The sequence below is a fragment of the Delphinapterus leucas genome, chromosome 20 (genome assembly GCF_059928025.1).
Source record: "Delphinapterus leucas isolate spDelLeu-1000000601 "Yukka" chromosome 20, BTC_Dleu_Yukka2, whole genome shotgun sequence".
Classification (NCBI taxonomy): Eukaryota; Metazoa; Chordata; class Mammalia; order Artiodactyla; family Monodontidae; genus Delphinapterus; species Delphinapterus leucas.
The window spans coordinates 12,392,786-12,530,121 of NC_143148.1; the positions used below are offsets into that span (position 1 = coordinate 12,392,786).

The 137,336-nt window shown below is 52.7% G+C and overlaps 8 protein-coding genes and 1 long non-coding RNA gene across 21 annotated transcripts in view; 3 read left to right on the top strand and 6 right to left on the bottom strand.

Annotated features, from left to right (window-relative positions):
• Positions 1-1,045: 1,045 nt before the first annotated feature.
• On the bottom strand, positions 1,046-10,174 carry RAB4B (RAB4B, member RAS oncogene family). Its single transcript, XM_022585605.2, has 8 exons — positions 10,032-10,174; positions 8,821-8,901; positions 8,422-8,536; positions 6,576-6,638; positions 6,339-6,493; positions 4,638-4,733; positions 4,419-4,549; positions 1,046-1,432 (listed from the first exon to the last, which is right to left on the bottom strand). Exons 1-7 carry the CDS (start codon positions 10,045-10,047, stop codon positions 4,434-4,436), a joined length of 642 nt encoding a protein of 213 aa, XP_022441313.1. The 5' UTR covers positions 10,048-10,174; the 3' UTR covers positions 1,046-1,432; positions 4,419-4,433.
• A 716-nt stretch (positions 10,175-10,890) lies between these two features.
• On the bottom strand, positions 10,891-14,889 carry MIA (MIA SH3 domain containing). The gene is made up of 4 exons (XM_022585606.3): positions 12,130-14,889; positions 11,910-12,043; positions 11,333-11,443; positions 10,891-11,017 (listed from the first exon to the last, which is right to left on the bottom strand). Exons 1-4 carry the CDS (start codon positions 12,251-12,253, stop codon positions 10,994-10,996), a joined length of 393 nt encoding a protein of 130 aa, XP_022441314.1. The 5' UTR covers positions 12,254-14,889; the 3' UTR covers positions 10,891-10,993.
• Positions 14,890-15,011: 122 nt separating this feature from the next.
• Positions 15,012-25,863, bottom strand: SNRPA (small nuclear ribonucleoprotein polypeptide A). 2 transcript variants are annotated; one of them, XM_022585604.3, is made up of 7 exons: positions 25,757-25,863; positions 25,204-25,298; positions 22,224-22,396; positions 19,878-20,057; positions 17,510-17,683; positions 16,966-17,054; positions 15,012-15,376 (listed from the first exon to the last, which is right to left on the bottom strand). In XM_022585604.3, exons 2-7 carry the CDS (start codon positions 25,274-25,276, stop codon positions 15,217-15,219), a joined length of 849 nt encoding a protein of 282 aa, XP_022441312.1. In that variant the 5' UTR covers positions 25,277-25,298; positions 25,757-25,863; the 3' UTR covers positions 15,012-15,216. The 2 variants fall into 2 exon arrangements, with proteins under 2 accessions (XP_022441312.1, XP_089758949.1); XM_089902823.1 differs by lacking the exon at positions 25,757-25,863 and having other exon boundaries at positions 25,204-25,689.
• A 269-nt stretch (positions 25,864-26,132) lies between these two features.
• ACTMAP (actin maturation protease) lies at positions 26,133-33,115 on the top strand. The gene is made up of 6 exons (XM_022585608.3): positions 26,133-27,204; positions 29,785-29,853; positions 30,375-30,499; positions 30,866-30,995; positions 31,090-31,160; positions 31,969-33,115. Exons 1-6 carry the CDS (start codon positions 26,885-26,887, stop codon positions 32,304-32,306), a joined length of 1,053 nt encoding a protein of 350 aa, XP_022441316.1. The 5' UTR covers positions 26,133-26,884; the 3' UTR covers positions 32,307-33,115.
• A 612-nt stretch (positions 33,116-33,727) lies between these two features.
• Positions 33,728-50,015, bottom strand: ITPKC (inositol-trisphosphate 3-kinase C). The gene is made up of 7 exons (XM_022585607.3): positions 48,700-50,015; positions 44,394-44,493; positions 41,845-42,058; positions 40,371-40,575; positions 38,139-38,240; positions 37,087-37,158; positions 33,728-35,180 (listed from the first exon to the last, which is right to left on the bottom strand). Exons 1-7 carry the CDS (start codon positions 49,858-49,860, stop codon positions 34,977-34,979), a joined length of 2,058 nt encoding a protein of 685 aa, XP_022441315.1. The 5' UTR covers positions 49,861-50,015; the 3' UTR covers positions 33,728-34,976.
• COQ8B (coenzyme Q8B) lies at positions 49,858-71,108 on the top strand. 6 transcript variants are annotated; one of them, XM_089902817.1, is made up of 17 exons: positions 49,858-50,368; positions 50,804-50,901; positions 51,773-51,848; positions 53,869-53,973; positions 54,110-54,229; positions 54,371-54,437; positions 56,490-56,567; positions 58,556-58,678; positions 58,820-58,905; positions 60,175-60,315; positions 60,404-60,485; positions 61,470-61,563; positions 63,496-63,637; positions 63,788-63,895; positions 66,835-66,900; positions 69,848-69,934; positions 70,418-71,107. In XM_089902817.1, exons 3-17 carry the CDS (start codon positions 51,846-51,848, stop codon positions 70,697-70,699), a joined length of 1,584 nt encoding a protein of 527 aa, XP_089758943.1. In that variant the 5' UTR covers positions 49,858-50,368; positions 50,804-50,901; positions 51,773-51,845; the 3' UTR covers positions 70,700-71,107. The 6 variants fall into 6 exon arrangements, with proteins under 6 accessions (XP_089758943.1, XP_022441319.1, XP_022441320.1 ...); XM_022585611.3 differs by lacking the exon at positions 50,804-50,901; XM_022585612.3 differs by lacking the exon at positions 50,804-50,901 and having other exon boundaries at positions 51,776-51,848.
• Positions 71,109-71,634: 526 nt separating this feature from the next.
• NUMBL (NUMB like endocytic adaptor protein) lies at positions 71,635-106,382 on the top strand. Of its 2 annotated transcripts, XM_022585614.3 has the most exons (11): positions 71,635-72,186; positions 75,768-75,852; positions 77,867-78,006; positions 79,387-79,461; positions 79,551-79,625; positions 80,577-80,717; positions 86,091-86,280; positions 90,437-90,742; positions 94,265-94,387; positions 95,279-99,225; positions 103,977-106,382. In XM_022585614.3, the coding sequence occupies exons 1-10, from the start codon at positions 72,163-72,165 to the stop codon at positions 95,887-95,889; spliced, it is 1,770 nt and encodes a 589-aa protein (XP_022441322.1). In that variant the 5' UTR covers positions 71,635-72,162; the 3' UTR covers positions 95,890-99,225; positions 103,977-106,382. The 2 variants fall into 2 exon arrangements, with proteins under 2 accessions (XP_022441322.1, XP_022441321.1); XM_022585613.3 differs by lacking the exon at positions 103,977-106,382 and having other exon boundaries at positions 77,864-78,006; positions 95,279-100,825.
• Positions 87,184-98,398, bottom strand: LOC111180842 (uncharacterized). The gene is made up of 3 exons (XR_002646289.2): positions 96,971-98,398; positions 90,659-90,790; positions 87,184-88,284 (listed from the first exon to the last, which is right to left on the bottom strand). It is a non-coding gene; the product is annotated as an uncharacterized LOC111180842 (long non-coding RNA).
• A 9,293-nt stretch (positions 106,383-115,675) lies between the features above and the next one.
• Positions 115,676-137,336, bottom strand: part of LTBP4 (latent transforming growth factor beta binding protein 4) — a 22,423-nt gene continuing 762 nt past the window's right edge. Inside the window, exons 2-30 of one of the 6 annotated variants that reach the window (XM_089902810.1) lie at positions 134,269-134,460; positions 133,867-134,114; positions 133,688-133,790; positions 133,249-133,323; positions 133,037-133,159; positions 132,328-132,492; positions 131,345-131,494; positions 131,115-131,222; positions 130,345-130,476; positions 130,135-130,260; positions 129,248-129,373; positions 128,515-128,757; positions 127,922-128,047; positions 127,714-127,833; positions 126,846-126,974; positions 126,498-126,623; positions 126,084-126,206; positions 125,726-125,857; positions 124,533-124,664; positions 124,328-124,453; positions 122,804-122,950; positions 121,270-121,533; positions 120,909-120,980; positions 120,522-120,650; positions 120,168-120,314; positions 119,053-119,205; positions 117,702-118,082; positions 117,154-117,306; positions 115,676-116,078 (exon numbers count right to left, since the gene is read on the bottom strand). In XM_089902810.1, coding sequence (XP_089758936.1) covers positions 115,924-116,078; positions 117,154-117,306; positions 117,702-118,082; positions 119,053-119,205; positions 120,168-120,314; positions 120,522-120,650; positions 120,909-120,980; positions 121,270-121,533; positions 122,804-122,950; positions 124,328-124,453; positions 124,533-124,664; positions 125,726-125,857; positions 126,084-126,206; positions 126,498-126,623; positions 126,846-126,974; positions 127,714-127,833; positions 127,922-128,047; positions 128,515-128,757; positions 129,248-129,373; positions 130,135-130,260; positions 130,345-130,476; positions 131,115-131,222; positions 131,345-131,494; positions 132,328-132,492; positions 133,037-133,159; positions 133,249-133,323; positions 133,688-133,790; positions 133,867-134,114; positions 134,269-134,460 — 4,406 coding nt within the window. In that variant the 3' untranslated portion in view covers positions 115,676-115,923. The other 5 variants (XM_022585619.3, XM_089902812.1, XM_089902813.1 and 2 more) reach the window with 5 other exon arrangements.

A 137,336-nucleotide genomic window follows, 5' to 3' on the forward strand; every position in this document is an offset into this window, starting at 1 on the left:
GGACAGCTCCTCCTTCTCACAGCCCAAGAATAGGAATATTGAGAAACGTCTGAGCAATTAGTTGGGAAATGTATGTAAATTTGCACGACAGTAAGTAATTTACATAAGGACTTTTTATAACGGAGGAAAAGAAGAGCGGAACGTCCTTGAGAGAAGGGAAGAACAAGAAGGGACGTGCAAACATTCTGACTCGCTCCACCCTGCCCCATCGGGACAACTGTGTGGCACCCGAATAAAACAACCTAGGAAAGCTACTCAGAGAAGACATTTGCATGACAGCCTCGAGTCTCTGGACGACCTGACCTGGGAGGACTATGCAGATGAGGTCATTTAAATGCCCCACCCCCTCCGCCAGCACCCAGGCTGAGCAGGGACTCAGGCCTCCCGTGAGGGTGGTTTAAGGCCAAACTGGGGTTGGGAGAGCAGTTGGGAGCGTCCTCAGTGGGCTGCACCTGTCCCTGGCAGAGCATGTGCGGGTGTCAGAGGTTCACCTGGACACAGGAGGCAACACACTGATCTCAAATATGCACAGGAGTCCCGGTGACACAAAAGCCCACAAAGTTCATGGTCACACACAAGTGTATCAAAGGAGTCAAATTCACAGCAAAACACACACAGACCTCAGGGGCACACAAACACAGTTACACACCAAATAGACACTGCCTCAGACTTTCAGGCATCAGACATGCATAGCTATCACCCACCGGGCCCAGACCCAGGGCTCAACTACAGGCCTGAATTCTCATTCCCTAGCTTTGGTGTCCCAAACAACGCCAGTCTTACAGACACAATCACCAAGGACACAGAGTAGTCATAAGCAACAGTGTCACACACACAAGCAGCACACATTCCTACAGATCCCATCACACCCATCGCAAACACAGGGACATTAGTGTTACGTTACGTATGTGGGCAAACTCCCTCTACAACGTACATCTGAGTCATGGTGGACCCCCGTACCATGTCCAACCCAAAAACATGGCCCCCAAACACCGTCAGTGACCTCTTTTCCCCCCCCACCACCCCAAAATGACAGAGGCTATGACACAGGTGTAAACAATGCTTTATGGGGGTGGGGTGGGGATGGGACAGGCCTCCAGGTAAGGTAATAAATAACACGTACTCGCAGTGGCAGGGCCAGGGGAGCTGAGGCCAAATGGCCCTGGTCTCGGGCTTTGGAAACTCTTTGAGTATAGTTAGGGGTTCAGGGGGAAGAGGGGTTAGCCAAGACAGAGGAAGCAGCAGCAGGTACGGATTCCCCCTTCCCCCGTGGCTCAGTCTTGCCCCTCAGCCAGGCCCCACCAGGCCAGGGAAGGGGGACAGGTGGCAGGGCAGCTTCTCTGGGGCCAGGTCAGGTAAGGGGCTCAGTCTCCCAGGGCCTGGGTCTGGGCCCCAGCCAGAAGGACAGGGCTGGTCCTGGAGAACGGGTGAGCTGAAAGAAAAGTGTGCCGTGAACTGGAGGGATCTTGGGTCTGTCGGCTGGTGTCTCTGTCTCATTTCTGGGTATCTTCCTGCCTGCCTAACTGTGCCTGTCTGTCCATACTTTTCTCTTTCTCCCAAAGTTTCTACATTGTCTGACTTTCTGTTTCTTGTCTGCAGGTACTTTGGGGCTCTAGAGCTGAGGGCACGTGCATCTCCCTGTTTACTTGCCTCAGAGAGCTGTCTCCTTGAGTCTGTAGAGGGGCATCTCAGTGTCTACATTCTGTGTCCCCACCTTTGCACCTCTGTGTTCCTCTATGTTCCTGGATCATCCAGGCTCTAGGTCTCATTCCCGTGTTTTCCAAACCGAGGAGACACATCACTTCCTGTTTTGTAGTTATCTGCAGATAGCATTACCTGGGAGCTTCTAGAAATCCCCAGATCACTTCAGAATCTCTGGGGTAAGGCCTGGGCATCAGTATCTTTTAAAGCTCTCCAGGTGATTCCAATGTGTACAACTGCATTAGTGGGTTGGGAAATCAGTTTGGTGGGCCTTGAGCAATTGTTGTAACAGAATAAAATAGAAAATACCATAAAAATTAAAATGTTAACGTATTAAAAAAAAAAAAGAAAAGAAAGAAAATTTCAGAGTGCTTCATATGTTGGTCCATAGAGACAGAAAGCAGATGGGTGGGGGCCAGACGCTGGGGAGGATGGAGAATGAATGCTTAAAGGGTATGGGGTTTCCTTTTAAGGGTGATGAAAATGCTTTGAAACTCGACAGAGGTGGTGGTTGCATAACCTTGCGAATGTACTAAATGCCACTGAATTGTACGCTTTAAAATGGCTAAATTTGTTGTGTGAATTTCACCTCAATTTTAAGAGAAAGAATATTAATACAAGAAGGTGTTTTAGTTTTATACGTGTGTGACTGTATTAGATCAACAAATAAAGTATATTTCCTCCTGTAGAGTGCAATCAACAGAGTTTGAAAATGCAGTCTTACTACATTTGATTCACTGAGGGAACACCCTGAAACAGACTCAAAACTAAGCTCTGAGGCGAAGAGTACACACCCATCTGATTCTACATAGCCCAGAGTCTTTAAAATGGATACGAAGAAGAAAAATAATAAACAGGCCTCGTTTATCAAGTCTTAGTTTACTGACTGCCAGGCCCTGTTCTAAGCACTTTACATGAATTAACTTAATCTTCTCCACACTCACATTGAGGTGGGTACTATCATTAGCCCCATTTACAGATGAGGAAACCAAGGCCCAGAGAGGTTAAGTAATTTGCCCAGAGCTATGAAGTGACAGAGCTGGAGTATAAATGCAGGCAGCCCAGCTCTGGAGACTGTGATCTATCACCTTCTCAGATGGGTTAGACAAACAGCATACAGATAACAATGATCAACTCTGTCAGTTGAACGCTTTGAAAAGGAGGGGCAGTTGTGAGACTGCCCATCTAGAGGGAGTGACCCCATTTGGGAAGCCTATGAAGGTTCCCTGCAGGAAGAGGCATTTTAGCAGAGACCTGATGATGAATGGGAGTTGGTGCCAGAAGGGAGCACAGGCACAGCAGATGCAAAGGCCTGGAAGGAAAAGAGCCCTGCCCAAAGAGCTCATCCTTGACTCCTCTCTCACATTCCATATCCATTCATCAGGAAATTATGTTGGCTCTGCTCTCTAAGTACATATATCCAAAGTCTAAACACTTTGCTCCACAGCCATCCTGGAGCTGCCAGTGGCTGTGGGGTGGAGGGTTGGGTGGGCATGAAGCACAGAGACAAGAATTGTCAAGACATACACACCCGCAGAGAGGTGGGGATAGGACCAAATCCTGTAGGAACTTTCAAGCCTGTCAAGGACTTTGGACCAAGCACAGGGGAACAAGCATGGCTTCCTGGAGGAGGGGGAGAGGTTACCCGAAAAGAGAGGGAAGGAATCAGATTTGTGCTTTAGGAAGACCCAGTGACTACATGAGGAGGGGACAAGCCTGGAGACAGATCAGGGAGGGTACAAACCTATTCACTTCGCAACCCCTCCTCCGCCCCCACTCTGATCCTGTCCACCATCGTCTCTCACCTTGACTTTGGAGTGGCCTACTCACTGGTCTCCAGGCAACCACCCCTGCCCCCTTCAGTCTCTCCTCTATATGCGGCCAGAGGGGCCCTGTGAACACCTGAATCAGATCTTGTCCCTTCTCTGCTCGGAGCCCTCCTATAGCTCTCATCCCACCCAGCGTATAGCCAGAGTCCTTCCTGTGGCTCACAAGGCCCTAATTCATTGCTTCCTCCCACCCCAACCTCATCTCCAGCTCGCCTACTCCCCGGCACGCACGTGCGCGCACGCACGCACACACACTCCACTCCAGCCACACTGGCCTCCTTGGACTTCCTCACGCAGGGGAGGAGGCAGGGCCCTGCCTCAGGGCTTTATACTGGCTGCTCTCTCTGCTTAGAACACTCTTCCCCCAGGTCCCCACATGACCCCTCCCTCAGCTCCTTCAGGTCTTTGCTCAAATGTCACCTTCTCAGTGAGGCCTCCGCTCATCATCCTATTTGACGCTCCACTCCTCCGCCGCCCCTCCCTCCTTGATTCTTCTCCATAGCTCTTATCGCCCTACCTACTATACAATTTGCTTGTGTATCTTGTTTATTGTCCATCTCCTCCACGAAGGCAGGGATTTTTGTTTGTTTTCCCCACTGTTATAGCCCCAGTGCTGGGAACAGGGCCTGGCGCTGAAGAGGCACTCAACAAACATTTGATGAATTATGAATGGGAGGGTCAGAGATGCAGGGCAGAGAGCTGGCGGTGGGATGGGAAGGACGGGTGGTTTCCCAGGGCCGGGAAGATGGCCCCTTTAACTCAAGTGTTCTTGTGTCTTTCTTCCTCACTGTTTCTCTTGTCACCTCTCCTTTTCTGCGTCTCTGTCTCTGCTCCGTACTCCCCTTTGTCAGAAGACCAGCCCTGCAGCCCGAGTCCCCAGTATCCCACCTGGCTCTGCAGGTCTCAGCAGCCGCAGGGCTGAGGGGCCACGGCCTGGGCACTTCGAGGCTGCCGCAGCTGGCGAAGGGAGGCGTCACCGTATTGAATGCCGGAGCCCATCCTCTCGGGGTCAAGCTCACCTGGGGGGAGCAGAGAGGTGAGGACCGGTCCCTTGGAGTCCTCTGGACCCTGCCTTCCACTCCCACTCCGGGCAGTTGGGGGCCTCACCTGAGTCGATCTTGTTCAGAATGGTGCGGGCACACTTCAGGAAAGCCTCCTCCACGTTCTCACCCGTGAGAGCACTAGTTTCCAGGAACATTAGCTCTGGGGGGGGGCAGACACTCGGAAGGTCAGGGTCTCAGTCATTCCCCATCCTCCACTCCGACTCTGACCTGCTGCCTCTCGTTCTGTTCCTCAAACGTTCCACCTTTGCCTTCAATCTGGGCCTCCGTACATGCTGTTCCTCTGCCACGAATGCCCCCTTCCCCAGGTACCCACCGAGCTCTTCCTTTAGAGCTCAGCTCACATCTCCTCCTCCAGGAAGTCCTCCTGACCTCCCAGGATGAGTCAGGTGCCTCCTCTGGGCTCCCACAGACCCCTGTGCCTCCCCACTCCCAGCCCTGACCTCTTTGGGCTGTCACTATCTGGAAATGGTCCTCCCCCTGCCCCCCGGACTGTGAGGCCATGACAGCTGGGTCCAGGGCTGTCTTCATCACTGTGTCCCCAGCACCATCTAGCACAGGCCCATCACAGACCACCCACCAGTCATGTGACAGCCATCTCACAGTAAGTAAGAGCCAGGATTCAAATCCACATCTTTCTGATGGCAAATCCTCTAAACCTGCAGGTTACAAACTGAAGGAACATGGACAGACCCTAGGCCGGCGGATTTTGGCCAACATGATGTTTTCAAATGAGTTTAGACCTGCTTACCTTTTGTTGTTGTTATATTCACTAGTTTGTTTTATTTTTTAGATTCCACATATAAGTGATACCGAACAGTATTTGTCTTTCTCTGTCTGACTTATTTCACCTAGCATAATGCCCTCCAAGTCCATCTATGTTGCTGCAAATGGCATTATTTCATTCTTTTTTACAGCTGACTAGTATTCCATTGTATATATATATATATATATATATACCACATCTTGTTTATCCATTCCTCTGTTGATGGACACTTAGGTTGCTTCCATATCTTGGCAATTGTAAATAATGCTGCTATGCACATTGGGGTATGTGTACCTTTTCAAATTAGTGTTTTTGTTTTTTTCAGATCTATACTCAGGAGTGGGATTGCTGGGTCACACGGTAGTTCAATTTTAGTTTTTTGAGAAACCTCCATATTGTTCTCCATAGTGGCTGCACCAATTTACATTCCCACCAACAGTGTAGGAGGGTTCCCTTTTCTCCACATCCTTGCCAACATTTGTTATTTGTAGTCTTTTTGATGATAGTATCCTTGCATACCTTTCGATGTGGCTGTCAGTCTCGTCTACTCCCCTAATGCCAGTGCCTGCTAACCGGGGGTCTACCCTGTGCCCTCTCCTTTGCTCACAAAATGTACCTGTCCCCTAGGGCCATCAGAGTTTGCAGTCTGCACCTTATACCAATACCCTGCGCTGCCTCCCCACAGTGGTCAAAACCTTCTTAGCAGCCACCGTGAGTCAAGCACCCATCCATCCAGGCAGTGCTGAGAAGTCCCCATGGACCACATCCCTTACCCGTCATGCACTATGTGAAGCAGAAATGCCATGATCCCAGATTTCCAGATGAGGAAACTGAGGACCAGAGTGGTCACACAGCTCGCAATGTGGCAACACCCAGATTTGAACCCAGACCTCTAAATCTCCACATTCCCCTGCTGGGCAGAGCTACAGAGAGCCAGCAGGCCCAGGGCCCCGCTGTATAGCCCCCCCGCCCAGCCCTCACCGTTCTCCTGGGCAAAGCGGGAGGCCTCCAGGAAAGTGACCTCACGCTCCAGGTCCAGGTCCTTCTTGTTGCCACAGAGAATGACCACGATATTGGGGCTGGCCAGCGTGCGGGCATCCGTCAGCCAGGCGGCCAGCGAGTTGTAGGTCTCCCGGCTGTGGAGAAGGGAGCCAGGAGGGAGGCGGACGCGGGTGGGGGGCAGCCCAGGCCCCACCCCGCCCCACTCCGTGCACCCACCTGGTGATGTCATACACCAGCAGGGCTCCAGCCGCCCCTCGGTAGTAACTCCGTGTCACCGACCTGTGGGGCCAGGGGGACCCAGTCACCCCCGAGGCTGGGGTGTGCCCCAGGACTGCCCCCCTCTGCGGAGAGAGACTGGTGGTTCGGAGGCCCCCCTTCACTGCTGGCCCATCCCTCTAAACCTGGCCGTGGTCTACAGTTTCTCCCAGTTGCGGTCTCTCTGTTTCCCTCAATCTCTATCGCACTTAGCTGCCTGCCTCCGCCTCAGTCTCCCTACCTTTTTTTCATTTCTTAAAACTTTTTCTGCTTCCCTGGTGGCACAGTGGTTGAGAGTCCGCCTGCCGATGCAGGGGACACAGGTTCGTGCCCCGGTCTGGGAAGATCCCACATGCTGCAGAGCGGCTGGGCCCGTGAGCCGTGGCCGCTGAGCCTGTGCGTCCGGAGCCTGTGCTCCGCAACGGGAGAGGCCACAACAGTGAGAGGCCCGCGTACCACAAAAAAAAAACACACAACTTTTTGGCCGTGCCATTTGGCCTGTGGGATCTTAGTTCCCTGACCAGGGATTGAACCTGGGGCCCCGGCAGTGAAAGCACTGAGTCCTAACTACTGGACGGCCAGGGAATTCCCTCTTCCTACCTTTGACTCTCTCTGTGTCCCTGTCTTTCTGCATCTCTTCATTGGTCTGTGCCTTTCTGTCTCTTGTGTGCATGTGTATCTTTAATTCTCTATTTCTCTCCATCTCTGTTGCTCTGGCTCTGTCATCCTCATCCTTTCCCATTCATTCAACATTTTCTGTCATCCCCCTTTCACCCAGTCCTAGCCAAGCACTACACAACTACAACCGCTTGGCCCTCTCCTGCTCTGGTTGGGGGAGGTCCCCTTTCCAGAGTGGCCGACTGTCTGCTTCTCCCTGGAACAGGCTGGGTCCCTCTGGAACTCATGCAATCATGCTGCAAGCATTTATGGAGCACTTACTGCCAGCCCGGTGCACGTCGTACACCTATCTCCCCTCCACCCTCTCAGTCTCTACCTCTGTGCACCTCAAGCAGAGAACTCACACACAATTATTAACTCAGCAGCTACTCAGTGCTGCCCAGGAACCACGCTTCCCCATGGACTGGATTCCCTTGCTTCTCTCTCCCTGCTGTCTGTTTCTCAGACTCAGGGTTTCCATGTGTCTGTCACCTTTTCTGCAGAGATGTCCTGAAGACATACTGTGTGCTGAGTCCTACACATTTCCCTCTCCCCACAAAACATCCATTTCTCCATCTCTCTGGCCACCCCTGTCCCACTCTCCCTGTCTCTCACCTCTGTTTCTCTTTGAGTCTCCTTATCTCCCTTCTCTTTCTCTTCTCTCTCAGTCTGTCTCTCTTTCTCTCTCCCTTCCTGAGTGTTTGTATCTCTCTTTCAAGTTTCCTTTTCTGTTTTAGTCATTCTCTGTCATTCTCTACCCCTCGCCCCACCCCAAACATCTTCTTGTCTCCAGGCCTCGTTTCTCCCTGGGGAAAAGTCTCCGTCCCTCCAGCCACATGGGTCTATCCCACAGAGTCTCGTCTCGCTAGGGTCTGCCGTCCCTCCCTGGCCCTCTCACTCTTCATTATGCTTCCTTCTCAATCTCTTTTTCTCATTGTCTCTGTCGTCCTCTCTCCAAGACGCCTTCTTTCTTTGACTACATGGACCTGCTCATCACAGTCTCTTTCTCTCTCTCTCCCTCTACCTTGCCTGCCCTCTCAGCGTCTCCTTGCTCCTGTCATTATATTTCCAGGTAACTCTGCACACCTCTATCCCTCCTCTCTCCTCCCCTCTCCCCTACCTTCTCTCCATGGGGGCCCAGCCCACCTACCGAAACCGCTCCTGGCCGGCTGTGTCCCAAATCTGTAGCTTCACGGTCTTCCCACCCACGTTGACCACCCGAGATCCAAACTCCACGCCGATTGTGTGGTTGGAGTCCTGTTTGACTGGGAGTGGGAGGGGGAGAAGAGGCAGTGCGGGGGCTCAGAGGATTCCCTGTCCTCCAAGGCCTCCTCAGCCGGTACAAACCCATTCTCATTGCTGGGGTGACTGAGGCTCAAGGAGGCAAAGGTATAGCAAAGAGCATATACCAAGGTAAGAACCAGGCAGCCAGCACTGGAGTTGTACCTCTGGCCAGCCCTGCCCCTGCCCACCCCGGCAGCTGCCTACTTGCCCACACCATGGCCATGCCCACAGTTTAGTGCTCCCAGGACCACTGTCAGAAACTCACACTTATTCTCAATGAACTGATGAAGGAGACATGATTTGCCCGTTCCTGCACTGCCAATCACCAGGAATTTGAAGAGGAAGTCTGAGCAGATGGAGCCAAATTCAAGGAAACCCATGCAGAGAGAAAGATAGACATGAAAAGATGGAATCCAAAGAACATCACAATTATGGGGAGAGAACAGACACAGACAGATACAGAACAGTGGGTAACAACTGTAACGGATAATTCTTATATAGTGCTTACCACATATCAGGCACAGTTCTAAAGGTCTTTACTTACATCAACAACTCAACCCTCAGGAAAACTCTGTGAGGGAGATATACTAATAATTATCCCCATTTTCCAGATGAGGAAACTGAGGCCAGAAATGTTAACTGACTTGTCCAAGATCCCACTGCCAGGTAGAGCTGGGATTCACCATTTTACCAAGGACTACAATCTTGCCCTTGGCCCCCACAACTCAGCTCCTACCACTTTCTGATTCATTCACTCCACTCCAGCCTCTGGCCTTTAGTCTACTCCCTGAAGATGACAAGCTGGTTCCTACCTCAGAGTCTTTGCATAGTTCCCTCTGCTTTTCTCTGTTTGTTGAATGAATGCAGCTCCCTCTGACTCCTAAACCAGTGCTCCTTTTACCGCATCCTGTTCTCCTACTTCCTATCTATCCATCCATCCAGATTTTCCAATTCTCAGTCCCTCCATCCCTCCCTCAGCCCAAGGCCCTACCCCTATTCTCAAGCTTAAACCCCACCCCTTGCCATTAGCCCCACCGCCTAAAGGACTACTCACCCCCAACCGCATTCCAGACCTCTCCCAGAGTAATCCCAGGGCCCAGAGCATCCCTTCAGCGTCCCCCCAGCCCATCAAGGTTGATCCCTGCCATTCACACAATCAGCCCCGCCCCATCCACTCAGGCTCCGCCCAGACACGTTAAGGCTCACCCTTTCCCTCAAGATCTAACCATGATCCATCAGGACTGTTTCCCTCAAATCCCGCCCCAGATCTATTTCGCCCAGACACCAGACCCTCAGGCTCCGCCCAAACTGATTAAGCTCAGCCTCAGACCCACTAAGCCCCTCCCAGCATCAACTAGGCCCTGCCCCATAATAGCTGACCCCGCCCCCTGATATATAAAGCCCCGCCCCATACCCACAGGCCGCATCCTTTCTGGGCCCAGACCCCAGACCCCAGCTTCCGCCCACCACCCTCACCGTAGGTCTCAGCCATGACTCGGTCGCGGCCGCTTAGGGCCGCAATATGGCGACACGGCCGCGCCTGCTCCTCGGCTGGCAGCCGCTCCACTCGGGCTGCAGCCCCGGCTTCTTCCTACTCCCCGGGCCGGCGCCGCCACTTCCGCCTCCACCCCCCTCCGGCGCGACCCGCTAATACTGCGGGACACCAGGCCACGCTTTCCAAGACAAGGATTGGCGGACTCTGCAGGCAGGGGGCGGGACAAAAGCGCAGACTGGTGGGGAGAGAGGGGCAGGGCCTAAAGGGGCGGGACCAACACGAGCGATTGGCGGTGCCAGAGACGCTTCGCCGAGCAGAGAAACGGATTTGGTCAGGAGTCCGTGGGCAGAGTCGAGATTCCAGATTGGGTAGAAGCGGACTTGGGGGCGGGGACACGAATGCAAAGAAGGGAGCGGGGGTAGGAGCCGATCCAGAGCTGAGGCGTACTGATCTCTAAGGCAAGGAGGATGAAAACTGGGATGGTACGCATGATACGCACAGATTAACCTCCTACCTCCCTTTGCGGATAATCTTCCAAGAAATCCTAGAAAACCTCTGCTCTGTGTTTTATGTCTTCCTCATGGTTCAACTGGCTCATTCCCAATAGTTCAATAGTTCTCTTATTAGTCTAGAGAAGACACTATAATCCCCCAGTTTGGCTGTTTAGTTGTTCCATCTTCTCATCTGTTTGTAATATGTAAGCTTACGAGCCCACCTCTGGTACCCAGCTTGGAGCAAAGAGCGTTTAGTCCATGAAATTCTGCCTAGCAACCACTGACGTCACCACAGTCAGTGGGTTGATTGGCTAGATTCAGAAGCCTGGGGAAACACTTCCTTTCTAGAGACCCACCACAAAGACCACCGACACCCATAGTTTGCACTTGGCTGATGTATTTGCATAAAGTCAGCGAGAAACAACAGCAGAGACAGCGGTAGACTGAGCTCACTGGCAGTAGAAATCCCATTTCTGAAAAAGAGAAAGGGGAAACAGTGGGGAGAAAACTAGCGGTCACACCACAAAGGATCGAGTGGTTTTAGCAAATGCTGCAGCCACAGCCGCCAGGTTTGGCTGCACAAGTGCTATGCAAATTAGCCTAGAGCCCTCTACCCTTTGCACCTCTCAATCGGACTAGGGCTTAGAAATCACTCCTCATTTTTCAGATAAGAAAAGGCAGGGGATTTGCTCCAGCGCATACAGCTAGGATGCCAGGGAGCCAAGGGTAGGAGCATCTTTGCCCAAGGGCCCTCCCTCCAAGTCCCTGCCAGCCCCCAAGACACTCACATCTGTCTTCACATCAGTTTTGCCAGGCTTCAGGGTCTGGTCTTCGCGTACAATACTGCTGGGGAAATAGCCCAGGCGAGCAGCTACGTCTCCATAGTAATCTCCCTGAACCTGGGGAAGAGGAGTTAAAAGCCGCGGTCTGGGAAGATGGCAAGCTCACTCCTGCTGAAGATCTTTGCACTCTCTTCTCCCTGATCTCGACTTGGCTTGCTCCATCCTTGTCATTCCAATCCCAGCTTAAAGTCACATGCTCGAAGGTCCTCCCTGACCACCCCATGTGAATTAGTCACCCGGTCACTTTATATTCTCAAAGCAGCACATACTTGCTGATATTTTTGCTGGGGTGGCACCTACCTCCTTGTCTCCCTCCATTAGAATAAAAGGGGTCGTTCTTTATTGTACCCACCATAGTAGGTGCCCTAATAATTGCTAAACAAAGTAAAGTAGACCACAATAGCCTCTCCTCCAAAACTATATTTCAGCTCACTCCCTCAGATTTTCCCTTCAGGTGAAAAATCAGGGTGCACGCCCACCCCAGCCACCCTACCCTTGCCTCCTCTGTTCTCCCAAGACTCACGCTGCCTCCCCAGAAGAGCCGCCCTCGGCCCTTCAGCTTGGAGAAGACATACACGACTTGGCCCTGGCGTATGGTCAGGAAACGGCAGTCGGGGGCCACGTAGTCCTGAAGGGCCACGGCCATGGAGATGGGGTCTGGGGAAGGAACAGAAGGGAGTAACAGCACCCTCCCCACAGGCTAGCAATCCAAGCCCCCAACGCCCCCAACCCCCAACTCTTACGGCTGCATTCCTCGTCAGCACACAGCTTCCAGTCAGCCAGCTTGGGCATCGAGTGGCCCCCGACACTAGGACCTGGGAAGGCAGACAGCAAGACAACACCAAGGAACACCGAGGACCAAGCCATCGTGGACTGTAAGCAAGAGAGTGCCTAAGGGAGGAACGGGGTCTCCAGTTCCCTCCTGCCCTCCCTCTCCAGCGGCACAAGGAAGCCTGTGTTCTGGGTCTTGTCCCCGCCTTAAACCAGTCCCAAATTTCACCCACACCACCTATAGTCTGCTACCCAGCCAGAACCATTTCAAGGACAGGGTGAGGGCTGCCAGCACAAGGAAACACCCAGATAGGCTCAAGGCAGCCCAGGCCACTCCAAGTAACAGCCACCCCCTCAACAGAGACGGGGTTAAGACAGGCAAGTTGATATTCAATTCCATCTTTTATGAGCTGGCTTGGGGACCTGGGCCCCTCTGCTCTCCCCCGCAGGGACAGAACCAGAGAAGCCAGTATGGAAAAACCACCTTGGAATTTCCTGTGCTGAGGGGCAGCAGAACAAGGCAGCCCTTTGATTGCCAGGAATAGCCCCAGCTCCCAAGTATGGAGTGAATATTATATGTTGGACCTTAAGCTAGGCGATGCCCTACCACGATCACTATTTATCCTCATAAGCCACTTCCTGAGTGGGTGACCTGGGCTAAGCTATTCCTCCTCCCAGAGCCTCACCTTTCTCATCTGAAACAGAAATAATAAAAACTAGTAGTTACTTATAGAGCATTCACAATGCATATTTTTATTAACTCAAATGTATACTCTGCACCACCTTTAAGAGGAGTGATCATAACCCCATTTTACGTAGAAATGGAAGCACAGAGCCTTAAAGAACTTGTCCAAGGTTACAGAGTTGGGAAGTGGAGGGGCTAGATCTGGCTCCAGGCCCACACCCATCACTACTGATCTTGGAGCTCAGTCAGTTGCCCAGGGTCAGAATGAGAAAGTGGCAGAGGATTTGAACTCAAGTCTCATTTCTAAAACTGTGCTTCAAACAGAGATCTACATGCCTGAAGACCCAGCTCTTTCCTCAGGTATTCTCACCCCTGGTCAGCAAGCAAGTCCGAACTTTAGTTTTAGGGGAAGCAGATGGACATACACAGGCTTGGGGTGGGGAAGAATTCATCAGGGGCAAAGACTGGGCCTAAGCCATCTCCACATACCCAACACCCAGCACCAAGTACCATGAGAGCATCAAACAGCTCTACTCAAATATCACCTACTCAGAGGGGCTCCCCTTGATCACCTGTTACTGCTCCCCAGCTCCACCGACACATCACCCCATTATGTCAGTTGTTTCTATCAGAACCCAGCATTTGAAATTAGCTTGTCTATTTCATTTGCCACCGCACAACCTGTGCCAAGAACAGTACTTAGTGTGTAACAGGTACTCAGCAAGTGATTTGCTGAATTTATTCAGTGCTTGCTACGTGCCCGGTGGGGTAGCAGTGGTGGGGGGAGAGGGGGGCGGGCGGTGTACCACAGAAAGAGTCCTCTTTGCACAGGAAGAAAATGAAGCTCAGAGTGCAGACATCAACTGCACATGGAAGAAACAGCCAGGGAGCGCCCCCAGCAGGCGGACAGTAGAAACCAGGATCCACAGACCACAGACCCCGGGTTCCCACGAGCCATCTGCACTGTGCCATTTAGTGAAGATGGCAATCACCTTCCCCTTTTCATCTTTCAGATCCTACAAGGTGAAAGTGTGCCTCTGGTGCCACAAACCCTGATGTTCAAATGCTTCAAACACTGATGTTCCTCTTTAATGGAAGGAGTGCAGCAGGAGGAGGCTGGGGCTCAGAGCCTGGACAGGACAAAAACATCCAGGGAGAATTTAGCGCTATGTCCTATTGTATTTATTTTTGTGGTTAATTTTCTACTCTGGCAAGTGATCACACCTTCCCATCTACATGGTGTGAGAAAAGGTTTTAAGCTATATATATACATATATACATATAATATACTTCAGTCGATTTAAAAATTACCAGGTCAGGTGTATGACAGACTGCGAAGAAAGGTCCCCCATTCAATCTCCCCTTCTTATCCATAGCTTCAGCTGGGTACGTGACTGTCCAGCCAGGAACCACATTTCCTAGCCTCCCCTGCAGATGGGGCACTGGAGGGAAGATTCGTTCGGCCATCTGCCCGAAGCTCCTGGCTGGCACCTGGCCAGCGGGGGGAGCAGCTGTGTGTGAACTGGCCACGCTCCTGGTACCAGCATCTGATCAGGAGCTTCCCAAGTGTGAAGTTTAGGGACTCCCAACAGCAGCATTGACATCTTCCTGAACTCTAGAGACTGCAGCTCAATCGAGGGCTGCAAACTTAAATTCAAATGTCTCCAACCCAGACTGCCACCACTAACATCCTCCCGACGATTTCATGAATACCCAATTCCCTTCCCTTTCTTCCTGAAGTACCTAGAATCGTTTCTGTGGGACTCTTGCTATGACAGAAGGCATTTTTGTCTAGAAAAAGATGAAGAAAAACCTCTTTCTTAACAATCTATCACGTTAGAAAATTACTGGAATCAACATACAAGTCTACGAAGTGAATGGTGTGCCATTAAAAGTGGCATCCTTGCACAGTACAGAACTTGCCCAACTGTACCTGGCAGCATGGGTTTTAATTTCCTGCCCTGAATGCTGACTGAGACAAAATAAAAATCTACCAAAGTGGTAAAAGTGACTTTAGTTTGGACAATGTTGCTACACTATTCCGGGTTTTCCCAAGGCTGCAATCCCCAACGTGTTGAGAGGCCCAAACGCTCAGAATAATCTGATGTGCAGGGAAGGGAAACACACAGGACAAGAAAATAAAAACAACAAACGGTTGTGAAAAAAACAAACCTCTAAAAAAACACTTTAATTCCAGCCTAACAGCGCCAGGTGCAATGTCTGGGGACAGACTCTGGGTACAATGCTGTGTGGCGACCATTCACTCACACACGGCTCCAAGAAGGCCCCCGAGGGGGACTTACCTTCAGGGGGCTGAGCCAAGAGGGGGAGGGGGTGGCCCCAGAACAGGGGACAGAGACATGGGGAAAGGGTGCTACTTCTTGGCAAAGGAGATCTTCATGGCGTTGTTCTGGGTGATCTTGAAACCCTGCAGGGCGTCGCGTGCGGCCCCTGCCTGCACCTCATTGTCAAACTCCACGAAGGCGATGTCGTGCCGCCCTGGGACCAGCCGGACCTCCTTGAAGCCAGGGAACCTGAGAGATGGTCAGAGACCTCAGGAATCCAGACTCAGCACCTCCCCCCAACTTTCTGGCATCCTGGGGGTAGGGGCCAGGAATGTTGCTAAACATCCCACAATGCAGAGGACAGCCCCAATAACAAAGAATTATCCAGCCCCAAACGTGTATGACGCTAAGTTGATAAACCCTAATATAAAAAAGTGTGCACAAAGGAAACATACCATTTAAATAAAACTGTTAACATGAACACCTGTGCAACCATAACCTCCGTCAAAACAAAGAACACTGCCTCCTCCCCACCCTCCACGTCCTCTCCCAATCTAAGGAATCAACCACTCCGGAAATTACCACCATCCCGACTTTCATGGTCTGCTGTTTCTTTCATTTCCCTCTTCTCATTCCTTACTTCCTTCCCCATTAGGCAACCATCCTCATTGTTTACTGGTTATCCCTTTCTCCATGAGTATCCTTAGAAAATATGCATTGTTCTGTGGACATGGTATATGAATGCATGGCATTCTTTTCCCGTTTTATTCAGCTTCTCAAAATTGCCCCTCGGCATTAGCATAAGGAACCACGCACGCTGCTCTTCCTGTTCCCTCTAGCTGCCACGTGGCGTGCAGTCGCGAGCACCTGCACTTGACCTCTCCCTTCTCCCAGGCTGCCTCTGGCTCCCTGCCACACTGTGAGGAATGCCCTACCCACAGCCCCTGGGGCCTCGTGTTAGAATTTCTGTAGGATATACAGTTAGAAACAGGTACAGATGAAAACGGTATAGGTGAACCTATCTGCAGGGCAGGAAGAGAAATGCAGACGTAGAGAACAGACACGTGAACACAGGGGTGCCAGGGGAGGGTGGGATGAATTGGAGATTAGGTTTGACATGAACACACTACCATGTGTAAAATGGATAGCTAGTGGGAACCTGCTGTATAGCACAGGGAGCTCAGCTCAGTGCTCTGTGATGACCTAGATGGGTGGGATGGCGGGGCGGAGGGAGGTCCAAGAGGGATGGGATATATATACACATATAGCTGATTCACTTCACTGTACAGCAGAAACTAACACAACATTGTAAAGCAATTATACTCCAATTAAAAAAAAAATGTGGGGGGAAAGAAAAAAAGCAGCAAAGCCACCAGGTGAGCATGACTAAACGGTGGCCAGTTACCCTACACAACGCCCGCAGTGCTCTGCATCCCATCTGCAGGGCACGCGGGGTCAAGCATCCCCACCTCCCATACTTGCAGTCTAAACAGGCTGACTCCTACCAGTCTAGCCAGTGTTCAGTGACATCTCACTCTTGTTTGACTTGCCTATGTCCAATTTAGAGACTGCAAAGATGAGACACAGAGCCTGGAGCCCCACTGCAGCCCCATGAAGGCAGAGGACGGCCCACCCGCCCTGGCCACTGCTGCCCACTACACCCCGCCGCTGCACACCTGACTTCACCCTCCTCCTTTTAACCTCTAGTCGTTGTCCCGCCTGTACAGCCTAAGCAGGCTTGGGACTCCACCAGCAGAATTGTGAAGCTCGTCCATCCCCATGGTGCCACCTCCTGGCCATCACCCTCTGGCCCCCGGTCAGCCACAGGCCCCACTTACTGGTTGAAAAGCATGGAAAGCATGAGCTCGTTGGTCTCTTCAGGCAGGTTTGTGAGGAACAAGATGTGATTTGGTGGATTTTCTGAAAGCTGCAGGAGAGCGACGGGAGCCCATTGAGTCTGGTCAGGGATCTACAGCCCTCCTGGTCTCCAGCCCCTGCCCCACCCCACCCCACCCCCGCCCCTTCCTGAATTCTTTCTAGTCCTGCACCTGACATACCCTGTGTTGTTGCCTGTCTTGCCCCCCCTAGACTGTAAGCCACAAGAGAGCACTGCTGTACCCATAAGCAGGTGCTCAGAAGTTCACTGAATGAAACTAGATGCCTACCCCCACTCCAGCCTCACCGTGACCTTCCAAAGCTGCTCCAACGAACACACCAATTTCTCTGTCCCAGGACCTGACACCATTGCTACATCCTCATCCTCCAGTATCACCTTCTCAAGGAGGCCTGCCCAGACCACCCAACCTAAAACAGTGCTCCCACCAGCCCCTTGCCACTCCTGTCTTCTGACTATAGCAGACCCCAGGAGGACCAGACACTTACAGGCTGTGCAGGTGGCATCTGTCCCGGCATAAGCTGCTGTGGAGGCATGGCCCCTGGTGGGATCTGGCCGGGTGCGAGGCCCGGAGGTGGGATCATGCCGGGGGGCGGCATGTAGGGAGGCTGGCCCGGCATGTGGTGCATGATGCGGGGCGCCTGAGTCATCGGCGGCATGCCCTGCAGGGAGAGAAGGGCAGGACTGAGAGGGGCGCCAGCAGGTGGGAGGAGGTGTGCTTTCAGTGCCGACAGGAAACAGAGAGAAGAAAAGGTTGTTACAGGAAACCCAGGGTGTGAGAGACACAGGGAGAAAGATCCAGTCTTGGAAAAGGCAAAAAAGGCACCCAAAGAGGGATGGATGGAGCAAAACAGACCCAAGGTCACAGCAGACATTAAATCAAAGAGTTTCAAAAAAAACTTTTTTTAACATAGAAAGATTGGTCAGGGGGGGCTTCCCTGGTGGCACAGTGGTTGAGAGTCCGCCTGCCGATGCAGGGGACCGGGGTTCGTGCCCCGGTCCAGGAAGATCCCACATGCTGCGGAGCGGCTGGGCCTGTGAGCCATGGCCGCTGAGCCTGCGCGTCTGGAGCCTGTGCTCCGCAACGGGAGAGGCCACAACAGTGAGAGGCCCGCGTACCGCAAAAAAAAAAAAATTGGTCAGGGGGACTTCCCTGGTGGTCCAGTGGTTAGGACTGTGAGCTTCCACTGCATGGGGCATGGATTCAATCCCTGGTCAGGGAGCTAAGATCCCACATGCCATGTGGCGTGGCCAAAGGAAAAAAAAAAAAAATCGCCAGAAGGGCCTAACTTTGTTTAGAGACATATGAGTAGAAAAATAGCCTAGGAAAAAAACCAAAAACATTGTCAACTAAAAGGGGTGGAAATAAACACTGTAAGCAGCATGCTGTACTCCTGCTTCTAAAACTAAACTTCATGGAAAAAGAAACAGACCCAAAGAACAGACAGTGGAAGGCAGAGGTAGCTAGGAATGGTCAAGGCAGGTGCGTGAAGAAGTGGGAGCGCTGGTGGCAAGGGGAAGGGAGACAGCCTGAAGGCCAAGAGCGTGTGCACCCAGGGGAGACAGGAGCTGGAATCCCATCTAAGAGTCAAAGGTGGACAGAAAGCTGGGCACAGAAGAGTGGAGACGGTAAGAGTGGCGAAGCTCGATGGTAAGCCAGACACCATCACCGACACAAGACACAATAGAGCACAACCCATCAGAAAAGCCGACGTGGAGGTTCGGAGACCTGAGTGGGTCCAATCCGTCCATCTTTTCTTTAATACTTGGTGCTTTCTGTATCCTGTTTAGAAAACAGGATGTTTCCACTCTTCACGCCCTCACCAAGGTCGTAGACATTTTCCTGTTTTCTTCTAGAACGTTTATTGTTGTAGCTGTCACATTCAGGTCTATGATTCACCTCAAAGTAACTTATACATTGTTAAGGCAGGGCTAACTTTTCCCCTTACAGATATCCAATTGGCCCAGTATCATTTACTAGGGGAAAAACCCCTTTTACCACTGGACTGCATGTGGTACCTTGACATACATGGAGTGACTACATACACATGTGGATGTTTCAGGACTCTATTCTGCCCCACTAGTCCATCTTTCTACCCTTATGCCAATACCATACCATCTTGATTACTATATAGCAGGCCCCCAGCTTTGTTCTCCTCGTCTGCCTTGCTTTGCCTTTCCAGACATTTACAGACGGCCTGTCTGTCCCCACAAGTCCCTGCTGGGATTTTGACTGGAATTGTGTTGAATTTTAAATTAATTTGCAGAGAACTGAAGTCTTAATAGCAGTGAGTCTTCCTATCCATTTGATGAGGTCATCTCCAATTTCGCTCAGCCATGTTCTATAGTTTCAGTGGGTGGCCTTGCACACTTTTTGTTGATTTACTCCTCGGAGCTATCTTTCAATTTGAAGTCTACTTGTTTGTGGCCTAAGTGTAGAAATAAAACTGACTTTTTCCATACTGACCTTATATCTGGTAACCTTGTTAAATTAAATTCTTTTTAATCGTAACAGTTGATTAGTAGTTTTCTCTGGATTTTCTACACAGACATTGACTTAGAAGACACAGACAGCAAAATCAAGGTCAAGGAGAAAGAGAAAACAAAACAGTGAGACACAGAGAAAGAAAGATCCTGAGAAACAGGCAGGCAGGCACAGACATTTCCAAGTGGAGATACCGTCACTCACATGCTCAACCCCTCCCTAGAGACAGGCACACAATCTCGCTAAGAAAAATGGGAGAGGGGAGTCTGAATCCACAAGGGGAGACCCCTCCCCACCCCACCCCCAAGCCAGCCCACGTGGATGAGGAAGACCTGGTGGTGAGAAGGCCGTGTCTCTGGGCCCCAGCTTACCGGGACAGGCCCCTGGACGGCGCCCACCACAGGGGCGGCCGCCCCACCCTGCACGGCCTTCTTGGCAGCCGGGGTCTCCTGGCTCTTGGGCTTCCTCTTCTCCCGCTTGCGGTCCCGCTCCACAAAGGTGCCCTTCATCTTGGCAATGATATCCGAGTCAGTCTTGGCGTACTGGATGCGCTGCCGAACCGAGAGCAGAAGGGTTAAGGAGACTGGTCTGGGGCCAGACCACCCGGATGCCAAATCAGACCTTGCCAGGAGCTTGGTGAGTAATGTCACAGAAATCACTTGGCCTCAACGTCCTCATCTGTCAAATAGGGACTGCGGTATTTCCCACTTCAAAGGACAATCGTGAAGACCATGAGTGAAAGTGCTCCAAACGGTGCCTGGCACACAGCAAGTGCCCAGTCAGTGGTTGCTGAGATTCTGAAGGGAAGATGGGACAGCCCCAAGCATCAGGCCCAAGGCAGAAGGAAGGAAACAAGGTCAGGACAGGAGCACTGTGCAGGGGGGCTTCCATCACACAGGAAGAGAACTGAGCCTCCAGGCTAAATCTCATTCATTCAGCGGTTTATGGAGCACCTATATCTGCTCTGGCGGTACAGCAATGAGCAAATCACACAAAAGCCCCCGCTCTCATGGAGTCTGTTCGCTGGGAAAGATATGACAGAGATTAAAAAGTGAACTGGAGAAGGGGATGTGAGGAGTTAAGAACTGAAATTTTCAGAGTGTGGGCAGGAAAGACCTCAGTGAGAAAACACTGGTGTACAGACAGAGGGAGGGAGGGAGCCACGCAGACATCTAGGGAAAAGAGCATCCTAGCAAAGGAACAGCCATCAAAGAGCTAAGGAATGCAGGGCGTGTTCAAGGAAAAGCAAGGAGGCCAACAAAGATGAGGAGGGAGAAAGCCAGGAGTGTTATAAGCAGGGGAGTGACGAGTTCTCACTTGTGACTCCCAAGGAGCGCTGTGGCCACGGGATGGAGAGTGGCCTGTGAGGACCAGGTGTCAAACCAGGGAGAAGGGTGGCAGCTGAAACTAGGTGGGTGGCAGGGGGGGAGCGAGAATGGGTGGAGGGTTTTGTTTGTTTTGGAGACGTTTTGGTTTTTTTCTTTTATTTTTTTGGTAGAGGTTTTGAAGGTAGAGTTGACAGGACTCACTGATAGAACTCACAGTGGCTCAGTGCTTCATATGGTCCAAGCAATGATTTCAGAGAAAAGCAGGGGAGGAGGGTCTACACAAAACGATTTACTGGTTTTAGTCCTCAAAAGTGAATTCCTGGCCGCTCCAGAGAAGCAACATCGCGGCGCACTCCAGAAGGAGGTGAGGGCTCCAGGTGGCCCCGCTAAACCCGGGGCCAGTGTCTTCCACATGAAGTGGCCTGCCTGGGACCTGCAGGCACTGACACTTCTCTCACCTCCCCAAGGGAACTGGTTCAGGGAAGCATATTACAATCAGGTGAAACTGGAAAACTGACTGAGGAACAAAGGAAAAAGCCCGAAGAACCAAAAACATCTCCCACTGATAACAGCAGGAATTCTAGTTCAGGGCAGGGACTTTAAGCCACTCCTCACCTCCTGGACGGCAGTCCCCACGGCTGTCCACTTGGCCTCCTGAACATCCGTAACCCACTTCTTCCCATCCCACGGCCCTTGCCCTGGTCCCGGCCCAACCCGGGAGCCAACCCAGCCTCACCTTCACAATGGAACCCCATCTCCCTCCTAACCCCCCTACCCAACAGCCACAGGCAGTCCCCAAAAAGCTTCCCTTGCTTCCCCAGCACCCTCGGAATCAAGTCCACTTTCAGGACCAACTCCAGCTCCTAGCCTGACTTCTGACTGGCTCTCCAGGCCAGTCCCTCCCACCACATCCCACCCTTCACTCCAGCTAAGGGAACTTGACTCACTTCCTCAACTACGTGTGCTCTTGGTTATCTCCAGGCCTTAGTCCACTGTCTTTCTCCCTCTCCTCCCCCAGCGACTCTTCTCCAAGTCTTACTCATCCGGAAAGGCTTCCCGGCAAACTCCCAGAATGGGTGAGAGGCCGCGCCTAAGCTCCCCCAGCTCTGTGCACTTGCCCGGTCCCAGCCCCGACCCCTCCGGGTCATGGCCATCTGGAGGCAGGCGTGTCTCTCCAACTGCACTGTGGGCCCGAGAGGGCGGAGCTGGGCCTTCCCTTGATCACGGTGTTTCCACAGCCCCAGTGCAGTGAACAGTGGATGCTGAGGACTAGCAAGAGAAACTCCCGTCCTCAATGGTCTGGAATACAGGCAACATAAGTCCAGACCCATCCAGCCTGCAACAGCCTTGCACGGGCATACACCCACACCCTCCACACCCAGTGCTCACCATGGGCTTGTCGTAGAAGGGGAAACCCTGCATGGAGCGCAGGGCATTGGTGGCGCTGCTGACCTCCTTGAAGATGACAAAGGCCTGGCCCCTCATCTTCAGGCTTCGTGATACCAGGATATCCAGGATCTGGCCAAACTGGGAGAAGATAGCGTACAGGGACTTCTTCAGTTCTGCGGTGGGGGGAGGAAAGACCAATAGGTGACTGGAGGCCTTGGTATCATGTCCTGCGTCTCGAGCTCCCCTTTGCAGAGAAGACGCAGCCCAGGAGGGAAACCATCAGTCCACTGACAACGAGTACAGAGCAATACCAGCAGCAGCCTAGAACCACTCAAGTGGTCGCGTGCACTCCTCTGGAAGAGATCGACAGTAACAGTACCTACCCCACAACGTCGCTGTACGAGGAACGTGAGTCACACATACAAAGGACACACGGTAAACGCTCGATAAATGCGAGCACTTCTTCTCATTGTCTCCAGCACCTTGACACACGCCCCTCTGATGTGGCCCTGGCTGACTTCTACCACCTCATCTCTCCCCACACTCCACCTTCACTCCTATAGCTCCAGCCACACTGGCTTTCCTGCCCTTTCTCAGGCCCATCACAGCAACTCTGCCTCAGGACCTTTGCATTGGCTGCTCCCTCTACTAGGAGCATCCTTCTGATGTGTACATGGCCTCCTTCCATTCAACCAGGGCTCAGCAGATATGCTGCCACCTGAGGCACTCCCTGACCACCCTGTGTGAGTAAGTGCCCTCTCACGTCACTCTCCCCCACTCCTGGGACCCTACCTGCTCTTCCTTCATGGCATTTCCCACCTCTTGACATCATGTTTGTTTACTTATTGTTTAGCTCTCCTTCTGAAGAGCTACAAGCCTTCTTATTTATCACCTTATCCCCATGAGCAGTACGGTCACCAGCACACAAACCTCCAAAAGCTTTTGCATGAATAAAGGTACCATTAAATGATTTATGGAAATAAGTTCACTACATTCTTACAACCACTCCATGAAGCAGCAGTTATAACTGTCTCAATTTTACTACCATGGATAGAAGCTCTCAGAGGGTCTGTCACTGGCCCAGGAGGAGTGTCCCAAGGGTGCTGGGAAGACCCTGAAGAGCCAGCACCAGGACAGGGACAAGGAGCCAAGCCCATCCAAACCCAGCACCACCATACCTCACTAGCAAACTGCCACACCTGACAGCAAGAAAAGGGTACCAGTCTTATGCAAAGAAGGTATCTGAGCTTAAGATGTTTGGTCAAAGAAATACAGGAGAGGAAAGAAAAGGCGGGGCAGGGTAAAGAGGGAAGCAAATAGCCAAAAATTCTGATGACATTTCTGGGCTTTGTCTCCACTCCCCATCCCCATGAACCCAGTTTGGGCTTTAGTCATTCCGCTGGACTCTGGGCCTCTCCCCAGTCTCCTTTCTTGCCCACTCAAGTTCACCCTCCACAGCTGGAAAGATCTTTCACAATTAGTTGCATCCCTTGCCTGGCTCCCCAAAGCCCTCAGGACAAAGTCCAACACCTCACCCAGCCCACAAGGCCCCATGAGCCAGAGTGCACCGTTCTCCATGAGTCATAGGCCTCTAAGTCTCAGACACACAAAACTACAGTACGTGTAGTTCCCAGAATGCCCTGGGCTCTCTTTTGCCCATGGATATTTGCATGTGCTGGTCCAAGTTAAGAACTCTCTTCCCCCACATCATAACATAAATAATAACATAAATACTGCTTCTTCTACCTGTTAGGCTTTTCCAAAATGTCTCCTTTTCTATGAAACTGAATGAATACCTCTTTCTAGGTGCCCCATCTCAACCCTGACAACTCTGCCTGTGCTTCCCCAATCACGGCCCTAGCTACTCTGGGATATCACTGTCTGGTAGCAGGTCTGTATTGGACTGTGGCTCCATGAAGCTAGGGCCAGGACTGCCTCAGTCACCAGTGTGTCCCCAGCTCCACAAAGCACTGGCTGGGCACAACGTTCTAAAAGTATATGAGGGATTTACGTGGCTCGTTTTATTACCTTCAACAGCAACTTTATTGGTAACGTCAAACTTAATCCCAGCGAGCTCCTTTGGTTCTCCTAATAATTTTCTTGAGGCAATAAGAGCTAACACTTATCCAACACTTACTGACCGCTGAGCACCATAACAAGAAGCTGAATGGCTGAATGGAAGTTTATCTAATATAATCCCCATAACACCCACACAGAGAAGATATGACTTTGCCCAGTCTTCCTATATAGAGAATGAGTGTCAACAAAAAGTGGTAACTTGCTCAAGAAAATGGAAAAGTATGTCTGATGTCAAGAATTGAGTTTTTAAGCAGAATTCCATACTGGTGGCGTCAACCACTTTTCAGTGCTGTGTGACCCTGGGCAAATCATATCACCCCTGAGTCTCAGTTTCCTAATCCGAGAAATGGGAAGAATAGGTCCTTCCTGCAGGGTTGCTGTGCAAGTTAAAAGTAACCAAGATTTGTATTTACGACAGCACCTGGTACCGAGTGTTAGCCATCATTATTGTTCATTTCATTTTCATTTTGAAATGAAACAGTTCATTGTGGGCTAATCACTGACCAAGACAGTTGCAGTTCTTACCCTCCTGGAACTCACAGGCCAGGAAAGAGACAGCCCCATGACAGCCCAGAACAATCAGGGCTTGAAGGGGGATGTCCAGGGTTATGGGAAGTCAGAGGCAGGCACGTGGGTGGAAAAGGGAGGGGGAAGGCATCCTGGAGGAGGGGTCCTGTGAGGTGAAACCTTGAAGCATGAGTAAGTGACCAGGTTAATGGGCAAAGCGTAAGATGAACTGAGGAAATGTTAAAGGCAGAGGAAGCAGCATGTGCAAAGGTCGAGGGGTTAACTCTAACAGTTTGAGTGGACAAGGCTGAGGAAGAGACACGGATGCTGGGGACAGAAGAGGGGGCCGGCTCTTGCGGGATAGCCTGGAGTCCGGACTATCCCGAGAACTCACCATCCTTCTTGATCTTCTCGTTGAGATTGTTGATATAAATAGTGTGGTTGGGGCGGGTCTCGGGAACTGCCATGGAGTGAGTTGCTGAGGTAGGGCTGAAAGAATGAAAAAGTCCCACTCAGCCCTGGGTTTCTGCAAATCCTTGGTCCCAACGCGGGCTGTTTAGGGATCTTCCTTTCAAGAGGAAGTCAGGTAAAGCAGAGAGAAGGGAAGAGGGAAGAACAGCTCGGAAAACAAAGCAAACGCAGGACACCGCTTCTCCTCCCCGCGTGGTGAGGGAAATCTCGTGAGGTTTACTACGAGTCCCAGGATGCTCTACGCGACTCAGTAGGCGAGTGTCCTAGATGGCGATTCCCACTGGCCCACGACCTCAAAGGCGGTCCAGGAGAAAAAGCCCGGATGTAGAGGCAGTTAAGGAGGGAGGGACGACTTTGCAGAGCCCTGGCCTCGAGCAGCAGGAAAAGAATTCCCCAACACGAGGCGCGGGAATACCCGGGCGCCAAGCCCTCCACCCGCCAGGCGCCCATGGCCGCCTGCGCCCAAGGACACTCACCGAAAGTGTCTCAGCTCCCGCAAGTGGCTTCTGCTACCTTGCTGAGCGCCGACCACAAAACTTCCTCTCCTGGTCCCGCCTTTGTTTTTCTACAAGCCAATCCCTGCGCGGAAACCTGGTAGCTTGGCCAATCAGAATCCTGGATCCAGATTTTGCCAATCAAAACGACACTTGGGTTCCCGCCTCGGCAGGAAAACTCCGCCCACCGCCTGCAAGCCCGCCTCCTTTTGCGGCACTCGGGGCTACGTACCAATCAGTGAAGGCCGCGCCCCCTCTCGCTCTTCTTGCCAATCGGAACGCGGTTCTTGCGGCCGTCTCTTCGGAGGCCTTTCTTTGGAAGCCCCACCTCTCCCCAGCCCCTACGCGTTCTCTGTCACGTGATTGTTAAAGGGGCGGACACGAGTTGCGAGTTTTACCTCCGGGTTTGGGAGCGTTTGTGCGCTGCGGCCGCCATTTTGCTGGAAGGGGAGGCGCGCCTTACTTCCCGACTCCGTACCCTATCCCAACGGTATCGCGGCTCCCCACGACCTCCGATCTATGAGCCTTCCCCTACCCACAAGACTCTTCCTGTTGCGCTCTGATTTCAGGACTTTCTCCACAACTAAGCTGTTTTCCCTGCCAGGTGTCCTTTTGACCTCTTGACCTCTGACTCAAAGGTCAGCTCTAAGGTTTCAAACTTGGGTCTCGGATGCGAAGGGGCGATCTATTCTAAATTCCCCAAGTCTTTAGCACTGGGGCTGTAAATCCCACGCTTTAGGTGCCTCGTCCCAGGTCTGCGCTTTCATGTCCTGAAATTGAACACCAGGTTTCCAAATCTAGCCAGGGATAAGAAGTTAACTCCTCCTAAGTGTCACTCCTTGAGCCCTGCATCCCAACTTATACCACAAATCTGGTTCCACATTAAAGGACCCCGTTAACGCTCAGATCCCTTGTGGTTTAAGTCAGCCTCAATCCCAGCTCCCAAGGTTCCAGATTTTAGCCCTGGTGTTTTCAGTCCCACTGCTCAGGCCCCAAAATCTGGAACTCAGTTCTAAAACCTTCAAAATCTCCATCCCTGCGACCAGCACATTTTGGAGGATCCTTCCCTCTCTCATTCTCCATCTTCCAACCCAAGTCACAGACCCCAAAATGATTTCTCCATGCTCTCCTTCTTTAGAGCCACAAATTCCTCCTCCCCAAACCCCTGCATCCCAGGCCCCCATAATTCCACCTCCTCCCCTACCCCCAAATCTCCCGGAATTAGCTTTTCCACCCTCTCCCTCAAGTCTCCAGACCCGTATTCCCCCACCACCCCCACTGCCGCCTCCACCCCCTACCACCAGGTTTTCTCCCCCTCACGTCTTCGGCTTGGAGAAGAGCCAGCTCCTGAAGGAGGCCTTGGAGAGGGCCGGCCCAGTCCCCAGGAGCAGAGAGGATGTGAAGAGGCTCCTGAAGCTGCACAAGAACCGGTAGGGTCCCCATGCCCCTTTCTTCCCACCCACCCAGGGTCTCACCCAACCACTTGTCCCCAGATCACTGCTGCCATCTCCTCTTGGGGTTTCCCATTTCCTCAAGGTCAAACAGTCTGACTGCCTCAGCCCCCTTCCTTAGACCCCTTCAGTGGCGGTGTGTCTTCAGCAATGAGGAAAGCTGCCCTCACAAGAGCACCTCGTCCAGTGGGAGAGACAGATCCCTCCCTCCACCAGTGACAGCCCAGAGTGGTCAGAGCCGTGAGGAGGGAGCCCAGAGGGAGTGCCCGACCGAGGCTGGGGGGTCAGTGGGGCCTGCCTGAAGGAGGGGATCCCTGAGTGCTGTGGAGCAAGTTATGCCAGGGTACGTGATGAGGAGAGTAAACAGCTTGTGCCCAGGCCCAGAGTGACATGAAAAGATGTTCTTTTCAAGGACCTGCAAATATTTCTTTATTGGGACAGAGGAGGTGGCACATGTGGGGTTTCCCAGGTGGGCAGGAGCAGACCACACAGGGCATGGGGGGGGCAGGCGTCCTGAGGGCGCTGGGGAGCTGTGGAATGGATCTGTGCCCTTCCAGGGAGGGAGAGAGACTGCCTTCGAGGAGTAGAGCGGTGAGATTGGAGTCTAGGGGCCCAGGAGGAAGCTGGAGCACCAGGAGATCAGGCAGGAGGGGAGGGGGCTAGACTTGGGCCGGGGCTGAAGGGAAGAGAGACGAGTGACCTGCCCAGACTCACCAAAGAAACTTCCAGCTCTCTAGACAAGTTTATAATCTGCACTAAACGCCCCAACCATAGTGAGGCAAATTTTTTGTTTGTTTTTTGTTTTGGCTGTGCTGCACAGCTTGCGGGATCTTAATTACCTGACCAGAGATCGAACCCTGCCCCTTGCAATGGAAGTGCAGAGTCCTAACCACTGGACCGCTGGGGAATTCCCCCATAATGAGGCAAATTTAATGCAAGTAACAACTACCTGTTGTATGCCAGGTGCTGTTCTAAGTGTTTTTACTTATTAATTTAACCTCAGCAATTCCATGAGACAGGAGCTGTTTTCTTTTAATTGAAGTATAATTGATTTACAATGTCGTGTTAGTTTCAGGTGTACAGCACAGTGATTCAGAGATATATATATGTAAAAACATACATATATACGTCTGTATATATTCTTTTTCAGATTCTTTTCACTCATAGGTTATTACAAAATATTGACTATATAGTTCCCTGTGCTATACAGTAGGTCCTTGTTGTCCAGTAGGTCTTATTTTATAGACAGTAGTGTGCACCTGTTAATTCCAGACTCCTAATTTATCCCTCCCCCTGCAAGATAGGAACTATTATTATCCCATTTTCCACATGAGGAAACTGAGGCTCATAGAGGTGAAGTCACTTAGCCACGGTGCTTAGGAGAGGAAGGGCATGGCACTGGGGCTCCCTGCTTTGAACCACTGTGCGGATAATCATCTCCTTTCATCAGGAAGGTGCCCCCCTCAACCTTACTCTTTCACTGGCTTTGGGATAGAAATATAAGCACATTGCCCGGCACCTCCTGAGCCCTGGTGGGGGAGAGAGGGGAGGGGTTGGGATCACCAAAATATTCTGAGTGGCCTCCCCAAGAATGGGGCTGGTGAAGCCTGTGAGGAGTCTATCAAGGTGATCTCTTAGGCCTGGAGCAGTTGTTACCTGGTTTTGCTCAAGGCTGAGTGGAAGGGATTCCCACCTTATCTAACTGCCTGAAAAACAGGTTTGAGAGGGGAAAAACATTCAGAGTTTGGGTATTGATAAAATAAAATTCATATTTTATGGCAAGACAAGAGAATTTTAAACATGAAATTTTTCTTTGCCCACTGGGGCCTCCTCCCTCCCATTTAGCGTGTATTATGCGTTTGCATTAACCAGACCTCCTTAGGGGATAACATTTCTTCTTGATCTCATCAAGGGTCACAACTCCTTAGGAGACGGCTTTCCTTCTTAACTTTGTTAAGGGATCGCAATGACCCATGACCCATAACTTGCTTTGTACTTGTAGATCTGGATTGAGTAAACTGTCAATAATATGTCGTTTGACATATAACCAACGCTTTGTCTCAAAAGAACATATATAACTGTGTTTTGATCTCTCACAGGCGGAACAGTCCTCAGAGTGTTCTGAGAGACTCTCCCAGGTTATAATCCTCAGGTTGGCTTGAATAAAATTTTCTCTTTCTTTCTTAGATTGACTATTGATTACTTTTTTCATCCATGGTGTAGAGACACCCCTTCTAATAATTTAATCCCTCTGGCTCCTAGTTGCAAAGCTTTTGCACATCTGCTCTTTGCCCCTTCAGTAACTGAGAGAAAGAGCAGGGAGCAGCAGGCAGAAGGATGATTCCCACTGAGCAGATGAGGAAACTGAGGCTGGGGAGGGGAGGAGTCTCAACAGGGATGAAGGAAGTCGGACCCAGCCAAGAGCGGCCCTCAGGTCTCAGGACAGCTGAGCCCATGCTCCTCCCCTTCACCATCCGTGACACCCCACTCCCAGCCAGCCCTCGATGGGGGGACCCTAGGAGCTGGTTGCCGCGTGACCTGAATGCGACTGTGATTCAGTTTCAGAAGTGACCTGCAGTGGATCCTCTTCTGTGCTGACCTGCCCTCCCTCATCCAAGAAGGCCCTCAGTACGTGCCCTAATCCGGGACCCCAACCCCTTGGCCGGCCATACGTTCTGAGCCTCTGCCCTCGCCAGGCTTTGTGAGGATTGACCCAGGAGTGTGGGAAGAGTGGGTTCACGCCAGGCAGCCTGGGGAGAAGGAGGAGGCCGAGGAGGGGAGGGAGGGGGGAACCTACCAGGTGAGGGTCCTGGGTACATGCGCAGTAAACAGTTGGAACGAATAAGCAAGTGAACAAATGAACCTGGTCCATTATCTCTGACTCCACCTTGGCACCTGCTCCTCCTAGAAGCCCAGGTGACATCTCTCCCTACCCTCCCACCCACACCCCCAGTCTTCCAGCCCTGGTTCAGGCCATGGCCAGCCTCTGTCCCAGGAGGGGGAGTCAGGTCTCCCCACTTGGCCTGAGAGAGGAGAAGGGAATTCCCCCAGGGCAGCAAACCTGTTCCCCACACTCCAGTTTCCAGGTGAGAGGGGGCCCAGGAAAGACACGAGTTAGGGGTTGGGGGGCTGGGCCTGTGTCTCCCCAGGTGCGGGCTGGTGGCCTTGTGGATGGCAGGCACTCTCCTGGCACCCCGCAGCGGCATCCCCCTGGAGAGACTGGTGCAGGTGGCCATGGAGAGAGGTTACACGGCCCAGGGGGAGATGTTCTCAGGTAGGTTGGGTGTGGAAGGGATTCAAGCCAGGTGTTCTGCAGGAGGGGACTGGAGAGCTTGGCTAGGACACACCGGGCACATAAGGGGGCTTTGTTCCATTCTTTGGGCCCTTGTCCCCCCACAGTAGAGCAGAGTGTCACAGGGTGGACTCTGGAGCCAGGCCACCTGGGGTTTCCATCCCAGCTCTGCCATTTTCTACTGTGTGGCCATGGACAAGCAGCTGACCCTCTCTGTCCCTCATTTTCTGCATTTGTTCAAAGAGGTGATGGTCAAGGTGAAAGTTATAGGCGTTGATTCCCGAAAGCCTTTGGCATGGTGCCAGGCACACAGCGATCGCTCTTTCTGTGTCTGCTCTGTCCCTGCAGTGACTGACATGGGCAGGCTGGCCCAAGAGGCACTGGGCTGCCAGGCAGAGGTGCTCTACGGCGGCCTGGGTGGTCCCAACAGAGACCACGTCCTACAGCACCTTGTCGCCGGACATCCCCTGCTTATCCCGTATCCCAGGGCCAGGGAGGGAGCAGCAGGGAAGGAGTGGAGACGGGTGGGTCCCACAGCCACACCACAGCTTTGGCCTTAACCCCAGTGCCAGCTATGACGAGGACTTCAACCACGAGCCGTGTCAGAGGAAGGGCCACAAGGCCCACTGGGCAGTGAGTGCAGGTGGGTCCCCCCTCCCATGCCCTGTGCCCTCACCCTGGATCTCCCCAGCCCCGCCTCCCCTCCTCACATTCTTACCCTCGCACTGGCACCTCCCCATTACCCAAGGCAGGAACCAGGATTGGGCCATCCCTGTCCCTACAGGGTACTTAGCAGGGACCTGGCCAGCAACAGGTACTTCAGTGTCCGCCAATCAGGGTTTTCCACAAACAGAAACTCAGAGCGCAGACAAGGATCAGACAGTCTGGGCTGCAGGCTTGGTCCAGCCACTTCCAGGCTCTGTGACTCTGGGCCTCCATTGCCCTATATCTGGAGATGAAGGCAAAAGTAGCACCCACATCTTAGGCAGAGGACGTAAAACTCTTTGAATGGTGCCTGGTATGTTACATGTCTTGGTAAGTGTTAGCTACAGTCAGCATCCTCGTCTTTGCACCTGCCTGAGAGAAGGCCAGAGTTGCACGTCAGGTGGCCTGGATGGAGGATCCCTTGTGTGCGTGCCTCTCTGAGCAGTGCTCTTCCGGACAGCTGGTGACAACTAGCTGACGATGTTTGCACTGTTCAGTGCTGCCTCGGCACCTCCCTGTGCTGACAGGCTGTTGGAGGCCGGACTTAAAATGCCTGCAGCTCTAGAGCCCAACACCATGGGTCTAAATCCCAGCCCAGCTGTCTGCCTGCTGGCCCGTGCTGACCTCTCTGTGACAGTGTGGGGATGGAGGCAGCACCTACCCTGGAGGGCTGTGGTGGGACTCAGGGAGCCCCAGCCCCTCGTCAGGGCTCAGCTCCCACTCACAGCCTCCCTCTCTCCTCCCAGGAGTCCTGCTGGGTGTGCAGGGTATGCCCAGCCTCAGCTATGAGGAGGACCCTGAGCTGCCAGGCCTGTTCCACCCAGCGCCCGGCACGCCCCGCCAGCCACCATCCCTGCCAGAGGAAGGCTCCCCAGGAGCCGTCTACCTTCTCGCCAAGCAGGGCAAGAGTTGGCGCTACCAGCTGTGGGACTACGACCAAGTCCGGGACAGCAACCTGCAGCTGACGGACTTCTCGCCCTCTCGGGCCGCCGATGGCCGGGAGTACGTGGTCCCCGTCGGTGGGGTGCGGGCCGGCCTCTGCGGCCAGGCCCTGCTCCTCCGACCACAGGACTCCGGCCACTAGCCTGCTGCAGCCCCGAGCCGGGGCGCCGCCACAGCTCAGCTGTGTCACCATTCACAGAGTGCCCCATCTTCTCCTCTGTACGACAGCCTGGGGGCTTGGGCTGGATCTCTGAGGACCTCCAACCAGAGAGCTTTCATGCAGGGTCCCCCCCGAATCCATCCAGTCCCAATCCTGGGCCTCAGCTCCCCCAAGCCCGTACCCCAGTATTGATAACCTACTCTGGGCTGGGGTTATAGCCAGGAGCCCCACAGACAAGCTCCCTCTCTCCAAGAGAGTCTGACAACCGCTCAGACCCCAGGGCTTGTCCACCCCACCTCAGTGTTGCAGCCACCCGTTTCTGGCTGCTGTCCGCCCTCTCTCTGGACCGCTTGCTGCTTCCCAGTGTCTGTCCATGTGGAGCCAGGGAAGCCTTTTAAAACGCAAACCAGGGACTTCCCTGGCGGTCCAGTGTTTAGGACTCCACGCTTCCACTGCAGGGGGTACAGTTCGATCCCTGGTCGGGGGGAACTTGAGACCCTGCATGCCACGCAGCGCAGCGCAGCATACTTCTTGCAGGGCAGGGACTAAACTCACCCCGCCCCAGGTCACCTCCCTTACCCCAGGCTGTTCTTCGTCACGCTTTCTGCCACCAGCCAGGCATAGTGGCCTCTCAGGTGCCTAGGTGTCCTGTCTCCGCCACCCCCCAGCCCTGTGTTACAGACAATTCTGGAACTGCTCTACCCTGGCTCCTTGTCACTTCCTCTGGGAAGACTCCCTCTGGCTGAGCACCTCCTCCACCTATGTGTTCTGATTTAAAAACAAAAGCAAAAGCCTCTAAGACTAGTTATTTGTGCCAACCCCTTTACCCCCGTTAACTCATCAAATCCTCCAACCCTGTAAGGAAGGTACTAGATCCTCCCTGTTTGACAGATGGAGAGACTGAGGCCTGAAGAAGTGCAGTCACTGGCCTAAGGTCACATGGCTGGCAAGCGGCAGGGCAGGGATTCAAACCAGGCAGATGGGGGAGGGGGGACAGGGAAAGAGAGAGAGCATTTATCGAATACCTATTGCATCCGTTCCGAAAGGGGAGGAACAGATCTGTCTTGGTCACTGCTGTGTCCCCCATGCCCAACAAAGGGTTTTATTAGAAACTACAGTGTAGTGTTTCTTACCCACCCCAGCCCTGACACCCTGGGTGGCACTATATCTGGTGCACTGTCCTGGGAGCCCTGGAGGACAGGGCTTGGAGTTGTCTTGGTCACCCCTGTGTCCCCTGCACAGAGCCAGGCACAAGAGTAGCAACTCGGTGAAGCGGATGAATGAACCCACCCACTCTGAGCCTGCCTCTACCCCAGACCAATCACTATCCCATCACCCAACCCGGCGCTACTGCTCCAATTACGAGCTTTGAGGCCACAAACCCCAGATGCAAAAGACAAAGGTGACTATATGTGCTGTTTATTGGGGTGTCGTCATGGGAAGGCAGCGAAACAGTTTTGCCTCCTGTTCCCCAGCCCTGCCCCGTCTTAACAACTGCCTCTCATATAAATAAGTATAAAGATGGTCAGTAGAAAAGGAGCACACGTCAGCTGGAAGACCACGTTAGAGCTTTGGCTAAGGGAGAGGGGGAGCACCTGTCCTCCCCAAGCCCAGCCTTGTGGGCCAGGAACCCAAAGTTAGGAGCAGGAGGACAGAGGGGCACCACCCACACCACAGAGTGCTGGGGTCTTTGGTTTGGACCAGGCTGCAGGCCCACCTACCCCGCACCGCAGGCCCAAGCGGGGCCTCTTCACAGCAGAGGCCAGGGATGGGGGCCCTCCCGAGGAAGGCAGCTGGTTCCCAAGCCTGCTTTTCCCTTTTCCTTCCGAATGCCCTTCCTGCCGCCACAGTCCGCTAGGAGGGAGGAGACAGAAAAGGGTAAAGGGCAGAAGGAGGACGTCCCGAGGCTGAGGCCTGAGGAACAAGGTTGTGCTGGTCACAGTGCTGGCATGGGACATGGCTGTGGTTTCAGTCTGCAGGGGGGTCAGCAGAGTTCTCCCAGGAGCAGGGCAGGAGCCCATGGGGCCAAGGGCGGGTAGGACAGGGTGAACTGGGCCCTGCCCAGCGGTGGCAGCTCTCAAGCCAGTCCCAGGGTGCCACATCCTCAAAGCCTCTGTCAGCACTTGGAGGGACGCCAGATGAAGAGACTGGGCTATAACTCTCCCGGGCGGGCCAACCAAGGGCTGCTACATTTACTCACAAATGAGGTCTGGTTCTCGGGCCTGCGAGGGGCCAGCTCGTAGAGGGAGGGGCTGACGAGGAGGCCGAGGTTACAGTCATCCACGTGGTGACAGGCCTGAGGTCACGCCCGTGCCCTGCAGTACATGCATTGTGTTCTCTCAGGGCGTGTGGTTTAGTTGTGGCCTCTGCAGCCCCTCAGAAGCCTTCCTGGCTGGTCAGGGGACCCAGTCTGGTTCTGACTCACCGCAGGACCCAGCCAGGGCACGCACCTCTCGGGCTCTTAACAATCTCCCCGCCCCCGAGGGTGCGGTGCCACCTGATCGCCAAGGCCCTCTGCATCTTCTGCACTGGTCCTGCGTGGTGTGCAGTGCAACCCTTCCCATCCCTGGGCTTCAGGCCCCCATGCATCTCGGGGCCCCTCCGGCCACACGGGCACCATCCAATAAATAAACATGATGGTGGGCGAGCAGTTCAGCTATGGGCCAGGCCCTGGAGGAGGTGAATCACGTTGTCCAGGCCCCAGAGGTAGCCGTCCTCGCGGTTGCCCTCAGCCCAGGGCAGCCGGTGGCTGAGTGTCTGGTGGTCAGGCAGGGCCACTGTCTTGCCAAAGTCGATCATCCAGACCTTGGCCAGGCCGGTGTGGTCATGCACAAAGAGGAGGGAGCTGCCTACCACCTGCAGAGGGAGAGGCAGGAGGTTAGAGGGAGGGGCAGGCACTGGCCAAGGTCCCGGCCCCACAGACTGCTGGGCAGGGTGGCTGACAGCATGAACTTTGGAGCCAGGTTGCCTGGGTTCAAACCCTAGCTCTGCCACTTACGGCTGTGTGGCCTTGGGCAGGGGACTTAACTTCTTATCTCTGTGTCCTCACGTACAAAGTAGGAATAACGGAATAAGAGTACCATTTACCTCAAAGGTTGCTGTGCATATTATATGTGTGAATTAATCCACAGAAAGCTCTTAGAAGAGTTGCCCGTATAAACAAATGCAAAACTGTTATCCTTTTTCAAGCTGGGGTACAAACTCAAATGCCCGCAGGATCCTGAAGCCATCAGAGGGGCCTGGCGGGGACTGAGGGAGTGGATAATGCCTCCCCGCGGGAAAGGGCAGCAACCACTCAGCCCCAGCGGATTGCTGCTGGTGACGCCAGGCAAGTGGCTTCCTTTGTCTGGCTCGGTTTCCTCATGTGCAGAATGGGGGTGATGGTAACCGCCCCACCTCCCGGGGTCACTGCAGCATTCCGCGTTCCACAGCTCACAAGCTGCCTCGTGGAGCTGGCCACACAGCCCTCCGGAGATACTGGGTTGTTTTTTCTTTTTTAGTCAGAAATACATTCCTTCCCTTCATCTAATGCCAGGTTTGCAAGCCTCTCCCTTTTTCTAGTCGGGTTTCAGACACCAGTGCTCCCAGAGAACCCGGATGACTGGGCAGGCGAGCAGGCGGCTGTCAGAAGAGGCAGACGCTGCCCAGCTCTGGATGGCTGTTGGCATGTGGCGAGCGGCCCAGGGTTACCATGTCTCTCGTGGTGCCAAGACAAACTGGAAATCCCGATTTTAGTGTGAACTCTACATCTTTATCATGTTTTCAATGTTGGCAACTAATTTTTTTAAATGTTTAGTCACCGGGCAGGTGAAACCAAACCTGAGGACATAAGAGGTGGGGTCCCCAGGCCTCCTCTTTGTGACTTGCGTGTAAAGCTCAAAGGCAGTAACAAGGGTGACGAGGGTGATGTTTGGTGATAACAAACGTGACCATAAAAGCTGGCACATACTGCAGGGCTCCTATGGGCTGGGCTTTAACTATATTAATCCACTTAACCTTCGTTACACCCATGCGGCAGGTGCTACAGTTACCCTGTCCTACAGGTCAGGAGACAGGCCTGCGGAGCTGCTGCCCAGGCTCAGGTGGCTGGGATTCGAACACAGGCTGGCCTGACGCCCAGATCGGTGCTCTTTCAGAAGTCAGTGATATCAGGAAAAAGAGGAGAGAGGGGCTTGAGGGGGGAGGCGGAAGAACTTGGAGATAGACACAGTGACGTCAGCACGGACTTTCTGAGACAGCCCCAGAGAGATGAATGTTTCCAAAGAGACACAGGCTGCGGAACGGAGAGAGAGGAAAGGGGAGTGGGGACAGCCACCAGATGAGGAAGGCAGGTAACAAGAATTGTAAATAATCATGGGTATAAAATAACCACAAGAGCTAGGAGTGGAGAGCCCCTCTGTGCTCCTCACGGCGCTCTGCATTTGCTCATCTCCCACCTCAGCAGCTCTATAAGGAAGGTACTATTGTTCCTCCCCACGGCAGGAGGAAACTGAGGACTGAGAGGGTAGGTCATATGCCCAGGGTCACACGGCAGAGCCAGCCTCATCCCAAGGCCACCTGGCTGGGGTCCATGCTCCTAACTGTCCCACCTCCCTGCAATCCCTCGTGCTGCCTACCCTAAAGAAGCAAACCCCAAAACTCGGGGCTTCCTTTTATAGCTTTGGCCTGTGACCCTGTTGGTGGTTTCTGCTGAGTACCACCTGGACCCCGACACTCCCCCTCACACAGGGCCCTCTGTTCCCATGGTGGCCACGGCTTGCACCTCGTGGGTCTTGAAGAAGGGGGAGTTCTCCAGAGCTTCACGAAGTTCCTCTAGGCGTGCCACGTACTTTTTCTGTGCATGAGAGGGAGGATTTCTTGGTTAGCTTATGGACTTTGTGGGTCCTTACCCACCTTGAGATCTGACCTCATCCCATACCCCCAAAGGAGTAGGCAGAATGGGGAAAAGGGGGCCATGGGGAAATGGGGGGGGCAGGGGTTGGATGCATCAGGGTGGCACAGACAAGACTGTGGTTGGGGACTTCCCTGGTGGCGCAGTGGTTAAGAATCCGCCTGCCAATGCAGGGGACACGGGTTCGAGCCCTGGTCTGGGAAGATCCCACATGCCACGGAGCAACTAAGCCCGTGCACCACAACTACTGAGCCTGTGCTCTAGAGCCCGTGAGCCACAACTACTGAGCCCGTGTGCCACAACTACTGAAGCCCGCGTTCCTAGAGCCTGTGCTCCACCACAAGAGAAGCCACCACAATGAGAAGCCCGCACACCGCAACAAAGAGTAGCCCCTGCTCGCTGCAACTAGAGAAAGCCCATGTGCAGCAACGAAGAGCCAATGCGTCCAAAAATAAATAAATGAACCCAATAAATAAAAATTTAAAAAAAAAAAGAGTGTGGTTGGTAGATCACATGAATACCCACAATTCCTAGCAGCTCCTCCCACCAAGAGGTGGAGTCTTTCCCTTGTAATCTAGTCTTGGTCTTATGACTTGCTTTGGCCAATAGAACATGGCGAGAATGATGGTGGCCATTCTGAGCCTAGCCATCGAGAGGCTTTGCTTTTTCACTTGTTTTCTTGGCCCGCTGCTTCCACCGTGAGAACAAGCCCAGGCTGGTCTGCTGGATTGAGCCAGGAGCCGAGACAGTGAGGCAGCCACCAGACATGAGAGCAGGGCCCTCCCACCAGCTGGCCTGACGGTGAGCAATGCCAGCCAGTGTCAGCCAACCTCGGCCCAAGGCAAGAGACTGTTGACGTGGGAGGAACAATGATGGTGGTGGTCCTAAGCTGCTAAATTTGGGGGCATAGGTGTCCCGCTCACCAGGATTGCGCGGTTCCCATCCACAAAGTCCTCCAACATCTTTGTCACCTCCTCCAGCTTCCGCGTCTTCTTGAAGTTAGTGCTGCAGGTCCCATCGGCTTTCTACAGGATGAGGGGTGTCATACCTTTTCCTTCCCACGCCCAACACCAAGCAGCCTCAGGCACTTCCAGGGGCCACCTACCCACCTCCAGGCTCACCTGCTGTTCAGGGGAGGCTAGCCCACCTGCCTAGCCCCAAGTCATACTCCTGAGCAACCAGTCCTTCAGGTCTAACCTTGAACCCCCTGGTTGAGCCAATCTAGCCAGGTGGGCTTTGGAGCCGGGTGGATCTGGCTTTGAATCATGGCTCTGCTAATTCCTAGCTAGGTGGCGTTAAGCAAGTCACTTCACCTGCCTCAGCCTTGAGTTCCTCATCTGGAAAATGGGAATTGTGTTAGTATCTACCTCCTGAAGCTGGTGTAAGGAGGAGGAGAGATTGGGTGTGTAGGATACACTGCACAGTGCCTGGCACATGGTAAGTAAGTACTCAGTAGAAGAGACTAATGTTATTTTTTGTCTGCGAGGGGCACAGAGAGCCCCTGAGTCATTCTGCCATGCTGTGCCAGGTGCCCTGTGGGCAATGGTAACATGGAGGTAACAGCACAGGTAACAGCACAGATGAGGGATACAAATACTGAATAAGATCATCACAAAGGGAGATAAGAATAATGGAGCATAGGGAGTTATAAGGAGGTAAAGACCCTGAACTAGTTGGATGGAACTCAAGGAGGGCTTCCCAGAGGAAGTGAAATTTGGAAGGAGTCAGGAAAATGACTGGGAGTCAGTCAACCAGGGGAACAAGGGAAAAGTACTCCTGGCACAGGAAACAGCACGTGCAGAGGGCCTGTGGCAGGAGAGAACAGGACCCTTTCAAAGAAATGAAAGTGCTTCACTGTGCCATCTATAGGGGACTGTGGCACATCCACAAAGAGCTATTATAGAAGGAATAGGAAGGAAGGGAGGGAGGGAGGGAGGAAGAGGATCTATCTCTCTACGAAATGATATGGGAAACTCTCCAGGACTATGCCACCTTTTGTAAAAACGAAAAAGGGAGGAGGGACTTCCCCCGTGGTCCAGTGGCTGACTCCACGCTCCCAATGCAGGGGGCCCGGATTCAATCCCTGGTCAGGGAACTAGATCCCACATGCCGCAACTAAGAGTTCACATGCCACAACTAAAAAGATCCTGCATACTGCAACTAAGACCCAGCGCAGCCAAATAGATAAATTAAAAAATGGGAGGAAAAGGTAGTATATACAACTGCATTTGTTTGTAAATATAGGAAGAAATATAAGAAACTGATAAAGTGGTTCCCCACGAGGAGGGGGTGGTAGAGGGACAGAATGGGAAGGACGGCAACAGGGTTGGGAGAGAGATTTCTCCTATATACCCTTTTATAATATTATTTTGACTTTCGAGCTGTGTGAATAGCTATTCAAATGATTAGATTTAATTTACAAAAAAAAGAAAGAAAGGGGCTACCCTAGGGGCGCAGTGGTTAAGAATTCGCCTGCCAATGCAGGGTACATGGGTTCGAGCCCTGGTCCGGGAAGATCCCACATGCCGCAGAGCAACTAAGCCCGTGCGCCACAACTACTGAGCCTGCATTCTAGAGCCCGTGCTCCGCAACAAGAGAAGCCACCGTAATGAGAATCCCGCATACCGCAACAAAGAGTAGCCCCCGCTCTCCGCAACTAGAGAAAGCCCGCCCACAGCAACGAAGACACAATACAGCCAAAAATAAATAAATAAAATAAACAACTTTTGAAAAAAGAAATAAAGAAGAAGAGAGAACATTTTTCTCCATAAGGAGGAAAAAGCCCCTCCAGCTGCCGTGTTGGATGATGCATCAGAGGAGGTGAGACCAGCATCTGGGAGGCCAGGGAGGCTGAGTCAGGAGAAGATGCGGCTGGACTAGGACAGGGTCTTGGTCTTGGGGAGGGGAGGGGAAAGAAGATGGAATCAAGAGACCTTCAGGCAGATGGGTAAACAAAACTTGGTCTGTGATAGACACAGGGGTAAGAGAGAAGCAGGAACCCTCCTAGTGCATCTTTCCATCCTCTGCAGTCTCCTGCTCTCTCTCCAGATCCTGCTTCTTTCCTGCTTTCTCTGACACCCTGGTTCCTTGGGAAGCCCTGCCTCAGATCTAGCTCTTAGCCCTCTACAAACAGGCTAGCAGCTCCTGGCCCTCACCTTGATGCCCTCGATCCGGAAACCCAGGGTGGAGGTCGAGCTCACGGTCTCCCTCCACTGCATGTAGCGGGGCTTGGTGACTGCACCCTGGGCATGTTCCTCGGGGGTGGGGGCCCCAGGGTCCACAGCCACCATCTTCTCATACATGTCCTTCCGGGGCCGGGGCCGTTCTCGCGCCTTCACCAGCTCCTCCTCCAGGTAGGTCCTGGGACACAGAGGATATAACAAGGGAAATTACGAAGAACACAGCTGGAGGACTTACACTCCCTGACATCAAGGCATGTTCCAAAACTACAGTGTGGCACAAGAATAGACAAACAGATCAATGGACCAGAACAGAGTCCACAAACAGACACACACGTACGTTCACCCAATTTATGACAAAGAAGGCACCACAATTCAGTGGGGAAAGGGCAGTCTTTTCAATAAATGGTGCTAGGTCAATAGGATATCCATATGGCGGTGGGGAGAGGGGAATGAACCTCGATCCCTGCCTCAGACCATATACAAAAATTAAATCTAGGTGGATTGCAGATCTAAATGTGATAATTAAAACAAAGCTTGTAGAAGAAAACATAGGAGAAGATCTTTGTGACCTTAGAGTAGGCAGATTTCTTAAACACAAAGCTACTAGCCGTAATGAAAAAAACTGACAACCTGTACTAAATTAAAAGCCCTTCTCGGGACTTCCTTGGTGGCACAGTGGTTAAGAATCTGCCTGCCGGTGCAGGGGACACAGGTTCAATCCCTGGTCCAGGAGGATCCCACATGCCGTGGAGCAACTAATCCCGTGCACCACAACGACTGAGCCTGCGCTCTAGAGCCTGCGAGCCACAACTACTGAAGCCCACATACCTAGAGCCCATGCTCCGCAGCAAAAGAAGCCACTGCAATGAGAGGCCCGTGCACTGCAACCGCAACAAAGAGTAGCCCCAGCTCGCTGCAACTAGAGAAAGCCCACGCGCAGCAACAAAGACCCAACGCAGCCAAAACTAAACAAATAAATAATTTTTAAAAAAACTTCTGTTTATCAAAAGATGTTAAGAGAGTGAAATGGGAGAGTTGGAGTGTGTGTGTGTGTGTGTGTGTGTGTGTGTGTGTGTGTGTGTGTATCTCCAGCAAAGGACTTGTATCCAGAATATATAAAGAATTATACATCTTTATAATAAAAAGAAAAAGAGAGACCAGTAGAAAAATGGGCACTTTTCAAAAGAGGATATCCAAATGGCCAATCAATGCTCAAGTTGTTTGGTCATCAGAGAAATCGAAATTAAAACCGTAACTATTCACCAGAATAGTTAAAAGTAATAAAACAGGTAATACAAAGTGTTGATGAGAAGATAGAACAGAACTCTCATACACTGATGGCGGGAAAGGATGCTGGTACAACCGCTTTGAAGATTGGCTTGGCGCTATCTTCAAAAATGTCCCCCCCGACCCTTCACCTCTGCCCCATGGCTGCCCCTGAACCTACCTGCTGCCCATCTTGCAGTCCATGATGGAGGGGTTCTCAAAGTCTGCCAGGAGATCTTCCATCTGGTTGAAGGCCTGGCCATCCTGCTGCACCATGCCATAGTAGGCTGGCACGAAAGGTCGCAGGGGGTCGTACATCAGCTGTTCCAGGCTGCGCTGCTCATACTGACAGAAACGCTTTAGAATCCAACCATCCTCTCCTGCCTGGAAGTTCCCTATGAGCAGCAGTCAACGAGAGGGTCAAAAACTGAATGAGCAAGGGCTTCCCTGGTGGCGCAGTGGTTGAGAGTCCGCCTGCCAATGCATGGGACACGGGTTCGTGCCCCGGTCCAGGAGGATCCCACATGCCGCGGAGCGGTTGTGCCCGTGAGCCATGGCCGCTGAGCCTGCGCGTCCGGAGCCTGTGCTCCACAATGGGAGAGGCCACAACAGTGAGAGGCCCGCGTACCGCAAAGAAAAAAACAAAAAAAAAACTGAATGAGCAAGAGAATCCCCCCACCTCCTGTAGGTATCAGGTCCTGGCCACCATCATCTTGCCTGACCCTTCCGCAATACCTTCTCTCCCTACCAGCAATTCTCAAAATCTTGGCCAGAGGTGGTGAAGGAAGGACCTAGTTCTGCATTTTGTTTAAACAGAGGCCTATTCACAGCACACTGTGTCCTCATTTGTTTTGTAATTTTGGATTATGAGCTCTCGATCAGCAATGGGAATTTTTGTGAGAGCTGAGTCAAGAGCATGACTCTCCCAAGCAGATCTGCATTTGCTTCTGCCTGGAGTCCCAGAGCGCTAACAATCAGGGCCTTGTTAGTTTACAAATCTGGCATTTTGTGGGCCATGCAGATAGAGTAGATCAGAATTACAAATTCTTATTGAGGCAGGTAGTATTTTCAGATTATATTTTCCAAAGATGGCTGCAACAGTAGCTCATGTCCCACATGCTCTTCTAGAACTTTGCCACTCCCATCAAGAAGTGGAATCTAGTTCTTTTCCTCTTGAATCTGAGAGGGCTTATGGCAGAAGCAACACTGTGACTTCAGATCTAAGTCATAAAAGGAGATGCAGCTTCCACTTTGTTGGCAGAGACACTTGCCTTTCAAGTCCTGAGCCACCATGTAAGAAATCTGATTATTCTGAGGCTACCATACTGTGAGGAAGCCCAAGCAGCTACACACAGAAGTCACATATAGGCTTTCCAGCCGGCAGCCCCAACTGAGAACCAGCCAACAACCAGCATCAACTGCCAGGTGTGTGAATGCATGAACCTCCTAAGGTCTCCAGCTTGCAGCCTTCGAGTTGTTCTAGCTGAATTCCCAGGTATCACGGCGCAGCAACAAGCCAGCCCTGCCATGCTCTGTCTGAATTCCTGACCCAAAACTTATGAGTGTAATCAAATGGTTGTTTTATTCCACTAAGTTGTTTGTTTGTTTTTTTTAAACCACCACTAAGTTTTGAGTTTTTCATTTTTGGTATTTTTTAAACTCAGCAATAGTAACGAGGACACATACAGACGGCAGGCCTGTGCTTACAGTTTTCGGGGGGCCTGGCCCTTCTCTGACTCAGTTCTAAGGATGAACAGGTGGATAAGCTCCCTTCCTGCCTCCCTTTGCTGGTGGGTACAGTGGGTCTAGTCCAGCCCACAGCCTGTTTTTGTAAAAAAAAAAAAAAAAGCTTATTGGAACACAGACACACTCACAAATTTATATATTAACTATGGCGGCTTTTGTGCTGCAACAACAGAGTTGAATAGTTTATATCTATTATCTAGCCCTTTACCAAAAATGCTAGATTCTAGGCCTTGTGCTATTATGTGCTAAAGAGATTGTGCTAGGTCCTGGGGAAAAAACATTATAGCTGTTGTTTATTGGGGGCCTACTCTGCTCTGGCCGCAGGGTGAGGACAGGGACTGGTAATTGCCATTTATGAGGGGTCTGTCTCTCAATCTCAATATACATTGCGGTACGCAGGCCTCTCACTGTTGTGGCCTCTCCCGTTGCGGAGCACAGGCTCCGGACGCGCAGGCTCAGCGGCCATGGCTCACGGGCCCAGCCGCTCCACGGCATGTGGGATCTTCCCGGACCGGGACACGAACCCGTGTCCCCTGCATCGGCAGGCGGACTCTCAACCACTGCGCCACCAGGGAAGGCCTCAATATACATTTTGATTTTAACCCTTTAGTTTACCCTGCAAGGGAGGGACGATTATCTCACACTACAGATGAGGACACTGAGCCCCAGTGAGGGAGAGTAACTTGCCCAGGGTCATCCACAAATAGAGAGCGGAACTCGGATTTGAGCCCAGGCCCATCTGTCCCCATGGTCGAAGATATGCCCCCTGCCACCGGGATAACAGGAAACAGCCCTCCATCCTGATGTATGAATGGCCCAGCCCAGGCCTAAGCACTTTCCATAAAAGCCCCATGAGCTGGAGACTGTCACCAAGCCCATTTTACAGATGGGGGAACTAAAGTACAAACAGCAGTTCCTTCCCCGCCCAGGCGTCTCTGCCCAGCCCTGCCTGTCCCCCACCCGCCCTTCTCCCCCCGCGCTCACCGGAGTGTCCAGACAGCTGGACCCAAGGGTAGTGTTTTCGGAAGGAGACCATGAAGGGCGAATACTTCAGCACTGTCTTCAGCTTCTTCCACGGTTTGTTCTGTGTGGGGCAGAAAGGGTGGGGTCAGGGCTAAGGCCAGGGATGCAGGGGGATGGCGCTGCTGCCATGAGAGGGAACCAAGGGGGGCTTCCTGGGATCCCTGGGCCCAAGCTGGTTGCGGTGAGCAAAGCTCACTGACTTGTGCAATCACAAACTCCCCAGAGGCCTCAGCAAAGGCAGAGAAGAGTCTCTGTCCATTTGTCTCGGCGTCATCACTTTGTATCTGTGTCTCTCTGTCCTTCTCGAGGGAGCAGAGATAGGCTAGGTTGTGTTGCAGTCATCAGCTACTCCCAAATCGTCCCCCGACACATATACATCAGAAAGGTGGTTCCAGGGAAAATGATAAAGGCAGGAGTTGATGAATGGAGGCTGAACCACAGAGAGAGACAGAAACAGAGACAGATGACCAAGCGATGACAAAGACAGACAGGGACAAAGATGGAGACTGCAGCAGTCATGACAGCTGCTTACCAAATAGCTCCAGCCTGTCCCCCTACCAGGGATATCCCCGCCCTCTTGAACTTAGCTTTGGCCAATGAAATGTGAGCAGAAGTGTCACATTTAGGTGGAAGCCTTAAAGCCAAACAGTGACTCTCCATGTTCTTTTCCCCAGTATAGAAAGGGGTGGGGGACTGTAGGAAGAGAAACAGAGGCTGAGTGAAAACAGCACGGAGCAGGGCCGCCTCAGCCACCACTGACCCACTGTCAATGTGCAGTAGGAATGAAAATAATCCTTTGTTGGGAATTCCCTGGTGGTCCAGTGGTTAGGACTCCGTGCTTTCACTGCCAAGTGCCTCGGTTCAATCCCTGGTTGGGGAACTAAGATCCTGCAAGCCTCGGGGCCAAAAAAAAAAAGAAATCCTTTGTTGTTCCAAGTCACTGAGTTTGGGGGCTGTTTGTCACTATAGCAAACCCTGACCTCTTCCAACTGACACAGAGATAGGCACAGAGTTACTAGAAGAGAAAGAAATATAGAAAGACAGAATGGGAGACACAAAGTAATGACAGAGAAAGAAAAAGAAACATAGATGCAGAGGAAGACAGAGAGAGAGCAACAAAAAACCAGAGAAGCAAACAGAAAACAAGGATTTAGTTGTATCGTGTGGACTCAAGCAAGAGCTTCTTGAGACCTGGTTACTGCCTGATTCACTGCATTTGCATATGCACGCACACGCACGTGTGCACACGCGCACACACACGAGTATCTTCTCTGCTCCAAGCACACAGCAGGCCCTTAGCAAGGATTGGGAGAATGAGTCCTCTCTAGAGAAAAAAGCTATGTGGCTCATCTCCCCCCACCCCGGGGTCAAGGCCATGTTCTCTCCTACCCCCCAGAGCCCAGCTACCTAGCAGACATCTAATGGATGGTGGGAAGGTCAAACACAGGCAGGGGTTGGACTGAAGGATTCAGGAAGGGCTATTCCCTCCCCTCTCCAGCTGCCAGCCATGAAGAGGAGGTGATGAATAAAGGTTCCTGTTTACTAAGCACCTGGAACATTCCAGGCACAATGACAAAGGCTCAGTGTGCCATAACCTACTTAATCCTAAAAACACAACCCCAGGAGGACTGCTGACTGTGTTACAGAGGCGGAAACAGAGACTCAGACGGGTGAAGTCACCTGCCTAAATCACACAGCATAGTGCTGGGGTTCTACCTCTGGTCTGACTCCACTGCCCTGGGCTTATCCATTACAGCCCTGCTAGATTACAAGTCTTGAGGGCAGGGACTGGGGTTGTCATGGTTACAACTGTGTCCCCAGCCATGGCTTGACACACAACAGGTGCTCCAAAAATGTAGCTTGGGTTGAAGGAGATTGATTAAATGTCTTTTTTTAAAATTTTTTATCATAAGCAGGTTCAGTATCTTCTCTCTCTTTTTTCTTAGATCTGATGGTTAATCTGGGCTTTCTCAGATGGCTTCATCATGGCCTCAGCTCACATCTCCTCCTCCTCCAGGAAGCCCTCTCTGATACCCCAGGTCTGGCCAGTCACCTTCTCTAGATTCCCACAACCCTCTGGGCTTCCCCCATCCCAGCCCTGAGCACTCTGAGCTGTCACTGCCTGGTGATGGGTCTGTCTCCTCCACCGGCCTGGGAGCTCCATGTGGGCAGTGTCTGGGTCACTACTGTGTTCCCAGCAAAGCCAACGTGGGGCCAAACACAAATTAGGGACCCTGGGACTGTCTGTTGTCTGATTAGGAGGACAGGATGGATGTGAGAAGGAAGGAAGGTGGGGGAGGGGGGAGAAAGTAGCTGGGCCTTTAAGGTCAGATGGGATTTCAAAATGAAGCAAGAAGGAAGCGAGGGGTATTCTGAGTGGTGGGAACAGCTTGAGCAATGAGCGGAGGCAGGATGGCTGCAACATGTTCAGGGAACAGTGTGTACTTCGGCTCCCTTGCAGCAGCAGAAGGGGTCAGGATGGGAGAAGGGAAGCTGAACGTAGAAAGGAGCCTGGAGACAGGAAGCTGTGAACACAGGACTGAACTCCTGATCGCTATCAGGCAGGCCCTGGGGAGCCATGGAAGACTCTGGAGCCGGGAACGTTGAAAAGTTAGTCAGAGCTGGGTTTTGGAGGCAGATTCTAGGGGATGAGGAAACACTGGAGACAGGGAGGCCTGGGAGGAAGGCAAGTTAGGGACGGATCCACAAAGTGCAGGGGTGAAAATGACTGGGTTTTCAACTAAGCCAGCATTGAGTTAGAATCCAAGCTCCGACCAGACGTGGCCAACTCTAAGCAAGTGACCTCACTTCTCTAGGCCTTAGTTTCCCCTCTGTAAAATGCAGATAATAATAATACCAATCTTATAGTGCTTTTATGAGGATTCAAAGAGTTAACACACATATAGCACTTGGAAAAGTGCCTGGTATTCAGTAAGGGTTTGAATCTCAGCTCTGTGTCTTCCAAGGTCTGTGACCTTGGATGAGTCTCTGTGCCTCAGTTTCTTCGTCTATAAAATGGGGATCATAGTATCTACCTCATAGGGCTGCTGTGAAGATTAAGATGAGTTAATATAAGCAAAGAGCTTAGCACAGGGAATTCCCCGGAGGTCCAGTGGTTAGGACTCTGTGCTCCCAATGCAGGGGGCGTGGGTTCGATCCCTGGTCGGGGAGCTAAGATCCTGCATGCCTCGGAGTGTGGCCGAAAAAAATAAAATAAAAAAGAAAGCTTAGCACAGGGCTGGGCACGAGCGAGTGATAGCTGTTATTTTTGTTTCTTCATTCACTCCAGCTCAGCTGCTCTGAGATGTCAAGGAGATGAGGGGGTAGGCAGAGGGAACAGCAATGGCAGAGAGCTCCAGAGGGTCAGCGCCTTGGCTCTGGCACAGGCAGGCTGGGGCAGGTCTATCTCTTACATCTGTGGCCACATGTGTGAGCACGTTCCTAAAGGGAAGCATGTGGGGTGAAGGGGACTCTGGGCAGATTCCAGCCAGGGGCCCCAGGACAATGGAAGGACCCAGCAGGCAGACCCACCAGAGGCTCTCACACCTGCCTATGCGCTGACCCTCCCTCCCTGAACCTGCCCTGGCGGCCTTCCTGATTCCCCAGAGAACCGCACCCAAGCTGTGGATGAGGGTGGAGGATGTAAACAAGAGTGTGCTGGAGCACCCTGGGGAGCTCGGGGGCAACGCAATGGGGAAATGGGAGAGTCCCTGGCCAGGCTGGGGGTCCCTTAGCATTTTGGCTTCACACAGCTCTTTGAGAATCTGATAAAAGCTGGGAGCTCACTCCCTACAAAAGTGAATGAGCTAAGGGGTGGTGAAGGCTGATGACCCTTTAAGGCAGCTACAGGCCCCAGACTTAGAAAAGTCGGTAGAAAGTGCACCCTTCCTGTCTGCCTGAACTAGTGTTCTTTAGAGTTTGGGGTCACAGACTGTGATCCAACAGAAGTCACAGACCCTTGCTGCAAAAACATGTGTATACACACACAGTTTCACACAATTTCAGGGATTCCTGAGTACCATGAAGTTGGCCAGCAGCCATCCATTTTAGACCCCAGGACTGGAGGCAGTGGGTGAGGGGAAATGAAGAGAATTAGCAAGAGGCTGCCTGGAGGGGGTTAGTAACCCTGCTGTCGGATGGAAGAGGTGCTTGGAGATGAAATTGCTGGTGGAGTTCTAAAGAACTTCTCAAAGGAAAGGCGGGGGTGGAGGCGGGGGATACGGGATCTGTGGGGATGTGGCTCAAGGGCAGGATGGGTCCCACTCACCCCAGACCTGTCCTCAGGGTCGCTGGAACCTCCACCCCCGGCCACCACGTCATCCTCAGACTCGTCGAAAGAGGAGGCAGAGGAGAAGCCTCCACTGCCCCCTTCAATCTGGGAGGGGGGTCCCACTGGCTGAGCCTCAGGCTCGGGGGTTTCAGGAGTGATGATGAGACGGGGCACAGGGGTCAGGGGGCAACACTCCTGGTGAGAGTACAGGTGAGTCACCAACTCCCCGCGTTCTGGTTCCTCTAATGAGCCATCTTGGTTGGGCTCCCCCAAAAGGCAGTCTGTCCCAGGCTCTGTCTGGGGTCCATGAGTATCTTGTGTCTGGGGTCCATCAGTGCCAGGCTGTGGCCAGAAGCCATCAGTATCTTGTTGTGTTGGGAAACCATCGATGTCAAGCTGTTTCCAGGTTGTTTCCGTATCCTGTTGTATCTGGGAGCCATCAATGTGCTGCTCTATCCAGGGGTCTTTGGTATCCTGTTGTGTCCTGGAGCCATCAGTGTACAATTCTTTCCAAGAGCCATCAGCATTTGGCTCTGTTGAGAGAGAGGCCCCTTCTGGCTGAGTCCGGACGCTGGACCTGTTCTGGTGGGTCCAGAGGTTATCAGCCCTGGGCTTGGCCCTCTCTGGCTGGGTCTGTGACCCATGTATTTCTAGCTCTGCCCAGGGCCCATCAACCCCTGGCTGTGCCCAGAGGTTAGCCCTCTCTGGCTGACACTGGAGGTCAGACCTGTGTGGATCGGTCCAAAAGCCATCTGTCCTAGTCTCCGTCCAGTCACCGGCTGTCTCCAGTTCTGACCAGTGGCTGCTCCTTTCTGGATGTGTCCGGAGGATGGACCTGCCTGGCTCCGTCTTTTGGCTGGGCCGCTCCGTCCCCGCCCCGGAGCCAGCTGCTTCAGGCTCAGCCTGTCCGTCGGTCCCCGACTCAGGCCCGAGGCCGGCCCTCTCGGGCTCGGTGTGGAGGTTGGACTCCTCGGTCCGGGCCCGGGGCCCGCCCCTCTCCGGCCGCCCCGCCGGGCCCCCTGCGCCGGGCCCAGGTCGTTGCTGCCCCGGCTGCCGCCGCCGCCCCCCTCGCGTCGCCGCCAGTCCCATGCGGGCTGTCCCCGGCAGCGCCCCAGCCTCCGCCTCGCTCAGGTTTCCCCGGCACGGGCAGCGCCTCATGCCCGCTCCCTAGGTTCGGGATTTGACCGGGCCCAGCCCCTCCTGCCCCTTTAAATCCCGCGAGGGGTGTGGCTGGGGAGCCCCGACTCGCGGGTTCCGGCCCGCGGAGCTCCAGCCAGCCCAGCCAAGCAGGGGTTAACCGATACTTTCCCCCACCCCCACCCCCACCCCCACCCCTACCCCTGCCCACAACTCCCGGGGAAGGCCCCGAAGCCCCGCCTCGCCGGACGTGACGTAAAGGGGTATGGGCCTTGTCTGGCTCCTCCCGTCTCCATTCGCGCGGAGGACCGCGAGCGCCTGGAGCTAGTCCAGGTTAGGTATGGGGCGCCGGGATCCTGGTCCCGGATCAGTGGGGCCCCTCGCAGCACCCTCGCAATTAACCCTACGTCTCCACACCCTCGAGTGACTAGTTTAGTCTCCCTATAACCCCCGGCGACGAGTCCGGCAGCGTGCCCATTCTTCACGCAGCGCCGGGAAGGACTTTCGAAGAGTTGGGAATTCTACTTGCGTGAGTTCGAGACCCGCCTCTGCTAGTTCCTAGCTGTGTTACCTTGAACGAGTGACTTCCTCTCCCAACCCCCTGCCCCAGCCCCAGACTCAGTTTTGTCACCTGTAAAATGAGGATACATTATATTACTTTACTGTTTTGAAAAATGTGTGTTCAATGCCACAAGAGCCAGTCACTTTTACCAACTGGGAAACTGAGGCCCAGAGCAGTGAAAGAATTTGCCTAGGGTTAAATGACGGGCAAAACCAGGGTCTTAATCTCTGAAGCTAGAACGCCTGGTTTCAAAGCTTGGCTCCAGCACTTACTTCCTGGATGACCTCTCCCAACAGACTTGTCTCTTCAGAGCCTCCATTTCCCCATCTGTAAAAAGGGTTGTTATGGGGATTTTTATTTATTTACAACAGCATTTACATTTGTATACTTGCTTTGTGCCAGGCGCTGTACTTACCACTTTATACCCAAAATCTTGTAAGGTAGGGTTGATCATCATCCCCATTGCACCGCCAAGGAAACAGGCACAGAAAGGCAAAGCGGTGAGTCAAGATCACACATCTAGGGAATTCTGACAGTCCAATGGTTAGGACTCTGTGCTTCCACTGCAGGGGGGCTGGGTTCGATCCCTTGACGGGGAACTAAGATCCCGCAAGCCGCCTGGAGAGGCCAAAAAAAGGGGAAAAAAAGATCACACATCTCAATTGTGTAGATTTGAACTTTGGCCCATCTAATCCAAAATTTGGGTCTTTGGTCACTATTTTTTTTTAATATTTATTATTTTATTTATTTTGGCCGAGCCAGGTCTTAGTTGCAGCATGCATGTGGGATCTGTTTCCCTGACCAGGGATCAAACCCCGGCCCCCTGCATTGGGAGTGCCTTACCCACTGGACCACCAGGGAAGTCCCTTTGGTCACTATCGAGTGATACAACTTGATTTTGAGGCTGGGGGTGTTGGAAGAAGAGCCGGAAGTAAGAATATTTTCTGTAAATCAGTCCTGCCTCTGCTCAGAATCCTCAGTGGTTGCCATTCTACTCAGGAAAAAAGCCACAGTCTTCACCATACCTAAGCTGGCTCTGCTTACCTTCCAGACCTCATCTAATCCTTTTCCTCTTACTCACTCTGCCCATTGGCATCTTTGCTATTTCTCTGAGATATCTTCAGCACAGGGACTTTACACTGGTTGTTCCCTCTGCCTGGAACATTCGTTCCTCAGCTATTTCAATCGCTCCTTCCCTCACCTCCTTCAGGTCTTTACTCAAACGATGTCTCCTCAGTGAGGCCTTTCCTTTCCACCCTATTTAAACGCACACTCTTCCCTCCTCTCCCTGCCCTTCCCTGGTTTGTTTTTCTCTTTAACAAGTGTCACCTTATTACATATACTTATGTATTTTATTGTGCCTCTCACCAGAAGCCAGCACCAAGAGGGCAAAGATTTTTGCCTGTATTGTTCCTTGCTGTGTCCCCAGTGCCTAGAAAAGCAAATGGTAAGCGCTCAATAGAAATTTTGAAAAGAATATTTTTTCTATAAGAAATTTCTCTCATGTATAGAGCTCTTGTTCTGTACCAGCTCCATGCCAGCCTCTCTACAGACACTGTTTCACTGCATCCCTTTCTCACTAACACTGAGCAGGAGGGGATGCCATGGCCCCACTTTATAAATGGGGACACTGAGGCTCAGAGCTCTGCCAGCCTGTAGTCTTTGCTTGTAGCCACCAGGCTATTTGATATGATCTCATGTATCTGATACCAGGCTTGGTACCATGAGTCACAGCCCTGTAGGATAAGTTATTGTCATAGGTACTTTTTATATATTTTGCCCCCAAGAGTGAGCTGCCACCTAGCTCCTGAGTCAGACCCTTGTGTCTGGAAGAGTACAGGGGGTGGTTTCTGTTTTGAAACAGTCACCTGGAAAGGGGCATTGGGCACAGACCCAGGAATCTAAAATGAATCATCTCTTTACAGACCAATGGGAAGTCATAGCAGGGTCCCCCTAATGCATCATACAGGCTGGGAAGCTGAGATCCAGAAAGTGTTGAGGCTCTTCTGAGGTCACGTAGCACAGGGACAGAGACAGGGAGGTCTGATTCCTGACAAAGGGGGTTAGACAGGGTTTGGGGGAGGCAGTTCTGTGTGGGGAGTGTCATATCCTCTCTCCCAGTGGTGGGAGAGATGTCCCAGCCAGCTGCTTCTATTCCAGACTGTGAGAAGAGGGGTGAGTCAGTTTACCGGGGAGGGGGGGGGGGAAGCAGGCTTTAAGCCTGTCCTCCCTCCCCCATCAACAACACACACACCCAGATGAGCTGGGAGCTGGTTTTCTGGGATGCCAAGGCTCCTGAGTCAGCACTGGGAATCTTGGCTGAGTGTGTTCTGGAAAATGTCAGGCCTACGGGAAACAAAGGGCTCCCACTCACACCATCCTGCAGGTGGGCGGGGAGCTGAGAGAGCAGGGTGTAGGAGGGAACAGGGGCCCAGTGTGCAAAGGGCTAGGTGTGAGGGGGTTTATGCACACTGAGGGAAACAGCTGGTGAGCAAGGCAGGGGGGTTATATGTGCAAGGGAGGAGGTTGGGTACCAGGATATGGGCTCCATGTGAAAGGGAAATGTTTGCTGGGAAGATGTGCGTTCAAAGGAGAGATGTTGAGCCTACTAGGGGTACAAATAAGGAAAACGGAGGCTGACAAAATGTTCGCGCAAAGGAGAGGTGTGGAGTTTGTAAAGGAGAGGAATGTTTGTAAAATAGACGTGTAGGAAACTAAAAGGTCCGCCGTGGACAAGGCACTTTGAAGTGAGTGGAAGGGCACAAAATAGCACGTGAGCGCTTCGGCTGTGGCCCAGCCCACCCTACCCTGCCCTTAGGCCGTGGCCCAGCCCACCCTGAGGCCCCTGATCTGCTCCTCCGTCATTCGCTAGCTGACCGGAGGGGGCAGGCATGAGAAGACTTCCAGAAATGCAGGAGCCGCCTCGCCCCGGGACCCCCCGGCCCCTCCCCCCCACCCCGGCCCCCCTAACCCCCCCACCCCGGCCCCCCTAACCCCCCCGGCCCCTCCCCCCCCCCCCCCCGCGCATAGCTGACCCAGAGCCGGGGAGTGGGTGCTTAGCAACCGGGGGAAGTACCCAGTAACGGGGTTGGTAGGGGGGAACACCGGAAGAGTTGTGGGTGCCTAGCAACCGAGGGGAAGGCGGTGCCTAGCAATGATGGGGGTGCTCAGAGGAGTGGAGAGGTAGCCCTGGAGGATCTGTGGGTGTCTAGCAACAGGGGAGGACCTTAGCAACGGCGCGGAGTGGGACCAGGGGAAAGTGGTTTGAAGAGGTGTTCGGGAAGAGCTATGGGTTCTTAGCAACGAGAGAGGGAACCAGGCGAAACTGGGGGCCTGTTAACAGGGGAGGAAGTCTTTGGTGGTGGGAGTCTTAGGGTGGACACGGAGGAATGTGAGGCAAAGACGGGCAAAGCAGGGAGGTCAGTCCCACAATTCCTACCCGAATAATCCCTCCTCTTCTCCCCCAGACAATGTGGCTGGAGGTGGGGGGCCTACTACGGGGGACCTGTGGACAGTGGGGCCGGACTACTGGTCTGCCTTGTGGGGCCCTGGGGCCTGGGCCCCTCTGCTGGGTAAGAGGCTGGGGAGGGATCTCCAAGGGGAGGAGGCTGAGGGAGGCTTCAGGGAGTCAAATGACAGGGAGGGGTCTAAAGGGGCCAGGCTGATGGTACGTTCTCCACTTGTTACCGGTGTTCCCGTCTCTTGCAGGGGCCATGTGGGGGTCCTTGGACCCAAAAGCTTCACCAGGATGGGCCTGGCAGGGGCCTGGGTGAGGAAGACATTCGCAAGGCACGGGAGGCCCGGATCAGGAAGACAGCCCGGCCCCAGGTATCATTGCCCCACACCCAGCAACACCCCATGAAGGCAGCTGGCCTCCCGAGCTTGGGGAAGGGTGTGGTGGCAGGTTGGTTGGACTTCCTGGGTGCTGTGTCCACCTTTTCCCGCTCAGACCTTCTCTCCGTTTCCCAGCTGAGTGACCGTTCTCGAGAGCGCAAGGTGCCCACCTCCCGCGTCAGCCGCTTGGCCAACTTTGGGGGTAGGTATGACTGTGGGAGATTGTGACCTAGATCAGAGGAGGTGACATTTACACAATGAAGCAAGGGAGAGAGTGGATCAGAGACAGAGAGAGGAGGGAGAGATGGGAAAAGAATGAAGGCAAAGTCCTGTAGAACCAAGAGATATAGAGAGGAATGTTGTGTTTATTGAGAACTTGGAATGTTTAGGGCCCCATACACATGTGGCCTCTGCACTGAATCAATGAGTGTTTGTTTCCGTTCTATAGATGAGGAAGTGGAGGCTAAGGGAGGTGAAGTGACTTGACCCCGGGTCATGCAGCAGAATTATTCAAACTTCAGGTCACAACCTGCATGAACTAATTTTCTTTTAATTAATTATTTATTTATTTATGGCTGTGTTGGGTCTGCTGCGTGCAGGCTTTCTCTAGTTGCGGCAAGTGGGGGCTACTCTTCATTGCAGTGTGCGGGCTTCTCACTGCAGTGGCATCTCTTGTGGAGCACGGCTCTAGGCGCGCGAGCTTCAGTAGTTGTGGCACGTGGGCTCAGTAGTTGTGGTGCACAGGCTTAGTTGCTCCGCGGCATGTGGGATCTTCCTGGACCAGGGCTTGAACCCGTGTCCATTATTTCATGCAGGGCTTCCCTGGTGGTGCAGTGGTTAAGAATCCACCTGCCAGTGCAGCGGACACGGGTTCAAGCCCTGGTCCAGGAAGATCCCACATGCCGTGGAGAAACTAAGCCCGTGCGCCACAACTACTGAGCCTGCTCTCTAGAGCCCGTGAGCCACAACTACTGAACCCACGTGCCACAACTACTGAAGCCTGCACACCTAGAGCTCGTGCTCCCCAACAAGAGAAGACACCGCAATGAGAAGCCCACGCACTGCAATGAAGAGCATCCCCCGCTCGCCACAGCTAGAGAAAGCCCACGCGCAGCAACGAAGACCCAACACAGCTAAAAAAAAGGAAGAAAAGAAGAATGGAAAATATGTGTACATGTAGAGTAAGGGAAAGTCTTGTTTCATGAAACATTATATATATATCGGTCTCTACCGGTTATAATGCGAATGTCTTCTTTACTGTGGATCATGGTTCAGGTTTTAAAGATACCAATTGAAGGAGTCAAATACACTGGTTAGAGCTTTGGCACCAGGCTGCGCGGGGTTCAACAGGTGATTCTGCCGCATCCTCGCTTTGTGACTCTGGATAAGTTACTTAACTTCTCTGAGCCTCGATTTCCTTTTCTGTAAAATGGAAGCTTTTCTGTAAAATTTCTCTCATGAGGGTGTGAGGACAAGATGAGTCAATGCATAAAAGGCACTGGGAATGGTTCCTGGCATGGAGAAAAGTGCTCAGAAAATTCCAACTACAATTATTTACGGAGATGGTGACAGTGAAAGAGGCAGAGTGACTCGAGATGTCTTTAAGGACAAGGAGACAGAGGAGGCAGAGGAAATCAGAGCCGGAGAGCTAACATCCAAAGGAGGAACTGAGGGAAAGAGGCCTAGACAGACATGCCGGGTGGACGGAAGGGCAGAGGTGGAGAAATAACTGACTTAGAAAAGGAGAGGTGAGCATGAAGAAGAGGAGATGTGGACAGAGAAACAGGAGTCATAGGAAGACAGAGAGTCCTGGGGGGATCATTTTGGGGCCTTCTTACCCATGGCTGCACACTAGAATCATCTGGGATGCTTAAAAGAAAAAGAATTCTGAGGCCTCATCTCAGGCCAGTTCAACCAGAACCTCAGTGGTAGGGCCTGGGCATTGTATTTACAAAAGCTCCTCACATGACTCTGTGTGCAGCCAGGGGTGAGAACCACTAACCTGGGAGACAGAGACAAGGAGAGAGGGATGGAGAAAGAGGTAGCCTCACCTCCAAGGGAGCCTCAAGCAGGGAGAGTGAGTAAGAGACTGATGTGGAGACCGAGGGACGCAAAGAGCTGACTACAAAGAGTTGGGAGACAGGTATACATAAAGAGAGACAGAGAGGAGAGAGGGTCAGCGGGGTGGGGAGGGGGTGGGGGAGGAGATCTCCCCAGGGCAAGTGGGCACTCAGGCTCCTCTCTCACTCCCCAGGACTGGCTGTGAGATTGGGGCTGGGAGCACTAGCTGAGATGGCCAAGAAGTCCCTGCCCGGAGGACGTGTACAATCAGGTACGTGAACCACGCTGCCTGGGTCCACACCCTGGCCTTGCTGTGTGACCTGGGGTAAGTGGCTTCACCTCTCTGAGCCCCAGTTTCCTCAACTGGAGAATGGAGCTGATGATAACATAGCCACCTCTTAGGGTCGTGGTGGAGTGCTCAGAACAGGGTGAAGCTGCTGTCAGGATGGTGTTGAGTAGAAGCAGGTCATGAGAGAAAAAAATGTAAGCCATCCAGAGTTGAGTGCTTAACTGTGACCCGGAGAGGAAGCGTGAAAAAAGGAGTGCCGGTGAGGGTCTGTGGACAACAGAGACGGACCGGGCTGTGTAGAGATCAGCATTTGTGGGTATGATTCCGCAACATGTCGATGTCTTGAAACAAAAACGGGTGGATATTCTAGATGAAAAAGAGACTAGAGAGATAATAACTGACAAATGGAACGTGTGAGACATGGTTGGATGTTCGAAAAGAAAATAACTATGAAAGACTTCTGGGTGGGCTTCCCTGGTGGCGCAGTGGTTGAGAGTCTGCCTGCCGATGCAGGGGACACGGGTTCGTGCCCCGGTCCAGGAAGACTAGAGAGAGAACTAGAGAACTAGAGAAAGAACTAGAGAAAGCCCTCGCACAGAAACAAAGACCCAACACAGCCAAAAATAAATTTATTTAAAAAAAAAAAAGGAATGTAGGACTGATCCATGCTATTGTGTGGTTGAATCTTGAAACACTATCCTAAGTGAAAGAAGGCAGAGACAAGAGGCCACATTTTTTTTTTAAGGCCACATATCATATGATTCCGTTTATCTGAAATGTACAGAAGAGGGAAGTCTACAGAGACAGAAAGTAGATTAATGGTTTCCAGGGACTCAAGGGGAGGCGGATGCGGGAAATGGGAGGGGGTAACTGCTAACAGGTTAGCAGTGATGAAAATGTTCTGAAATTGATTGTGGTAATAGTTGCACAACTGAATATACTAGAAGCCATTGAACTGTGCACCTTAAAATGGGTGAATTATATCATATATGAATTATATCTCAATAAAGGTATTAAAAAATAGAATGAGAACCCCAAGAACTTGTTTATGTGGGGTTGTATTTATGGATATTTGCTGTATTAGAGACTAAAACTGAAAAAAATTTTAAACACAAGAATACACACACACAGACACACACACATACACACACTCTCTCTCTCCATCAGCCGTCAGAGAAATGACAGCATCACAGGTCACAGCTTCTGGAAAACTCTACTGAACATTTGTGGGTGAATGAGAGTAAAAAAGGGCAAATAACATATTAATATTATTATGAAAATAGTTCTGATCTCACAGACCCTCCTAAAGGGTCTCAGGGGCCCCCAGAACACACTTAGAGAATTGCTGCCCTCGTTCTCCAGAAGCTCTTCTCGTGCCGTATTCTGGTACCTCCCCCCTCATTAAGGGTCAGCACTGTCTTGGCTTCTGACCCCCTGAGATTAGTTTTGTCTGTTTTTGCTCCTTTATACGCATGTAATCAGACAGTGTATTCTCGTATGTGTCTGGTGTTTTTGCTCAGCATTCTATTTGAGAGATGCATCCATGTTGCTGTGAGCGGTTGTAGGTTGTTTATTCAACACTGTAATAGTCCCCCTGTGACTATTCCACAATTCCTTTGTTCATTCTACTGATGGTCATTTGGGTTGTTTCCAGTTTGGGACTGTTATGAATAATGCTACCTTGAGCCTTCTTGGAGTATCTGTTGGTGGATACATTTATGCCTTTCTCTTGGGGATATACCTAGGAGGCAAATTGCATCAGGTATAGGTGTGTGCTTTACTGGAAACTTCCCAGCTGCTTTCCAAAGGGCTTGGGCCATGGCAGTCTCATCGGCAGTGTCGAGGTGCTCCACATCTTTGCCAACACTTGGTATTGTCTTTTTTGTCTTAGCCGTTCTGGTAGGTGTGCAGTGGTGTCATACTGATTATTTTTGTGGTTGCCATACTAATGATTATTCTCTCCACCCCAGAGGGAGGCTCCCGGCCGGGCTCCAGCTTTTTCCTTTCGGAGGCCAATGCCGAGCGGATTGTGCAGACCTTGTGTACGGTTCGGGGGGCTGCCCTCAAGGTTGGCCAAATGCTCAGCATCCAGGGTACAGCATAACCCTTGACTCCTGACCCCTGACCTCAGTTCCACCCTACCCCACCTACCACCAAGCCCCAACTTCAGACTCCCACAGGGGCCCCTCCTGGCCTCTCCCCTCACTGCTTCCCTCTTCCCGATGTCTCCCAAGACAACAGCTTCATCAGCCCCCAGCTGCAGCGCATCTTCGAGCGGGTTCGCCAGAGCGCCGACTTCATGCCCCGTTGGCAGCTGCAGGTGAGCGCCCAGAGGGGGAAAGGCTGGCGAGGGAGGCATGCCCCACCTGCCTGGCCCTCGCGTCTTCATGGCTGTGCTCCCCGTCTCACTCTGAGCCTGTGTCCCCATCTGTTAAATGGGGACCACTAAAGCACACGTCTCATAGGACTGTTGTGATGAGTAAATGAGGGAATGGTGTAGAGCACTTAGTCGAGTTCCTGGCAGGCTCAGGGCTCCGTCAGGGCTGTTAAAGAGGCGGTGAATGGGCTTCCCTGGTGGTGCAGTGGTTGAGAGTCCGCCTGCCGATGCAGGGGACACGTGTCTGTGCCCCGGTCCGGGAAGATCCCACATGCCGCGGAGCGGCTGGGCCCGTGAGCCATGGCCGCTGAGCCTGGGCATCTGGAGCCTGTGCTCCGCAACGGGAGAGGCCGCAACAATGAGAGGCCTGCGTACTGCAAAAAAAAAAAAAAAAAAAAAAAAAGCGGTGAAGTGCTGTGGTCAGGGACCAGACTTCGGGAGTTCAAACCCTGGCTCTGCCACTTACTACCTGTGCGGTTAGACGTGTGGCCTGCCCTCTTTGTGCTTCAGTTACCTCATCTGTGATTGGTGGTAGTGATAGCAACGGCCACATCATGGGGCTATGGAAATCAGTGTATGTGTAAAGCACTTTGAAGGGTCCCTGGCACCCCGTGAATGACATGCAGGTGTTACCTGTTCTTATTACCCGTCTTTTAATTAAAGGAGGGAGTGTCTGTAAATAGACTGGCACAGCACCAGGCACTGAGTAAATGCCTGGGCAAGGGTGTGGAATCCGGAATCCAGCTGCCTGCCCTCTGAGCTCTGTTTGGCTCCCTTGCCATGTGACCCTGGGCAATTACTGCCCTTCTCTGAGCCACTTTATATAGGGCCCAGCCCACAGGAAGCTCTCTGTAAATTTTAGTTCTTCTTTATCACATTAACTTTTGAGTTAATAATACAATATATGGGTATACTGAAGGATTATTATCAATCTTAACCTTACATAATAGCAATCCACACATCAGCCCGCACGGCCTCGGGAGTATGGGCTCAAGCTGGGCCTCCCAGTCTGCCAGCGCCTGGCTCATCACCTTGGTCAAGAGGTCTCTTTGAGCCTCAGTTTCCTCATCTGTAAAGTGGGGTAGCGGCCAAGAGCTTGGCCCAGGGCCCCACGTGTGGTGAGCGGGGTTATTAACGTGCAAAGCGCTCAGCACAGAATGTGAACCTGGCTGCCTGAAACATGGTGATGATTGTCATGACCACTATCCCCAGAGAGTTCTGGAAGAGGAGCTCGGCAAGGACTGGCAGGCCAAGGTGGCCTCTCTGGAGGAGGTGCCCTTTGCTGCTGCCTCAATCGGGCAGGTGCACCAGGGCGTGCTGAGGGATGGGACAGAGGTGGCCGTGAAGATCCAGGTGAGAGGAGAGGTGGGGTGGGGGTGGGCTGGGCACCCGGCCGCCCCAGAGGGGTGACTCCCATCCTCCTCCCCTCCTCCCCTCCCAGTATCCAGGCGTCGCCCAGAGCATCCAGAGCGACATCCAGAACCTGCTGGCGGTGCTCAAGATAAGCGTGGCCGTGCCGGAGGGTGAGGCGCGCAATCCACCCTGACTGTGGGAGGGTCGCCCTGAAGAGGGAAAGCGGGGCTAGATGGGGGGGGGCGGGGGGAGGTGGAGGGCCAGCTGGGGCAGGGTGTGCCCTTGTGTGTGTGAGCCTGAGTGAATGCCTCAGTCTGCGTGTTTGAGACAGAACAAAGGGACACCACGGCGGGGAAAGCCCAGAGTAGTATGGGCGTGTGAGAAAAAGACAAACTCAGAGATGCCAACAGGAGCCCAGACAGAAATCCAGAAACAGACACACAGGGGGTGTGTGGAGAGGGACTGGAGGCCTGAGAAAGAACCACAGAAACAGGAAGGGAGCGTAAGTGGGACCTCGTGTGTGTGTCACAGCATGTGAGACAGTGCCTGGGGGAGATGGAGCAGAGGTGTGTGTGTGTGCGCGCGCGCACGAGAGAGCGAGCAAGGAAGAGAGAGAGAGGAGAGAGGGAGGGAGTCAGGCCCAGAAGTAAGCTTCAGAGACACTGAGAGCAGTGTGAGAGAGTATGAAAAAAAGGACAGAGAGGGACTTCCCTGGCGGTCCAGTGGTTAGGACTCCACGCTGCCACTGCAGGGAGCCCAGGTTCGATCCCTGGTCAGGGAACTAAGATGGGAACTAAGATCCCACATGCCACGAGGTGCGGCCAAAATATTTTTAAGAAAGAAAAATGGACAGAGAATAGGCGGCAGATGTGACTATGATAGGGGCCTAAGGACCGCTGTGTGTGCCTGAGAAAGAGACCCGAGCAGAGAGGCTTCCGTGGAGCCCGCAGTTGTGTGAAGGACAGGGGGAGTGTGTGGCCAGACAGTGCGGGTAAAAGGCATGGAGTGGACGGGGTGAGGGACGGTGAGACAGGGACAGAGTGAGAGGCACGACTGGCAAGAGAAGACATCCCTGAGTGGGAGCCTGAGGGGTCGGGCAGGGGGCGAGGGGCAGGCTGTGGCCTTCCCTGTCTGACACGGCTGCCGCCCCTCAGGCCTGTTTGCAGAGCAGAGCCTGCAGGCCTTGCAGCAGGAGCTGGCTTTGGAATGTGACTACCGTCGTGAGGCGGCTTGTGCCGAGAACTTCAGGTGAGCTGAGGCCCCTACAGGCCCCTGGAGGCCCTCTTCCTCCCTCCAGCTTCCCTCCGGGGCTGAGAGGGAGGTGGATGCCCTCACAGCCTCCGGCAGCTGGAGCCCTGGGGTAGGGCTGGCAGACTCTTTCTCTTCATTTGTTCATCCATCCATGCCTTCACTCATTACTTCGTTCACACCCTGTGTCCTCTGTGAGCTTAGGCAGGTCACTTCTCTCTAAATGTCTCTACTTTCTCATCTGTCAAATGGGACGCAGAACCACTGCAGTCTGATGGGGGAGACAGACTTGTCAACAGGCAGTCCGTCACACGAGATACCGTTACACTCACCGGACTAATAGAGATGAAGCAGTCTGTCTGTGTCAAGAGTTGGAGAGAACGGGGCTCCAGGGCATCCTTTGTACACTGTGGACAGAGGGAGGAATTGATACAAGCATTTTGGAGAATGGTTGGGCATCATCAAGCCTCAGTGTTCACATCCAACCCAACAGTTGCCCTCCTGGCTAAATACTCCAGTGACCCTTAATGCCAGTACACACCATCAGACTTCGAGAATACTCAGAGCCGCAACAGCCCCAGACTGGAAACAACCCAAATCTATCAGATTCATCCAACAGGGTGGATAGATAAGTCACGGTATGTTCGTCAGCACAATCCGTACAGCATCAGAAGGGAATGAACTACAGCCACATGGAACGGTGGTTGTATCTTAGCGGCGTCATGATAAGCGGCAATTAATTACACCTCAGTGAGACCTTCCACAGCGTGGAGCATGGCCCACACGTTTACTGAGCCCGGCTCTGTAGATACGAAGCCAGAGAAAGGGCAGTAGAAGGCAATGGTTAGGGGCATGGGCTCAGATATGGGATCCAGTCAGGATCCAGGCCTGGGTCAGCCCTTAACAGGCTGGGTGGCCTTAATCTGCCCAGTGGCCTTAGGAGAGCGCCCTCCTCAGGGGGAGTGAGGATAAAAGGGAATTGTGCTGACTGAATGCTCAGCAGAGTCCTGCCCTCTGAGGAGCAGATCAAATGTCAGAGATCTGATAAACAAGGACAAAAATAAAAGTCCCCAAAGCAGGACCTGGAGATGGAGAGTGTCAGGTGGGCTGGGACAGAGCACTCCAGTGTGGGATCTGGGGAGACCACCACCTCACGGGATTTCCCAGTGCTGTTAGGATAAAACCCACATCATTTCTCATTTCCCCGGCTCCTCCCCATCTCCCTGTCCCCCCACCCCCCAACTCCAGCCATCCCCCAGGTCCCCAACCAGAGGGCTCGCTCATATTCTTTGCCTCCCACATCTTCCATTGACACACCTATCTCAATCTATTATTGGCCTGTTTGTTAGAGTGTAGTCTCTGCTGTGTGTGGGGGGGTCACGCCTGGGGCTCATCTACTGCTCTGTCACCCAGCATCATCCAGCACAGGGATGGGCACCGAGAAAGGTCCTTTCCTTTATTAGCCAGCGTTCAGAATAATGACTCCAAGGAGTGGCCAGTGAGCATCACTGTGGACTCGGAGATTTGTATACGAGTGACTGTTTTTTGGATGGATTAATTGATAAGTTGATGAGAAAGTCATGCTCACCAAGCTTAATTAATACACTGAGTTCATCCCGGGGCAACCAACAGAGAAGTGTTTCCGGAAGGGAGGTGGTAATTGGGTCTCCAGCAGCACCCAGCTTAGGGGCAGACACAGAGTGGGTGCCATGGAGATATTTGGTGAATGAGTGAATGAATGAAATGTCTGAATGAATGTCCATCCAACCAGGTATTGGCCATCACTCCAGACAGACAGGAAAGAGAAGGGCAGGAGGAAAGGCAAGACAAAGACTGTTCATGGAAGACTCCTCAGAGGAGGGGGAGGCCTCGAGCAGGGCCACAGGGGCCTGAAGTGTGAAGTCCCATCCCCGCCCCTCCCATCTGCCCCAGGCAGCTGTTGGCAGACGACCCCTTCTTTCGGGTGCCAGCTGTTATTCAGGAGCTGTGCACGACGCGGGTGCTGGGCATGGAGCTGGCTGGAGGGGTCCCGCTGGACCAGTGCCAGGGCTTGAGCCAGGACATCCGGAACCAGGTACATGGGGCTCATGGGACAGTAGGGAGGGTGCTGCTCTGGGGCACAGCTGACAGGGCAACCCAGACCCATGGTCCCTCTCCAGGCCTCAGAAGGCTTTACAGGGGCACATGGCTCTGAGATGTCTGTTACTCCTCCTTCCCACCCCAGATCTGCTTCCAGCTCCTGAGGCTTTGTCTTCGGGAGCTGTTTGAGTTCCGATTCATGCAGACGGACCCCAACTGGGCCAACTTCCTGTATGATGCCTCCAGCCACCAGGTTGGTTCCTTGTGTGTCAGGGTACATTAGCTGCTGTAACAGGTATTTCCCAATATGGCAGTAGCTCAACACAGTAGTAGTCGATTACCCATGTAACAGGCTGGAGTGGCCCTCCTCCATGCAGTGAGTCAGGGACCCAGGCTCCTTCCCTTTTGTGAGTGTGCCATCCCCTAGGACTTGAATGGCTCTCCTTCCAGTGCAAGGGGAAAGCGAGGTTGAGAGGGTAACCCACTGTCTAACTGCTTTGGCTGGAAGTGACCCATCGTTCCCTTCACCATTCCACCGATAAGAACTGGTCATGGGGCTAGTCTAGATGCAGGGGATGCTGGGAAATGGAGTCCCTGGCTAGGCAGTGGCTTCCTAGTGGCAGTGGAGAAGAGGGAGCACCACTTTTGCAAGACAGTCATCATTACCACACCCATCATTCATTTAGAACACACCAAGCACCTACTGTCTCTTGAAAATGATGCCAAGACAACCTGATCCTTGCCTTCCCAGAGTTCCCAGTCCAATGCAGGGACCCATCACCAGAAAGTGTGACCTGTAGTTAATCCCTTGATGAGGAAGCACAGGCGAGGGGCCAGTGATGGGGGAGGCACAGGGGGCGGTGGGAAGCCAGGAAAAGTGGCTGACCCTGCCTGGAGTGGGTGGGGTCAAGGAAGGTGAAAGCAGAAAGACAAGAGAAGGACAGCCATCTAAGGAGCAGGGAGGAGCATACTTGGCAAAGGACACAGGCTGTCCAAAGGCCTGGGGGTGACAGTTGGGACTGAAAAACTCTCAGCGTGCATGGTTGCTAAGTGGCTCTCCAAAGTGGTCTGTGGCGTTCTGTCCCCAGAGGGGTCTTTCTAAGACACAGTCTGGCCAAGCTGTCCCTTCTACAGCTTCCAACGCCCTCAGGATCAAGTGAGCCCTGTGGTGAGTGTGACATGACCCCACTTAGTCCAGCCTCAGTCCCTTGACACCCTCTTCCCCCCAAGTGCACAGACAGCCTGCATCCCTCCAAGGCTCGCGCCCCAGGGGGGGTGTTTTCCTTCCTCCGGTGTGGTGATAAGAGGCCTGACGTCAATTTACTGGGGCTCAACAGCAGTTTTTGTTTTAAAAGGATAGAATGTGTTGCAGATGGGAGGGATGCATATTATTTCAGGACACTTTTGTTTTATGTTTATATGTGCATGTGCACTGGTGCCCAGGACAATCTGCATTTCTTTTTTTTTTTATATAACTTTATTTTATTTATTTATTTATTTTTGGCCACATTGGGTCTTCGTTGCTGCGCGCGGGGTTTCTCTAGTTGTGGCGAGCGGGGGCTACTCTTCGTTGCGGTGGGTGGGCTTCTCACTGCGGTGGCTTCTCTTGTTGCAGAGCATGGACACCAGGCACGTGGGCTTCAGTAGTTGCAGCACGTGGGCTCAGTAGTTGTGGCGCGTGGGCTCTAGAGCGCAGGCTCAGTAGTTGTGGCACACGGGCTTAGTTGCTCCGCAGCATGTGGGATCTTCCTGGCCCAGGGCTTGAACCTGTGTCCCCTGCATTGGTAGGTGGATTCTTAACCACTGCACCCCCAGGGAAGCCCCTAATCGTCACTTCTTGCTGTGGGCTATGATAAACAGTTTGAACTCCACTGTTGTAGAGAAACTTACACACATGTTCATGTGGTGCTGCTTTTTTTTTTTGCCGTTTTTTAAACATTTCAACTTTATTTGGTTCATTTTATCTACATTCTTTATTTTATTTACTTATTTTAAATTTTTAAAATTAATAATTAATTAATTAATTTTTGGCTGCGTTGGGTCTTCGTTGTGGTGCGCGGGCTTCTCCTGTTGCGGAGCACGGGTTCTAGGCGCATGGGCTTCAGCAGTTGTGGTGCATGGGCTCAGTAGTTGTGTCTCATGGGCTCTAGAGCGCAGGCTCAGTAGTTGTGGCACACGGGTTTAGTTGCTCCGCGGCATGTGGGATCTTCCCGGACCAGGGATCGAACCCGTGTCCCCTGCATTAGCAGGCAGATTCTTAACCACTGCGCGACCAGGGAAGTCCCTTTTTTTTGAATTTTATGTTATTTATTTTTTTATACAGCAGGTTCTTATTAGTTATCTGTTGTATACATATTAGTGTATAGATGTCAATCCCAATCTCCCAGTTCATCCCACCACCACCTCCCCACCTCACCCCAACCCACCCCGCCCCTTTCCCCCCTTGGTATCCATACGTTTGTTCTCTACATCTGCGAGTACTGCTTCTAATAGCAAAACCTAGAAATAACCACAGTGCCCATCAAGCAGATAACTATGATATACTCATGCAACAAAATCTTACACGGCGGTGAAGAAATGAATGAGCTAGAGCGATGGGGATGAATTGCAAAATCATGTCGAACACAAAGAACTTGCAGCATAACTATTATAAATACCATTTAAATGACGTTTTAAAATATGCAAAACATTAGTATGTTTTGTTCATGGATCCACATATGTATAGAAAACATAGCAACACATGCATGGGAATTTCAGGAAACAATTTAATAATAAAAATAATTTCAGGAAAGTGGTGACCCTGGAAGAGAGGGTGGGGATGGGGGGAGGTAGGATCAGGCCCCACTTAGATTGGTAGTATTTTATATTTTAAACTGGGTGGTAGGATTTGTGGGTGTTGGTTTTACTTTCCCATATATTTTATTATTCTCCAGATTTTTTTTTCTGAGCCTAAAACATGTTATTATAAAAACAACTAGGACCCCAAAAATAAAAACCAGGTCCCTTCAGCTTCACGTGGGGGTGGATTGATGTGTGGAGACCGGAAGCCAGGAGCCCAGGGGAGGCAGCTGGGCGGGGACTTGGGCAGGAGGGGCAGCGTGTGGGGAGAGAAGGACAGACCCTGGCACCCCCATAGACACTGGGGAGCACTGGTGGACTCCCAGTGTCCCTTTCACCATCCTTCATTTCCAGGTGATCTTGCTGGACTTTGGTGCAAGCCGGGAATTTGGGACTGAATTCACAGACCATTATATCGAGGTGAGTTCCCCCAATCCTGGAGTCTCTGAAGGGTCGAGCCTCAAGCCAGATAGTAAGGCTTGTAGAGAAGGAGAAACACAGTATCTGGAATGAAGAAATAAATAATAGTGATACTAATAGCAGCTAACAAATACCAAGCACTTAATATTATGTCAGGCACCGTTTTAAGTGCTGTACACGTGGTAGCCGATCTGAACCAGAAAGCAACTCTATGAGGTGAGGACCATTTTTAACCCCATTTTACAGAGGAAGTAACTGGGGCTCTGAGACGTTAAGTCACTTGCCCGAGGTCACAGCAGACCTGGGATTGTAACTCAGGGAGTCTGGTTACACAGCCCATGTTCCCAGCCCCTCTCTAGCTGCCTCTTAAGAGAAAGGCCCACGATGGCCAGCCTGTCACCCCACACCCGATGCTGTCCAGGGCCTTGGTGTCCAGCCTTGTGCTCACATACCTCCCCTCCAGCTGCTCCCTAGTGAGCAGTTCCCTCTTTGAGAAGTGTTTCCTCACTTTATGTTGCCCATCCTTCCCACCCACAGAGGTTGATTTGTCTCAGAGCCCACAGAAAACACCATCTCATTAATTTGTTGAGATTGGACATTCGACCTGGGTCTTCCTTTTTTTTTGGTTGCGTTGAGTTCATTGCTGCATGAGGGCTTTCTCTAGTTGTGGCGAGCAGGGGCTACTCTTTGTTGCGGAGCATGGGCTCTAGGTGCATGGGCTTCAGTAGTTGTGGTGCACAGGCTCAGTAGTTGTGGCCCACAGGTTTAGTTGCTCCGTGGCATGTGGGATCTTCCCGGACCAGGGCTTGAACCCGTGTCCCCTGCATTGGCAGGCGGATTCTTAACCACTGCACCACAAGGGAAGCCCCTCAACCCAGGTCTTCTAGTCACTGGGTCATCAATTCAAACGTTCTCTGACCCCCCTCTGTGCCTAGTCCTATTCTAGATGATACTGGGGACAACAGTGACCAATGCAGTCCAGGTCTCTGCCTTCACAAAACTCACAGTCCAGTAGGGGGACAGACAGAAAGGACCAGAGTGGTCAGGGCTGGGATGGGAGAATCACGGGGGACTGAGGGAGACCGGATGAGGATCCTGGCCTGACCTAGGGGGTCAGGGAGGGCTTCCTGGAGGAGAAGACATCAGAGTTGAGACCTGAGGGATGAGGAGACCAATCAGGAAGAAACTAGGAGGGTACTCCAGACAGATAACGTGGGCAAAGGCCAAGGGGTGGAAAAGGATATTCCGACTAGAGCAGCACTTCTCAAACGTTAATGTGCACGAGAACCACCCCCCCCCCAGGATCGTGTTAAAATGCAGGTTCCGGTCTGGAGTTAGGCTTAAGATGCTGCCTTTCTAACCTGCTCCCAGGTGACGCCAAAGCTACTTGTACAGGGACCGCACTCCGAGTAGTAAGGTCCTAGAGGACCAAAGGGAAGTTCACGTTTGGACTGGGCAGGCAGGTGGGGACAGAGCAGGAGCCAGCAGTGAGGCTGCAGCCCAGTCACGCTGGGTCTCTGAAGCCATGCTTTGCACCTTGTACTTTATTCGGGTGCCCTGGGGAGCCGTGGAAGGGACTGGAGCAGGGGAGGGACATAGAATTTGGAAATTCCTGAATAAGGAGTGGTCTTTTAAGACAGGCCGGGAGCCTGGGCGGGTGGGGGTTGGAGGGGGTTCTGACCTGAGGACTGGGGGATGGTGGGGCCACCCTTTAGATGGGGACGAGAAGGAATTGGTAACACCCCCCCCCCCACACACACAGAGGCTCCTTGGGGCCCTCTCTGCAGGCCACTCGAGGCACAAAGCCGAGGCCTCTCTGGGTAGTTGGGACATCCCCTGCCCCTCCCCACCACAGGCCTGTTCAGCACGGCCCTCCTGCCGCCTCCCCAGCCTTTTCCAGTTTAAGAAAGGCCTGTCACATGGACCCCCCAAGGACCACAGGCGTGACAGATGGCCAGACAGGCTGGGGCAGGGGGAGCTGGGACGGAACAGGACCGCCAGATTTAATCCTGTATTCCCCTTCCTCCCGAGAAGGGGCAGCTCAGTGGTGAAGGGTTTGTCCCAGTTCCCCTCCTCTCCTTGCTATTCCTCACTCGGAGCCTGTTTCCTTGTCTGTGAAGTAGGGGCCCTCCTATTCACCTCTTAATAGTAATAGTAGCTCATAATATTTATGGCCTTTCCTACACGCGGGCACCGTGCGAAGCACTCCACAGATAGACCTCCTTCATCCTCCAAGAACCTGGCAAGGAAGATGCTTTCATCATCCCCACTTCACAGATGAGAAAGCAGAGGCCCAAAAAGCAAAGCGACTTGCCCCAGAGTCAGCCAGCAAGTGGCAGAGCTGGGATGGAGCCCAAGCAGGCTGGCTCCCACTTCTGTCTGTCCATGTGCCCTCAACTCCTGCCCATCCTGCGTGGCTGGAGAGCTGCTTAGCTCCAAACACTGATTTGCTAAACAAGGGTTTTTCACCAAAGGCCTCCTTAGTGAGCACCACTTGGGACTAAACCCAGCCGGGATCCCTGCCTTCCTGGGGCTCCAAGTCCAGGGCAGGAACCAGGCATCAATAGACATCAACCAGGTGATCACAGAGATGGCAACCTCAGAGGCAGTTCTGGGTCATGATCACATACTTGCCCAATTAAGTGTTTGGACCCATGGGTACCACTTACATCTGCTTTCCTCTGTGCTGTTTCACTGTGGTAGTTTCCAGGCAGGCTCTGCCTTCCCAGCCAGGTGGGCAGAACACCTGACCACTGCAGCCCCCAGGCTCTGGAACAGTCTTGAGAGAGACACAGACAGGGGTAAGGTGGGGAAGGAGAGACTTCTAGGTGAGAGGGCTTAGGTAGATGAGAACAGAAGTGGGTACTGGCAGGGCCCAGCTTCTAGCTCCCACCTCCAGACCCCTCCTTGAATCCCTCTGACCCTGTGCCCACATCCGTCTCCCCAGGTGGTGATGGCTGCAGCCAACGGAGATAGAGACCGGGTCCTGCAGAAATCACGAGACCTCAAATTTCTCACAGGCTTTGAGACCAAGGTTGGGAGAGTAGGGGCTGGTGTCTCTTGGGGGGAGTGGGGAGCTGCTTCTCTCTACTGGGGAAACTGTGGATGAGTGAGGAACTCTAAGGGGGGCTGCTTATCTGTACTGGGGGTTCTGGGGAGCATGAGGGAATGGGAGCTGCTTGGCTAATCAGGAATCCTGAGAAAATGGGCACCACTTATCTGTTCTAGAGGGAGGAATGGGGGACTGCTGGTGGATACGGAGGGGTCGGGGAACAGAGGCTGCTTCTCTGTTCTAGAGAGAGTGAGGGCTATTTGTCTACTGGAGGCCCTGAGAGGACAGGAAGGGACCTTTCTTTTGGGAGGAGTAGGGGGCTGCTTGTCACTTAGGGGCTCTGGAAGGAGTGGAGGCTGCCTATTACTCTTTGGGGAGTTGGGGGCTTGTGTTTATACTAGAGACTCTGGGGGAATGGAGGGCTGTATGTCCACACTGGTTGCCTCTGGTTTCCCCGACCCCTAGGCATTCTCGGACGCCCACGTGGAGGCCGTGATGATCCTGGGGGAGCCCTTCGCCACCCAGGGCCCCTACGACTTTGGAGCGGGTGATACTGCCCGCCGTGTGCAGGGCCTCATCCCTGTGCTGCTGCAGCACCGGCTTCGCCCACCGCCTGAAGAGACCTATGCCCTGCACAGAAAGCTGGCGGGGGCTTTCCTGGCCTGTGCCCGCCTCCATGCCCACATCGCCTGCCGGGACCTCTTCCAGGACACCTACCACCGCTACTGGGCCAGTCGCCAGGCATAGCCACTGCCCGAAGCCTCCTAACCAGAGGGATGTCTGCTCCAACCCCTCAGAGACTCCATCTCGGGATTCCAGCCCCATAGCAGGCCATCCCCTGCTCTGAGGCCTCCTTCCCTCTCTGCTGCAGGTCTGGGGACCCACCTTGGGCTTGGGACTAGGGAACTCCAGCTTCATAGCCCCGTATCCTGCTCTCCCCACTCCAAAGGGAGCATCCAGGAACTCCACCCAGCTATTAATTTATGTCTGCCAACATGTGAGAGAGCCTTAGGCCCCTCCGCACTGCCATTGTGGAGATCAGACTCACCTAGACGGGGAGCCCCTGACCTCTGCGTCAGGTCTCCCCCAGATGTGGCCGGTGTTTGAATCTTTGGTCCTAATAAAAGTGGCCCTCCCCTTCCCCCAGCTCTTTTCTCTGCGCTGAGGCGGGAGGGAGAGGAGCTCGCAGGCTGCCTCCAGGTGCAGATGGCCAGCCCCCCTCCTACCCTGTTGTCTGAAAGCCCCAGTCCTGCCTGGGCCATCTGTTGCGGGGACCCTCCTTCTCCCCTTTCCCTACCCCCCACCCTGCCCCTTCCGCACGTGCTGACCACCTGCTCCGAAGGCTGTGGCAGCTGAGAAGGCCTCCCACCCCCACCCCCACCCCCACCCCCCGGCTCCGCCACAACACACACACCACCTCCCAGCCTCCTGGCTCCCTCCACTCGGCTCCCAGCAACCTCGCTTTTGCTAATGGGCCTTAATGCCCCTGCCAGCTGCTTTGCCAAACCCACAGGATTGGGCGGGTGCGGGGGCACTTGGGCGGCCAGAACCGCTCCCCGGTCCCAGCCTGGCGCCCCCGCCCCCAAAGCTGAACCGATCGCGCACCAGGACGCCGGGGTCTGTTCATTCCCCCTCTCCTGGCAAAAGTGCCTCGTCACCGCTTCTGCCCGCCCCCGCTGGGCTGGGAGAACCGTGGGGTTAGCTGGAAGATTTGGGGATGAGGGACCGCGAGGCGCCTCCCGAAGCAAATCTTTCGGACGCGGAACTTAAGGGGATCTGAGATCAGGGGTCACGGAGGGGAAGGGAGCCCACGCCTGGATGGACCTAGGGGAACGTGTCAGCGAGATTCACGTGCGTGCTCAGCCCAGGACTGGCCAGTGGGCGTGGCAGGGCGGTGGCCACACCGGAGGAGGCGGAGTCGTGGTTGCGTATAGGCGTGGCCACTGGTCAAGGGGCGGGGTCTCTTTGCATATCCAGCAGGCGGCGGGGCTGGGGCGGGGAGCCGAAGCGGGAGGGGCGCTCCCCCGCCCCTGGAACGGAATCCTCCCGGGAGCGGAGCAGGATAGCGAGCTTGCATCCCGCACCATACCCCTGCCCCCGGCCCCGGCCCGCGTCAGACCGAGCTGCCGCCGCCGCCACAGCAGCAGCAGCAGCACTCGGGGATCCGGGCCCAGCCGGGGCCGCGGGAGGCGGGGGCGCCGGAGCCCTGGATGTCCCGCAGCGCGGCGGCCAGCGTGAGAAGGGCGGGAGAAGGGGGCTCGGGTCGGGGGCGGCGCCGCTGCTGATGTGGCGGAGGGTGGGAGGCGGCCGCGGCGCCCGGATGGAGAGAGGGTGCCAAGGCTGGGGAGGGTGGTCCCGGGTGGGGGTCCAGGAATCGGCTCCCTTCCAAGCCAGATCTTGGGAGACAGGGGTCTCGGGCACAGGCCTTGTCTTGCCAAGGCTCTGGAGATACGGATCCCAGACACAGACCTCCCCCTCAAAAAAATCAAGGACAGGGGGACAGATTCTAGGTACAACCCCCTAAGCAAGATTTTGGGGATGGGGTCTGGGACGCAACCTCCTTATGAAGTCAAGGCCTCTAAGAGGGGATTCCAGACCAGACGCAATCCTTAACCCCTACCGGCCTGAGGGGCTCTCTCACAGCAGCCCTCTAGGCAAGGTCTTGAGAATGGGGTCCCCGGGCCCCCACAGCTTCCCTACCAAGCCAAGGCCCGGGGGGATTCCTGGCACAGTGCGTCCCCAGGCCTCAGAGGCGTCCGGGGCACAGCATCCCCCCATGCTTGGGCGGCGTCCCAGGAACAGACCCTTCTCAAAACAAGGTCTCTGTGCCTGGGACTCTATCCCCCCCAAGCCTGAATAAAATAAGGGGAATTTCAGGCAACCCCACACACAAAAAGACTTGGTCAAGGGTCCCAGGGCACAGGTCTCCTGGGCCACCCTCTTTGTCCCAGGGGCTGCCCAGCTGTCTGGGAGGGGCCCCGCGCACAGACAATGCACCTCCTCCCCATCCGGTTCTGGCCCCCCAGGCTCCAGGATTCAGGCTGGGCCAGGGGGCGGCTCCCCAGGGACCTGGTGCAGCCCTGTCTGTCTGCAGCGTCTGCGGTGATGATGGCTTTGTGTGTGGTACCTGGGTGGAAGCGGGGAAGCAAGCGATGGGGAGGTGGCTAAGAGTGTGACCCTGTGTTTTTGTAACTGTGGCTGCCTGTGTGTGTATGTGTGTGAGCTGCAGCTGGTGACTCTGAGGAATCGTGTGTTTCGTGCTTGTGGTTGTGTCCGATAGCGTCTGTGATTGTGTCTCTGTATGTGACCCCAGCATTTGTGTGGCTGTGTATGTGTATATGACAGCTGCTCGCTCACTGTGCAGAACCCTATACTTTTCAGTCTGTCTGTGTTTGAGTGTGTGCATGGTTGTGACTATGTGGTTGTGTCTTTATGTCTTTTGTGACCCCATGTATGTACCTTGGTAACTCTAACTGGGTATGTGACAGTGTATCTGTTGAGTATGGGGTTGGGCATGTGTGTGGCTGACTGAAGATGTGGGTGGAGTTGTGACTATAAGTGGAGTTGTGTCTATGACTCTATGTCCATGTGCGACTGTCCTAATGACTTCGAATGTTTGTGACTGTGTCTCTGATTTTATATGTGTCACACATGTGCTTGCATGACACACAACTGTACCTGCAACTTTAGGTGTGTGACTGCCATCGTATATGAAGTCACACTGTGCTTATGTGACAGGTTGTGTGCTGGCACTGTGACTTGTATGTTTGCGGTTGTGTGTTCAAAGCCACATCTATGTGTGTGGCCGGAATTGTATAAATGACTACATCTAGGTCTGTGTGTTGATACTGAGTGATTCTGTGCATTTATAGTTGTGTACCTGTGATTTGGGTTATGTATTTGACTTGGAGTCTGAAACCCTGACAGACTATTAATAGTGGGTTATTTCACTGCATGTGACTCAAACTATAGGTGTGTCTGTGTGTGGTGGCACCGGTGATTGTGTGTGTGTGTGGGGGGATGTGTATGTGACTGTGGCTTCTGTATTTGTGTGTGACCTGCATGTCTGTGACGCTGGGTGACTCTATATACTTGTGTCTGTGTCATGGTCTGTAAGAGTGTGTGTCTGTAGCTGTGTGGCTGTTTGGGGTGGGTGGGTGGGTGTCCCCGTATGCGTGCTGGGTGGCTTATGTTTGAATCTGTGTGATTTGGTGACAGAGTGACTGTCTCCTGACTCCACACATGACTCTATCCGGAACTGTGTCTTCTGTGTAAACGCAGCTATAAATGCTCTGTCTGGGTCACTGGATTTCTAAGCACATACCTGACTGTTTGCTTGTGTGTGTGTAATGGAAATTGTGTGCTGATGCCTCTGTGTGTGAGATATTATGTGTCTCTCCACATGGGGCTGTGATCGTATCTGGCCCCATACTTGTCGGTGTGACTTACATGTTTGCAGGAAGAGAGACCGTGTGTTTCTCTGTGATGGTCTGACATGGTACAGCTGGGTGTGGGATGGTGGGTAACTGTGAAATAGGTACCATGACCGTGATATATGGCTGGGTAACGTGGACACTCATGCTGTGGGACTTTGCATACATGACCGTTTCTGAAATGCGTATGGCTGTGACTCTGAGCCACTGACTGTCTGGCTGTGTCTGAGTGTGTCCGTCCTTGGGGAGAACTGTCTCTGGATGGTTGTATGCATGTCCCGAGTTTGTGTGCCCATTTCTCTCTAATGCATGGGCCGTGGCCATCGAGGTCTGTGTGTGTGCTTGGGTATGGAGAACCATCCATATACGTGTGGCTGATACCATGACCAAATGTGTGCCTCTACGACTGGGATGTATGGCTGTGTGACAGTGTGTGACCAAAAAGGTGTGTTGGTGTGACTGATACAGTTGGGGTTGAGTGTCCTTGTGCAGCTGTGTGCTGGTCGATGATTAAACACATGTGGCTGTGGCTGGGTGTGACTCGGTATGACCAAATGTGTGTCAGTATGTCTGCATGCATCCCTGACCAGATGTCAGCAGGCAGCAAGGGAGCTGTATGTGACAAGTGTGTGTGCCTCAGAGCTAATAGGTGACCTCCTGCGGGGTGTGATTCTACATGGGTGGGTCTGTGAGTATCTTGGTTGGGTGCCCGAGGAAACAACTGTCATTGGTTGGCCATGGGCTGCCCCAGTGGGTGTGCCCGGACCCAGCTCTTTGTATGTGGCAGAGAAAAGAGAAGTGACAAAATACCAGTTACTGATATGACCAGACGTTTGTGGCAGTGCCTGGGCAGCCTGGGACTCTACATACCTGTGGACAAATGGTCTGTAGCAGAGACTGTATGTCTGTGAACTTGGATATGTAGCCAGGTATTTACAGTGGCTGTGACTGTTGACGTGTTTCTGCGTGATCCAGTGTGTGTCACTGTGGTTGTCTCTGTGTGTAATTGTGCAGAGCTGTGACCAGGTTCTAGAGACAATTGGGGACCAGAGTTACATGTACACATGTGACTGTATGTGTGTGTGCAGCCCTGGACATGTGTCTAGAGGGCAGGCCACCCCCTTCACACCATCCCCTTGGGTACAGACAGCCTCCTGAGGCCAGGACATCCCCAGCAGATGCTCCCGAAACACACCCACTTGTTCCTGGGCCCTTGCAACCAGGTGGCTGATTGCCTTAGTAACAGTTGCTATGACAACCAGGGCTCTCATCAGAGATCCTGAGATGAAGGGGGGTTGGCTGATGTCCAGAGAGGGGGTGAGGTAGGGGACTGCGCCCTATCCCAAGCCAGCTTCTCAACTTTTCCTCCCTCCCCTGGGCAGGGCGGACCCAGGAGGCCAGAGCAGCATCTGCCCCCTGCCCCCTGTGGGGCCCTGGGGCCCCCTGAAACCTCCAGGACGGAGCCAGGTGAGTGGCCAGCTGGGGACAGGGCGAAGGCTGAGTGACTGGGTGGGTCTGCCTCACATAGCCAAAGGAACTGTCCCTGCGGTCACACAGGCTTAATCACACTCACAAGTGGACACCCCCAAATGACTTCCTGGCACACTCAGTGACCTCGTTCACAGACACACCCACCTAGATTAGGTCTCTCACACACACACACACACACACACACACACACTTGGACACTCAGGCACGCACCAACATCCCCACACCCATAGGTTCACGGTCACACAAACATACAGACACAATCCTAGACAACAGCCAGACTCCCTCACAGGTGAGCACAGACACTCACCAGATACAGGGACTCTCAAGGGATGCAAAAAACAGCTATACTTTTGCACACAGACACAGTCTCACAAATAACACTCAGCACTCTCATAGACAACAGCCACATTCTCACACCATCACACCCTCACAAATAACACAAACACACTCTCAAAGATGACAACCTCACGTCCTCACACACCCTCACAGATGTACGGTTGCATACAGACACACCCCCAGAACAACACTCACGGACCCACATTCTCTGCAACAACACCCACCTTATCTGACCCAGACACACCCTCACAAACAACAGCCACAGACACACAGCCTCACCACCAACAGCTGCACTCTTGGACAGATGTGGTATCTTGGGTAACTCTCACAGACACACAGTGTCATGTGCAGTGGTCATCAAAGACAATAGCCACATCTTCACACAGACACACAGCTTCAAAGACAACAGTCACGGACACACCCTTTCAAAGACAGCAGCTTCATGCTCAAACACAGACCCATCCTCACAGGCAACATTCCCTGACACACACTCACCACCACTCTCACACATAGCTACTCTTCAGCCACAAGCTTCAGGGACCTACACTCACAGACGACGGCCACACTCTTGGACACAGACATCCCCTCACAGACAGCATTCACAGACACATACTCTCATCAACAACCATTCTCAGACCTGTGTCCTTCCGTACAGCCTTCACAGACAATAGGTGCCTGCTCAGAACTAGACACCCTCACACACAACACTCAGGAACACACCAGGGAATTGCCTAGTGGTCCAGTGGTTGGGACTCCGCGCTTTCACTACCGAGGGCACGGGTTCGATCCCTGGTCGGGGAACTAAGATCCTGCAAGCCACACAGTGAGGCCAAAAAAAAAAAAAAACGAACACACCAGCTGCACACTTGCTTGCACACACAGGCGGAGCCTCATCTGTTGGTGCTCTGTCCTAGGTGTCCCCTCACACTCCTCCTGGGACTCAGTATGGCTTCTCAGCCAGCAAAGGCTGTCTTAGTGACTGGCCACCACCTCCATCCCTACCTCTGACATCGCAGGTGCACGCCTCCCCAGGGGCCTCTGCCTTAGAACAGACACATTTGTCAGAGGGGCTGTATCTCAGAGTTGCAGAGACCCACCCCTGTCCCCAGCACCCTCTGGCCTGGGCTCTGAACCGCAATCCCTGGACCTTCTGAGTCCCCCACATCGGACCCATGCAAGTCTCAACTCCTGTGCCCTCTGACCACCTCATCCCCTGACCTTGTACCCCTAAAACCCCTGACCTCGTGACCCCTGACTGCTATGCCCTCTAACCCCAATGTCCTCCACTGCCTTAACTTCCCATTACTTTGGATCATCATGCCTCTTGACTGTCACATCCCGAATCTCCAGACCCCTAAAAGCTGTGACTCACGACGCACACATCCCAGACCTCCCTGCCTCTTAGCCCCATGTCTTCTGAATCCCCACTGCCGACTCTCCCACTCCCCTGCCTTCCAGTTGCCCCCTTTGTCGGTATCCCCTAACTGCTGCTAGTCTATGTTCCCTGGATGTCATGTCCTCTGACCCAGTGACCCCCTAACCCTGTAGCCCTACTGCCATGTTATCTGACCCCTTGCTCCCTGAGCCCTATTTCCCCCCACCTTGAGCCCCATGCCTCTGACCCTTGACTCGCACCCCTGTCTTCTGTCAGCAGACGGGGCGGGCACCATGAACAAGCTACGCCAGAGCCTGCGGCGGCGGAAACCAGCCTACGTGCCTGAGGCATCGCGCCCACACCAGTGGCAGGCAGACGAGGACGCGGTGCGCAAGGGCACGTGCAGCTTCCCGGTCAGGGTGAGTGGGCGGGGCTCGTGTGGGCGGGGCTGCGGCGGTGTGCGAGCTGTTCGCTGTGCGTGTCCAGTGTCTGTTGTCTGTTGCCCGGTGAAGTGGCTGAGACCCAAGAGACTTCACAGCCCCGAATAACTGCGGATCCTGCAGAAGCAGGACCGCACCGCCCGAGTCCTTTAAAGTTGGGATTAGAAACCAAGACCCATTCTCTTGTGCCAGGAAAATATTAGCTGGGGTTGGTGGGGGGGCGTCCCGCCTGGAGTCACGCTATTCTGTGGGAGCTCACAGATTCCAGGGGGGCACTGGGAGGTCACAGAAATTCTGTAGCATTTGCAAAGCCCTCTACTGTTAAGTGCGTTCTGGTTTAGACCACCACGACCCTTTACAACGCACACGAAAATTTATAAGAGAGACAGCAGGATTCAGGTTCAATTCTCCACTCATTCCCTTCCTGGTTGGGTGACAACAGACGATGGTCACAGCGCCCCCCTCCCACCTTGTTTTCCCTTCCCCTAGAAGCGGACCTTGCGAGGGAGGGGCTGTTGGGAGGTGCAGGAAATGCTGGTGAGAGTGAGGAAGGGAAGGCAGCCAGTAAAGGGTGTCTTACTAAACTATAGCTGTGAGCAACTGAGCTTGACGCCACTAGGGAACTGTGGGAAATCGAGCCATCCCACCCACGGGGTGAGGGAGCTGGGGCGTGTGTACCCCAGCTCCTATCAGTCATTGCCTGGGGCCAGTCCTCAGGCGCAGATGCAGACGCTGGCACTCAGAAGGACACCAGGGATGTGTTAAAGGCCAAGGATAGAGGCAGGGTGGGAATCATTACTCCATGCTGTGCTTCAGTTTTCTCACCTGTATATCTGGGATAAGAATGGGGTGCCCAGACTTCCCTGGCAGTCCAGTGGTTAAGACTTTGTGCTTCCACTGCAGGGGGGCATGGGTTCCATCCCTGGTAGGGGAACTAAGATCCCACAAGCCATGTGGCGCGGCCAAGAAAAAAAAAAAGGTCCCCACCTTGCAAAGTTGAGGTAAAGAGTAAATGAGTTGGGCTTCCTTGGTGGCACAGTGGTTGAGAGTCCGCTTGCCGATGAAGGGGACACGGGTTCGTGCCCCGGTCCGGGAAGATCCCACATGCCGCGGAGAGGCTGGGCCCGTGAGCCATGGCCGCTGAGCCTGCGCGTCCGGAGCCTGTGCTCCGCAACGGGAGAGGCCACAACAGTGAGAGGCCCGCGTACCGCAAAAAAAAAAAAAAAAAAAAAAGAGCAAATGAGTTAATTCATATGATGTGCTTAGGACATTGTGTGATGCATCGCAGCGGCGCAGTGAGCACTAGGAATGATTGATTACTCTGCTTGTTTCATGCTCTCCCATCCCCTTCGCACCAAGTACCTGGGCCACGTGGAGGTGGAGGAGTCCCGGGGGATGCACGTGTGTGAAGATGCTGTGAAGAAGTTGAAGGCGGTGAGTGAGAGGCTGGAGCAGGGAGGGGGCAAGGTCAGAGCAGAAGAGCCAGCCCTGACCACACCCTCTGTCCTCCTCCTCCACTCCAGATGGGCCGGAAGTCTGTGAAGTCTGTCCTGTGGGTGTCAGCCGATGGGCTCCGGGTGGTTGATGACAAGACCAAGGTAGGGGGCCCGTGGGCCTGGGAGTGGGCACCAGTGGGCCCCTCTCTTCACCCTGCTCGAATGGGGCTAGGGACTCCTTCTCACCCACCTCTAGGATGTCCCTCCCTCAGGGACCTTCTAGACTCAGCCGTGTGTTCCTGTAACATGTTGGCACCTCTCACAGTCATAATTCAGGATTGAGTCCTGTGGCTATTTGTGAACTAGCATGGATTGTGGGTGAGAGCACAGACCGTAGAGCAGCGACCTCAGCTCGCATCCCAGCTCACCCACTTACCAGCTGGGTGACCCTGGGCATGAGGGGTATGAGATTTAACCCTTCCGTGCCTCGCTTGCCTCATCTGCAAAAATGGGGATAAAAATGGACCCAACCATTAAATGAGAAAGTATATGCAAATAGTTTAAAACTATGCCTGGTACAGCAGAAGTGTTCCGATCAACGAATGTTAGCTGTTATGTGTTTATTGTCCATCTACCTGGCCAGATGGGAGTACCGTGGGCCGGGATCGGGTATCTGTTTGCGCACCATTGAATTCCCTGCCCCTAGCACAGACACTGCCCGAGGACACAGCCAGCGCACGAAGACAGTTAGGTTAATGACTGAACAGGATTGACACCCTCCAGCAAGCTTTGCCTGACTCCCGTCCAACTTGGGTCAGGCACGTCTTCTTGCTCCCGAAAGGCCCTGAGCCTCCCCGATCCCAGCCCTGAGCCCCCTGCCTGTGCCTCCCTCATTACAGCGTGGCTGTGACTCTGGCCAGTCTCCATCTGGTGATGAGTCTGATTCCTGCACTAAACTGGGAGCCCCATGTGAGCAGGGCCCACAGCTGTTTCAACAAGTGCAGGATCCCCACCCCGTTCAGGACAGGATATAGAGCAGACACAAAGGGAATATTAAGTGAATACATGAAAAACAGTACACATGCCTTTCCTGGCCTCCCTGGTGCCTCCCAGGACCTGCTGGTAGACCAGACCATCGAAAAGGTCTCCTTCTGTGCTCCTGACCGCAACCTGGACAAGGCTTTCTCCTATATCTGCCGCGATGGGACCACCCGCCGCTGGATCTGCCACTGTTTCCTGGCGCTCAAGGACTCCGTGAGTATCACCAAAGCCCAAAGCCAGCTGACTGTCTCCCATGCCCTGGTGTCCCACGCCCAACCCCAGCCCGCTGTGTGGTGTCAGGTGAGTCACTCACCTTACCTCTCCTCTCCATGACCTCATCTGGAAAAGGGAGTGTATTCACAGCCCATAACTTAGAGGATTATTGTGAGACTTGAGGGGGTTGATACAGAGTATTTGGAACAATGCCTGGCATATAGGAAGCACTCAGGAAGACATTAGTTCTCATCATCCTCCTTGTTATCGGTAGTTCTTCATGTTTCTCTAACTTTTCTCATTGAGGAGCATACACATACAGTAACATGCGCAGATGGCCCAGGCACAGCTCCGTGAATTTTTGCTTATTTTTAAACCTCACCCAAGTCAAGCTGTAGTTTCCTGCCCCCAAGCAGCCCCCTTGGGCCCTTCTGAAACAACACCCCCCAGGGTACCCACCCTTCCTTCAGAGTCGATTCATTTTGCCTGTGGTTCTTTATATTTTTTGGGGGGAGGGGGACGTCAAGATCCCCTCTGAGAATCTGATGAAAGAGACAAATGGACTGTCTTCTGAGAAGCATTCTCACAGGATTCTGAGGCTTGTGACAGAAAACCCTCAGATACCAGTGATTTCGGTGAAATAGGAATTTGTGTCTCATGTGAAAGACGTCCCCAGGCAGGCAGCACGGCGTTGGTGTGACTCCTCTCCACTCAAGGGCCATGGCTCCTTTTAGCTCGTTGCTATGCTGGAGTATGGCTTCCACTCCATGATCCAAGATGAATGTGCGTGCTCCAGCCTTCACATCTTCATCCCAACTACGTAAAGGAGGGAGGCATGAAGAGGGGCACACCCTCTGCTCTTTGGGGAGGTGTATATTGCCCTTTTGTGACCTATTGGCCTTTAGTGACCAGCTTCTTTCACTTAGCATAATGTTTTCAAGGTTCATCCATGTCGTAGCATCGTATCAGTACTTACTCCCCTTATATGGCTGAATAATATTCGTATGGATATACCACATTTTGCTTACTTATCCATCCATTGATGGACATTGGGTTGTTCCCACCTTTGGGCTATTATGAATAGTGCTTCTCTGGACATTTATATGCAAGTATTTGTTTGAATACCTGTTTTTAATTCTTATGGGTATATACCTGGGAGTGGAATTGCTGGGTCATATAGTATGTTTAAGTTTTTGAGTAATTGCCAAGTTGTTTTCCTTGGTGGCGACACCATTTTACATTCCCACTTGCAATGTATGAGGGTTCCAGTTTCTCCACAACCTTGCCAACACTTTTTTTTTTTTTTTTTTTGTGGTACGCGGGCCTCTCACTGTTGTGGCCTCTCCCGTTGCGGAGCACAGGCTCCAGACGCGCAGGCTCAGCGGCCATGGCTCACGGGCCCAGCCGCTCCGCAGCACGTGGGATCTTCCCGGACCGGGGCACGAACCTGTGTCCTCTGCATCGGCAGGCGGACTCTCAGCCACTGCGCCACCAGGGAAGCCCCAACACTTTTTTTTTTTTTATTTTTTTTATTCTAACCATCCTGTAGGTGTGAGTGGTATCTCATTGTGGTTTTGACTTGTATGTCGTAATGACTAATGATGTGGAGCATCTTTTCCTGTGCTTATTGGCCATTTGTATATCTTTTCCAGAGAAATATCTATTCAAATCCTTTACCCATTTTTAATTGGGTTGTTTGTCTTTTTACCATTAAGTTGTAAGAGCTCTTTATATATTCTGGATACTAGATGCTTATCAGTTACGTGATTTGCAAAACTTTTCCCCCATTCTGTGGGTTGTCTTTTCACTTTCTTTTTTTTTTTTTGGCCCCGTGGCATGTGGGATCCTAGTTCCCCGACCAGGGATTGAACCTGTGCCCCCTGCATTGCAAGCACAGACTCTTAACCACTGCACTGCCAGGGAAGCCCCATCTTTTCACTTTCTTGATAGTGTCCTTTGATGTGCAAATGTACACATTTTGATGAAGTTCAATTTATCAATTTTTTTTGTTATTCCTGCTTTTGGTGTCATATCTAAGAATTCATTGCCAAATCCAAGGTTGTAGAGATTTACCTCATGTCTCATTCTAAGAGTTTTACAGTTTTAGCTCTTATATCTAGGTCTCTGATACATTTTGAGTTAATTTTTGTAAATGGTGTGAGGTAAGAGTCCACCTTCATTTTTTTTTCACGTGCATACTGTATCCAGTTGTTCTAGCACCATTTGATAAAGAGACTATTCTTCCTTCATTGAATGGTCTTGGCACCTTATTGAAAATCAATTGACCGCAGATGTGCGGGTCTATGTCTGAGCTCTCAGTTATGTTTCGTTGGTCTATATGTCTCTCCTTATGCTAGTATCACACTGGTTTTTTTTGTTTTATTTATTTATTTGTTTGTTTTTGGCTGCGTTGGGTCTTCGTTGCTGCGCGCGGGCTTTCTGTGGTTGCGGCGAGTGGGGGCAACTCTTTGTTGCGGTGCTCAGGCTTCTCATTGCGGTGGCTTCTCTTGCTGCGGAGCACGGGCTCTAGGCGCATGGGCTTCAGTAGTTGTGGCACTCTGGCTCAGTAGTTGTGGCGCACAGGCTTAGTTGCTCCACGGCATGTGGGATCTTCCCAGACCAAGGCTTGAACCCGTGTCCTCTGCATTGGCAGGCGGATTCTTAACCACTGAGCCACCAGGGAAGTCCCGTATCACACCGTTTTGATTACTTTAGCTTTGGAGTAAGTTTTTAAATTGGAAAGTGTGAGTTATTCTATTTTATTCTTTTTCAAAATTGTTTTGGCTGTCCTGGGTCCCTTGCAATTCCATATGAATTTCAGGGTCAGCTTTTCCATTTATGCAAGAGACCATTGGGATTTTGAAAGGGATTGAATTCAATCTGCAGAACATTTTGGGAAATATTGCCCTCTTAGCAATATTAGTCTTCCAATCAATGAACACGGAACGTACTTCCATTTATTTAGGTCTTCTTTAATTTCTTTCAAAAGTGTTGTGTAGTTTTCAATATGTATGTCTTTTACTTCCTTGGTTAAATTTATTCCCAACCATTTTATTATTTTAGATGGTATTGTCTTAATTTCATTTTTGGATTGTTTGCTGTTTGTGTATATAGATATAACTGATTTTTTTGTGTGTTCATTTTGTATCCTGCAACTTTGCTGAATTTATTTATTTGCACTGTGGATCCTTTTTGATGTTCAACATACACGATCATGCCATCTGCAAACAGAGGTAATTTTACTTCTGTTTTTCCAACATGGATGCCTTTTATTTCTTTTTGTTGTCCAGTTACTCTGCCTAGAACTTCCAATAGAGTGTTGAATAGAAATGATGAAAATGGCATTCTTGTCTTGTTCCTGATCTTAGGGAAAAGCTTTGTCTTTTACCATTGAGGATAATGTTAACTGTGAGTTTTTCTTTTTTTAATAAATTTATTTATATTTTATTTTTGGCTGCATTGGGTCTTTGTTGCCGTGCCCAGGCTTTCTCTAGTTATGGCAAGCGGGGGCTCCTCTTCGTTGTGGTACACGGGCTTCAGTAGTTGTGGCACGCGGGCTCAGTAGTTGTGGTCCGTGGGCGCTAGAGCGCAGGCTCAGTAGTTGTGGCACACGGGCTCAGTTGCTCCACAGCATGTGGGTTTTTCCCAGACCAAGGCTTGAACCCGTGTCCCCTGCACTGGCAGGCAGATTCTTAACCACTGTGCCACCAGGGAAGTCCTGTGAGTTTTTTCACAAATGTCCTTTATAAGGTTGAGGAAGTTCCCTTCTAGTCCAATTTTGTTGAGTGTTTTATCATGAAAGGGTGCTGGATTTTGTCAAATGCCTTTTCTGTGAGAATCGAGATGATCATGTGGGGATTTTTCTTCATTCTATTAATGTGGTTGATTGATTTTCATACGTTAAACCAACCTTGCATTCCTGGAATAAATCTCACTTGATTCTTTTAATATTCTGCTGGGTTCAGATTGCTAGCATTTTGTTGAGGATTTTTGTCCCCAAGTTCAACTTTAAGAGGTGGCTGAGCATCTTGTTTAGGGAACAGAAGTCAGACATACCTCATTAGAATCCCAACTCTGCCACTCACTTGTTATAATGGGCATGTTGACTGAACCTTAATTTCTTCATCTGTCAAATGGGTTCATAAGATTGTCCACCTCCTGGCACTGTTGTGAGGATTCCATAAAAGGATGCAAATCAGGGCTCAGCCCGGGGCTACACAAGATTTCCGCTGACACATATGTGAGTTTCCCTGTGCCTGGCTTTGTGCTGCATGCCTTGCATATATTTGTTCACCTAATTCCTGCAACAACCCTGTGAAGTGGGTGCTGTTAGAGCCCCCATTTTACAAATGAGGAGACATGGGTACTGGGAAGTGATTTTCTTGAGATGACATAGCTGGGAAGTGGGAAGCCAGCATCAATCCCAGGCTCTCTGGCCTTGGCGTCTCTCAAGTAGGCACTCAAGAAACAGGGGTTGTTGTTTTTACCCCCAATACTTTACTACAAAATATTTTCAAGCATGCAGCAAAGTCGAAAGACTTGTACAGTCACCAGTCACCTGGACACCCCCCACCCAGATCCTGCCATTAACATTTGTCTGGGCTTACTATATCACTTATCTCTCCATCTTATTTTTGGATGCATTTCAAAGTCGCAGACATCAGAATACTTCCCCCAGACACTTCAGCATGCATACTATTAAGTAGAATTCATACTTGTCTCCAGCTCTTTTTCTTTTGAAGCGAAATACATGCTGACCACAACCCTTAAGTGTACATTTGCTGGGTTTTGACAACTGTATACACGTGTATAACCCAACCCCCCCCATCAAGATGTAGAACATTGCCACCACCCCAGACTGTCCCCTCATACTCCTTCTCAGTCAGTCCCTATGCCCACCCCTAAGAAACAACCACCGTTCTGAAGTTTTTCACCAGAGATTAGTTTTGCCCATTCTGTAACTTCATATAAGTGGAGCCATCCAGGGATTTCCCTGGCAGTCCAGTGGTTAAGACTTCACCTTCCAATGCCGGGGAGTGTGGGTTTGATCCCTGGTTGGGGAGTTGGGATCCCGCATGCCTTGCGGCCAAAAAACCAAAACATAAAACAGAGGCAATATTGTAGCAAATTCAATAAAGACTTTAAAAAAAATGGTCCATATCAAAAAAAATCTTTAAAAAAAAAATGGAGCCATACAGTATTACACTCTTGTCTCTGTCTTTTGTCCCTCATTTTGCAGATGTGCACTGAGGCCCAGAGAGGTGAAGGGACTCAGCCGGAGTCACCCAGCATCCAGCTGCTGGACCCCGGGGCTCCCGGCGTCCGGTCTGCACTGCACAACGTCGCTAATCCTGCCCCAACCTCTTCCCACAGGGCGAGAGGCTGAGCCACGCAGTGGGGTGTGCGTTTGCGGCCTGCCTAGAGCGGAAACAGCGGCGGGAGAAGGAGTGCGGAGTCACGGCTGCCTTTGACGCCAGCCGCACCAGCTTCGCCCGGGAGGGCTCCTTCCGCCTGTCTGGGGGTGGGCGGCCGGCTGAGAGAGAGGCTGCTGACAAAAAGAAAGGTGGGCGCTGCCCGGAGGGCGGGGCGGGGCTGGGCACCGAATGGTCCCAGGGTGGGGCCAAGGGATCCAGATTGGGGGGAGAGCTGCAGAGGTAGGTACAGGGGCTCTACAGTTTACAAAGCAAAAAGGAAACACACACACACAAAACCCAAATCAACAAAATTTTTAAAAATTACTTTATTTTATCTTTGGCTGTGTTGGGTCTTCATTGCTGTGCACCGGCTTTCCCCTAATTGTGGAAAGCGGGGGCTACTCTTCGCTGTGGTGCGCGGGCTTCTCATTGCAGTGGCTTCTCTTGTTGCGGAGCACAGGCTCTAGGTGCATGGGCTTCAGTAGTTGTGGCTTGTGGGCTCTAGAGCGCAGGCTCAGTAGTTGTGGTGCATGGGCTCAGTAGTTGTGGCACACGGGCTCAGTAGTTGTGGCTTGTGGGCTCTAGAGCGCAGGCTCAGTAGTTGTGGCGCATGGGCTTAGTTGCTCTGCGGCATGTGGGATCTTCCTGGACCAGGGCTCGAACCCGTGTCCCCTTATTGGCAGGCGGATTCTTAACCACTGCACCACCAGGGAAGCCCCCCCCGCCAAATTTTTTTAAGTAAAAAATACAAAGCAAAGCACCAACCACAAAGTTTGGTTACAGTTCATAAAGTGTACTTCAGTTTAAGGAGTCCTCTGGGCAATATTCTGTTGGCCACAAATCCCAGCAAAGCTCACCGAGAGCTTTATTATCTGCTAACCCAGGGATGTTCCCAGGCTTTTCAAACTGTGTATCCACCCTGTTAATGGGTTGTGAAGTCAGCTTGCTGGGTTGTGGTTAGCATTTTAAGAAATGAAATGGAAAAGAATAAAAAATATCAGAGTAATTGAATGTAGTAAGGGTAAGTATAGTTCAATGATACTTTTATGTCAGTATATCTGTGTGTGTGTGTGTGTGTGTGTGTGTGTGTGTGTGTGTGTATGGAACGGGTTACCATGTTAATGGTATTTCTTATTCTGGGTTGCCATCATGAAAGTTTGAAAAATACCTGTTAAACTCTAACATTCTAGGTCAAAGGCAAATAGTTTATAAGTTCTCAAACTGTGGTTTTTAAATATATGTGTATTGTGTGCTGAGTCAAAATGTAATTTTTAATTTTATTTTACTTTTTTTAACTGTTTCTAGTTTTTACATTTTTGGAAAACACTGCTTAGAATTTACAAAGAATCCTGAATTGGGATTCAGGATAAAGGAGACTGAAGAGATTTGACAAATATTAATAAATGTAACGTGCGATCCTGAATTGAATCCTGGATATTGTATATATAGATATATATTCAACATTCAATTCAATATGTATATATTGAATATATGTATATAAAATATATACATTGAAAAAAATATATATATATGAACATCCGTAAAGGACATGAGTAGACCAGTTGGGGAAATTAGAATATGGACTGTAGACTAGCGAACAGTATCATATCCATGTTAAATTTCCCAAGTAAGAAGTTGTCCTGTGGTTCAGTAGGAGGCTGTCCTTGTTCTTAGGTACATGCTGAAGGTTTTAGGGTTGGGTAAGCCGTCTGCAGCTTACTCTTTTTTTTTTTTTCCTTGTTGTTTATATGTATTTATATTTATATTTTATATATAGTAGTGTGCATCCGTTAGTCACCAGCTCCTAATTTATCCCCTCTCCCTTTTCCCCTTTGGTAACCATAAATTTGTTTTCTATGCCTGTGAGTCTATTTCTGTTTTGTGAATAAGTTCATTTGTATCTTTTTTTTAGATTCCACATATAAGTGATATCACATATTTGTCTTTCTCTTTCTGACTTACTTCACTTAGTACGATGATCTCCACGTCCATCCATGTTGCTGCAAATGGCATTTTATTTCATTCTTTTTTATGGCTGGGTAGTATTCCATTGTATATATATTACCACATCTTCTTTATCCATTCATCTATTGATGGACATTTAGGTTGTTTCCATGCCTTGTTTATTGTATGCAACGTACTCTTAAATCATACTGAAAAAAGATTATGGAAGGAGAGACAGATCAAATACTGTAACAAGTTAACACTTGTTAAGAGTTAACAAGGGTAACAAGTTAACACAAGAGAACATGTGTGCTCCTTGTTCCATTATTACATCTTTTCTGTAAGTTTAAAATATTTCTAGCTAAAAAGTTTAGGAAAACAAGTTTTTATCACTTGCTAGAATATTAGAGTTTACAACATATGTTTTTCTTGGTAAACTGTGTGACCATTTACAAACCTCTTGACAAAGTTAAGGAGTTCACAGCTTACAAAATATTTTGCTGTTTACATCATCTATTAGAATTTATAAAGAATTTTATCATTGGTAAAGCAGATTACAAAGTATAGTTAACGGAGGGCCTAAGTACATATATTTTTTTTAGTGAAAACCTGTCTTATATATATATTTATTTATTTTGTTGCACTGGGCCTTAGTTGTGGCAGGCGCGCTCCTTAATTGTGGCATGTGACTCTTAGTTGCGGCATGCATGTGGGATCTCGTTCCCTGACCAGCGATCGAACCCAGGCCCTCTACAGTAGGAGTGCGGAGTCTTAAGCATTGCATCACCAGGGAAGTCCCTATATGATATTTTATTGTTTGCAAAAGAACACACTGAGTACACTGAGTTTACTGTTTATATGGGATATTCAAATTTACAAAGAATGTCATATGCTTTAGAGTTTGCAAAGGATTTTGCTGTTTCCAAAGGATATTATACGTTCCAGGTACTTTGCATTGTAGAAAGCGCTTGAGAGCCTGCACCGCAAAAATGAGAGTTTACAAAGTGCGGTATATGATTTGCCGAACACATGACAGTGTTTTGCCGATGGTGCATTGATTCACAGTCTCAAGGCACCGCACGTTCACAAAGAGGTCTCTTCAGTTCAGGAGTTACGCAGCAGTGCACTTTCCACAAAGTTGTTTACCAAGATTTTGTGGGATTCCAGAGCATTGAACATTCACTGCCTCAACTGACCCTCTCAGGAGACCTGGGAAGGCAGCAGAGGGATGTTTATCCCAGGTTTAGTTGGGGAAACTGGAGCCCGGAGAGGGGAGGAGACTTCCTGAAGCCCAAGGTGGTGGGGGGCAGAGGTGGTTTCCCAGTTCCAACGTGTCCCGGGCTGTTTCCACTGCCCCCAGCCTGGCCTGGGTAAGAGCTTCACCGCCCCCTCATGGAAGGTGGGAGAAGCACTGGGCACCCTCCCTGCCCTCTGTGGGCCTGAGTTTAACCTCACTAGCATTCAGGTGACGCCTTGATGGGAGGATGGCTGTGTGTTTGTGTATTGGCAGGGGTGGGGAGACCCTGCCATTGAAGAGCCCGCTTCTTATGCTGAGTGGGGAGACCAGGTACCTGCAGAGGACTGAGAACAGCCCCAGAGGGGAGGGAGCCCAGGCTGAGGGGCTGAAACAATCTGGAAAACTCCTCAGAGGAAGAAGTATGCCAAGCTGGGTCTAGAACAATGGGTAACAACTGGAGGAAGGGAGGAGGTACTTGAGGTGGGAAGAATGGTGGGAGGTGACAGAGAGCAGAGCAGATGGAATGATGGAGGAAGACAGCATGATGTGGAGAGACCAGGCCAGAGGGTGAGAAGGGTTAGCGCAGTCATCTGGAACTCAGACTCTGGAGTCAGCCTGCCCCTTCCTTCACACTATGGCTCAGGCAAGTCACTTGCCATTTCTAGGCCTCAGTTTCCACATCTGTAAAATGGGGATAATGACAATATCAACCTCACTGGGTGATTGTGAGGACTGAATGAGTTAATACTTGCAAGGCACTTGGAACAATGCCTGATACATTGGTCATGCACCAAAAAAGTGTTTGTTAAATTAATTAGAAAGGGAGACAGAAGGTCTCAGAGGGAGAAATAGCAGAAGCAGCAGAGGAAGATGGATGGGGGACAGAGAGCTTGAGACACACAGAGGGTCAGGTTGGGTGACGACTCCCCCACGGGCCTCCTGCGGAAGGTGGTCCTGGCTTGGGTGGGGATGAGCGACATTTGGGGACTCTGACCAGCCCGTCTTGAGGGCAGGGCACATTGGGTGAGGAAGGCAGCATTGGAAAACAATCAAGGGGTCTGGGTAGGAGAGGCCTCCGATGCCAAGGTGAGCTGTCTAACCACCTGTCTCACCCATGTCTCCAGCAGAGGCAGCAGCTGCTCCAGCTGCGGCTCCTGGCCCTGCCCAGCCTGGGCACGTGTCCCCAACACCGGCCACCACATCCCCTGGCGAGAAGGGTGAGGCGGGCACCCCAGTGGCTGCAGGCACCACTGCGGCTGCCATCCCCCGGCGCCATGCCCCCTTGGAGCAGCTGGTTCGCCAGGGCTCCTTCCGTGGGTTCCCGGCGCTCAGCCAGAAGAACTCACCTTTCAAACGGCAGCTGAGCCTACGGCTGAATGAGCTGCCATCCACGCTGCAGCGCCGCACTGACTTCCAGGTGAAGGGCACAGGTGAGCCTGGGGCTCAGCAGGAGGGAACATCGGGATCAATGCCACTGTCTGTTGTAAGCGAGAGATAGAGAAGAGGTGGTACACACCATGATTTTGTTTTTTAACATCTTTATTGGAGTATAATTGCTTTACATTGTTGTGTTAGTTTCTGCTGTATAACAAAGTGAATCAGCTATCCGTATACATATATCCCCATATCCCCTCCCTCTTGCATCTCCCTCCCACCCTCCCTATCCCACCCCTCTAGGTGGTCACAAAGCACCGAGCTGATCTCCCTGTGCTGTGCGGCTGCTTCCCACTAGCTATCTGTTTTACATTTGGTAGTGTATATAAGTCCATGCCACTCTCTCACTTCGTCCCAGCTTAACCTTTCCCCTCCCCGTGTCCTCAAGTCCATTCTCTGCGTCTGCGTCTTTATTCCTGTCGTGCCCCTAGGTTCTTCAGAACCTTTTTTTTTTTTTAGATTTCATATATATGTTAGCATATGGTATTTGTTTTTCTCTTTCTGACTTACTTCACTCTGTATGATAGACTTTGGGTCTATCCACCTCACTACAAATAACTCAATTTCGTTTCCTTTTATGGTTGAGTAATATTCCATTGTATATATGTGCCACATCTTCTTTATCCATTCATCTGTCGATGGACACGTAGGTCACACCATGATTAATTAGCACTGCCTGCCACAGGCAAAGGAGAGGAGCAACATGTGATCAATTAGCAATGTCTGCCATCAGCCTGGGAGAGGAGAGAGGTAGTGTAAGCTGCGATCGATTAGCAATGTCTGCTCCAGGCAAGGGATAGCAAAAAAGTGGCGTAACTCACGATCAGTTAGTACTGTCTGCTGTAGCTAGGGACATGAGAGCAGTGGCATATGTCATGATTGATTAGCAAGACTTCCATGGGCAAGGGAGAGGAGAGAAGCTGCCCAGATGCCATGTTTTTTGCTCAAGAGGAGACTGAGGCACCATAGGCTAATGCTCCCTCCAAGCTTTTGGCCAGTAGAGCCATGAGATCTGGCCAGGTCAAGGATCCAGGTTCAGAGGAAAGAAGAATTGTGATTAACAATGTCTGCCTAGGGCAGGGAGAAAAGAGTGATGACAGACATCATGATCTCCTTACAGTGTCTGACTTGAGCAAGAGAAAAGAGCGAGGTGGCACACCACATGGTTGATTAGCAAAGTTTGCCATGGGCAAGCGAGAAGAGAGAGCAGGAGTATTATGTTTTGCCCAAAGATGACTCCCAGAATTTGGCTTATGGAAACATGAGTTGAAGGGCACAAGTGAGCATGGGGATCATGGGGTCAGGGTGCATAGTGATGGATTCGTGATGTCGCTTCTGGGTAAAGGATTGTGCAGAGGCAGCACCCATCATCATCGATTAGCCATGTCTTCGAGGGAAGATGGAATTGCAAGGACCAGTCCTTTCTTTCAGCATTTGGCCAGTAGAGCCACAAGGCTCTACTGGTGAGGGGTAAGGTGAGCAAAGAGTTCAATGGGAGAAAAGCATCATGTTTGATTACTAATGTCTGCCATGGACCAGGAAAAGGAGAGAGATGGCATATGTTGTGATTTTAAAATGTATGCCATGGGAAAAAGGGAGGAGAGAGGTGGCATGGAACTATGGTTTGCCCGAGGGAGACAGGCAGGAGAGCTGTCTTTCCTCCCAGCTGTCAGTGAAGTCATGTGGTCTGGCCCTCTCTCCTGCCTCCATATGCCAAATCCGAGGCACCTACCCCTTATGGCCCGGGGGACTGGTGTGGGAGGTGTTGATCTGCATCCAGGAGGCTGGGCTACTGCTGAGCAGATGCCAATGCTTGTTGAGAATGACGCATGCTCACCCCATGTTGTGCAGCATCCCAGGTACTGCATGCACCCTCAGATTTGCTGTCCTCATTAAGTAACCTGCCATTAAGTACACCCCCAGGGCTGTCACACCTGCTCCCTGAGAGGTGGCAGGCACCCCAGACTTTATTTAGAAGCCTCACGTGCCTGTAGCCAGTTGCCCACTTGCTTGGATGTAACTTGCCGCACAAAAATTTCATGCACTCACACAGATGTCCCACTCCACTGCGGGTGTCACACACACTTAGTCACACACTTAGTCATGGGCAATCAAAAATCACACACACTTGGAAGTTGCAGGACCAGGTGTTACCATTACACACACTTAGAAAGCACGTATCCAATACAAACTACTGTATATAAAATAGGTAAACAACAAGGCCCTACTGTATAGCAGGGAACTATATTCAATATCCTGTAATAAACCGTAAAGGAAAAGAATATGAAAAAGAATATATATATATGTATAACTGAATCACTTTGCTGTACACCTGAATCTAACACAACATTGTAAACCAACTATATTTCAATAAAAAAGAAAGAAAGAAAGCACATATCCAGGTGTCCCATTCAGAAATCACACACACAGATTAACACACGCTCACGAACGACACACCTGGATTCACACAAACTTGTGTGAATCACAAGTCACATATGCTAATTCATGCCGAATTCCATACATCACGCAGGCAGATTGGCTCACGCTGGGGAATCACAGTCGGGTGCCACAATCTGGATTTCAGTCACACTCAGAGGCCACCCCCCAGAAGCTGCACACCCATTTGGACTAACAGGCACAGTCATCATAGAAATGACCTGGAAGCCACCTCCTGTCCCACCTGGGCAGCCCCACGTCACACCTGCTGACTCCTACAGCTAGTTTCTTTCTGATGCTCATAGGAGCATCACACACACTCCCTTGGAGATAGCCACTCGCTGAGCTGTCACAGGCACTTGTCACACGCCACACTTGACGGTCCTCTTGTTTATTTGGATGGTGCCTTTTCTCATCCTAAGCCCTCACGAGGCCACCACACCTTCTCAGCATGTCCTGTCTTGCAGGCACAGGTGCATCTCTGCCCTCATGACATATGTTATGGGCCAGGCCTGGTGGGGCCCCGCTTCCGCACTCAAAGCAAGACAGATGATCCCCAGCCAGTGACCAGCAGCGTGGGCAATATCCATTCTGACTAGTCGGTGCTCTTGCCATACGTGTGGTTGAACATTTTTTATTTATATTTTGGGCCGCGCCACGCGGCCTGTGGAATCTTGGTCCCCTGACCAGAGATTGAACCCGGGCTCTGGTAGTGAAAGCACCAAGTCCTAACCACTGGACCGCCAGGGAATTCCCTGAACATATTTTAAAATTAATATATATTGTTAAGCATTTAAAATATTTCTTCTGGTTTGCGGCTACATACAGCTCTTGAGGTCCTCCTTGGTTTGGGATCCCTGTGACTGTCTGCCATCATATGTCACACACTACTTGGCTGTTGTACCACTCAGATGCCACACACACACACGTGTGCGCAGTTACCACTTTTGTGGCCGTGGCCACTTAGTTACTGCAGAGTGGACCCACCAACCCACACACCTTGTGAGGGCCACCTGCGGGGATGGGGTCAAGGGCAGAGCCTGGGCCTGTTCGCTGACCTCCACCCTTCCCTGACTTCCCAGTGCCTGAGATGGAGCCTCCCAATGCCAGTGACAGCGACAGCATCAGTGCCCTGTGTACACAGATCAGCTCATCTTTTGCCAGTGCTGGAGCACCAGCACCAGGGCCACCGCCAGCCTCAACAGGTAAACTCAGCCCTTCTCTTGGGGCATATGCCCTGCAGTGCCCCTCCTGCATCCCCCTGCTCCTTTCAGGGCTACTGCAGAGACTCTGGGAATCTTGGAATCCCACAGGCTTAGAACCATGGATCATCTTAGAACCACGGGGTTGTCTCAGAGCCGCGGGTTCATCCTAGAACCACGAGATAACATAAGAATTATGGGGTCACCTTAGAACCATGGAATCAGTTTTTAAACCTTGCTGTCTTAGAACCATAAAATCTAGAAACCTACAGCCTTTGAATCACAAGATATTAGAACCTAACAGATTTGGAGCCAGGAAACCTTGGAATCTTACAACCTTAAAAGAGTGCTCTCTGAGAAAATAGTGCCAAGGAATCACCTTAGAGCCACGTGCTTATCCTAAACACGTGGAAGCACCTTGGAATTACAAACAATGTAAATTTAGAACTCTAGAATCTTAGAAAACACAAACTTAAAAACACTGAAACTTACCCACTATGTTAGAAGAGTACACTCTGAGAAAGATCCATGCAATCTTAGAATCTTAGCCTCCTAAGACAATACAGTGTCAAAATATTAGAGCCAAGGGTGATATTAAAAAATATTTAATAACAGGTTTGCTACTGACCAATCAGAAGGGAAGCCGGCCTGGGTGATTGTCAGTCGTGCCTATACTTTTCATCTTAGGACCTTAGAATATCAGAAGTGAATTTTTGTAGCACTGCATGACCTGTGGTCCAGGATGGTCAAGCCATTTGCCCAAAGCCCAGGCAGCTAATGAAGAGCAGAGCTGGGTGCAAGGCGGCAAGGCAGCCCGGTCCAGAGTCTGATCCCCAGCCTGGGGTTCTCTCTGCTGCAGCCCGTGCCCCCTAACTGCCCCTCTCCTCTCTCCAGGGACTTCTGCCTGGGGTGAGCCCTCCGCGCCCCCTGCAGCTGCCTTCCAGCCTGGGCACAAGCGGACCCCTTCGGAGGCCGAGAGGTGGCTGGAGGAGGTGTCCCAGGTGGCAAAGGCGCAGCAGCAGGCAGCTTCGGTGCCTGCCGTGCCCCCCGGCCTGCAGCCCTTCCCCGCCCCCGTGGGGCCCTTCGACGCCGCGCCTGCCCAGGTGGCCGTGTTCCTGCCGCCTCCACACATGCAGCCCCCTTTTGTGCCCGCCTACCCGGGCTTGGGCTACCCGCCCATGCCCCGCGTGCCCGTGGTGGGCATCACACCCTCACAGATGGTGGCCAACGCCTTCTGCTCAGCCGCCCAGCTCCAGCCCCAGCCTGCCACCCTGATTGGGAAAGCTGGGGCCTTCCCACCCCCTGCAGCACCCAGCGCCCCTGGGGGCCAGGCCCGTCCTCGCCCCAATGGGGCGCCCTGGCCCCCAGAGCCAGCGCCTGCCCCGGCCCCTGAGTTGGACCCCTTTGAGGCCCAGTGGGCAGCGTTAGAAGGCAAACCTGCTGTAGAGAAGCCTTCCAACCCCTTCTCGGGCGACCTGCAGAAGACCTTCGAGATTGAACTGTAGCCCGAGTCACCCCATCATCTCCAGGAGCCCCACACCTGGGAGTGGAGGCCCAACCTCTCCCCAGTCCTGCTCCCTGGGGCTGCACCCTCCTGACGACCTCTCTAACCCTTCTCTCGACCACCTCCCACGACCAGTACAGAACCGACATTGTGACGCCCAGGTTGCGATAGGATGGAATTCAGGGACGGACCCAGCCTGGCTAAGGGACCCGTTTCTCTGCCAGACTTAGGCTGGCATGGCCCCCTCTCCCCGGAACCCAGACACAGGGGGATGGCCACAATCCCACCGAGTGCCCTCGGTTCAAGCTGTATTTCCCAGTTTCTGTTGTTGACCTTCTACCTTCCAGTATTGGGTGGGATGGAGGAGGGATGCCCACCTGGGGGCCCTCCTCGGCCCCAAACGAGTGCCCACCCCAAGTTTGGTCATTCCCCCCGCCCCCATACACAGCACAAACAAAGGGCTTCCTTCTGCCCACCTGCTGCGTTCACTGCCAATGCTGTGCTCACCCCTACCACCCCTCCCCTCCCCTTGGGGGCCCACATGTTCTTTGGGCCAGGGTCTCATGGGGGTAGGGGGCCAAGTTGGGGGTCCAGGAGGCAGGTAGGGGGAAGGGGAAGGGGAAGAAGATGCTCAGTTACCTCACGTCGGTGCCCGCTGGGGAGGGGTCCGGGAAGAAGGAAGGGGGTGCCTGGCGGGTACTTTTCTATCTTTTATTTCCAGATTTTTTTGTATCTAAACTTGCAGATTTGTATTATACAAGGACAGCCAATAAAGGAAGAATATAATGGTGCCCCTCTAGAAGGCAGGGTGTGTGTGCAGGGGGGATGGTGTGGAGACAGAGCCTTTCCTCCTGAGTCATCTCCTAAAACCAGAGGGAGTAAAAAGGGTCTCCCTGCATATTCACCTCTGAGTCGTAGCACGGGAGCAGGTAACACTGACCCAGCACTCAAGAAGTGGGTTATTAATGGGTACCCCAAATTAATCACTCCATTTCTGATTCTTATAGATTTTGAAACAAGGAATTAAAAAAAACATATAATCTGCTGCTAATAACTTCAGTATTAAAATGTTAAATAATTACGTTTGGAGTAGCGTATCTTCGAGCTGGCGAATTCACGTTTCAGCAACTGCATTTTCCATAACTTAGGCCAAAGTGTCATCTGACGTGGCAGCACGTTTTTAAGTCTCTCTGTTGTTTCTTGGGTTCCTTGATACCATCTACAAAGTTATATATTTTAAAATATATAATATATAAATTATATGTTTAATTCTTTATGGCTCTCTAAAATGATGAGATTGGTTTCATGAAACCCCCAGTATTATATCCCCATTTGACAGATCAGGAAGTTGAGTCACTCACCCAAGGTCACACATCTGATTAGTGGGGGAGCTGGGATTCAAGCCCAGCTTCTGGTCGACCTCAAGGCCAGTCACTGAACCACCAGGCTGTGAGGGAACAAGCCTAGGGTCTGCCCTCAAGGGTTTACATTACAGCCCATCAACCGGCTGGATCCTGGACTAGGGGACCTGTGACAGATGGCTCGCCAGGGCAGCAAGGGGGTCCCCAGGGCCTCTCACTGTTGTGGCCTCTCCCGCTGCGGAGCACAGGCTCCGGACGCGCAGGCCCAGCGGCCATGGCTCACGGGCCCAGCCGCTCCGCGGCACATGGGATCCTCCCAGACCGGGGCTCGAACCCGTGTCCCCTGCACCTGCAGGCGGACTCTCAACCACTGTGCCACCAGGGAAGCCCGAGCCATGCTTTCTTAATCCAAGCCTTTGCAGATGTCATTTCCTCTGCCTGAAACACCCATTCCTGACACTGCCCCTTTTCCCAGTAGAATGCTACTCATTCCTTTTTTTTTTTGCATTGCAGTTTGCATTATTTTCCCCCAATAATAGAATGTCCTGGATGCCATTTCATACAGATGAGTCACATATAGATCTGTGTCACCTCTCTTTTAACACTTCATAGGATGCTACTCATTCTTCGGGCCTCAGCTCAAATATCTCCCCTTCTTAGAAGTGGCGCCTCTTCCAAGGCCCCGCCCCCATCCAATCCTTTCAAAGCTCTGTGACCCATCAGGCTGAGTCAGGGGCCCTCTGCTCCGCTTGGATCCTACAGGGCCCTGTACTTCCCGCACCCTGGCCCTGCCTCCTCTCTGTTTCCCCCAGCCCAGGCCTGACCATTCTGGGCTGTCACTATCTGGCCCCCCACTGGACTGTGAGTGAGGGGTGGGTCTGGGGCTGTCACTTTGGTGTTCAGGCACAAGGCCAGAGAAGAGGCAAACTCAGCAATTCACCGCCACAAACCGCTGGCGAGTGAGAGGGGCAGAAAAGGCCTAGGACTTGGAGATGATTCGAACTACTGGACTGATGGAGCAACAGGCCACGCAGCACACAGAACGTCAGGGACAGAGTCAAGACCGTCTTCCATGCCAGAGGCTGATCTTTACACAACACCATTCTTCGCTGTGCCCAGAGCAGTCTTTCTCAGACACCCCTCCGTGCCCCCCCACCCCCCCCCACACACGCACACCAATCCCTGGGCCCGCGGAGCTCCACGGATCCCTTATCTCCCGAGGACCTCCCACGGACTCCTCTTAGCCAGTTTCCCCATCTTCCCTCCCACGCCCGATGGAAACTCGCTTCGCTCTTCACGGCGCTTCCCTCTCCACAGAGACCATGGATCTGGGATTAACCTCCCACTCTCACTTCCCCCAAGCTTCGGCTCTCTCAGAATACACCCGAGGACGCGGAGTTAACGTACCAGCCCAACCCAGTGGCCTCGTCCCAACTAACGCCACGTGACGCACTGCCCCCGCCCCCCCCCAAGGGCTTGCTTAGGGCGACTTCCAGCTCCGGCGGCTGCAGCGCCCCCTTCCTGGTTCGCTTTGGAAAGCTCCGCCCCCCAGGCGCCTCCTCGCCAGGAACCACCCCGGGCGGCGAGGACTATTTTGGAACCTTCCACGCCAGACCGCGCCTAGCGCCCCGCCCTTTCCGGAGCTCTTTGGAAAGCTCCGCGCTGCGGCCTCCCGGGGACCAAGAACAGACCCCGCCCTACTGACAATCTGCTGCTCCCCGGGGGTGCTTCCGCCACCCTACGAAGGGCCACTCGCCGCCCGTGTTGCCTCTGTCTCTTCGGAAACATTCTCCCGGCAAACAACCCCCCGCCCTCAAGGCGCCGCTCGGACCTCGGGCTCCTGCAAGACCAAGGGGATCACGGTAGAGTCTCCCCGAGTGCAGTAGAACAGCACCCCCGTGTGGCCCTGTCCTCCAGAACCCGCGGAATGGCCGGATTCGTGGGCTGCAGCAGAGATCCGCCAGACCTATGCTAAGGTAGAAAAAGTGTTTAAAAAAAAAAACTAGCGTCACAGTCATGGACAACATCATCCTTCAGGGTCTGGCTCAGGCGTTCACTCCGCTAGGAAGTGCTCCCTGATTCCTCCCACCTGGATCTCCGACGTCCCCCCTGTGCATCCCCTATCCTGGCCCTGACCCCTGTGCCTGTGTCTCCTCCATCCATTCTGGCCCTGACCCTCCGGGCTGTCACTGGGCCTGTGGAGCCTGGGACAAGAGCTGTCTTAGTCACCACTGTGTTCCCAGCATCGCCCAGAGCAGCACAGAGTAAGGTTCAGACGACCTGCGGGGCACCTCCTAGGGAGCATTCATTTAGTCCCTCACACATATTTTGCTTAGTTTTGTTTAACAGTTTTGTTGAGGTGTATTCTACATATCATAAAATTCACCTGTTTTAAGTGATGTAATGATGCGGAGTGTTTCTGCAGAGTTGTACGGCCATCATCACAATCCAATTTTCTTAAATTTATTTTTTACAATCCAATTTTAGAACATTAACGTCACCCTAAAAAGACCTCTTGTGCCCGCTTGTAGTCAATTCCCATTCCCATTCCCAGCCCCAGGCGATCGCTGATTACTTCCCTTCATTATGTATTCTTCTCTTCATTTTACAAGCGTTTTCGGAATACTTGCTTCTATCGGATACTAAGTGCTGAGAGGATACGCAATGACACACACAGGCCCTGCCCTCAGGGACCTCAAAGTCTGGTTGGGGCGATGGCTAATGGGAAGATATATTTGCTCGCTCGTTCCTTCATTCAAAAATATATATTGAACACCTGTGCCAGCTACTGTTCTAGGCCCTAGGGATATAGCAGTGGGGGGGACAAAGAAAAAAAATCTCTCTTTGTTGGAGTTGATATTCTAATGAGAGGATTAAAAAAAAGAAATAAGCAGGTAGATATGTGATTTAATGTTGGAAGCCATGGCAAGAGTTTGCCTTCTGGTCTAAGAAGGACGGGAAACCACTGGAAATTTTCAGCAGTGGGGTGACGTGATCTGATTTACGCTGTGTAAAGGTTCACTCTGACTGCCACGAGGAGAATGGATTATGTGGTGGCCAGCAAGGGTGAGAGTCAGGGTGGGGAAGTGATGATGACCTAGTCTAGGGCAGGAGCAATGGGAAGGGGAGAGAGCGATTAGGAGATAAAATCAAGATATCAAGCCGAGGACCTTAGTGGGTCAGTTGGGATAATTTGCATATGGACTATAGTATTATATTAATCTTAAAGTTTCCTGGTGTGATAATGGTATTGTGCTCGTGAAGGAGAATATCCTTGCTCTTGAGAGAGGTCTGCTGAAATATTAAGGGTGAAATGTCACACAATGACTGCAAGCTTCTCAAATAGACCTTTTTCTATTTACAACTCTCTACCTATAGATATCTATATACATAGCTATCGATATATAGTCACCAGTTGTTAACAATTAGTCATCTCACCCTCACTTTCTATCAATATCTGTATCTATATCTATTTACCTATCTATCTAGAAAGGGAGCGAGAGCTAATTGTTAAAACTGGTGAATCTGTATCAAGAATATGTGGATATCCCTTATACTTTTCTTGCAATCCTTTTTTTTTTTAAAAAACAAACAACGTTTTATTGTACAGTTGATTTACAATGTTGCATTAGTTTCAGGTATACAGCAAAGTGATTCAGTTTTATAAATATATTCTCTTTTGGATTTTTTTTTATTGTATTGGATATAGTTCCCTGTGCCATACAGCAGGTCCTTGTTTTTTTTATCTATTTTATGTATAGTAGTGTGTATCTGTTAATCCCAAACTCCTAATGTGTCCCTCCCCCTCCTTTCCCCTCTGGTAACCATAAGTTTGTTTTCTGTATCTGTGAGTCTATTTCTGTTTTGTAAATAAGTTCATTTGTATCACTTTTTTAGATTCCACATACAAGGGATATCCTGTGATATTTGTCTTTCTCTGTCTGACTTTCTTTTTTTGCAATTCTTGTGCACATTTTTTTTTTTTTTTAATTTGGCTGTGCTGGGTCTTAGTTGCTGCATGCAGGATCTTAGTTGTGGCATGCGGGATCTAGTTCCCTGACTAGGGATCGAACCTGGGCCCCCTGCATTGGGAGCTTGGAGTCTTAACCACTGGACCACCAGGGAAGTCCCTCTAGTGCACATTTAGAAATTTTCAAAAATAAAAAGTTGGAGGCGGGGGGAGCATCTGTTTTGGAGGTAAGCACAACTCGTTGATGGGTTAGCTCTGTGGAGTGAGGAGGGGAAGGTGCCCTCCATGTTGCCCAAGCTCCTGGCTTGAGTTCCTCAGTGGAAAGTGCAGCTCTGGTCTGAGATGGGGAAGACTCTGGTGGTGGAGGAGGACAAGTATGAAGGGGAATGTTGACAGTTTGGGAAAGACATACTCGGTGTCAGTCAGAGGCTTGTCAAGAAAAGAGAAGGGACTTCCCCAGTGGCCCAGTGGGTAAGACTCCGCACTCCCAATGCAGGGGTCCCGGGTTCAATCCCCGGTCAGGGAACTAGATCCCACATGCATGCCCCAACTAAGAGTTTGCATGCCACAACTAAGGAGCCCACCTGCTGCAACCAAGACCCGGTACAACCAAATAAATAAATAATTAATTAATTTAAAAATACATTTAAAAAAAAAGAGAAAAGAGAAACCACACCAGGTATTTCAACAGAGAGAATTGAATATAAGGATCAGGCTAAACAGTGAGACCTGCCTGACCTCCAAAAATCAGTTTATCCTGAAGGTGTTGGAAAGTGGGGCTGGGGCTCTGAGGAGAGGGCTGGGCCCTGTCCAGACCCCAGAGACACCAGGGATGTGTTCGTTGGAAGACAGGTGGGCACATGGACAGTAGATGAAGACAAGGCCCCTCTCTGGCTACACCTGTTCAGGTTGGCTCCAGCTGTGCGATGGATGGCAGAGGCCTGTGGGAGATGGGCCAGGCTGGGCTTGGGAGCCGGTCAGCCTGGAGCCCACATTTCATTCTCCAGGCAGTTGTGTCAGAAGGCACTAGATTGGGTCGGGGCATTTTTTTCCAGAGATTTCTTTTTCTTTTTTGGTGGGGGTGGGGTGTGCCACGCGGCTTGTGGGATCTTAGTTCCCCAGCCAGGGATCTAACCTGGGCCCTCGGCAGTGAAAGCTCGGAGTCCTAACCACGGGACCGCCGGGGGATTCCCTCCAGAGATTTGTCTTTGTAGGAGAGCTTTATTTTTTATTTACTTTATGCAGCCATAGAGGAGAGACAGATAGAGATAGAGGATGGAATAGAGAGAGGAGATGAGAAAGAATGAAAGAGGGTTTCCCTGGTGGCGCAGTGGTTGGGAGTCCACCTGCCGATGCGGGGGATGCGGGTTCGTGCCCCGGTCCGGGAGGATCCCGCGTGCCGCGGAGCACCTGGGCCCGTGAGCCATGGCCGCTGAGCCTGCGCGTCCAGAGCCTGTGCTCCGCGACGGGAGATGCCACAGCAGTGAGAGGCCCGTGTACCGAAAAAAAAAAAAAAAAAGAAAGAATGAAAGAGGGAGATTCACTTTTGAGGAGCCGCAGGGTTTTGGAACAATCTTTGAAAAAGCCTTCATTCACATTTTGTGGCTGCCCCATAACTAGTGTGATTGATCCGTGGTTGTGGGAGTTTGAGCATGATTTGCTGCTATAAACAGTGCTATGGTGGACGTCCTTACTGCTAAATTCTTCCGTGCACATGTGCACACAATAAAACCATATTTTATTGACCCCTTCCTCCCCTACTTGTTAACACCTCTGAAATCAGAATGCAGCTTACAACGCTCGTGGGTCATAGTTTAACTGGCAGGTTTTTTTTCTCTCCTGGTGATTTGAAGTAACAACGCATCTTACCATCAATGGCCTCTTGGATGTGAATGGTCACTGGAGTAACAGTAGTACTCAGAGAAAACACTCTTGTAACACTTACTATGAGCCAAGGTAACTCATAATAACCCTGGGAGGTGGATACTGTTATTGTCTCCATTTTCCTGATTGAGCCACAGAGTGGTTAAGGAACTTGCCCAGAGTTGCACAGCAAGGAAGTGATGGAGTGGGAATTAGAACCCAGGCAGTAGCTCCAGAGTCTCTTTGTATGTCTGAATTTTGCAGTATTTATTTACTTATTTATTTGGCCACACCCCGTGGCTTGCGGGATCTCAGTTTCCCGACCAGGGATTGAACCCGGGCCCCACGGTGAAAGCCCAGAATTCTAACCGGTAGGCCACCAGGGAACTCCCAGTTTCCAGCATTTAGTACCAAGTTGAACATTGTAGTTGAGATGCCTCCCCCACCACACACCCCCCAACCCTGTTTATACGCAAGAGCCCCCGCTCCAGGTCCTAGATAACTGGATCAAAGAGATACCAATCCATCCAAAGGGGCACTTTGGACATTTGAGGCTGCATTGTCCTGTACACTGCAGCACGTTTTGAATGTCTAGCCATCCCAGGCTTATACATGCCTTTAGAACAGGTCTCAAAGTTTGGTCCAGGGTACCCTGGGAGTCCCCAAGACCTTTTGTGCACAAAGTTAAAATTATTTTCATAATATTACCAGGACGTATTTCGCCGAGTTCACTGTCATTTTCTCATGAGAAGTGGGATTTGCCTGCCCTCTTTTTGGATCTGAGCAGGCTTGTGAGTTGCTTATAACCAGCAGCATGTTGCAGAAGTGATGCTGCATGAGCCCCAAGGCTAGATCAGAAGAGGTGAGGCTGTTTCTGCCTCTTTCGTGAAACAGAGACGCTGAAGACCAGAGCTGCCATGCAAGAACTTTGACTGCCCTGAGGCCACCACGATTAGAGGAAGCCCAAACCAGCCCACAGGGAGAGACCACATGAAGAAGCCTTGTGAGTACAAGGAGCGAGAGAGAGCTACCCACACCCCCCCAGCTGGTACCTCAACTGGGACACCCCACTGTCCCAGCTTCAGCCACCAACTCATTACATCCATATGGGATCCCAAGGCAGAACTTCCCAAAAATCTGACCACAGACATGGTGAGAGATAAAAGGCTTACTGTTGTTGCTTTAAGCCACCGTATTTTGGAGAGATTTGTTGTCTAGCGATGGTAACTAGAAAGAGGGTGGAGTACAGAAAATAAGGAGCTTGCAGAGAATGGCGGCCTGGAGAGCTGAGAATAAGTATCTGTTGACAATAACAGTAGCGAATATAAGTGCTTTCTGTGCGTGAGCACCATTCTAAGTGCTTGGCGTTAATGAGCTCATTTAATCCTCACAGCAGCCCTAGGAAGCGACTGTCATTGCTATCTCCGTTTTACGGGAAGCAAGGCAGGGAGGACATCGGGAATTGGATTGAACCTCGGCTGTGGCTTCAAGCAAAGGGCATTACCGTTGAGGAACATGTGACTTGGCTCAGCCAGTCTGGGCATTTGGGTCCACCCCAGGCCACAGTGATTGTCTCTGGCACTGCCGTGTGACCTCAGCTGGACAGTCAGAGTCAGCCTTATTACTTTGTTGGGGAAATCTGAGACGAAGGTGCTCCCCTTTACCTGGGGGATATGAATGAGGGTCCCTCTGGCCCAGAGGCCGCTGGCAGCTATCTTGGGAACTGCCGCTGGAAAAGGTGGGGCAGAGGGATGAAAAGAAATGGGGTCCCTGGTGACACTGCTGAACAGATGTGTCAGCTTTAGCTGAAGCCAGCCAAGTGTGGAATTTCCAGTTACAAATTTCCTTTACAGTTTAAGCCATCTGAGTCAGCTTTTCTGTTGCTTGTGTCCAAGATTAATCAGAATATTTAACAACCAGTGATTTGGGCACTGAGCGATCAGAAGGCTTCATTGCTGTGCCTGACATTAAGGCTTTTTTCCCCCCTGCATTGGGAGGTCTGGGAAGTGGGGTGAAGGGGAAGTTAGAGTGGTCACTGTGTGGAAAATGTGCAGATCTTGAGGCAGCATGATTTACCAACCGATACAGAAATAATTTAGTATCTCAACAATCAGCGTAGCAAGATAGCTTGTCCAAGCTGTGAAAATGAATAAACAGAAGCCTCATTTAAAATGAAGTTGGGGGCTTCCCTGGTGGTGCAGTGGTTGAGAGTCCGCCTGCTGATGCAGGGGACACGGGTTCGTGCCCCGGTCCGGGAAGATCCCACGTGCTGCGGAGCAGCTGGGCCCGTGAGCTGCGCGTCCGGAGCCTGTGCTTTGCAACGGGAGAGGCCACAATAGTGAGAGGCCCGTAGCGCCAAAAAAAATGAAGTTGGGCGGCCAGAAGGGAGAGCTGTCATGCCCTGCCTCTCCAGGACAATTATAGACTGGACAGGAAGAGATGTACCTTTCTACTTTCAACAGGAAGAAGGTTACTGCTTTACTACCCATCAGGAGGAAGGAAAAATTTCTTCTTGCCCAGCAACGGTCCAGCCACTAAAAGGAGACTGTTACAGCTCAGCCAAAGAAAAGCGATTAAACTTAAAGCTCCCAGTTTCTTCCACCGGACTCGGTTTATAACAGACCCTCCCAAACTCTCCCTTCTCCTCTATAAAAGAATGTGCCTCTCCTTTGTTCTCCCCACTTGCTTGTGCTTTACCATAGAGTCCATGTCCCAAATTGTAATTCTCTGCTATTCCCAAATAAACCCATTTTGCTGGTAAAATTCCTGGCTGTTTTATTGTTTTAGGTTAAAAAAGCTGAATATTAGCTTTACTTGCCAACTGACGCAACCCCCTTTTGACATGTGCTAGAGTGAATGGATTTCTGTTTCCTACAACTGGGGGAAGAAAAAAAACCCTCTTATGAACTCTAGTCATGAATCAAACTTTAGGAAATAACAAATAGCAGTGAAATCTCACTTTAACCGTATGAGGTCATTTCAGCTTCGGGTCAGGCAGAAACACTGGAGATTTTGACTATGAGTTGCCAGGGGATCCGCACCCTTTGGCCCAGCAATCCCACCACTGGGACGCACAAAGATGTGCATCGAGGCATTATTTATAATAGGAGGAAATTGGAAACAGCTTCAATGTCTGGCAACACTGCCCTGTTGAGTAAACACCATGCAAACATTAGAGATTGTGTTTATGCAAAGATGTTTTAACAAGGGAACAGCTTATGTTTTAAGAAGGGAAAAAGCAGGACTGTATAAACAATTTGCTCACACAGTTATGTAAAACACACACACACACACACACACACACACACACACACACACACACACACACCACTTTTCAAGCCTGAATAAAATAGAAAAGGCTGAAAGGAAATACATCAAAATGTTAACTACAGCAGTGATGTGGGATTAGGGAAGAGGTATCTTTGTCTTTCTAGTTTTCTGTATTTTCCAAATTGTGCTTAACCAACAACGAACTCTTATTTTTAATTTTATTTTCGAAAATTTTAACTTAGGTCATGAACATTTCCAGACAGCTACCAAAAGCAGAGAGACAATAAACTCACATGGGCCCATCACTCAGCTTCAAGAACTGTCAACATTTTGCTATTTCATCACCCTTCCCCTCTATTTGGAAATACTTAAAAAAAAATACAAGTGATGGACATCGTGTCCATTCTTAAATACCACAGTGAACATCAAAGTAAAGGGGGGGAGGGGCTGCATCTCCTTATATAACTCCAAAGCCTTATCACATCTAACAAAATTAACAAAATTTTACATGTCATCTCACAGCCAGTCCTTATTCAGGTTTCCCCCAACTGTCTCAAAAACATATCTTTACAGTGGTTGTCTTTGAATTGAGATACAAAGTACATTCACTGTTTTTTTTTTAAGATTCTTATTTACAAACAATAAAAGCCATCCACGGGTGTGTGTGTGTGTGTGTGTGTACACCGTTTTATGAATTTTAATAAATGCAGAGAATTGTATAACCGCCACCACAAGCAGGGTTCATGGCCGTTCTGTCACTCCAAAAATTCCCTCAGGCTTTGTAATCAAGTGTGTTTGTGTTTCTGTATTTTTTCTTTGTTTCTACTGGGAGGAAAAAAGCAGTAATCGGAGGTGGTTGAAGCCCTGAAGTTATCTAAGATTTCAAAGCAAGGGTTATGCTTTGGGGGTCTTCTGCTCCAGCCCTGCTCTCTGGCTTGGGGGTCTTCCTCTCTTGGAGAGGCAGTTTCCTCATCTGTAAGGTAGGTGCTGTGAGGACCCAGTGAGTAAGGAAGGGTGCCCAGGAAGCTCTCAGTGATAGCATTGCTTAGTCTGACCTGCCCTTCCTTCTTTATTCACAGCCCTGCAGGCTGAGCCATCTCCTTGTCCGGGCACCAGGCCTGCACAGAGCAGCCATGCCCTCCTTACATCCTCTCCTCCCTCGCCCTCACAGCCAACATGACTCTACATTCCGTGGTTTCTACTTTCCGTGGGACTGGAATTCACCCGCTCCTCCAGCCCAGAGTCCACAGGGCCTGTCCCATCTGGGTGCTTGCCTGGCCTCCAGCCTTCCTTTGGGTCACCTGGGCCCCCTCAGCACCTTCCCCCCAACCCCCAGCTTCCTAAATGTCACCACACCCTCTGGTGTGTCCCTGGATATCACAGAGACCTGCCAAGTGCCTCCATTCCCTATACAAGTTTATTTCCGGGCTTCCCTGGTGGCACAGTGGTTAAGAATCTGCCTGCCAATGCAAGGGACATGGGTTCGAGCCCTGGCCTGGGGAGATCCCACATGCCACGGAGCAACTAAGCCCGTGTGCTACAACTACTGAGCCTGTGCTCTAGAGCCCGCAAACCACAACTACTGAGCCCTCGTGCCGCAACTACTGAAGCCTGCGCGCCTAGAGCCCGTGCTCCACAATGAGAAGCCACGACAATGAGAAGCCCGCGCACCGCAACGAAGAGTAGCCCCCACTCACCACAACTAAAGAAAGCTTGTGCACAGCAACAAAGACCCGACACAGCCAAAAATAAATAAATTTATTTTTTTAAAAAAGATTATTTCCCATAATAATCAGGAAATGAAATAAACAATATTAATGGCCAGAAAAGAGATGCAAAGGCTGAACTGTTCTCGAACCTCATATATATATAAAATCATGCCAATAAAAAAGAATTTAAAAATAAATATTACAGTACAAAAAAGAAAAAGTAGCACTGCTATTAATTCAAAGTTTATTGAAAGATTCAGAGTTGGAACTTGGATCCTTTGGTTACAGTCTGATGTAATAAAACTTCATGTAAATAATTGTGAGTTTTTTTCTTCTTGAGGAGAGGGAGAGATTGGGAGGGAGGAAGAGACACAGAGAGAAACCAAGAGAGAGCGTGCATGCAGGCAGGTTGCATTTCCAGTGGCTACTTTACAGGGAGTCTCAGCGCTGAGTCCCACCGTCCAGACATTGGGCCCTGAGCACTTGGGGGCCACGCTGCAAAGCAAGCCCCCCGCCCCCGCCCGTCAGTACTAAGGGCAAGGGTATCACAGGAGCATTACTTCCCGCTGCCTGGATGGGATTCAGAAATCCCATCCCTCCTTCTCCCTTTACAAGACCCCCTCCGCATACATCCCCGCCCCGGCCCTGTGCCCTGGCCCCGGCCCGCTCGCTGCCTGAGTTCTGAGTGGGAAGATGCGCTTAGTAAGCTGAAGAAGGGAACTGAGGCGGCGGGGCAGGGCGTGCGGGTATAAAAGCACATTGTGTTGGGAGAGAGGGGCCTGAGGGCCGGAAATGTCTTGTTTCTTAAGTTGGGTGGTGGGAACACGGAGGTTCATTCCATTTTGTTTTCGTTTGTTTTGTTTCTTGAAGCTGTTTATTGAAGTCGACGCGCGTGCAAAACAGTACAGACCGTAAGTGTTCAGCAGGGTGAATTTCCGCCGGTTGAATGCACCTCGGTCACCAGCGCCCAGACCAAGAAACAGTTTGGCTCCTTTCAGCGCATCTGCCCTCCCATCAGGGTCATCCTCATTCTGACTTCTGACGGCACAGACTGTTTTTTCCTGTCCTGAATTTAACGTAAATAGAAGCAGAATATGTATCATCTCGAGTATCTGGTTTTTTCCACTCAGCGGCAGTGTGAGACTCATTCTTGTAATCGCGTGTAGTCATAGGTTGTTCTCATTGCGGATACCGCTGTGTGGCTGTACCCAGTTTATTTATCCGTTCTCCACTGGTGGCGAAGGAGTGAGCCAAGTGGAAAGAGTCCCCCAGGCAGAGGGAACACCCAGTGCAAAGGTCCTGAGGCGAGAACATGCCTGGTGTTTCAGAGAAACAATAAGGAGATCCATGTGCCTGGAGAGGACTAAGCGGGGAGGAGAGGGCGGGGAACGAAACCAGAAGCAGATGGTGCAGAGTCGTATCGGCTGCAGAGGGGGCTCCAGCTTTTACTCTGAGTGAGATGGAGCAGGGGAGGGACTGGATCTGACTTGGGTGTTCAGAGTCCCTCTAGCTGCTTGAGAAAGGGACTGGGGGGTGGGGCAGCGGTGGGAGCAGGAAGCCTGGGGAGGAGGGTGGGACACGGGTCGCCGGAAGTGTTTAGGCTCGGAATACAATTTTTCTCTGTGTGATTAGTGATATATTTTATTCGCTCCAGTCATCATACTGTGTGATTTTATTGTCCCCATTTTTTTCTATGCTTCCCCCCCACCCTCATTAAGGCTTTTTTTTTTTTTTTCTGGTACGCGGGTCTCTCACTGTTGTGTCCTCTCCCGTTGCGGAGCACAGGCTCCGGACGCTCAGGCTCAGCGGCCATGGCTCACGGGCCCAGCCGCTCCGCGGCATGTGGGATCTTCTCGGACCGGGGCACGAACCCGTGTCCCCTGCATCGGCAGGCGGACTCTCAACCACTGCGCCACCAGGGAAGCCCCGGCTTCTTTGAAGTGACTGCGTTTTTTGTTTGTTTGTTTTGTCTTGTGTTTTTTCACTCTTCCTTTTCCCTCCACTAATTTGGAATCTAGGCACCATTTCTATTCTTTCAGGAGTAATCCTTGAAATTTTATCATGCACACTGTAAAAACTCAGATCTGAAGTTTAATTAAAAGTTTAATCTTCAGACCAAACACTACCTGGATCATGGAGCACTTTATCTCCCCAGTTCTACTTATATTGATATTGTTGTCCAGAATTTTAGATCTCAAAAAAATTTTTTAACCTTTTTTCTTTGGAGATAAATTCAAATTTACACCAATTTGCAAGACTAAGAATAGCATAAAGAACATTCATATACTTTTACTCAGGTTCATTTCTTGTTAACATTTTTACCCTCTTTAACATTTGCTCTGGAGACTTCCTGGTGGTCCAGTGTTTAAGACTCCACACTCCCAGTGCAGGGGGCATGGGTTCAATCTCTGGTCAGGAAACTAGATGCCGCAACTAAGACCCAGCGCAGCCAAATAAATAAACAAACAAGTATTTAAAAAAAATTTGCTCTGTTATGTTTGTGGGGGTTGTATAATTTGAAGCTAAGTTACATACACATGGCCTTCTGCTCCTAAATATTTCAGTGTGCATTTTCTAAGAATATAGATATTCTTTTACATAACCACAGTACAATGACTAAGTTCATAAATTGAACATTAACATGCAAAAGTTTCTTACTCTACTATTTGTATTCCCGTTTTGTCATTGACCCAATAATGTTCTAATTTATAGCATAACTTTTCCTCCGATACAGGACAACAGGATATATTGTGCAACACAGGGAATACAGCCTATATTTTATAATAGCTATAAATGGAGTAGAGCCTTTTAAAATTGTGAATCACTATACTGTACCTCTGTAACATATAATATTGTACATAACTATACTTCGCTTAAAAAATACAGGACAGGACATCTTTTATAGGTAGAGTTGACAGAATTTGCTCATAGATTTGATGTAGGATGTAAAGGAAAATGTCAACTTCCTGAAACATTTTGGGGATTCACTGGACCCAGAGGCACAGATGATATGTCAGGAACAGTCTCTCTGTTCATCTCCCAGCCCTGTTTTCCCTTGTGTTGGCTTCACTTTCAGACTAGCTCTTACCTCAGGGGAGCCCCCAGTGCTCCAGGCCTAAGCCATTCCAGCATGGCAAGCCTACGAGGGCCCTCCCCAACAACCCCGCAATGGTTCCAGGACTGACTCTCATTGGTCCGACTTCAGGGACACGCCCAATCCTGAACCAACTGCAAAGGCCAAGGGAAGGGATTCACTCATTGGCCAGGCCTGGAGTCTTCCGGTGGGATCAGCCGTGTGGACTCCGAGGGAAAAAGGCAGTACTCCCAAAGAGAGTGAATGAATGCTGGGCATACAAAGCAACACCCAGTAAGGACCTGCATTCCTCATTCCTGGGGGCAGTGGTTCTCAAATCCTGGCCCTCAGATTAGCAGCAGCTCTTGGGAATTTATTTGAAGTACAAAGTCGAGGTCCCTACTCCAGACTTACTGGGAGTGGAGCCCAGCAATCTGCCTTTGAACAAGCCCTCCAGGTGATTCTGGTGCCCTTGTTTTAGGATAAAAGCTGAATCCAGGTGATTCTGGTGCCCTTGTTTTAGGATAAAAGCTGAATCGCTACCACAAAGACACTTCAAAATATTATGACTTAATTTAAAAAGTTTATTCTCACATAATACCCACAGGTGAAATGATCCAGGCTGGCAACGTGGTGATCCAGGGACCCAGTTTCTTTCCACTAACACACAGCTGTTTGAAGCAATCCCAAACCATCATATTACGTCACTTCATGCTTATTTTTGAACTATTCAGAAAATGAACTCCGGAGACAAATTGCCTAGGCTCAGTCCAGGCTCTGACACTTAGTAGTTGTGTGATCTTGGGTGAGTAGTTTCCTTCCTCTCCGTGCTTCAAATGAGGAAAATGCAAATGTAACAGAACCCATTTCATAGGGCTGATGTGAGGATTAAATGAGGTGATACGTATAAAGCAGCACAGTGCCTGGCACGTAGGATGCACTATTTATGTATTAGCTATGGTGGTGGTGGTGGTGGTGGTGGTGGTGGTGGTGAAGAAGAAGAAGAAAATGACGTTGACGGCGAGGATGATGACTGCAGTCAGCAGACCGAAGACTGGAACCGGAGGTCGGTGCTCGCTGATGACTGTATAAGCATCAGCCACTAGGGGGCGCGTGCGGCTTGGGACGCGCTTACTCCGTGACCGTCAGGGGGCGCTGCGGCGCTTGTCTGGCGAGCATGGTGACAGTATGGACTATTTCCCTCTGGACATTCCAGAGGAGAACGCGCTGGTCCCGGCACGTGCCAAGGACCCCACAGCGCCGGGGCTAGAGGTTAGTGAGGAGGATGTAGGCAGGAAAAACCTAGCTCTTTGGCACACCCTCCAGTCCCGGCGCGGGATGAGAGGGAAGTTTGGGGCTCTCAAAACCCCACCCCACACCCAGGATACTGAAATTCCAACACAAAGTTTTCCAGCACTGTTGGCTATCCCAGTCCCCATTCCTGGGACATTTATACAGCAAGATGGTTGTGGAGGGTAATGGGATAACTACCGGCAGCCCAGGCACAGGCGCTTGAGGGAATGGGAGTATTTGGGAATTGCCTGCAATGTTCGTGTGCTTTTCTTCTGTGAATGTCCAGAGCTTTCAACAGATTCTCAAAGGGATCTTTGAACAGAGACTGTTCAGAACTCTATCTCTTCCTCCAGGAAGCCTTCCCTGATGTTCTCTCAGACTGGCTCAGGTGCCTCCTCTGGAAACCCACAGCCTCTGATCTTCCCTATCCCAGCCCCGACCCCTCTCCTGTGCCTCTCCCATCCCAGCACAAATGGTCATGTCTGGCAATGCATCTTTTTTTTTTTTTTTTTTTTTTTTTTTGCGGTACGCGGGCCTTTCACTGCTGTGGCCTCTCCCGTTGCGGAGCACAGGCTCCGGACGCACAGGCTCAGCGGCCATGGCTCACGGGCCTCGCCGCTCCGCGGCATGTGGGATCTTCCCGGACCGGGGCACGAACCCATGTCCCCTGCATCGGCAGGCGGACTCTCAACCACTGCGCCACCAGGGAAGCCCTGGCAATGCATCTTTGTCCCTCACTGGAGCTCCATGAAGGCAGGGACCAGGGATTTCTTGGGCACTAAAAATGTCAGCAGCATTGTCCAACACAAGGGCTGACATACAAAAGAAAGGGGAGGGGGCATTTAAAGGATATTTGCCTTCCTTACCCGTAGGCCTTTGCTGATGCTGTTCCCTCCGCCTGGAACACCCTCCTCCACGGCTTCGTCTAGCTCATTTCCCCATATTGTTCAGGTCTCAGCTCAGACATCTTCTCCAAGAGCCCTCCCTAGCTCCTACCTCTTACGGCTGGGCTAAAGTTTGTGTTCTTAGCACTTGCTTATTACAAAGCAGATATTATATAGAAGATATTTGTTGAATGAATGAATGACAGGTCAGTGTTTGGGCCAGGGTCCCTGTATTAGCTGAAGGGTCACTTCTTGACTCCCTTTGTAGAGTTTCTTTTTCTTTTTAACCACTTCATTGAGCTACAATTTACCTACCATACAACTCACTCATTTATTACTATTTTTTTAATTGGGGTAAAGTTGTTTTACAATGTTGTGTTAGTTTCTACTGTACAGCAAAGTGGAGTTCCCTGTGCTATACAGCAGGTTCTTATTAGTTATCTATTTTATACATATTAGTGTATACATGTCAATCCCAGTCTCCCAATTCATCCCACCACCACCACCCCCTTTCCTCCCTTGGTGTCCATACATTTGTTCTCTACAACTCACCCATTTAAAGTGTACAATTCAGTGGGTTTTAGTACAAAGTTGTGCAACCATGTTCCCTTGGTGAAGCTTTGAGCCTCTCGCAGTCTGACACCCTTCCGTGCCAAGGTCCCTGTGCTAAGTGTTTCTCACTGTCCCATTGAAGGGGAAAGAGTCTGGCCCCCAGGTGAGGAAGATCAGGTGAAGAACAAGATCTAGCCATCTGCCCTCACCATCTGACCAACCACAGAGCTTGGCATTTCCAGGAAGCCCTCGGGTTATGATAACAATCACTGAGCACTTGTCAGATGCCAGGTGAAGTTCGAAGCACTTGACATACAGAATGATTCATGTAATCGCCACCAGCACTCCTGTAGAGTAGACACTATTGGTATGATCCTCCATGTGGCACCAGTGGGAAACTGACCCTTCCTGAAGCTCATGAGGGGTCAGGTCAAGAAGGAGCCCCTGTTCCCCATTTATACAACTTGAGCTGAACCTGGAAGATTAAAATTGATTTCTCATGGACCAGACCCACATGGTGGTTATAAAAAATATTATTATTTAAAATGGGGATATTTCCCTCTCTGTTCCATCCACTCCTTAAGCAGAATGTCCCTGGTTGCGTACCCTCACCTTTGTACTTTGATTTTCTTATTCTGCACCTGCTTCCCTCTAGCATCACTCACCTGGTCCCTGAAGCATTTGAGTGTGAGAACCTAACACTAACAGGTGGGTGAAGAATGACTCAGGTACAGTCTTTTGTATTGTTTTTTTTTTTTCCAGTGCCAATGTGCTCCCCCACTCCTGACTGTCCCCTGTCCTCTGAGCCTATGCTCATCCAGGCTTTTTGTTCTTTTGGGGAGGAGGAGACCTTTGGACTCCCCGCGTGGTCAGCAAGAAGGCAGCAGCCACTGGGGAGGAGGTCCGTGCTGGGCTGTTTACCATCACACACACAGCTCATCCCCACCTCCACAGCCTTCTGTGGCCACCCACCAGGACTGCCACTCCCTGCTCTGCCACAGCCAAATCCCAGCTGGAGGCCCAGGTTTGGATGCACCCCTCCAGTGACTGCTGCTCCCACCTCCTCCCCATGGCCCACTTGTACCAGAAAAGCTCTAAACTTCTTTGGGGGGAATTCCCCGGTGGCGCAGTGGTTAAGACTCTGCGCTCCCAATGCAGGGGGCCCAGGTTCGATCCCTGGTCAGGGAACTAGATCCCACATGCATGCTGCAGCTAAGAGTTTGCATGCCACAACCAAGGAGCCAGCGAGCTGCAATTAAGGAGCCCGCCTGCCTCAACTAAGACCCGATGCAACCAAATAAATTAATTAATTAACACTAATAAATAAATAAACTTCTTTGGGAAACAGAGGAAATCTGGGGTTCCCTGAGCAAAGAGGGAGCGCCCTGAGCAGGGGCTGAGGCTACCCCAACCCACCCCTTCCTGGGGCCTCATACAGGGGGAAGTGGGGGCTACAGACAGGATCTACTGAGAGGGTCAGGAGTATTAAAAATCCAGAGGTAAGACCTCTCTCGAGATCAGAGAGAGAATGAAACAGGGAGATAGGGAAAGAGAAGGACACAGCAACAGAGATCAAAAGACAAAGACACGGAGAATTAGGCAGAGAAAACAAGCAGAAAGGCAAGAGACAGAAGACAGAGACAAAGAAACAGACATAGGAGAAGAGCAAAGACCAAGGGAGGCAGAGATAGACCAAGTGACAGAGGCACGGGAATGAAGAAGTAGGGACGGCGAGAGGATGTAATTTAGTAGCTCAAAGAACAAACTCTAGAGCCAAAGTTTGAGAAACATTAGGAAGACAGAGACAGAAGATACAAAATAGGTGTTTTTTAATTGAACATTTTTATAAAAAGGAGCGGGAATATGAAGGGGACCATGGGCTAAGCCCGGGCCCGCGGCGTCTGTAGGAAGGGTACTCTTCCTCCCCGTCTGTCCCATCTACCATCCTCTCCTCCGGGTCCAGCATCCCTGTGCGCATGCGCGAAAGCAGGAGGGAAGGTGTGTGCAGCAACGACTCCGCGTGCGCAGGCGCGGAGTGGGCGGTCCAGGGCTGCTGGGACTCAGGCCCGGGGCCTGGCGGGCGTGCAGTGGTGCGGCTCGTGCGAGGGTGCGAATCCTGGGCGGCAGATGCAGCGGAACGAGCCATCCGTGTTGACGCAGCGCGCGTTGACGCAGAGCTGGGCGGCCGCCTCGGCCTCGTCACACTCGTTGATGTCTGAGGAGGGGGGGCATACCAGGAGCGCTGTTCAGAGCTGGGGACCCAGGAGCCCACGTCCCTGGCCCCTGAGGCTCCTGGTGCAGAGGGGTGTGGATGCTGAGCCTCCTGTTGGAGTGGAATCCAGCCACTACCACCTGTTGGCTGTGTGAGCCTGGGCAGGTAACTTAACCTCTCTGTGCCTCGGCTTTGTGTTCTGTGAGATGAGTGTGGTAGCCCCTAGGACACTATGTTTTTGTTAGAAAAACAATACTAATGATGATATCAACAACAATAAGTGCTTACTCTGTGCCAGACATTGTTTTAAGTATATTACATGTATTAACTTTATCCTCCCAATAACCCTGTGAGGTAGGTACTATGCAAACTGAGGCCTAGCGTGGGGAAGCCCCTTACCCCATGTCACACAAAAAGCCCACACTCTTCCCAGGGGGTTCACAGACCAGCTCACAAAGACCCCGAGTGCCCAGCCCCCTGCCAATTTCTTGGCTGTGAGACTTTGAGGAACTCAGTTCTCTTCTCTGAGCTTTACACATAGGCCTCACTGTCATTGTAAATCGATGTTCACGACTCTATGAAATGGGTTCTACGACTATACTCATTTTTCAGGTAAGAAAAACTGAGCAAGGGACAGTGACCTGTCCGGGGTCACACAGCAAGCTGCTGGACTGAGCCCGAGGTCTATCCAACTCCCCCACAGTCCCTGATTGTAACCACTCTGCTTTACTACTGTCTAAACTAGGCAGACATAATTCCTATTCGATGGGAAGACTGAAAGCTCTTCAAAGAGGTGAAGCAAACTGCCCAAGGTAGCCCTGGGAGTTCTTAGAAATCACGCCTGCAGGATCCTATCCTTCCATCCTGTTTCAGGCTCAGCCCCAGTGCTGTGGTCGAGCTCCACTTTCCTCCCAGCCTGACCTGTCCTTCAGGCAAGCCCCATCCCCGAGCAAAAATTACTTTCTGCTCGCCACCGGGGCTGGCCGGTCTCCTTGACGTCCCTGATTACCCACCCCTAGTAAAGGCTTCCACCCTCTCTTGTACCCCACCTCCATGCTGGCCCTGGCCCACCCCTCACCGACGCAGGCCATGCGGGTCATGTCCAGGCGGTAGCCGTCGAAGCAGTCGCAGGTGAAGCCCTCGGGGACACGCACACATCGGCCGTGGGCGCAGCCATCCAGGATCCCGCACTCCTCCGCCTCCAGCCCTTCGTAGGGCCCAGCCTGGGCGCCTGCGGAGAGTGCGGGGACTCCGGGGTTCGGGTGGGGCCGCGCCTCAGGTTCGGTGGGTTCCCTTCTAAAACTGCCCATCCCGCTCCAGGACTCTGGGGGGCGCTGTGAGGCCAGGATGTTTACGTCACTCTGCTCCCTCTAGCTTTCCTTCTGTCCTCATCGCTTTCTAGGTAGGTCTACAGGGATGTCTCTGTGCCTCTTCATCCCTGCTCTCTGTCGCTCTCTCCGACAATATCTCTGTTTTCCCATCTCTCTGAGCCTGTCTCTCCCGCGGCTTCTCTTTGTTTCTGTCTCTGTCTCTCCTCCTCCCCCTCCTTTCCTCCCTTCCCCATCTCCACCTCTCTGCACACCTGGCTTCTCATCTTTGTCCCATCACTCGGGCCGCAGTACTCACCAGCATAGCTTCCACCTTCAGGCGACTCCTCAGGCTCTGGGACGGAGCCACGGGTGTCGCGCGACCGATAGCGCCAGCGGGAGCCCGGGCCGGCAGCTGCAGGAGCCTCGGATTCACCGTAGGGGCCACCATCGTCCTCGAAGTCGGGCATGTCGAAGGGTGGCGTCCCGTAGGGGGCCTCCCGGCGCGCGAAGGGCCCAGGTGGCGGTGGGTAGGGGTCATAGGGTAGGACGGGTGGCAGGTACAACTCAGGCCCGTACGGAAGGCCCTGGTAAGGTGAACCTAGGTCTGGGCCATACTCGTAGGGGAGTCCAAAGCCACCTGGCCGCGGGGGTCCATATGAGGGGGGGCGCAGCACATTGCACAGGGCCTCAAAGTCATCTGCGAACAGGAGCCAAGCCTGACAATCAGCCCTTGCTTCCTCGGCACCCATCATTCACGTCCCCCCTTGGGGAAGAGAAGCCCGAAGGAGAGGGTGGGGAGGGCCGTGGGCTGAGGCATTAGAGGGGCTTCAAAGGAGGAGACTGGGATTGCAGGCTTGGGGTCAGGGGTTCTGGAGCCAGGATTGAAGGTCTGAGGACTGAGACGGGGACTCCAAGGCACTGGGATCAGGAGTACTGAGGACTGCAGCTAGAAATCAGGGTCCACGTGCTGGAATTTGGGGGCCCATGAGACCTGGGGCTAGGGGCCTACAAAAATGGGATGGAGGTGTTTTAGGGACCAGGAGTGGGAAGTACCAGGGGCCTGACGGGTCAGGATGCATGGGAGGGGATCTGAACCATGGGACCTGGAAGTCAGAGGAGCAAGGGCCTAGGATTGGCACTGGTTTCCCAAGGGCTGAGAACTGGGAGACTCGGGGCTTTTTAGAGCCAAGGCATGGAGATCTCTGGAGCTGTGTGTTGGCTTCTTAGGCACCTGGATGTGGGTATCCAAGCCACTGGGACTCGGAGGTTTGCGAGCTATGACCAGAGTCTGCGAGCCAGGATGGCAGGATCTGAGCAACTGGTATTGGAGGTCTAAAGGTCCAGGATTTGGGGGAGGGGTCTCATGGGCTGTCTTGGGCTTCTAGAGACCAGGAGTTGAAGGTCTGAGAGATCAGACCTTAGGACCTTTTGGGCTTTTGGGACTGGAACTATGAGACCTGCTGAGTCAGGCCATGGAGTTTCTGTGGTTGAGGCTTGGAGGTCTTTGGGTTATGACTTGGGTCTAAGATTTAGGAAAGCACTGGGACATAGGGGTCTGAGGGACCAAGTTTTGGGAGACCTTGGGGTCTAAGACTAGGAGTCTGAGGACCTGGATTTGGAGCCTGAGGGGCAGAGTCTTGGAGTGTGGCCCAGGCAGGTGGCAGTACCTGAGTCCTGTGCTGGGCAGAGGGCACAGTCCATGCCCCAGGCCTCGCCATAGAGGCAGCAGCACTCTGTGTAGGTGGCCTGGCGATCCAGCCGAGGGCGACTGCACACGAGGTCAGCCCCCACTTCCTGCCAGCACACTCCCAGATTGTCGTCTGAGGGCAGAGACAGCATGCATCAAGGCGGGAAGACACTCAAGCCCTCCCAAATGCTCAGTGTCCTCCCTACTGGAGCAGCCCAGCCATCCTCTGCCTGTCACCAAATCCGTCTCAGCAGCTGTGATCTGACTCCCAGAAGTCCTCTGAGGTAGCTCCAGATGAGTACGGGGCTTGGTCTGGCACAAGGCTATCATATAGGAGGGTGATAGGGTCTGAGAGGAGGATTCTATCCAAGGCCGCTGCAGGGCTCTGTGACCCCAGGGCAGTTGCTTTCCCTCTCTGAGCATTGTTGAATAAAGTCTCAGGATGTGGGAGGACGTTGTAGGAAAAGGAGTTGGGAGGAGAAGAGACTTTGGGTCAGTGGGCAAAAAGAAAGAGAGGACCCAAAGAAATAAACACAAACACATCGAAAGAGTCAGAGACTCAAAGAAACACGGGAAAGCAAAGATGCAGAGAGAAACAGACCTAAAAGCAAAGACAGAGGCAGAGAGTGTCAGAAATTCAGAGAAAGACCTAAAGACAGAACCCACAGAGGGGTGCAAAGAGACAGAGACCCACAGGGAAATAATAGAAAACACACTTTTAGCACTTAGTAAGACCAGGTCCCATTCTGTTCTTAAAAATAAAATTCCTCAGAACCACCCTATAAAGTAGGGGCTATTGCCAATCCACCCACCCAATGTGCAGAAAGGAAGTTGGGGTCCAAGAGGCGATAAGGAACGTGCACGTGTACACAGGGCCAGTAAGTGGCAGGGAGGCTCCTCTACAACCTTCGCCTTTAACCAGGCCCGCTGGCCTCTTGTTCCGAGAGTCAAACACCGAGACCAGAAGCTAAATGGGGCGTGAAGGGGCGTGGCCCGGGTGCGGGCGGGAGGCTGAGCAGGGGTAATGAGGGGCTGGACTGCTTGGGAGAGACCGGGACGGGGCTAACCGGCGGGGCGGGGCGGGGGAGGGGTTACCGAGGCTCTGGCTCTCGTTGGAGACGCAGCGGCGCCCCGAGCCGTCCAGCACAAGTGGGGGCTCGCACGTGCAGTGATAAGAGCCTATAGTATTGACGCAGCGGCCGCCCTCACAGGCTGGCTCCTCGTCCGCGCACTCGTCGTTATCTAGGGAGGCATGGAGGAAGTGATCAAGAAGCAGCCCTCTCCCTTTTCCCATTTCCCCGGTGCATTGACGGCGGGATAGATGGAGTCTAGACTCCAGGAAGGACTTCCTGCTGGGGGTGGCCACATTCCAGAGAGGAGCTGGAGTGGCCAAGGGTTGGGGAGAGTCCCAGGCGGGGGTGTGAGTGCCGGTGGAGGTGGGGTTCCTACCGATGCACTCCAGGCGCTGGGCATGATAGTAGTAGCCATTGCTGCAGTAACATGAGTAGCCTGGGGCCGTGTTCACGCACACGCCGCTCTTGCACACCTGGTCTCGGAAGAGCTGGCACTCGTCCACGTCTGCGGGAAGGATGGTCAGAGGCACACCCCCCATCAAGAGAGACGCGGGGTGGGGGGAGGCAGGCCAGGTTGTGGGGTGGGCTGGATGGGGGGTTGTAGCTGCGGGGCATGATCAGGGAAGAGAAAGACAGATGGCAAGAGAGACCCAGAGGGAGAGATACAGAAGATAAGGGTGGGAGGGGGAGAGACAGAGATAAAAAAAACAGAGATAGGGTGAGACAGAGCTGGGCCTGGGGGCTGAGGGTGGGCGGGCCTTACCTCTCCGGAGGCTCGGGTCTCCGCTGGGCGCCAGGTAGCCCCGGCCGTGGGGGCACAATGACTGGTACTCAGCTGCACACAGAGACAAGGCTGAGCCCAGACACCCGTGCCCCAGCCCCTGCCTTGGGCCTGCCTGTGCCCACTTGCCTCAGTGCCCACCTTTCACTGCCCAAGTCTACAGCCCCGTGCCTATTTGTATCCACCTCTCAGACTCGCGCCCGCCTGGCTGGCAGCTCACTCTTGCCCGTGCAATACCAGCACCTCAGTCCCTTGTCCAAATGTGTCCCTTTGTCCCAGTCCCACGTCCACCTATTGCTACCCAAACCCTCCGCCCTGTGTCCACCCAGCGGCCCATGCCCACCTGTCTCGGTGCTTGGGCACTGCTGGATGCGGCAGCCGCTGCCCCAGCCCTCACCCACAGTGCAGCAGCACTCCTGCCACGTCACGTTCCGAGCCAGGATGTTGTCACATGCATCCGGAGCTGCCGTGTCAAAGTAGCACTCCCGGCGCCCGCTGCCCACAGGGCCCTGCCTAGGTGGGCTGGGCCGGCGGGACGGGGGTGGTGGGAGCCTGGCTGGCAGACTGGGGCTGGCGGGTACGTGGGGCTGCGGGCCCGGGAACGTGCCTGAGGAGACAGTGTGGGCTGAGCCTCCAGCCCCTATGTTATGGATGGAGAAACTGAGGCCCCCATGTGAAAGAACCGACTCCACACCTCTGAGCATCTGTCATCATCTCTCTCCCATTCTCACCTCCTCTAATTTCTGTACCTCTTGCCTCCCCATCTCACTCTCCCAAGCGTCCAGCCCATCATCCAAGCTGCAGTTCCGGTAGGAGAAGAGGGGATTTCCCTGGCGTCCTGGAGGCCTCCCTGGGGCCTCACATCCAACGTGTCCCAATCTGGTCTCAGAATCTTCATACCCAGATCTAGACCTAGGCCTGGACACCTCTCCCTGACCCAGGCAGCCCCACAGCCCATCCACTTTGGCCTCTTGAGCCCCTCTCCCACCTGCCCTCTCCTCCCCTTCCATGGCCCTTGCCTTGGTCCAGCCCCACTCCAATCCACCTTCACATGGCAGCCAGAGGAAGTTCCAAAATCTGATCATACCCCTCTCCCGCTCAAAACCTTTCCATGGTGCCAGAGTGCCCTCAAGAAAAGTCCAACCTCCTGACCACGGTAATAAGTCAGTGTGGTCTGGCGCCTGACTCCTTCTGCAGCCTCACTTCTCCCCACCCCTTCCCTTGCTCTGTAGGGCATGTCACCCTGAACTTATTTCAGTCCCTCAAACATGTCAGGTCCTCTCTTGCCTTGCCAGGCCTTTGCCCTTGCTGTATCCTCTGCCCAGAATGCCCTCCCTCATCCACGTCGCTTGGCTTATTTCTACTCATCCTACTACTCTCAGTTCAGACACCCCCTCCTACAGGAAGCCCTCCCTAACTCTCCTTCAAGGCTGAGGAGGCACCTCTGGATTCCCACCACGCCCTAGCCTTTCCCATCATAGGCTTGTTTGCTCTGGCCTGTGCCTCGTCCATCCCAGTCCCGATTCCTCTGGGTTGATACCATCAGGTTATATTGCTATCTGCCCCCACTGGATTGGGAGGCCCCTGAAGACAGGGTGGTCTCTCCTGGTCACTACTGTGTCCTCAGGGCCCAGAAAAGGGCCTAAACTCAGTGAACGTCTGTTGAATGAAGGAATCTGGTAAAGTCAGAACCAGGATCTACTTCTCCTGACACTGAGTCCCACACCCAGGTTAACTCATGTGTTCTGAAGGCTTTTGTTGTTTAAGACAACAGCCTCTCACTGACGGCAGCTGTCCACATCAGGAATGGTTAGATCCCATTATTTTTCTGCGGGGCCGGCAGCCATCAGTTAAGTAGACATTGATCTCAGTCTCACCAGCAGACGTCCGAGGGGGAACACAGCGCCCAGTCATGGGGTCAAACTCCTCAGGGCTGTTGGGGCAGACACAGAGGAAGGAGCCTTCCACATTCTCACACAGGGCAGCTCCACACACACCCTGTAGCGTTTCACATTCATTCACATCTGTGAACAGGAGACAACAGGGAAGAGGGAGTCAATGGTTGTGAACTTCTGGAATTCCATAAGTCTAAAAGTCTGGGCTTTGAGTATGAGTATTTTAATGGCCCAGATCCCACCATCTGCTTATCTTTTGGTGACAAACCCTGAATTTCCCTTGGGAGCCCTCTGCTCCTCCAACCTATGTTTTGAGCAGGCCAAGCAGATTGCTGCATTTCTCTGATTCAGAGACAGGCAGTGACCAAGCTGGGCCAATCAAAGCCAGTCCGGGGACTCGTTCTAGAAATATGGAGAAAGAGCCTCCCTCTGTAGCCAGGGATGTCAAGCTAAGGATGTCAGCCAGAGGTGCTAGGGCCACTTTTGTTATTGTGAAAAGAGAATCTGCCTGGAAATAAATGCATTAGAGGATAGCAGAGCTGGGAGAACAGCTAGCCTTGTTACAGTTCCTGGATCCACGTATGCCTGAAGTTCAAATATTTCCCAGGACTTCAGTTTAATGCCCTTTAAACAAATGAAGCCTGTTGTGTTTGCATTTGTCAAAACTAAGTGAATGTATAATTAAGACTCATGCATTGCACTGTATGTAAATTGAACCTCAAATAAAAATATCTGTAAACACAAATTGAACTCTGGTTAATGACATGCATTATGCACAGAAGAATTTAGGGGGAAGTATATCGAAGCTTGCCATTTAATTTTAAAATTCTATCCAAAAAATTCTGTGGATTAATGGAAAGATGTGTGAGGAAACAAGCATAACCAAATGATAATAATAGAATATAGATCATGGGTATGCTGATGTTTCATTCTACAGGACTTTTAACTTTCTGTATGTTTAGAAAATTTCCTTGGAATTTCCCTGGCGGTCGGTGGGATTTCCACAGCGCTTTCACTGCCGTGGCCCGGGTTCAGTCCCTGGTCGGGAACTAAGATCCCACAAGTTGCGGGGCATGGCAAAAAAAAAAAAAAAAAAAAAAGATTCCTCGTAAAATGTTGGGGAAAAAATAAAGGATGTTTATGCACACTTAAGATTAGTGCGGCTTTGGAACTTCCCTGGCGGCCCAGCGGTTAAGACTGCGCTTCCACCGCAGGGGGTGCGGGTTTGATCCCTGGTCGGGAACTAAGATCCCATATGCCACGCAGTGTGGCCAAAAGAAAAAAAAATGAGTGCGCTTTTACTACTTTATGCATGCATTTTTAAAGCACGCCCCAAATAAAATCTGGATAAATAGGAGTTCCTGAGTGACATGAAGATGATCTTATATTCCAAGGTCTAAATTCCATACCCCTAAAGTTTACATGCATTCAGATCTATGGAGAGAAGCAGGGCCTGACAACCTCTTCCCCACCCTCTGGCCCCACCCACCCCCTGGAGCCCCGTACCCACGCAGTGACGCCCGTCCCGCGCCCCCTCGTAGCCCTGGTCACAGAGGCACTGGAAGGAGCCAGGCAGGTTCTGGCACATGGCATGGGCCCCGCAGAAGGACCGGTTCCGGCATTCGTCCACATCTGCAACCACCAGACAGTCAGGCCATTGCTGGACCTTCTATCCCCTCCACATCTCACCCATTGCCCCAGGGACACCCACCCTGGCATCCGCCCCCTGGCGTGGGCTGGTAGCCAGGGTCACAGGCTGGTGTGCAGCGGTAGGAACCAGGGGTATTCTCACAGCGCTGGGCTCCACAAATCCCTGGGCCATATTCCTGGCACTCATCCACGTCTGCAAAAGAGTAGGGAGGGGATGGGGGAAGGAGAGGGGAGTCACAGGCCTGGATTCACAGGTTCCTGGTGCTGCTTCCAGTTCCCATGACTGAGAAGTCTCTGAATCTGGTATTCTAGGAGTCTGAGCTTCTAAAAATCAACAAGCATTGATACCTCTTAAGGCCTCGTTACCATTCTCGTTACTATTCTCCAAATAGCCTAAACATGGTCCCGCCTCACGGCCTTTGCACTTGCTGTTCCCTCTGTCAGGAACACTCTTCCCTCAGCTATCTGCATGGCTCCCTCCCTTGCTCACTCAAGGGTCTAGGTCAAGCCCTCCTAGCACCCCTACCCCTACTGCCCTGTCATCTCTGTCCATTTATCCTGCTTTACTTTCCTTCTTAAACTCCTTATATCCATGTAGTTATTGGTATGCTGACTGTCACCTCCCTAGAATGCAAACTCCACGTCGGCAGGGATTTGTGCCTGTCTTGCTCCTCATTGTATCCCCAGGGTGTAGAACAGTGCCTGATACACAGTAGGTGCCCCCAAATTGTTTGCTGAATGAATCGAGTTCATGTTTACATATTTCTTGTCTGTCTCTCCCCCTAGAACGTCAACTCCATGAGGACAGGGATTCTGTTTCACCCATTGCCTGTTCTACTGCCAGTGTTGCACACAGTAGGTGCTTAATGAATTCTTGTGGAATTAATGAATGAGGTCCCATGAAACTAGGTTTCCACGAATCGGGGGTCTGGCAACCCAAGAGCCCAAGGCAGTCCGCAGTCATTTCATCTGTTCCACAAAATGCTGACCCACACACCATCCCCCCCCCCGCCCCCAAATCTGGGCTGCTTCTGGAAGCGAGGCTTGGCCTGTTTCCTGACAGGAGTGTCTTCCCCTATCCTCCTGCCTCCCCTCTACAAAAAAATATAAAGACACGCTGGTGGCTTGTTTCCACCACGATTAGGAGAGAGTTAAGTACATTGGTTGGGAGTCCTTTCCCTCCCCTCCCCCCAAGTCCGTGAGGCTTGGAGCCGGCTTCTGCCACTCTTCGTGGGGGTGGGGCAGTGGTCTCACCGTCACAGGTGCCCTCAGGGCCTGCGTGGTAGCCAGGGTCGCAGTCGCGGACACAGCGGTAGGAGCCGGGGGAATTCTCACAACGCTGGGACCCGCACAAGGCCGGGCCCCGCTCCCGACATTCGTCCACGTCTGAGGAGGGGAGGCAGGGCAGTCAGATGGGAGAGGCAGGGAGGCAAAGGAAAAAAGGTGGAGGAGTCAAGGAGGGGAGAGTCGGAAGAGGGAGGCGGGAGTCGCAGGAAAGGGGAAGGGAGAAAGCAGCAGAGGAGAGGCAGAGGGGGGAGACAAATGGGGGAGACAAATGGGGGAGACCAGGAGGCAGAGGGGAGAGGGACCAGGCAGAGGCGAGGCCTCTCACCGAGGCAGGAGGCGAGGTCTGGGCCAGCGCGGTGTCCTGGAGGACAGACGCACTCGAAAGAGCCGTCGGTGTTGGTACAGATGCCGCTCTGGCAGAGGTCCTCCTCGCTGCATTCGTCCACGTCTGCGGGACAGTGTCGGAAACCACAGGCGAATCTCCTTCTTTGCGTAACATTCCAAGCCACGCCCCTCCACCGCCCTTTCCCCGCCCCTCCAGCTCCAAGACCTTAACGCCTTCCCCACCTGCCTTAGGCTCCTCCCTTTCCTGCAAGCCCCACCTCTCCGACGGGTTTGGCTCCATCCTTTCCATTCACTGCCCAACTTATCCAGACTCCGCCCTTTCCCCTTTTGTCTCCCTACTCCGCCCCTCCCTTTCCCCACCCATTCCCGATCCAGGCCCAGCCTGGGTACGGACCGAGGCAAGAGGCTCCGCGAGGTCCGGGCCGGTAACCGGGAGCACAAGTACAGGCAAAGGAGCCGTCGGTGTTGAGGCACTCGCCGTTGGGGAAGCAAAAGTCGCCCTCCAGGCACTCGTTCACGTCTAGGGTACCCAGAGATAGGGCTGCGCGGTTACCAGACCCGCCCCCGAGACCCAAGCCCCGCCCACAAAGGAGCAACCCTGTCCCCCAAGCCACACCCCGATGGCCGGTTTCTAAATTCCACCTGCAGTCCCTTAGTCCAGCTCCCACCTCCCCACCAGGCTTTACCCAAGGAAGCCAAGTCCCGCTCCCAGGCTGTCCAACCTTTTCCCCGCCAAGCCCACCTGCGCAGGGCCCGGGCCGACCAGGTGGTGCCCGGTAGCCTGGCGCGCAGGTGCAGCGGAAGGAGCCTTCAGTGTTAGTGCAGTGGCCATGGGGGCCGCAGGAGGCGCCCGAACGGCATTCATCCACATCTGTGGGAATGGGGATTTCAGAAGGGGTTCTGTCTAGGAACACACTGGTGGATCCCCTTGGGGGAGAGGGGTCTGAAGAAGGTGATGGGAAGTGTTTGGGGTTGGATATGAGGTGAAGGCTCCATGGCAGAAGTGCGTAGGGGAGACTGGGGTTGGGGGTCCTTGAGTCTGGGTTTCTGGGAACTCCCTGTGCCAGGATCCTGGGGTCAGGTGAAGGGACTCTGGACTGAGACAGGGGTCAGACATTAATTAGGGTAAGGGGGTCAGGTATTATAAATCAGGATAATTAGATGGCATTCTGGTGAGTCAGGGGCCAGAGTCTCTAGTCAGGGGTCAGGGTCCAGGATCATGAACACAATCAGGCCCCAGGGAAGGTACTCTGAGAAGGGGCGGGGGCAGTGAAAGAGGCAGGATCAAGCATCACACAGAGTCACGGGTTGTAGTCAGGGTTGTGGTCAGTAGTTATGTTTAGGTCAAATGTCACAGTCAAGTTGAGGGTTCATTGGTCACAGAGTCAGAAGTCACACTCAGGGCCAAGGGTCGTGGTCCCCAAATCAGGAACTGCAGTCTGATCAGGGGTTCATAGTCTAGGTCAAGGATTGCAGTCAGGCTCTGGGGGTTGTGGTCCAGGTAAGGGGATTAAGATCCAGGTTAGAAGGTTGTAGGCCAGGTCAAGGGTCATGATCTGGGTCAGGAGGCATGATGCAGGTTCAAGGTCACACTCAGGGCCTGATCTCACCAGTACATCGGCCATGGTGCAGGTGGTGACCAGCAGGACAGGCCCTGCACTGGAAGGAGCCAGGTGAGTTCACACACTCCTGCCCAGGACATGCCAGGTGCTTCTCACACTCATCCACATCTGGGGAGCAGAGGAGAGGGTGGCTTTGGAGGAGTGGCCCAACGCCCCCCTCACCCCTCCACGCTCCTCCCTCCCTCCCCGGCCTCACCCTCGCACTCAGAGCCGGTAGCACTGGGTTGGAAGCCCGTGGGGCAGACGCACTGGAAGCTGCCTTCTGTGTTCTCACAGCGGCCATAGGTGCAGGGCGGGGGGCTACGGGCGCACTCATCCACATCTGGGCCACAGGAGACCAGCGGGGCTGAGGAAGGGGCCTGGACCCATTGCCATCACCACCCACCCCAATGGAGGAAGCGTCCTGGACTTTGTTCAGGCTGCTCCCTCCTCCCTGAAGGACAGACCCTTTCGTTGTTTCCCCATTAATGGTCTCTCCAGCTGCCAGGATGCGGCTAAGGCACCACCTCCTGCATGTTGCCTTCCCTGACTCAGAGTTGTCCCTGCCTCAGGGTTCCCACAAGCACGAGGGTATCATCCAGAAAACGAGGAGGAATGGAGAGCACCCTCATATGTGGAGAAAGGGGAGAAGATGCTGGAGCCAGACCCTCCCCAGCCCCTCAATAGCCCCAGGCCTCTGTCCCTGTCCTCCTTCACTGAGCCTCATCACTCTGCCTCTCTGTCTCCCAAACCTGTCTCCAGTCCCTACAGCAGATGGAGCTGAAGTGGCTTTGGGCTCAGCACCCTCACCTTGGCAGGGGGCCCCCGGCCCATGGGAGCGGAAGCCAGCAGGGCAGGCACAGTGAAAGGAGCCTGCTGTGTTGTCACAACGGCCTGGCCCACAGGGTGGTGGCTCCTGGGCGCACTCATCCACATCCTCTTCACACGCTGAGCCCCGGAAGCCAGCCGGGCACACACAGTGGAAAGAGCCGGGCAGGTTCTCGCAGAGCCCTCGGCCACACAGGCCTGGGCTCTGGATGCACTCATCCACATCTGCCCAGAGCAAGGGGCCAGGTCGCACCTCCCCTAGGCCCCTTCTGCCCCCCATGCTCTACTCTACCTCCCCGACCTCCATCGCTCTGACCTTCCACCCTCCATCATTCTGCCACCTTATCCATCATCATTCTAACTCTATCCTCCATCCCTCTACTTCCTCAGTCCCTGTTAAGCTGCTTGTCTGCTTCCTAGGACTCTGTCCTTCTAGTCCATATCAGTGGGCCTCCTTAAACTCTGTCCTCCATAACTCTACCCCTTCCCCCATTAATGACGTCTCCATCCCCCATCCCTCTGCTTCTCCATCCTCCGTGACTCAGCCTTTCTGTCTTCCAACACTTGGCCTCTCCATCCCCAACAGGCTGCATGTCTGCTTCTCAGAGCCTGGCCTCTTTCTCCCATCAATCAGCCTCCCTCTGCCTCATTGCTCGGTATCTCCATCCCTCACCACTGCCGCTCTACCCTTCCCCCTACATGCCCAATCCCTCACCCTGGCAGCTGGCTCCGTGGGGCGCAGCCTGGTACCCAGCGGGGCACACGCACAGGAAGCTGCCTGGCGTGTTCTCGCAGCGCCCACGGTCACAGGGTGGCGGCACGCGGTGGCACTCGTCCACGTCTGCGGGCACAAACCGCGTGGCTGGGACTGAGGCAGACACTCCGCCTCCTCGCCTCCCCCAGAAGGCCTGGGGAGGCGGGGAGGCGGCGAAGGCAGGGGCGGAGTCAAGCTTCGGCCAGGGCCAGGCCGAGGCAGGAGCCAGGGGCGGTAGAGGGGCTCGGAGGGGCTCGGTTTAAGGCTGAGGCGGAGCTTCAGCGGGGAGGACAGGACAAGAGTTGGGGACCCAGCTTGGGCAGAGGCAGAGAGGAGGACCGTGAGGGGGGCAATTTGGGGAGGGCAGGGCCTGGGGAGGGCAAGGGCGGGAAGAACAGCTTTGGGGACCGAACAAAGGGGAGGCAGGAGCGAGGGAAGGGGTGGTTCGGGGACGGGGCACTGGTGTGGCAGGGTGGAAATCAGGAGTCATGGTGAGTAGATAGGTTGCAGCAGTTGTGGGACAGGGGAGGGGCCTTGGAGAGGGCAGGAGCTAGTCTGGAATATTGAAGGGGCGGGGCCAAGGGAGGGGCGGAGCCGGGACCCAGTCAAGGAGAGGGGCGGGACAGTAGTACGGCAGGGACCGGCCCCGACGGGAAGGGCCGGCTGGGCCGGAAAGAGGCAGTGGCGGGGCCGAAGTGAGAGCGGGAGCTGGTTTGGAGACGGGGCCAGGGGCCAGGCCAAGGCAGTAGTTGGGCTGAAGGGACGTGGGGAAGAGTGCGAGGGCGGGAACTGCTCCAGAGGGAGAGCTGGAGCGAGACCCCAGCTGGGGTGGGGCCTGGATTTCTCACCCAGACACTCCGCACCCCGCGGGCCAGCTCGGAAGCCCGGCCCGCACACGCAACGGAAGCTGCCTGGCGTGTTTTCGCAGCGCCCGGGAGCACAAGGCGTGGGAATGCGGCGACATTCGTCCACGTCTGAGGGTACGGAGGGGTCTGGTCAGGAGGTGACAGGGTAGAGCCGCCCGCCCCGCCTCCGTCCTCCCCCTCGGCCTGGCTCACCAATGCAGCGCATGCCCTGCGGGCTGAGCCGGAAACCGGTGTCGCACGCGCAGGTGTAGCCACTGGGCCGGGGAATGCAGCGTCCCGGGCCGCAGACCTGGGGATTACGTTGACACTCGCCTGCAGAGGGACCTGCGGGGGTCCAGTGAGCCAGGGTTCCCCCATCTATCAATCTTCTGTCCCTTTCATCCCAGTACAATTCCCTCAGATCCTCTGCCTAAAACATCCTCCCAGATGTCCCCCTCCTCAAGCCCAGTCTTCCCCCTCCGATGTCGCTCTCCTTTATCATGGGACATTCTCATCAGATCCTCTGCCTGAATCCTCCCATAATGCCACTCCAAAGTCTTCATTTTTTAATAGCTTGCTCCCCAGTCTTCTGCCTGAGATATGTTCTTAGTGTCCTCCGTGGAAAATAATTATTTGTCTCACGTTAACTGAGCACTTACTATGTGCCAGATACTTCAGAGGCAGCTTGCTGAATCCTCACAATGATCCGCATTTTATAGATGAAGAAACTGAGCCTCAGGGAGGTTAAATTGACCTTCCCTATTGACAGAGAACTTGCACCCAGGCTTGCCTGACTCCAGCTCCTGAGGTAACCACCACCCCACCCTTCAAACCTTTATCTTTCCCCACCCATTCCTTAACTCCTCTGGCTGTCACATCCTTATCTGTTCTACTGTAGAATCTTCACTTTGGAGCCCCCCACCCCCACCCCGACCTCCTGCCTGTAATACCGCCATCAATGCCTCTGATTCCCTCTACCGCACCTGATTCAGGGATCTCCGGACCAGTCCAGGCAGGGATGCTGGGCAGGGGAAGCTCAGGGCCCGGACGGGGCTCTGGCCTCGGTTCTAGCCGTGGCTCAGGCCGGGGTTCTGGGTGATGAGTGGGCAGAAAGCCTGGTAAAGAAGGGCTGTCAACAGTGGAGACCTGGGTTTGGGTGTCCCCACTCATCTCCCCTTGGAGACAACACTCCCTCCTCCAGAAACCAGCTCACCTGTGCGTGGCCGGGAGGTGGAGGATGGGGCACGGGGCTGGCTGAGGGACACTCGGGGTGGTTCCTGGCCCAGGGGTCTGGTGTTGTAGCGGAGGTCAGAGGCCGAGTAATGGTAGCCAGGGCCAGCTGGGCAGATCTCCCGAAAACCCTCTGGACACAGGAAAGGGAAGAAGATGGGCAGAGAGAGGGCAAGAGAGTAGGGGGGAATGAGAGGGAAGGGGGGTGAAGGAGAGAGAAAAGGGGGGCGGCTAGGGTCTGGCCTTGACCGTGGGTAGGGCTTAGCCTGGGAGTGTGTTAGGGGTTTGCGTTGTATGCTGAAATGGGGTCTAAGAGTGGCTGGGGGGACCTGGGGTCTGAGAGCATCTGGGGGGAGTGTAGTCTAAGGGAATTAGACCCAGGGATGTTCTGGCATGAGGGTAGGGTGGACATGGGGCCAGCTTCAGGCCCCAGTGGCCAAAGAATGGGACATCTCAGAGGCTAAAGTTGGGACCAAGGATGCTTTTCCCTCTTTGGGATGATGGCAGGGACCGGAGTTGAGGGCAGGGTCTGGTTTGGTGTCTACAGGGAGGTTGAAGGCCAGGAAACAGTCAGGTCCATTGTGGGGTCTAGTTTTATGAAGAAGCAAGATTGCCTGGGAGGTGTCTCCGGGAGGGGCGTGTCTGGGGCGGGGCCCAAGGCGGAACCTAGGTTGAAGGCAGTGTCTCAGAAGCTGGGGAGGTGGCCAGAGCCTGGGAACAAGGTTGGGTAGGCAGCCTATCACAAGGGCTAGGGGAGGTCGAGGCTGGGGGTGATGCTCGGCAGACACAGCCTAACTTCAAGGTCATGTGCAAGCCAGGGTGGAGTCCAGTCTGAAGATAGGCTGTCTCAGATGCCGGGTGCGCGGCCAAGGCTAGGGCCCAACCCGGTTGGAGGCGCTGGGGGCGGAGCCTAGAATGGGGGCTGTTTATGTCAAGTCTAGAGAAAGGCGGGCAGGAGGCGCTCACCTGAGCCAAAGGGTGGGCAGAGCTGGCAACCCCGGCCCCAGGCTTTGCCTACGCGGCTGCAGCAGCAGATCTGTTTGGTGATGTTGCGTAGAATGGGCAGCGAGCAGCCGCCGTCGCGGAGCACGCGGAAGCAGGGCCCCTTGGCCTCTGAGATCACGTGTTGGGCTGGGGGTGGGGGAGGAAATTCTTCAGGGCGGTGTTGGGAGTGTAGTGGGACTAGGGGATCTGGGAGGTAGAGGAATGGTCCCAGGGAGGGTTCGGTGGGTGTGAGGGGCATTTGGGAAAGCTCTGAGAGAGTCTGAGGAAGAGCTGAGGGGTCTGGGAGGTCTGAAAATGGTTTGGGGCTTGAGGAGAGTCTGAGGGGTGAGTGAGAGAATCTGGGAAGGATCTCAGGATCTGAAGAAGGTCTGGTGGTCGAGAGAGAGAGGAGGAAATCTGGGGGCTTGAGAGGAGCTGATGAAAGTCTGGGGATCCTAATCCAAAAGGTTTGAGGGGTTCTTAGAGGAGCTGAAGAAGGTTCAGGGAGTCTGAGGGTGAATGAGAGTCTGAGATGAGACGTTCTGAGGGGGATCTAGGAGTGACTGGGTGAACCTGGGGTCTGGGAGCATCTGGGGGGAGTGTGGTCTAAGGGAATTGGATAGACCCAGGGATACCCTCTGGCATGAGGGTAGGCTGGACATGGGACCAGCTTCAGGCCCCAGTGACTCACAGATGCAGCTGCTGCGGGACGAGTCAAGCAGAAAGCCGTCGGGGCACACGCAGGTGTATCCGCCATGCGTGTTCGCACACTCCCCGTGCTGGCAGCGCCCGCCAGTCTCGCACTCATCCACATCTGCGAGGGAAGGGGTGGTTCCAGTGGCGTCAGGGGCAAGCTCCCAGCCAGCCCCGTCCCAAGCTCCTCCCACGCCTGCCCCAGCTCACCTTCGCAGGACCCATTAACCCTTTCAAAGCCAGTTGGACACGGTCCATCTGGGACGCCCACTTGGTCGGAGTTACCTGTAGAGAGAGGAGAGGGTTGGGCCGGGGCGCGCGGAGCGAGATGGAGTGGGCGGGGACGAAAATGGGGTGGGAGGAACTAAAAGGTGTTGGGTGTGGTTTGAGTGCAAGGTCAGCCTTAGGTTGGCGATCTGCATGGGTAGGCCTGTGGCACAAAGGCCTAGTGAGAACAGGGTAGCCAAAGTCAGAAAGTGGGGTGGGTGGTCCCAGACGGTATGGGTAGGTGTAGACTGGAAATGATCCCCACAACGGGTAGGCATGGCTAGAATTTGTGTAAGGGTATATCTATGGGCAGAGAACAGGAAGCAGCGGGGTTCTCACTCCTCCCCAGCTCCGAGCACCTCGGGGACATCCTGGGGCTTACCCAGGAGCTCCGAGCACGACTGACAGTCGTGAACGCCCCAGGCCAAGCCGGCCCCTCTGCAGCAGACTTCCTGCGTCCGGAGCCCGGGCAGCGGGGACGCACACTGTGGGGAAGTGTAGGGTGAGCGCGCCCCCGCGCGGTGGCACGCTCCGGGCCCCTCCCCACCGGCCTCCTCTCACTTCGCCTCCGCGCAGCTCCCGAAAGCAGTAACCGAAGCCCGAGGCGTCCGAGTAGCCGTCCTCGCGCGGCGCGCTCTGTGCCAGCACCGTGTAGGGCGCTGCCGCCTCCGCCCGAGCCGCCGCCTCCGCCCGCGCCACTGCCTCGGCGTCCGACTCCTCCCAAGGGCCGGACACACGCTCCACCTGGTGCACCACCACCGACGCCTCCTGCGGGTGCTCCACGTGGACGCTCACCATAGACGCCACGCCTGGAGAGAGGCACGGGGTGGGGGGCAAAGTGGGAGTAGGAATGGGGCGCGCTGGAGAAGGGTACTTAAGAGAAGGTAGGAAAGATGGGAGTCAAAGGAACGGCAAGGTGGTGGACAGAGGGGGCGGAGGGGGCTCCGGCCGCACTTTCCTCACCATGCTCATCGTCACGGTGGTTGGCCAGTGGCATGGTGTACACAGAGCGGGTGAAGCCTGGCATGGCCGGGGCCGGGGGTCGGGCGCCCGATGAGTGCAACTGGCAGAACTTGCCAGCGAAGTCCGGGGGACAGAGGCAGCGGTCAGGCTTCACGCACACACCTCCGTTGTGACAGATCAAGGGACACAGGACTAGGGGGAGAGCGAGGACACTCAGGGCCGGCAACCCTCCTTGCATCGCCCCTGGGACGAGCGCACTCAAACGAGCTCAGTCCCTAACGTTGTAGCTACATCCTCAAAGGTATCACTCAGTTCAAAGTCGTTCCGCCATGAGCTGTCTTGAGTCATCTCCCCCTTAACCCTGGCCACTTGCATTGGCTGGGTCCAGTCGTACAGCCCTTGAAGGTATAGCTCCGCCCACTGGGTCCACTCGCCACGCCCTCCAGCTCCTTTTTCACTTTCACTTCACCCCGCCCTCCCTCTCGAGTCCCACTTTCTGGCCGAGTCCACGGCGTACCAGCCCCGCCCAGACAGCGTTGTACCCGCCCGTAGGCTCAGCCCCGCCCACTCTAGCTCTTGCCTTCGCATTTAGCACCGCCCATCTTTTACTGTTCAGCCCCTCAGACCCAGCGCTGGTCACTTCCATTGACCAAACCCACATTTTGCCACTCCCTGGCACTACCCATTGCTCGCAACTCCGTCTCCTTACCATTCTAGGCACGCTCACACCCCGTCCGTCAGAATCCACTACGTTCAAGCTCCGCCCACAGGCTGTGCGGTTCCCTCCCCCCCTTCTACGCACCCTGCCCACATCACCTTCTTCTACCCGAGGGATTGTAAACCCCGCCTATCAAGGCGTCTAACCTGCTGCCTTTAGCCCCACCCACCTTCCTTTCCTCAAGTTAATTTGCCCTGGCTCACTCGCTCACGCTCCTCTCACCCCACCTCCCTGCTATCTGGAAGTCCTAGCCACCCCCCGCCCCCCGCGCTTTGTCTCCTCCCACCTCCCCTTGGCTCCGGCTCTCCAGTTCTAGCTCTGACTTCCCGCCTCCAGTAGCCCCGCGGCGGGGGCCAGCGGGAACGCGCCTGCTCTCCCCTAGGCGCGCCCTCGCTGGGCCTCAGGCCACCTCTGGGCGGGGCACTACCAGCTGTGCGGCGGGGTAAACAAAGAGGGGTGCGGCGGGGGCAGGGCGGCGGCTCCTCATTCCGGACCCTTGGGGAGCCCCGGGCCCGCTGAGCCAAAGAAGGCCGGACGTGTCTTGCGAGGGCACCCCCTCCCTTTCTCCCCAGGGGCTGCCGAGAACAGCTGGAGACAGCTGTGCGGAGGGCAGGAAGGGGGCAGGCGGCCGGGGCCGTCCAGGAAGGCGTGTCTGGGATTCTGAGCCACACACTGGAGACAGGAAAGCATAGAGGGAGCCCCCTCAATTTATAAGGGTAAAGAGACTGCACTCCTGGGAGGAGATCAGTTAGAAGGCAGCACTCTGGGGTTCAAAGACCGCTGGAGGTTTCTGGAACAGAAAGGGAGCCTATCCCAGAGGAAACGGTGGCACCCTTCAACAGAAGGAATCCCTTAAGTCCTTTTGGGGAGAGTTACCTAAAAACAGGACTCTAGTGTCTTCTAGGGAATGGCCAATTTGAGGGTGCTGAGAACAAGGTTTAGATGGAGAAGTGGGATTCTTGAGAGTCCCCAGCCCAAGAGAGTCTCAATTGTCTGGGAAGACTGTAAGATACTGTGGAATGCCCCCTCCCCTCTCAGCTAAGGGATTAGGTACCCAAGTCTTTTTGATTAATGGCTGCTTGGGGGAAACACAGTATCTGTAGTCCTCTTGGGAGGATCACTGATCAAGACCAACTCTGGGTTTCTCTGAAGATAGACGGATCAGAAGTTCCTGGGGAGGGAGTCAGCTGGAAGGGAAGGACTTGGATAGACAGGAATAGGGGATCATTTGGAAATAGAAGAAAATAGGAACCTTTTGTGGGAAGAGAATTCGACTAGGGAGCAGAGTTATCACTGTATAGAATCTGTAATCCAGGGTTTCCCCTGGATGTGGGGAGGAATAGCTGAGGGACAAAACTAGAGTTCTCTGGTGAGGGGCACAGTCTGGGGAGATTACATCAGAAGAATGTGAGGGAATTTCACTGGAGGGGCTGGTGTCCGGAGTCTGTTGATAGCGGTGCAGAGGGGCTTAGGGCGTGAGGGCAGAGACTCTGGGCTCCCCTAGTTAGAGGAGTCAGGCCAGGACTCCAGGGTGCTCTAATAGGGGTCCTTAATTAAGTGGCAGGCCTAGGAGAGGCTTAACTAGGAATCAAGATTCCAAAATAGGAAGGGTCTCTGTTGGGGCGTTGCGGGTGATAATCCAGTGAAGTCTGGGGGCATTTCCTAACCTCCAAAGACACTTGTCTGTCTTCTCTCATCCTGAATGTAGGCCCCCCCCCCCCGCCAGCACCCTGAGGGCCTCCACACCCAGGGCGGGCCGCTAGACGGGCACAGGCAACTCCATGTCCCACACCCTTGGAGGGCTGAGGGGCTGAGGACATCCAGGTCCTCCCAAGGTCAGCCCCCTTCACAGACCCCTCCTTGTGCCTCCAGGGGCTTGGCACCCGCCTGGGCAAGGCTCCTGGCACAGGCCCGTTGAGGCTGGGCCGGGAGGGAGTGAAGGAAGGAGGGAGGAAGGGGAGGAGAGAGGGAGTGGCAGCGGGCGGGGGCTCAGGCGGGAGATGAGCTCACGCCGGCCAGGGCTGGGTTGGCTGGGAGCCAGGCTGGGCGAGTTCTCCGGCGCCAGGGGCCCCCACTCCCCACTCCAGAGGGCCTCTGGGGCTGGGGGCAGGTAGGCCCAGACCCTGAGAGCCCACCCACCACCATACCCTGGGGCCAACAGGTGGCCCACCCCCCCACCAAGGGCTCTCCATCTCTAGGGGAGCCTGGTGTGCACACTCCTTCTGTCCCCTCTGCCCCCAGGGGGCGCCTTTTCCCCTAGGCCTCCTGCCTGGATTGCTCTTCCACGTGCGACCCTTGCAACTCAGGGTCCTGCAGAGACCCTCCTTCTACGAACTCTTTCCCTCTCAGC

Coding starts and splice junctions, on each gene's coding strand:
- RAB4B (XM_022585605.2), bottom strand. Junction 4,734..6,338: donor CCGCTTTGCCCAGGAGAACG/GTGAGGGCTGGG, acceptor GCCCCCCCCCAG/AGCTAATGTTCCTGGAAACT. Junction 4,550..4,637: donor TCTGAACAAGATCGACTCAG/GTGAGGCCCCCA, acceptor TGCTCCCCCCAG/GTGAGCTTGACCCCGAGAGG.
- MIA (XM_022585606.3), bottom strand. CDS start 12,253: ATGGCTTGGTCCTCGGTGTTCCTTGGTGTTGTCTTGCTGTCTGCCTTC. Junction 11,444..11,909: donor GGCTCTTCTGGGGAGGCAGC/GTGAGTCTTGGG, acceptor CCTCTTCCCCAG/GTTCAGGGAGATTACTATGG. Junction 11,018..11,332: donor AAACTGATGTGAAGACAGAT/GTGAGTGTCTTG, acceptor TCTCTTTTTCAG/AAATGGGATTTCTACTGCCA.
- SNRPA (XM_022585604.3), bottom strand. CDS start 25,276: ATGGCAGTTCCCGAGACCCGCCCCAACCACACTATTTATATCAACAAT. Junction 22,397..25,203: donor CGAGAAGATCAAGAAGGATG/GTGAGTTCTCGG, acceptor CCCCCACCGCAG/AACTGAAGAAGTCCCTGTAC. Junction 15,377..16,965: donor CTTTCCATGCTTTTCAACCA/GTAAGTGGGGCC, acceptor ACCATCTCTCAG/GTTCCCTGGCTTCAAGGAGG.
- ACTMAP (XM_022585608.3), top strand. CDS start 26,885: ATGATTTCTCCATGCTCTCCTTCTTTAGAGCCACAAATTCCTCCTCCC. Junction 30,500..30,865: donor CCAGGGGGAGATGTTCTCAG/GTAGGTTGGGTG, acceptor CTGTCCCTGCAG/TGACTGACATGGGCAGGCTG. Junction 31,161..31,968: donor CCACTGGGCAGTGAGTGCAG/GTGGGTCCCCCC, acceptor CTCTCCTCCCAG/GAGTCCTGCTGGGTGTGCAG.
- ITPKC (XM_022585607.3), bottom strand. CDS start 49,860: ATGAGGCGCTGCCCGTGCCGGGGAAACCTGAGCGAGGCGGAGGCTGGG. Junction 40,576..41,844: donor GACTGCAAGATGGGCAGCAG/GTAGGTTCAGGG, acceptor TCTGTGTCCCAG/GACCTACCTGGAGGAGGAGC. Junction 35,181..37,086: donor CCTTCTTCAAGACCCACGAG/GTGCAAGCCGTG, acceptor CTCCCTCTGCAG/GTGGTAGGCAGCTCCCTCCT.
- COQ8B (XM_089902817.1), top strand. Junction 56,568..58,555: donor CGGAGGACGTGTACAATCAG/GTACGTGAACCA, acceptor TCTCCACCCCAG/AGGGAGGCTCCCGGCCGGGC. Junction 63,896..66,834: donor ATGATGCCTCCAGCCACCAG/GTTGGTTCCTTG, acceptor CTTCATTTCCAG/GTGATCTTGCTGGACTTTGG.
- NUMBL (XM_022585613.3), top strand. CDS start 72,163: ATGTCCCGCAGCGCGGCGGCCAGC. Junction 79,462..79,550: donor CTGTGAAGAAGTTGAAGGCG/GTGAGTGAGAGG, acceptor CCTCCACTCCAG/ATGGGCCGGAAGTCTGTGAA. Junction 90,743..94,264: donor CTTCCAGGTGAAGGGCACAG/GTGAGCCTGGGG, acceptor CTGACTTCCCAG/TGCCTGAGATGGAGCCTCCC.